Here is a 141209-nt window from a genome sequence, read left to right as displayed (position 1 = left end):
ATATACATCTGTTCCCATATCCCTTCCCTCTTGCGTCTCCCTCCCTCAGAGCAGTAAGTCTTGAACTTGAATGAATGCACGAATCACCTGCGGCTCTTGTTAGAAGGCAGATTCTGACTTTGGTAGATCTAGGGTGGAGCCTTGAGTCTGCATTTCTAACAAGTTCCCAGGTGCTGCTGCTCATCCGTGGCAGCAGCTGGGGAGCTGTTCAAAATTACTGATGCCTGGGGCCTGCCACAGGCTGACTGTATCAGTGTCTCCGGAGGGGAGATCCAGGCACTAGTATTTTTTTTTTTTTTTTTTTTGTGGTACGCGGGCCTCTCACTGTTGTGGCCTCTCCCGTTGCGGAGCACAGGCTCCGGATGCGCAGGCTCAGCAGCCATGGCTCACGGGCCCAGCCGCTCCGCGGCATATGGGATCCTCCCAGACCGGAGCACGAACCCGTATCCCCTGCATCGGCAGGCGGACTCTCAACCACTGCGCCACCAGGGAGGCCTGGGCACTAGTATTTTTTGAAAGCTCCACGAAAGTTCCCAGTGTGTAGCCAGGGTGGGGAACCACTGCCCTAGAAATGTCCTACCCAACCCCTCTCTGTAGAGATGGGGAAACTGGGGCCAGGGAAGGTAGCAGATTTGCTCAAAGCCCCACAGGGAGCCAGTGCGAGGAGCCCTGTCTCCTGCTGGCTCTCTCCCACCCCTCTCCCTTCTCCCCGCCAAGGCCCACAGCCTGAGCCTGGGGAGGGGCTGCAGGTCTCAGGCTCCTGCTTTCCCAGGGAGCAAGCGCACACTTCTCCTGGAGGGACTCTGCCCCAGGGAAACCAAGAGGACTCCCAGGGCCTCCCCGGGGAACTCCCAGGAATGTGAGGCCAGGGAGGGAGCAGTCATTCTCCCCAGGAGTTTGGAGAAAGCTTCAGAGCTCGAGGTAGGTCTCTCCAGCAATTTTCCTAAAAAGCCACAACGGCCTTGTCAGAGCCAGGAAGCTCAAGAATGTTTGGTCAGTGTGGTGGCATCACCATTCCAGGCTGTGACCTTGGATGAGGAATTGTCTTTCCCATTATTATTACTTTTTCCAGCACGGAAAAAAGCTCTATTGCATTTTTTCTCGTGAAGAAAGTTAATACATAAGCACTGTAAATATTTTCAGAAAAACGCAAGGAACGTAAAATCCTTCTGAGGCTGGGGATGCTTCAGGGCCCGCAGGGTCAGGCTGAGACTCAGCATAGAAACGGTCTGTCTCCCCGCCCTCACTCCTCTGCTGGGAGCTCTTCTGGAAGGGGGGTGGGGCCGGGCAGTCTGACTCATCTCTGTGTCCCTGGCAGCCAGCACAGGCCTGGCCCTGAGCTGGCCATTGGAGACCTTGTGGTGAGCTGCAGTCAGCTCCTTGGAGCAGACAGACAGCTCTGGGGTTCTCTTCCCTTTTTCTGGGCCTGTGGCTGCATCATGGCGACGACACCACGGAGGGCGCTGGGGCCAGAAGGGGCCTGCATGCTGGATGTCCTAGGCCTGGCTCAGGCAGGAGTGGGGGAGCCGAGAAACGACTCACCTGTCTGATCGTAGGATGCCCACGCCAGGTTCTCTCCGCACTGGCCACGACTGGACTCTGGGCTGTGCTTGAGGATCCTCGTGCTGGCCAGGGCCTCTGAATACCTGCCGGAGTCCACGGTGCTTCCTTAGAGCGAGTACAGCCCAGGGAAGCCCCCAGAGTAGGAGCCCTAACCTGGTGTGGCTGAGCTTCCTTCCCTGCCCTGGGCTTGCCGAGGCGATCAGGAGCATCACACCTGCAACTCGTCTAAGTCCCCACTCCAGTCCCATTTTACAGAGGAGCAAAGTGAGGCTCAGAGGAACAATGGGACCTGCCTGAGTAAGTGGCAGAGTGGTTATTCAAGTCTGGCTGTATTTGCCTCCCAACCCACGTCCCTCCTGCCTTCCAGAGCCCATCTGGGACTGCAGCAGTGGCAGCACCGGGAAGGGCCTGAGTTGCCCGGGGCCCTGGGGGGGACTCACTGCTGAGCCTCCCGGTTGAGCTTCTTGCAGAGCTTCAGCGGAGAGACGCCATGCTGCTTCCGGTACTCATTGTGGGCCTTCAGGACCTCGTCATTAAACTGCTTGGAAGCTGCAATGATTTCAAGATGGAGACTGTCTCAGCGCGGAGAAAAGAGCTGCGGAAAGTACGCCAGCAGGCTTCAGAGCAAAGCCCAGCTCAAACCTCAGGCCATGTGCCCAGGCTGCTGCCCCAGTCTCTGCACATTGATGTCCCCTGGACTGCGCAGGGCCCCATGGGGCACGTTAGGCATTTGGATCTTTTTTTTTTTTTTTTTTTTTTTTTTTTTGTGGTATGCGGGCCTCTCACTGTTGTGGCCTCTCCCGTTGCGGAGCACAGGCTCCGGATGCGCAGGCTCAGCAGCCATGGCTCACGGGCCCAGCCGCTCCGCGGCATATGGGATCCTCCCAGACCGGGGCACGAACCCGTATCCCCTGCATCGGCAGGCGGACTCTCAACCACTGCGCCACCAGGGAGGCCCTGCATTTGGATCTTTATCCAAGGCAATGGGAAGCAACTGAATGGGGGCGGGGAGTGAGCTGAGGAGAGCTGTGTTTCTGGAAGACCCTGCTGGTTGCTGAGTGGGGGATGGGCTGGAGGTGCAGAGCAGATGGTGGGAGGCTGGACAGGAAGCAGCAGGACTTCTGCAAGAAAATGTTTGAAGGAGACTGGGTATCTCAGAGCGGACCTACAGTGCATGGTGGGGGGGGGACTGGCAAGGGCTGGAGGTGGGAGCCCAGAGAGAAGAGGCCTGGCTGGGGTGGAGGGGTGCCTGCACTGTCCCGAGAGAGAGGGACAGATGAAGAGAAGAGGACCAGCCAGGGTAGGACAGCATTGGGAAGCGGAGAGAGGGGAGAGTGTGGGAGAGAACGCGGTGGTGGGGTGGGATCAGCTGGGTTCAGGCTTGCAGGTGAGGGAAGAGGTGGAGCCTGTGTCCAACTGGGTCACAACCTCAGAAAAAGCAAGGCCAAGAAGTGGTGAAGCCAAGGGTAGGCCAGGTCAGTAGTGGACAGAGGTCACTTCAATTCGGACCTGAAATGGAACCCCGTCCATCCCACATCCTCCATCCATCTCTCCACCACTCATCCATCCAACTATTGATTCATGATCTAAGCATCAGCATCCAACCACCCATCCATCATCCATCCAATCCCAACCCATCCCTCTGTACATCTGCTCTCTGAGTGCCTCCTCTGTGTGAGGTCCCATATTGTATGCTGGGGGTCCAGAGACAAATCAGCCATGTCCTGCCCTCAAAGAGCTCACACACAGAAGGGAGACAGCCTTGTAAACAGACACGAGCCAACAGTGTGGTAGGGCCAAGGTGCAGGTGAGCACAGGTCAAGAGGAACTCAGAGAAAAGCAGCCTAACGTGATCTGGGGGATCAGGAAGGTGACCCCTGATTTGAGGCCCCGCAGATGTCTGGACAGGAGCTGGCCAGGCTAAGATTGCAAAGGCGCAGAGCGCAGCCTTAGGAATCTGGGAGTCCCCCGCTCCCTCCCCCCACCCCCCCACCATGGAAACGGGGGGTGAGCTGGGTGAGTTATGAGCGAAGGCCACAGAGGGTCCATAACACTGAGCTAGTCCCCTCTGGCGGGAGCCTGACCCTGAGGCCTGGCCATGGGCAGGGAGGGTGTAAACCAGAGGATGAAAGAAGCAACCCTCTGTCCACTGGCCCAGGTCACCTTCACCAGCCACCTTTCTCCTCCTCTGCTGTCTTCCCCCAGAGGCCATGGAGAAGAACCAGCAGAGGTCCTCTTCCCCTCCCTCAGCCAGATCCCTCAGGTCTCCTAGGCCTTCAGATAGAATCCCACTGGGCCTCTGAGGGGATGTGAGGGAAGAAGACCCAGGGCTTGCCCTCCGGAGCTTTGGGCTAGACGCCAACCCAGCAGAGGGAAGGATACTGCAGGCTATGCCAGTGGTGGTTGAGCTTTCCAAGGGGTTTCCGAGATATTGGACAGCGAGTGGTCCTGACCTCAAACATTCCAGGGCCCGGCAGGGCAGTCCATTGGGGTCCAGTCACAGTAATGTGGAGTGAGACAGGGACAGGGGTGGGAGAGGGGTGCTGAATGCCAGGATCTGGGAGATCTGGGTTGACAGGCAGAGATGGGGAGATGCTGTGACAAAGGCATGGAGGTGAAAACCCTGGTGATGGTAACTGGGCACAAGGCAGAGGGTGGAGCTACCACCTGAAGCCTCAGGCCTCTGTGGCTAAGAGGCCGGCCAAGCCCTTGTTGGAACGAAAGACAAGGATTTGGGGTTTATTGGAGGGAGGGGGGGAAAGGGAAGATGCTGTCTAATGGGTATAGAGTTTCAGATCTACAAGATGGAAAAGTTCTGGAGATCTGTTTTACAGCAATGTGAATATACTTTACACTACACTAAAAAATGGTTAAGATGGTAAATTCTATGTCATGTGTTTTTTACCACAATTAAAAAAAAAAAGATTTTGGGTTTAGCATGTTCCTGTGGATAATGGAGTCACAGAGGCTTTTAAAGAATATCTCAGGTGCAAGTGGCGGAAGCCACAGCAACTCACGGGAACCGCACTGGGGCCTCACTGACAACACGCTAAGGAGTCAGCTGGGTGGCGTGGCAGCCAGAAACCCATGGGCTCCAGGGTGATGTGTTGCACAAGCCAGTGTCCAGCTGGAATGCTTCACCCAGCCCAGGCCCCACCTTGCATTAGAGGCAGTGAGAATCTGAAGTGTGTTTGGAGATGGTGATGAGGTGAAGGAGGGGCTGGATATGTGGTCTTATAAGGGATGGTTGCAAGTACAGGAGAAGATCAGACTTTGGAAGACACCGTAGAGGGCCCTGCTGAATTCTGGGGCCCCACAGGGCAGAGCTGGGGCCAGTGGGTGGAAAAGCCAGGGTGACAGATTTCAGCTCAGCCTAAGATAGATCTTTCTCTCCATGAACGCTTTCTGAAGACAGAAAAGGCTACCTTGCAAGGTAGTGAGCTCTCCAGCACTGGGGACAAACAAGCAGGTGATGCCTCTCAGAGGGATTCAGGCACTGAAGACCCAGTCAGATGACCTTTAAGTCCCTTCCAACCCTGAGATCCCATAAGGTCCCATCAGGGTAGGGGTGAGAGGAGGCAAGATGACCGACTGATCCCAAACTTCCAGGAGTTCATAGCTTGTCTAACGAGTGATCAAGGTAAGTGTATGTGTCCATGCAAGGGCAGGTGTGGATACACACGAAGTGACAGAAGGTCTCTATCTGAGTGACAGACCTGGCCAGGTCCATACTAATGTTCCTTCCAGCTCCTATGTCCCAGGCAGGCCACGGTGGGACACTACGGGAGATGCATGGGACTGAGTGGCATGGGCAATGGTGACCACAGATGTATCAGGGAAAGCTCCCTGGAGGAGGTGATGAGGAGGCAAAAGCACAGAAAGGGCCAGTGTGGAAGGGACCTGGTGTATCCCGGGGCTGTGAGGAGGTGGTGGAGATAAGGGGAATGGGTGGGTCGCTAAGGTGAAGCCCGTTTAAAGACAGCTCTGGGGCTGCCCTGGTGGCGCAGTGGTTGAGAGTCCGCCTGCCGATGCAGAGGACAGGGGTTTGTGCCCCGGTCCAGGAAGATCCCACATGCCGCGGAGAGGCTGGGCCTGTGAGCCATGGCCGCTGAGCCTGCGCGTCCGGAGCCTGTGCTCCGCAACGGGAGAGGCCACAACAGTGAGAGGCCCGCGTACCGCAAAAAAAAAAAAAAAAAAAAAAGACAGCTCTGAGTGCTGGGGTGAGGATACACTGGACTCTGGAGTGCTCAGGCCCTGCAGTCTCCTTGGCAGAGGGGACATAAGGCTGCTAAAAACTAGGTCACTGCACTCCCAGAATGTGGGAAGTAGTGAAACAAAAGTGAAAGTCCCTGCGCCCAACCTAAGCTCGTGGCCCAGAAGCTGAAGCCAGTCATTGATCCCAGCAGAGCCAGTGCCCTGGGCCAGGGTTCCTAGGAAGGTGTCAGGAGGGGTGCCCTCTCTCCCTGCCCCTGGCTGGGAGGCCTGGGGGCCCCACGACCACACCCCTGGCTGACTCACTGGTCCCCTCTCACCACGGCAGCCAGTCCCAGTCCAGGCGGCCCCTGTGAGCAGAACCTCAACCTCAGGGAGGCAAGATACCACTGATGACCACACCCAGAAAGAGGCACACCTCACTTTTGTAGAAAAACCTGAAAGCAGATAAACATAAGGAAAAAAGGAGTCAAAGAAAACCCACCCATCCCTGCCTGACGCAGGGAGAGCCCTCAGAGTCACCCCATGGTTGGGGGTGGGGAGGGGAAGGGAGGGATTATGCCCTTATTTTGTGGGAGGGTAAACTGAGGCTCAGAGGTCACACAGCCTCAGGGTACCAGCCTGGAATGAAGGAGGACCTTTCTTCTGCTCGATGGCCAACCATTCTAGGTGCCAGGCCTGTGCAAGATCTGATTTACTTCTCACCACCATTGTGGGAGCTTCCACTACTGTACCCATTTTTTGGATGAGGAAACTGAGGCTCAAGAAGGAAGTAACCTGTCCACATTCCTACAACTGGACCAGAGGTAGGCCCATGAGGAGAGAAACCCTGCCCTTAACCCCACCCCACCCCAAGGGTCACGAGACAGAGGAAATCATTGAGAAGAGAAAGATAGGGCCACCAGACCCAGGAGGAGGATCAGCCCAGTGGGGTTGGCAGCCGCCTTCAAATCTCTGAGGGGAAAGAAGAGGAAGAAGGAAGAGGAGAAAAGAACTCAGATTTCTCAAGAGCCTCCTCTGTGCCAAGGCCTTTATAGACAGACCGGCATGAGGGGCCCCAGAGGAAAATCAGGGGCTGTGGAGTAGAAGTTCCAGGGGGCAGACCTGGGGCTTAAGGCCAGAGCTGTTGAAAGGTGGAAGGGGCTGCCTGGGCCTGGCTCCTGCAGCTGAGGGAAGGCGGCAGGCCAGGGCGGTCTCTGCCGCTTGGAGGGTGCAGGCATCTTGGGTGGGGCTGGACTGGGGGCTCTTGAAGGTTCTTTAGGGCAGAGCTCCTAACTGTTGAATAAAGACTCTAAGGAGGTCCGTGCCCCTCCTCCCTCGCAGCTGGTGGCTGGACGGGCTCCTCCCTCAGCATCCATCCTCTTCGGAGGCCTCCCAGAGCCCAGCTGACTCATTTCTCAGCCCTCGCCAGACTCCCCACCGGAGAGGCCCAGGACCGTCAGGGGCCAAGGCAGGAATTATGGACAGGCCCCTTTGGTCCCCTGGCAAGAGGCTAGAAAGCCTTTGGGGCAAAGCTGGTTTTGCTAGTTTATCAGGAAGAAAGAGTTGATTAAAAAAACAAACATATATACACTAATATGTATAAAGTAGGTAACTAATAAGAACCTCTGTATAAAAAATAAATAAAATAAAATTCAAAAAACAAACAAACAAAAAAGCAATGAGTTCCAGATGAGTAGCTCTCTTCAGCTTGGGTTCCAGGAAATTCAAGAGGCAACTCCCAGCTCTGCCTTTTACTAGCTGGGTGACCTTGGACAGGTTTCTTAATCACTCTGTGCCTCATTGACTCCATATACAAGATGGGGATAACAGTATTCACCTCACAGGGTTGTTGTGAGAATTAAATAAATTAATCTTCGTAAATGCTTTAGAACAGCTCTGGAGCAAAGTGAACAACTATAGTTCAACTAAATGTCAGCTATAATTATTATCATTACTGTTGGGCAGAGGAGACTTTAGCCTCCTAAAGTCCAAAGTTCCTCCTGGCCTTGGGGGAAACTGCCCCCATCAGATCCCTTCCCTGATTTTAACAGGAGCAGGGCTGCTGGTATTTAACTTGGCCTTTGATGACCTCTTTCAGTACCTCTGAGCTCAGATATTTACTGAGTAAGTGAGCACAAGAGCAAATGAATGAGATTCTCACACTATCACTGGGTAAGCCTGAGGACAGGATCCTTCTCATTACAGAGGAGGAAACTTTGGTCTTTAGGAGGACATGTGAATTGCCCGAGGTCACACAGTGAGTCCACATCAGAGCCAGATCTAAGAATGTCCCTCCTTTGCCCCGGATCTCACACACTTCCCACCTTACATACATCTTCCTTTCCCTGAGCAAGAATGACAAGGATGTCCCAGTGTATCGGCTGCCCCTTTGTGATGGGCAATAGTCACTGAAGGGCTGAAGGAATCAAGGGCAGGGAGAGCGCTTCCTCCCACCAGCAGACAGGTGGTCCCCTCTCCAGCCCCGCCTGCCGCCACGCAGGCCTGCCCGCCAGCACTGGGCAAGCCCCTGCCCAGTGCCGGGGCCCTGATTCCCCACCTGTGTGAGAAGGAAGGATGACATCTGTGGTTTTCAAAATAGCTTCAAAGCAGGGAAACCCTTTCTTTGAACCTTTCTCTGGAATCAACAGATGAAAACGGTACTGCTGGGACTGACCTGGCCACATGGCCTCCCCTTGCAGAGGTGTGAGGGCCCTGCTCAGTAGAAAATTCCTGGATTAGTTGGTCCCTGAAGGTCTTTCTGCTCTGATAACCTCTGGGGCTGGGAGATATGGGTCAAGGGATAATAAGATTCTTAGAGATAATTAGAGGATGTGTGGATGTCCTTAAGGGCCAGAGTCCAGGCTGAGAAGCAGGATGACAAGTGGGTATTGTAGTAGAGGGGACAGCACCCGGCTGGGAAGTCAGAGAGCTGGGTACAAATCCCAGTTTGTCCACTTATTGGTCAGGGTGTGAGCTTGGGCGAAGTACTCAACCTCTGTAAATCTATTCAGCTGATAACAATTGTCTCACAGTGCTATTACAAAAGTTAGTAACACATGTGAAATACCCAGCTCCAAGCCTGGCACACAGCAGGAGCAGAATAATTGGTGATCACTGTTATTAGGGACTATATTAGAGGCTTCCACTGAGCCCCAGGCCATTGCCTTTCTCTGCCCGGCTGCAAACTGAAGCCCAGCAGGGAGACCAGGGCCAGTGGCCGGACCTGGAAGTCTCTGAACACTGGGCCAAGTGACTTCTGGAATTTAAGCTGTTTTGGTTATGTGACACTTTTCCAGCAATGCCCGCTACCCCAACAGCTCTGGGGTATATCTGAGGTTGAAGATTAAAAAGAGATGGGCTCCTATGCAGTGATGAGGAAACTGAGGGCCAGAAGAGGCAGGCTCCTTATGAAGGTCTTTGTGGAACCACAGAAAGCCCCTGGGCAGATACACGTCTGTGATGCCGCCTGTCTTTTGGGCACAGACAGCCTCAGGCTGGCGGCCTGGAACATCAAGCTTGGGCCCATGTCACCCAGAAAAGTCACTTTCTCTTGGGGACCCTTAGGGGAGCCAGATATTATCCAGGGGGCTCAGAGTCTTCGGGGCGGGGTGGGGGAGACAAATAAAATGCATGTGGCTAAAGGCCAGCATTCTGAAAGGTCCCTGGGTATATGTGGAGGGTGGGCATGGGAAGGGGGGTGGAAACTGCCTGAACAACCTCTAATCTGTCTTCCACCACCATCCTGCTCGACTCTGCACTTCCAGTCCTGGAAGGTGTCATCACCTTCCTGCACCCAGATTCATACCACTGACCTTTCCTTCATATTCACAACAAGTTAGTCACCACGTCTGCTCGAGGCTACCATCTCAAAAATCCATCCCCGCTTCCTCTCCAGTCCCTTAGAGGTCTCTGTCATCTCTTGCCTGAGTAACTGCAGCAGCCTCTCCCTGACCCCCACCTCCACCCTCTTCCCGTCTGATCCACCCTCCACCCTGGAACAGCTCTAGTCCCGCGGCTTTGAGATCGACGCTTTTCGATGGTACCCCCAGGTCCCATCGGAAAAAGTCCAAAGTTCCAAGACACTCTGGGGTCTGACCACCTCTTCCAGGAGCCTTTATTGGACGCTTGGGCAGAGATTTCCCCTCCCCTGAGCTCCCACTGCTCTTCACCTGTACCTGTCTTGTGGCTTAGATCACTTTCCACCTCTTACTGGAGCCATGTGGTGCCTGTCTATCCCCCCCAATCCGCTTTATGGTGCATTTCATAATCCACATGAACACTCCTGAGGGCAGGGGCCATGCCCTCCGCAGCACTGGGTCCACAGCTTGGCACAGAGCTGATAGATGGTGGAATAGAAGGATGAGAGGGAGGGAAGGAAGGATGGAGGGAGGGAGAGAGGGGGAGAGGGATGAATGAACAAATAGAAGATAGGCACCCAGCAGCTCTGGAAAACTGTTTCTTAGGGAAGAAGCCAGAAACAACTGATTAAAATATAGCTTTAGAGAATTTGTGGATTTTCTCCTAATCTATAGAGAAAGGAACTGATTTCCCAAGTAGGGATCTCAAAGTGCCCTCTCACATCTTCCATGCTCGTGTCCCCGCCCTCCTCTCCCCACACCCACCACCTATCACATTCTTCTTTAACTGCAAGTCACCTTTCCATACTGTAAAAGACCCTGGGGATGATATAGGCCATCCTCCTTGTAGAGATGAGGAAACTGAGGCACAGAGAAGGAAAGGGCTTTGACTGAGATTACACAGCAAGTGATTAGCAGAGCTGGGGCTGAAAGCCAGACCTGTAACTACAGATAAGGGCAGGTTAGGACCAATGCCAGAGAAAGCTACTTACTCCCAACACTGGTACCTCATAAGTCCAGATCTTGAGGACGGATTCAAGAAGAGACCCAGCCTTACCCATCTGAGGCTGACAATCTCAGCTTCCCATGAAGCAGGACTTTTGAACTCTGTTCAAAAGCTGTTCATTTACAATAGCCCGGAGATGGAAACAACCTAAGTGTCCATCATCCAATGAATGGATAAAGAAGATGTGGCACATATATACAATGGAATATTACTCAGCCATAAAAAGAAACGAAATTGAGCTATTTGTAATGAGGTGGATAGACCTAGAGTCTGTCATACAGAGTGAAGTAAGTCAGAAAGAGAAAGACAAATACCGTATGCTAACACGTATATATGGAATTTAAGAAAAAAAAATGTCATGAAGAACCTAGGGGTAAGACAGGAATAAAGACACAGACGTACTAGAGAATGGACTTGAGGATATGGGGAGGGGGAAGGGTAAGCTGGGACAAAGCGAGAGAGAGGCATGGACATATATACACTACCAAACGTAAGGTAGATAGCTAGTGGGAAGCAGCCGCATAGCACAGGGAGATCAGCTCAGTGCTTTGTGCCCACCTAGAGGGGTGGGATAGGGAGGGTGGGAGGGAGGGAGACGCAAGAGGGAAGAGATATGGGAACATATGTATATGTATAACTGATTCACTTTGTTATACAGCAGAAACTAACACACCACTGTAAAGCAATTATACTCCAATAAAGATGTTAAAAAAAAAAAAAAAAAAGCCTCCTGTGAGGCAGGAACTATGCTGAGATAGACATGGTTCCTGGCTGCCAAAAGTGAGGAGTCTGTGGGAAACAGGTCTTTGGCTGGGTAGTGTCCCAACCTGACTGCTGGGAGGGCTGCAACAAAGAAGACAACAGGTGGGGAAATCGGGGTGGGCTCCCAGCACAGGAGTTGAGACTAGAAAGATGGGGAGGATTTTCAACTTCACAGAAGTGGGAGAGGTGGAGTGCTGGTGGTGGTGGTGAGTGCTGGGAAAGGGAACCCAGAGGAAGAACTATGCCCAGAGCACAGCTGAGTGCAGGGGGAGGAAAGGGGCGATGGTCAACTCCCAGAGGGCCCCGCCGTGGGGCTGAAGAATGTGTGCTCTTTCACCTGCAGACAATGGGATGGAAGGTGTTAGGGAATCACCGGGACAGCCACCGTGGTGAGGATGGTCCGCGACAGGTCAGAGAGAAAGAGGAAGCCGTTGTTGGCAGCCGTGTGTAGCCTGACTGAGTCTGGCACTGGGTAGGGGTGGAGGGGGGCTTAAAGGAGGAGGGACAACGACCGAAGAAAAGGATGCTCAGAGCTGTCTTTCGGAGGGTTGGTCGGGGCAGGCTGTTTTGCAGGAAGAGATGCTGTCACAGTTCTGTGGCTTTTCCCAACTCTAACCCTGTCCTGAAACAAAGCAAAAGCCACGCCTTGGCCGGACGCTGAGCGCTAATCCCATCAGCGCCTGGAAGCCCTCCCTGACGCAATCTCTGGCTCGCAGACAGGAGGACCCTCCCTCGGTCTCGCCTTCCTCCCTCTCTCCCGAGGGCCCGACGGCCACCCCGGCTTCCTGGCTGCCCCGGAAACTGCCCGCGTCGCGAGCCCCTCCATCCCGCACCCAGTAGTCCCGGAGCGCGGCCGGAACCGTGTCGCCCCGGCGGAGGCTGTCGACCCGCTTCCCGGGGATCCAGCCCACCGCGGGAAGAGTGACAGTGAAGACCCCGGAGCCTGGGGCTCCGAGCCATCCCCGCACCCCGGCCCAGCTGGCACGGCGGGCTCACCTGATTTGCCCATGGCAGGCTCCGCGCGCTCCTCGGCTCCCGCTGCGCTGCGCTCCCTGCCGGCCCCGCGCCGCTCCGAGAGCCGAGGAGGAGGCCGGGCGGCCGCAGCTCCTCCCCCGGCGCGGCCCGGCCCCCGCCTTATAAGGCAGCGGCAGCTGCGGGAGGAGGCGCCTGGGGCCACCCCGCCGGCTGCCTGGAGGAGGCACCGCGCGCCTTCTCGCCCAGCTCCCGAGAACTTGCCCCGCGTGGGGACCCCAGCGACCGCTCAGGGCTCTCCAAGTGCGGACGGGGAGCCCAGGGCCTCCTGGACACCTGTCCCTCTCGAGACACTGAATGGGGATGCAGAGGGAAGCCCACGCCTCTCACCCTGTTCCTGGTAGATGCTCAGCAACTGATGCGCTGCGGGGACCTCGGGGCTCACAGTCGAGGTGTGAGGGTCGGTTCCGACCCGCGTCACCAGGGGTCGGTGCTCTTCCCGCCGCGGCCTGACCCCCACAAACCCCTAAGGCCCCGAGCATGCCGCCTTCCCCTCCCCAGTGACCCCGGGCTCCGAAGGGCATCTCCGTCCTCTCTCCAGCACACACCCTCTGGTGCGAGTCCAGGTGGGAGATGGGCACTCCCCAACCCTCCTGCGTGGCCGCTGCAGGGAAGCTCCTGCAGCCCCGCTCTGACCTGTCCTTTTGTCCCTCGTTGCCTGTCACACCAAGCCAAATCCCCCACCCCTGAAGTCAAAATAGACTTTTTTGCGGGGTTGGAAGGGGTCGCCAAGCGGCTTGCGGGATCTTGTTTCCCAGACCAGGTATCCAACCCGGCCTGGCAGCGAAAGCGCTGAGTCCTAACCACTGGACCGTCAGGGAATTCCCCAAAGTAGACTTTTTGATATTCCTCAAACAAGTTCTGAGATTCCTCGCCTCCTTGCCTTCCTCAGGGTGTTCTGTCGGCCTGGGCTGCTGGCCCATCTCTGCCCATTCGTCTTACCCTTCTCTCAGGGCATATGGGTCCCTTCAACTTCCAGAGGTCCTGACCTTTTCTGGCCTTGGGGCAGTGATCAGTACACACCTGGCACTGGGGAGACTTGGTCTCAGTCACAGCCCCATCCCGTGTGAGAAGAGTGGGGAATAAAGACATAGCCTGGGGCACCTGTGTGAGATTCCCCAGAGTAACTCCTTATTGGGGAAGGAGCTCAGTAAACCCTAATTGAAGGAAGCTAATTTTAAGACCTTTCAATAAGTGGGCACTGAAGTGAACCGACTTGCTTATTATAAGGGTAGACTTTTTTTTTCTTTCTTTTTTTTTGGGCTGTGTTGGGTCTTCGTTGCTGCGCGCGGGCTTTCTCTAGTTGTGACGAGCTGGGGGCTACTCTTCGTTGCGGTGCACGGACTTCTCATTGCGGAGCACGGGCTCTAGGCACGCAGGCTTCAGTAGTTGCGGCGTGCAGGCTCCGTAGTTGTGGTGCACGGGCTTAGTTGCTCCGCAGCATGTGGGATCTTCCCAGACCAGGGCTCGAACCCATGTCCCCTACATTGGCAGGCGGATTCTTAACCACTGCGCCACCAGGGAAGTCCCTATAAGGGTAGACTTTTTAACACCAAGGGCTTCAAATGTCCAGTAGGGCAACAGCAAGGCTGGGCACTGCCCTCTTTACTCCCTCCCCTATGTCAGGCAAATACATTTACTGTAGTTTCATACTTTCAAACAGCATCAGAGGGGAGCAAGTTGCTGCCCACTCTAAATCCAAAGAGACTTCTGGTGCTAGGTGGGGGTCTTATTCCCTCTGTTCAATTCCTCTCCCATTTTGCCAACAGTTCCCCATTGAAATGACCAAATTAACCCAGTAGGAAGAATTCCATGTCACCTCTAGAATCTCTAGAAGGCGGTTTCCATTGTAAACAAAACTTCAAGGAGGTGCATGGACTGAGATAGCTGAGCACAGTGGAGCCACTCACTGCATGCAGCCGGAAGCCCATGTGGGGACCAAGTTTCACTCACATCTCCTTGTATAGAGTTGAGGGCTAGAGGTGAGAGCCTGAGAATGGGTGGGGGACAGGATCCTAAGTAGTGGCATCTTTGGAGTCTGTGTAGGGTGGGATGCTCTGGGCTTTAGAGCTGGCTTTAGCAGCAGGCACAGGGAAGGGACAGTGTGCTGAATGGAGTTATATCAGTGCCAAAGTTGACTCCTACCAAGGGCCCTGGGCTGGTTGGAGGGGGAGTTGCTGCTTAGCTGGCCCCAGAGAAAAGAGATATGGCAACAAAAGTCAGACGGAAAGAGTGTTTGACCCAAGTTATTTTTTGTTTGTTTTATGTCCTATTTAAGAACTCCTTACCTACTCCAAGATCATGAAAAGTTTCTATATTTCTTCTAGAAGTTTTACGTTTTAGCTCTTACATTCATTTTGATTATGGTGTATGGTGTGAAGTCACGGTTGTAATTCTCTCTCTCTCTTTTTTTTTTCTTATTTGGCATATAAATATCAAATTGCTCCAATAAAATTTCTTGAAAAGATTATTATTTCCCAATTGGTCATATATATATATGGGCTCTCTATTCTATTCCGTTGATCTATATACCTATTTTTACTAATACCCCACTGTCTAGATTACTACCGCTTTATAATGTCTTGAAATCAGATAGTGTAAATCTACCCGTTTTTTCTTTTCAAGGTTGTTTTGTTCCTTTTAAGTCCTTTTTATTTCCATGTAAATTAAAAAATCAGCTTTTCAATTACTTTAAAACAACTAAAAATAGCCTGCTGAGATTTTGATTGGGATTGCCTTGAATTTATAGATAAACTTGGGAAGAACTGTTACCTCTTAACAATACTGAGTTTGCTGACCCACCAGCATGGTATATCTTTCCGTTTATTTATATCTTCTTTAATCCCTCTCAGATATGTTTTGTAGAATGTTGGTCTATAGTTAGTTTTCTATTCTTGTAATGTCTTTTTCAGACTTGGGTATCAGGTTAATTCTGGCCTTATAAGATAAGTTTGGAAAGGGTTCTCCTGTTTTCTGGATGTTTGTATAGAATTAGTATTATTTCTTAAATATTTGCTGCAAATCATCAATGAAGCCATCTAGGCATGGAGGTCCTTTTTGGTGGGGGGGTGGTTTAAATGATAAATTCAGCCTTATTAATGGATATAGAACCTTTCAGATGATCTATTTCTTCTTGAGTGAGCTTTGGTAACTTTTTCTTGGTGGTGGTGGTGATTTTCCTCCTTAAAATGACCCCCAAGTGAAGTGCTGAAGTGCTGTTTAGTGTTCCTAAGTGCAAGAAGGCTGTGGTGTGCCTTAAGAAGAAAATGTACATTAGATAAGTTTCTTTCAGGCATGAGGTATAGTGCTATTGGCCATGAGTCCAATGTTGATGAATCAACAGTATATATTAAATAGAATGTCTTTAAACAGAGACACACATAAATCAGGGTTATTATTGATTGTTGGACAAAAAAAAATGTGACTAGAAGCTCACAGGAACCTAACCCTGTACTTTCTCTACGAGCAATGGTTCAATATTCCCTAATTTGGTGTTCCTGGCAACTTTTTTTTTTTTTTGCGGTACGCGGGCCTCTCACTGTTGTGGCCTCTCCCATTGCGGAGCACAGGCTCCGGACGCGCAGGCTCAGCGGCCATGGCTCACGGGCCCAGCCGCTCCGCGGCATGTGGGATCCTCCCAGACCGGGGCACGAACCCGTGTCCCCTGCATTGGCAGGCGGACTCTCAACCACTGCGCCACCAGGGAAGCCCTAGATTGTGCATCTTTTAGATTTAGACTCATCTTTTTCTGCACTCTGCTTTTTGTTGGCACTTTTGCTCTGTGGATAACAATTACTTTATTATCAATCACTTTGGATAACTCCCTTTTTCAATAGGTCGGTCTCACAGGGACCCTGTTGGTTGTTCCTGGGCTCTGGTAGCTGACGGTTTGACAGCTCCAGGTGTGCGCCCGGCCTGAGGGCGAGGCATAGCTGTGTGCTCCCAGGCTGAATTGGTTTGGGGCCTAACGGCCTGTGAGAGATGCACACACCCCAGAGGACACATCTAGCAGAAGGTTTCTTCTAGGAACTGAGCTGTTTCCTGTGAGAAATCCATTCCATCTGGTTTAGGTGGGGCTGAAGCTCTCCTGATTTTCCTTCTCTGCCACAGAGGTGAGCATGTGACCCAGGCCAGGCCTATGACTCTCCTAGGGTCCATTCCTGTCCAATTACTTCCTGTAGGCTGGATAGGGGCCCATCTCATCTGTTTCCTAGTGCCTTGGCCTCATCACCCATGGCCATAGGAGCCTCTGAATCTTTCTCTGGAGTCCCCTTTTCATGCAGTTACCTCACCTGCTAAATTGTCCCCATCCTGCAGAACCGTTTTCTCCTGGACTTCCAGGCCCCCCCGCTACTAGGCCCTGGCAGAATTACAGGGGCGCATGGGCCTCATTTCTCTCTCTCCCACAGCCCCTCTGTCTCCCACAGGGCCTCTACTAGCCTGCCTGACACACGCGGGCAGAGCCAACCAGCAGGGGCTCTGTCCTGCTTCAAGGCCAGGAAGCCATTGACACCCTGTCCATGAGGCAGCCTGGCTGTGATCACCACAGCCACTGGCCAGTGAGGGGCACCATCTCCTGAACTGACCAGCACTGGGCTTGTTTGGCCAGTGACTATCTATCGTCAGAGTTCTCATAATTGTGTGATTGTGTCCTCAGGGCAGGATCAACCTTTAGATCTTTTCCTCCCTTGATATTCCCCCTCCCCCAAACCCAAGCACCTCTCTCATTCTACTGCTTTTTTAATTAGAAATTTAGTCAATCCTGGCTATTGTCCTATCCTGATGAGAAAGGGCATCTGCAGTATACTGTATCATTGTTCAAAATACTCATGGTCCCGCCCCCAGCTCCTTCCCTACTGCCTCCCGCCAACACACACACACACACCAAAAGACGATACATCCCTACCTTTTGAACTTGGGAGTGACTTGCTTGGGCTGGTAAGACGTAGGCAGAAACGATAGTGTCACTTCTGAGCAGAGACCCAAGGGCCAGTTGTGGTTTTCTTCGTCTCCTTCTTCTCTTTGTGAGGACACTGGGTGGGTCCAGAAGTGAAGACAGTATAGAGAAGCGCAACTGACCCACAGCAGACACGTGATGGGAGCAAGATGGAGGTTTGGGGCTTTAGCCTCTGCTGATTGACAGAACCTTTCGGGCCTGCTGATCAGTTCTCTTTTTCCCAGGACATATCCTGGGGCTGGAATATTGGGCCGAGGCAGTGGGGAGTAGAACTCCCTAGTCTGTTCCTGGTCTTGGAGGGCCTGAAGCTCTCTTGGTCCTGAAGACCTAAAGCTGGGGTCTTTGTACTTGACTTTCTGCCACAGCCTGGCCTCTGGTCATGCCTGGGTCTGCTCTGACCAGCTCTGTTCCATCTGCTCCGCTTTCCCAGGTTTGGAGTAATAACACTCCCATAACTTCTTATTCCAAAGCAAAGGACATAGCTTGCCCAAGAGTGATCAGCGGTTTCATTTAAAATGTGCACATTGCTTGTAAATACACATAATCATATAAAATTATTTTATTAAAATAGAAAAGCTTTCCAGTATATTGCATTGAAGACATTTATATAGAAAAAGCAATTGCATCAAACATGCTACATCGCCACTGAGAAATTTTGAAAGCTATAAGTGCCCACTTTTTTTTTTTTTTTTTTTTTTTTGCGGTACGTGGGCCTCTCACTGTTGTGGCCTCTCCTGTTGCGGAGCACAGGCTCCGGACATGCAGGCTCAGCGGCCATGGCTCATGGGCCTAGCCGCTCCGCGGCATGTGGGATCTTCCCAGACAGGGGCACGAACCCGTGTCCCCTGCATCGGCAGGCGGACTCTCAACCACTGCGCCACCAGGGAAGCCCTAAGTGCCCACTTTTAAACAACATTTTGGTATAATATGCATATCCCTATATTTTTCAGAAGGTACATATAACACTGAAAAAAACACTTCATGTAAAGTCTAAGTTTAGGTGCATATAAACAAAAAGTATTATACTGAATAGCTTATTTCAAACTGTGAAACACATTCAAAGTATTAAATTTCTTAGACAACATGCAAACATTTGCAAACTTAGATTGAAACTTTTAAATATATAAACCACAATTCTTTATAATTCTATATCAAAAAAGAAAGTCAAACAGAACACTTATCTACACTGTGCATATCACAAAAAGCAAATGTGTCTTCATGAACGGAAAGTACTGGGTTAACACACATGATTGTCATTTTACAAATATGGCTATTCACCTTCTTCATAATAAAATAGAAAAATCATGTATTATTTACACGAACTACTAATTATTTCACTTTTTGGCAATTACATAAGTAGCAGCAATTGGTTTAAAGGTCGATCTTTAAAAACTTAACTTGGATGATACCAAAGAATATATATCTGGTTAATATAAAAATGCATAATACAAGTCGCTTTGATGGGATATAACTTCACCCTTTCACAAAAGTCACAGACACACATTAGGAACCACTGAGACTGTCGCTTACAATATATTATATGAGTGCCATTTACTTAGCTTGCTTTTGTTTACCACATTAAATGGATTCCTGAATTAGATTTCTGTAAATTAAATTTGTCTGATGATTTATATGATAATTCCAAAGATACCTTATCTTTATTTCATACTCTAATAGCAGTGGCTCTTTGCTCTGACCCCTCACTTCTAGACAGAGTAGGGAATATTTGTAAACAAACACACACTCTAGGGGCACCTTAATACTAAAAAGAACTTGGAAATGAAGTTTTTGTGATACGAAGCCCATAGTAAAGTGAGTTATCTTTCTAAAATGTGATCATCTCATTTACCAATGATACAGAATTTGTTTTAGAGTGGGGGACCCATCTAATGAGCAAAATGTAAATTGTAAGGCAGTGATCCGCCAGAAGGAGACATCCTCTTTTCATTAGTATTTGGAAGAACGTATTGTAACATTTGTAGAAACAAAACAAAACCCTTACTAACACTGGTGATCAAGAAAAATACTGTGTGGTGCATAGAGGTTAGAGGTGACAAGTGCTTTGACTTGGCCACTATTCAACTATAAACCAGCAGTCCTGTACGTCTTTTCCAAAGTAGAAAGATTAGATCGAGGAATATTTTGCACTTTTCATGGGCAGTCAGTTGTGTGTCCAGACCCTGTGCAAGGCGAGACCCAGGCTGAGGAGGAAGAGGTGGGAGTGGCAGGGAGGCTGGGCCCTGGCAGCGGCCGAAAGCACGCTGCTGGAGACCTGCACCTGAGAAATGATGAGGGCGGACAGAGGGACGTGGGCCGCCAGAGTAGGGCTGTCAGAGTTGATAAGGGATTCGATCTTCTCTGCTTCCTTATTGCAAGCCTCAATCTGGGAGAGGATAATCAGATTCTTTTAATATAAAATCACAGAATCCGTGAAAAGGTCAAGTCAGACAAATTCCACAAATATCCCAACACCAGGAATATGCTTTCTCTTTGTCCTTCTTTTCTTAGCCAAAGTAACGTTTTAATAGTCTTAATTTATTACACAAAAAATAACTGCATCAATGGAAATCAAATGAAAAAAGCCATGACCCATACTGCCACTGCCCTTTCTTTTCCCACAATCCTGTTCACCCCTTCTCCACGCTTAGAAGTTATCTTTTCATGCTTAAACATAGTCACGGGGAGTGGCCTTTCAATGCCCACCCACACATCAGGAGGAAAGCAATTAGACTTAATGAGCTTCCTAACTGTGGCAGTTTATAAACGGCTGTATTCACCCCCTTCACTGGAGCCCTCACTATGTTGACGCTGAAACTGGGGCCTCCTGAGTGAAGTTCACCTCTAGATTGTGAGCTGGCCCATAAGACCAGCGCTGGTGGGCTCCTCCTCCCCAGTGCGAACACAGCCCTCGGGAGACAGGAGTCGGTTCAGGCTTTGTTACCGCGCGACCTGTGTCAGTCCCTGCCTTCCCTGGGCCTCAGCCGCCTCCCCGTCTGGACCATGAGCAGATGCCTTCCATCTCCTCTGAGTCACAGCGTCTCAACCTCTCCCCTCTCCCACTCCTTTGCGTTCTGTTGGCCGCTGCTAACCTGGTGCAGCTCCGTCCCTCAGAGACTGCCATGCTTTCCTTCCTCCTGCCGTCACCCCCTCCCAAGTCCTCCAAACTTGAAAGTAACAGGATGGTTGCACAATATGTGCTGAACCCCACCTGCAAAGCTTTTGGATAATGATCCACAGGAATGATCAGGATCACAATTTCTGATTCGATGCTGAAGTATCCAAATACGTCACACTGTGGGACAGACACATGCATGCGGATCTTCTGAAGTATTTCCAGAACTGTTATTGGCTTTTTGTTTGCCACCTAGAGAGAGAAAAAAATTCATTACCTGAAAAAAAGAAGAATTCCTTATTACTGCCTAAGCTGCCTTGCCACCTTGCTTAAGCCACAGAGGCTCTTTTAACCTCTTTTAACCTAAGTGCAGGGCCCCAACAGGGCCTTGTTGGCTGAATTCTAAAATATCCACAGAGCCCATTCCAATGGGGGTTTTTTTGGTTTTTTTTTTTTCTGACTGCTGAGTTTTCTGGCGGAGATAAACACTCTCACCAGGAGCACTTTTTTTTTTTTTTTTGCGGTTCGCGGGCCTCTCACTGTTGTGGCCTCTCCCGTTGTGGAGCACAGGCTCCGGACGCGCAGGCTCAGCGGCCATGGCTTACGGGCCCAGCCTCTCCGCGGCATGTGGGATCTTCCTGGACTGGGGCACGAACCCGCGTCCCCTGCATCGGCAGGCAGATTCTCAACCACTGTGCCACCAGGGAAGCCCAAGGAGCACTTTTTTAAGGGACAGTTCTGAGTTGGACGCCACAGGAAAATAATTAAAGCCTTCCTGTGAAAATACAGGTGTTTTCATAGAAATGGGCATAATTTTCTAGGTAGTGGCAGGTGTTGGCTGCTACATTTCTAGAGATGAGTCTCTATAACAGCAAGCAGAAAAAGTGATGATACAGCAAAGGGAAAGGGGCAAAACCATCAGAGGAATGTGGCCGGTTCTGGACGCAGCCCCCGGCGGCATGGGGACCATGTGAGGGCTGGCAACCTTGAGACCATCTGGGTGTGACCAGTCCCTGGCTGCCTGGTCTGCCTCCACTATGCTGGCAGGGGACATTTTCTGAGAAAGGCCCGGGCTGATGGACTGCAGAGCAAGGTCACCACACAACCAGGCTGTAGAGGGAAGGAGCACAGGACAGAGCCAGACACTTTGAGTTCAAACCCCAGTTCTCCTGGTTGTGAGCTACTATACGGCCTTGGGCAAGTTACTCCTGTGCAAATTAGTTTCTTCATCTATAAATGTCATGACCCATTCTGTCTGTACGACTACTGACAGGTTTATCGATAAGGTTTCAACAGTACATGGCACATAAAGCAACTTACCTTAGCAATAGTATCCAGTTTTTCTTTGTCAAATAAAACTCTTAACATCCCAGCACATAACGGGCAACAAGCACCTGTATAACAGAAACCATTTTATGTGTGTTCAGAATTAGAAACAAAGAGAATTCATAATAGTTGGTGAAATGACCAGCCCTTCATTTTGTGCTGGGAATGTCACAGCAGTCCTTCCTATGACTGCACTTTTAGATATGTTCCCTGACTAACCTGGAGTCTTATAATCTATACATTTACCGAAATCCTTCCTCCATCCCTGCTTTCCTCCTGTGCTACTTCTCAGGTGGGGCAGCTGTGGTTTAATACAGCACAGGGAGAGCTGGCCTTTCAAGACAGTCAGGGCCTAGACCCTGCCCTGCTCAGAACTCACTGTGTGATCCTGGGCAAGTGTTTCCTGTCTGCGAAACACAGGAGCAAGTGTTTCAGGGATTCCATGAGTGTTTAATTCAAATTTAATTTTAAAAATTATTTTAAACTGTTAAACCATAATAAAATGTCAGACCGTGGTCTCCAGGAGGAAAGGGGCTTTGTTCTGCTCACTGCTGTGTCCCCAGTGCCTAGAAGGTGTTTAGGACATAGTGGAAGCTCAAGAAACATTTGCTGAGTTCATGGACAGAGGAATGAACTTGTTAGACTCCAGATTAATCTGTTCTGTGCAGACTTGGGATAAAGTCTTCTGACACCTCTGTTTAACCGAAGAGCATGAGACTGTAAGGTAAGCTGTTTGAAAACTGTCACCGCTTATAATAGCCTGTACGAAACAAGACTTTCTTGATTATATGCAACCAAAACAATTAAATTAGATGCTAAGGCCAATCTAAGACAACAACTATCTTCTGTTTTTCTCAATTTCAAATGTTTGTGTTCATCAAAACTACTTCAATTATTCATTCATTAGTGACTGATTCCTTATTCATTAACTTTATAATATGCAAACACTATGCATTTGAACTAATAACCATAATTCTAGCAATTAAATATTGCTGTTTATTTATTGGTGTTTAAGGCAGGATTGAAAAAAGTTTTCCACATTGTTTTAAAATCACCAGACCAGATGATGTCTAAGGCAGATCCACAGCTTTTTAAGGTTGGCCCAGAGTAATGCATCTAATCAGCATCAGCTGGAGTCAAGACTTTCTGAAAAGTTTAAACACACTAGTCATCTCTCTTCTCAGTGACTCACTCTTTGGAGACAGATACGCAAATCCTCCCAATTCCACCCCTGCCCCACCCCAAATACTGCCAGCCTACCGGGTGGGATGATGGGTTTGCATTCAGTCGCTGAGAGCGAAGGACACTTCACAGCAGCACACTCAGTGACAGAACTGTGCTCGGAGAGGACCCCGACGGCCTGGCAGGGCCCATAGTAATCGACCGCCACCCGGTCCGAGTAGGCAGCACACACGCTACTGTAGGTCTCCCCGTTGTGCCCGCAGATGGGCTCTGGGGCTCTGCAGAAGGGCTGAGGGCAAGAAAGTACACTTAGCCTGTAAACCTCTGTGGTGCACTTTTCCTAACCAAGAGTGCAGAGTAGGTCTCCCTATTTTCAGGAAGGAAAAAAGACAGTATAAATTCTTGGACCCTCTGAAGTAAGCTCTTGAGGTGGCTAAACATGGGGTGGGGCTGGGGGCAATAGGGCTGTCCCAAGATGAATTGAAGAGATTACTTTTCTCAGCCTCTCCGGGACTTGGGTACTCATTCTCTGTGAACTGATATGAGATAAAAATCCTCCCTCCCTCCAGACTTCCGTTATTCCAAAAGAACCTGTTAGAAGAAAACAAGACCAATCTTCATGCAAATTCAGAGGCCTTATCATTTCACGCTGGGTACGGGATAAGGAGAGGGAAGAGTGGAGAGATTAGGAGAGCAGACAGACTGGCTCCATGAGGTAGGTTAGGAACATGGAAGCGAAAACTTGAAGCCAGGAACAGGGAACAACAGGAAGAGAAGACTGGGAATTCAGAGTAAAGGTTTCAGTGCACTTGGAACATGATCTCTGAGGGGAAACAAGCCCAGGGGGATGAGCTGAAGGGATTTTCCGACAATGAAGACCAGGAAATGAGCAGCCAGTGTCCGCCAGCTGTGGGCAGGGGGTGCTGGCCCAAGGCTGGGCTTCCCCCAGGCAGAGGGCCCGGCACATAGATCAGTGGTACTGTGGGAGGCCTCAGTGGGGCTGTCCTTGGGGTTATTTTTAACATGAATACAGATTTCACAACCCTCAAAGACTGAAAGATAAACTGATGTAAGACAACATTAAGTTTCAGAGAAATTTTCAGTCACTTTTCATACCTCAGGTGGGACTTCAGTGGGAAGAGTGGGGAAAGAGCTCTTTTCTTCGTTGTTTTACCTCGCTTTCTTCCTGGGCTGTTCTCTAATGAGGGCCCGCAGAACTAGGGGAAGTGAAGATGCTGCTGACTAATGCCAGGGGTGTGAGCCTTTAAATTCTTTTCCTAATGGTTGGCGACAAGAAGCCTCTCTCTTCTTGCTCTGTACACTAGATGTGCAAAGGTTCACACATGAGCAAGGGGGCCCTCCAGTGTTAGGAGGAAACGCCAGCCTCGGGGTGGCTCATGTTTGGTGGAGGACTGAGTGCTCTAGACTTGACGGGATTCACAGCAGACTCTGAAGGGGGTCTCACTGCTGATTCATGTGTAAAAGATCAGAAGCTGATTTCACGCTCAGTGGACTTGGGTTTGTCAGGTAAACAGTGGTACCTGGCACGGGCCTTTGTATAAGAGGCTCTTCCCCCTCTGGTACAAAGTGCAGAGATTGCTGTGCTCCATGTGGTTTGTATCACAAACAGGATCTCGGACCTGGTCACAGGTGAGCTGTCTTGGCAAACACTCATATTGGCTACATCCAAATTTATCAAAAGTTGTCAGGCAGACTTGTGGTTTGGGTATGCATCTGAAAAACACAAACGCAGCACCATAAGCCAATGTCGTAAGGGACCATGGTGGGCCGGCAAAGCACTGACGGGGCGCAGGAGGCTGAGGAGAAAGTAAGAGAGCAATCAGAAACAGTCCCTGTGCCCAAGAGCTTATGGAGAGTGGGGAGTCGAGCGTGCGTGTAAAGCAGGCTATCAGGTAGAAAATCACACATCAAGTGATCGTGGGAATGAGTCATTCTGATTGGGGAAGCTGGAGAAAGCACCGGGAGGAGGTAGAACCAGGAGGATGAAGGCCTGCCAGGCTGAGGGAGCAGCAGAGCAAAGGTGTGATGCCTGAGACCCTGTGGTGCTGGGGGAGAGGGCAGGGGACCCCGAGAGCAGGAGGAAAGTATGCTCAGGGTAGAAGAGGCATGATATGAGGCCATCAAATGGGTTGGGGCCCAATGCTGGGGGCCTTCTCGTTAATAATAAATGGAGCATTTTCAGAGGCTTAATTATCAGCTTGGCTAATATGAGTCTATCTTAAGAGAAGGCTTCACAGTATGAGCTGAAAATTTCAGGTTTCTGTGCTTACAAGGCTGAGGACCTGATGCTGGCTGGTAGTGAATCACTGAGAGAATGCCACCCCCTGAAGCTGGGTTTTCCTAGTAATACCTGAACCTTGCTCCATTCTCAATCCCTGAACTTCTTCAGAGGGGTTAGGGAGGATGGTTCTTTTCTTCTTTAGACTCTTTTTGCCTCCCTCATTTCTATAAAGGGTATTTATAATTTTCTATAACAAGATAAGGCCTAAGAAAATGTTTAGCTTTTACTGGGTATTTGAGATAATAGGATACACAAATATTAGTCTATAAAGTAAAAGGAGAAGAATATATTAGCTAGCATCATATAATTTCAAAGGAAATTACTTCTATTCTTTTTAGAGATAAGCTTCCTGCACTGAAATAACCACCACCACCATCACTACTACTAATGTGGTTGCCTCTTCTGATGGGATTTAAAATTAGGATGCATGTAAAGAGAAATTAAGAAAACAATCCCATTTACAATCACATCAAAAAGAATAAAATATTTAGGAATAAATTTAACTAAGGAAGTAAAAGACCTGTACTTGGAAAACTATAAGACACTGATGAAATAAACTGAAGATGACACATAAAGATGGAAAGATATGCCATGCTCATGGATTAGAAAAACTAATATTGTTAAAATGGCCACGTTACTCAAGGCAATCTACAGATTCAATGCAATCCCTATAACAATACCAATAGCATTTTTCATGGAACTAGAACAAATAATTCTAAAATTTGTAAGGAAACACAAAAGACCCTGAATAGCCAAAACAATCTTGAGAAAGAAGAACATAGCTGGAGGTATCACTCTCCCTGATTTCAAACTATATTACACACAGTCATCAAAACAGTATGGTACTAGCACAAAAACAGACACATAGATCAATGGAACAGAATAGAAAGTCCAGGAAGAAACCCATTCTTATATGGGCAATTAATCTATGACAAAGGAGGCAAGAATACACAATGGGGAAAAGACAGCCTCTTTAATAAATGGTGTTGGGAAAACTGGACAACTACATGTAAAAGAATCAAATTGGACTACTTTCTCACACCATACACAAAAATAAATTCAAAATGGAGTGAAGACTTAAATGTAAAACCTGAAACCATAAAACTTCTAGAAGAAAACATAGGCAGTATGCTCTTTGATATTAGTCTTAGTAATATTTTTTAGATATGTCTCCTCAGGCAAGGGAAACAAAAGCAAAAATAAACAAATGTGACTACATCAAACTAAAAAGCTTTTGCACAGCAGAGAAAACCATCAACAAAATCAAAAGGCTGCCTACTGAATGGGAGAAGATATTTGCAAACGATATATCTGATAAGGGGTTAATATCCTAAATATACAAAGAACTCATACAACTCAACATCAGAAAAAACAAACACCCAATCAAAACATGGGCCGAGGATCTGAATAGACATTTTCCCAAGAAGACATAAAGATGGCCAACAGGCACATGAAAAGATGCTCAACATCACTAATCATCAGGGAAATGCAAATCAAATGACAATGAAATATCATCTCACACCTGTCAGAATGGCTATTATCCAAAAGACAACAAATAAGTCTCGGTGAGGATGTGGAGAAAGGGAAACTTCGTGTGTGTGCGCGCGTGTGCGCGTGCGCGCGCGCGCGCGCGCACACACACACACACACACACACACACAGGAATATTACTCAGCCATAAAAAAGAATGAAATCTTGTGACAACATGGATGGACCTAGGGGGTATTATGCTAAGTGAAATAAGTCAGACAGACAAATACTGTATGATTTCACTTATATGTGGAACCTAAAAAACAAAACAAATGAACAAACATAATGAAAGAAACAGAGTCATAGATGGGTGGTTGCCAGAGGGGAGGAGAGTGGTGAGAGGAGAGAAATTGGTGTGGGAGATTAAGAGGTACAAACTTCCAGTTGCACAATAAAGGAATCACAGGTATTAAATGTACAGTATGGGGAATATAGTTGATAACTATGTACAATAATATCCTTGTATGATGAAAGACAGTAACTAAACTATTATTTCAAAATGTACAGAAATACTGAGTCACTATGTTGTATACCAGGAACTAACACAGAGTTGTAGGTCAATTATACTTCAAAACAAACAAACAAACTCATAGGAAAAGGTCAGATTTGTGGTTACCAGAGGCAAAGGGTGAGGGGAGGGAGAATTAGATGAAGGTAGTCAAAAGATACAAACTTATAGTTATAATATAGAGATGTAATGTACAACATGATAAATGTAATTAACACTGCTGAATGCTATATATGAAAGTTAAGAGAATAAATCCTGAGAGTTCTTAGCACAAGGAAAAAAAATTTTTTCTATTTCTTTAATTTTGTATCTATATAAGATGATGAATATTCACTAAACGTATTGTGGTAATCATTTCATGATGTATGTAAGTCAAATAATTGTGCTATACACCTTAAACTTATATAGTGCTATATGTCAATTCTATCTCAATAAAACTAGAAGAAAGAAATTAGAATACATGTAGTAATAATTTTACAGACATTTGAAGAGAAATAATGAAAAAGAAGAATATTTAGAACTTCACTATCTATTAACATTGAAGGAATGAGAACAAAGCATATCAGGAGAAATTTGGTAATTTTGGAAGGAAAAACATTACCAATATGAACATACAGAAATAAGAGGATCAATAGGAAAGGCTGAGACTCTGGGGGGTAAATTAAAATAAACACGATCAGGGCAGGGACTTTGTCTTGCTTACTATTGTGTCCTAGTGTTTAGAAAGATGCCTGGTATATCAGTAGATACTTGATGAATGACTATAACTTTATTTATTCTCAACTTTTTGTTTTTTAAACAATTAGTTTTTGAACAGATAATACAAGCCCATGTAGAAAGTGAAAAGACACAAAATCATATACAGTGAAAAGTAAATCTCCTTCCTACTCCTTGTGTCCCAGCCACCTAATTCCCTTCCCCAGAGGCAACCATTATTATCAATTTCTTATTTATTCTTCCAGAGATATTTTATATAAGAATAAGCATTTATATATGCTGACTCAAAAAGTATGTGCATTTAAAATTTTGGTAGCCTTGGACAAATTGCCCTCCAAAGAGGATGTACCAATCTTCACCCCAAAACCCTCTTGTATGGGAGTGCCTACTTCCCTACATTTTGTTATCAAACTTTTTACCTTTACCAATCTGGTAGACAGAAAATGGTACACAATTGTAGTTTTACTTTAATTTACATTTCTCTTAATATGAGAAAGGTTAAGCATTGTGGTAGATTGGCTAGATGATCATTCATCAAATTCATTTAATTTTCTTCCTGGGCATACATCTAGATTACATTTCCCAGCCTCCCTGGCAGTAGTTCTGGCCAAATGACTAAGTTCTAGACAATGGAGTGTGGCTGGAAGTAAAGATGAATTTTTAACCTGGCCTATAAAAGCTTCTCAAGAGCAACCTCCATCATCTCCCTTCTCTTTTCTGCTGGACAAAGGAGGACTAGAGGCTGTAGGAGCAGAGTTGCTAGATGGAAGGATCCTAAGTCTCTGAATCACATGTAGAAAGCCACCTGCTGAACACCCAAATGGACTGTATTTGAACTTCTACTATGTTAAAGCACTGATATTTGGGAGTTTGTATACAGTAGCTAGAGTTACTCCTCCCCCAGTTAATATAAGCATCTTTTCAAGTGTTTAAGAACCATCTGTACTTCTCCTATGTTTACGTCCTTGGTCCATTTTCTATTGGTTATTGATCTTTGCCCATTTTTATACTAGGTTGTTCATCTTTTTCATATTGATATGTAGGGGTTCTTTATATTGTAAGGACATCAGCCCTGTCCCTGAGATTCTTCTCAGTTTGTCATTTGTTTGTTACCATGCAGAAAATTTTCATTTTCATGTAGCTGCATTTTTCAAACTTTTCTTTTATATTGATTTTGTATTATACCCAGCCAGCCCCTTCCACTTTGAGATTTTATTGTTTTATTATAAAAGCAAGCCAACCTTATTCAGAAAGGTTAGCAAATAGAGGGAAACAAACAAATACCAAAACAACCCTCAATTCTACCTCCCAACGCAACTATATTATCCTTTTGACTTATTTCTTTATCATGTTTCCTTATGTATAGCACCCTGTCTTCTTTCCATAGCAACTCTTTGGGCTTAGTTTTCATGATGTAAACTTTGCTAGATGGGTGACCAACTCTCTTTGCTAAAAGAGAATTTAAATTTGTTAAAATAAATTTAACACACGAGAAAATCTTTCCCTCCCTTCATGCTGCACCAGGATTTTCAGGATGGAGAAGCAATTGCTTGTTCTCCACAAAACCTTCATAAGGCAAGGACTGTGGCACTGGGACATGTCCTGCTCAGTTCTCTGAGGTAGTCAGTGAAACCTCCAGTTCTAGAAGCTTGAAACCTGAGTGAATCATCAGGACCCTCATCCTGCAGCCACCACAGGCAGAAATCCGTCATTAAGGTGAGGTCAACTGCACTCTGAGCTCCTGAGGAAACTGCAGAGAAAGGAGCCCCAAACAACTTCATAAAATACTGAAGTTACACTTCCAGAGATTTCTCATGTCCCATCCCTACAATGGAGGTAGGTTTTAAGTAGAATGTTTCCTATTGCCATCAGGCATAAGTAGCTAATAACAAGAATGCATCTGCTTCTCTTGTCTCAGCTGCCACCTCTCTTTGCCTCACACTTTGTTCCAGTCTCACAGAACTGCTCTAGCTCCCAGCATACACCACGCTCTCTCCTCGTTTCCAGCAGCCAAGATCTTTGCTCCTGTTACTCTCTCTGCCTTCACCAGCACCACCTTTCCTCCACCGTAAACCTTGCTGTCAGTCTCTTCCTCGTTTTTCCAGCCGACTGTCACATGCTCTAGAGGCTTTCCCCCAGGCTATGTAAACTGCTCAACTTCTGGGCCCCCAATCAAAGCATGTTACCAAGCAGCTTCACCTGGATCTTTCCCTCTAGACTCCAACTTTTCAGGGCAGAGACCACCTTAATTCATCTTTGTATTTTCACTGTCTGGTATAGAGTAAGTGGTGACCTTCAGTTGAAAAAGATAAGGAGGCATTTGACTTACCTTTGGTTTTTTGGGCAGGGGTTAGGAGTACATGGATCCTTTGAGATGCATGATCCAAACTCAAACTGATGGTCTTGGAGGCCCACACAGCGAGCAATGCAGGCGCTGGGGTAAGTGCGTCCATTCTGCCCACACACAGGGACAAACTGATCTGCACAGTTACAGGGCAGACCTGAAGGGAGGAGAGTGCCTCAACAATGTGTATTTGTACAGTCCCCTTCCCCTCATGTTTCCTAATTAAGGCAAATCACTAACAAGCATGCAGAGGTCTCAGGTTAAAATAGAATTTTAATAAGTCAGAAAAAAAAACCCTTCCAGTCTCTGACAGTGTTTTTAAAGGTGGCAAGGTTCTGAAAAGCCATTTGTCTGCATAACGACTTTCCTTTGTTCCATTTATTGCCAGCTAATTGAGGGCCTCCAGATCTTGATTCCAGGGGTAGAGACGAACAGAGCTATGGGTAGGAAAAGTAAAGAATGTTTCTCCCAATCTGGTATATAAAATCTGAAATTTAGATGTTTGATTCTGGCTTAGGGGATTTCTAGAATGTTAAAGGATAATATCAAAACCAAGACAAATAATGAAGGTTGTAAATGCCTCACATAGGTTCCTTCCATCTCCTTAGGGAGGGGGAAGAACAAGAAGGTAGTAACTTGGGAAATTATTGTAACTTGAGACTTAAGAATTTTTATGAACATCTCCTTCTGAGTCCTGTGTGGACTGAGTCCCCCCAAATGTGGTATACTTTGTGGCCAGTAAAATCTCCTTAGAGTCTGCTAGCTAAATAGTCATTAATGTAATTTATCCCAGGACACGAGGGGCTACACACTACAGGGAAAAAGCATCCTGCTAGTTGTAAAGTTCAACTTCCCAAAACACTTAGATGTAAGTAAATAAGTAAGTCTTCCGTGTAAGTACTTAGTTCATTTTTCATCCCCACATCATTTTAACTGTTTCTCTAAGCAGAATGAATTGTCCTCATCAGACCAAGCAGACAAAGGATAAAAATAAAGGACAACAACAACAGAACAATAAAGCAGGAAAGGCTGGTACTCATTACGGTGGATAGAGTATGGGGTGGAGCTAGTCCTGCCTCTACTTCCTCATCAGTCTGCCGTTCACTTCTTATTTCTGATCTCCTTTTTTTTGTTTGTTTGTTTGTTTTTGTGGTATGCGGGCCTCTCACTGTTGTGGCCTCTCCCATTGTGGAGCACAGGCTCCGGACGCGCAGGCTCAGCGGCCATGGCCCACGGGACCAGCCGCTCCGCGGCATGTGGGATCCTCCTGGACCAGGGCACGAACCCACGTCCCCTGCATCGGCAGGCGGACGCTCAACCACTGCGCCACCAGGGAAGCTCCTGATCTCCTTTTTATTTCCAATGGGCTGGAGATACAAGGTTGGTAAAACCCTATTCTGTTCTCTTCCTACCCCACTCCATGTGTAATACCAACTCCATGGAAGGAGAATCAAGCTGCTGCTGCAGCAGCAAGAAATGGAGTAAGGGCAGCTACCTGGTTCCTCTTCACCCAGAACCAAAGGTATTTCAGGTTTGGGAAAAAGCAGATACCAGCAGATACCAGCCACTGTGCTGTTGCTGTTGACAACCGTAGCTTCTTCTCAAGAAAAGAGCATCCCATCGAGCTAGGCTTTTCACTTATTGCAGCTGGTGTGAGCATAATACAAGCAGCATAAAGCAAAGGAAACTCAAGAAAGCCGTATTCTTGACCGATTGTTCACAAAAATCTTAAGTTTCAAAATTACAATAATTTCCTGAGTTACTTTCCTGTTTTTCCCCGTCCCTAAGGAGATATGAATGGAAGGAATCTATGTAAGGTGTTTACAACCTTTGTCTTTGTCTTGCTTTTGTTATCACCCTTCAACATTCCAGAAATCTCCCAAGCGAGACTTGATACATCTAACTTCTAGATTTTATGTACTAGATTGGGAGAAACACTCTTTACTTTTTCTACCTATAGCTTTGTTTATAGGGGTCCCTACCTATATGAATTCAGTAAGACAAGGTAGGACAAGAAAGAAGGTGGTAATAAAAACATTAAAACAGAAGCAAATTTAGAAAATACATGGACACTTTAGACCATAATGGTAGGGATAAATGGGTATTTTAGCAGGTAGAAAAATTACATTTAACTAAAACCATCCCAATCACTGGCCTTGTTCTTTTTGACTCATGGAACTCCAAAAGGACCCTAAGAAACCACTTAGTTTAATGCCTTCAATTCATAGAGGAGGCAACAGATCCAGAGAGGAAAGTACCTTGCTCTCAGGTTATGTATTAATTTTACTGTGAAAATTTGTGGTTAAGGCAAGACCAGAGAAGCTGCCTTGAAGGGAATATGAGTACAAAGGGATGAGGGCAGCTTCTGGGTGACCATGGTTACCTGTGAAGGTACGACGGTCATCTTCTGAGCTGTGCTCACTGAGACATAGGCGAGTAGAACACACCAAATTGCCAGCAAAACAAGAACAGATATTGCAGTCAATATTAAAGGAAGTTCCATGACCTGAGAGAAAGAGAAATAAAATGTTGATCTATGTAATGCATTTATAAATAAATCATAAATTAAAAAATTTAATAGTTTAAAGAGCTTTAAAATAGAAATTCTTGAAAGATGACTTCTGAATACACAAACTAGGGAGTTAAATTTGTAATACTTATATTTTTGTATTTACCTCCCACCATACCCCTCCAAATGCCTAATGTGCTCATCTCACCAGACTGCTCCTTATTCTCTGAGAATGTTTCTGGCTACCTCTTTTGCCTCAAGTGCTCGTTCCTTTCCTCCTTCTGGAACTTTACTCATCTTTCCAGGACCAGTCCTGATGCCATCTTTGGGTTGAAGACTGTCCTGATGCCCTGGCAGAAATGACTAGCTCCTTAAAGTACATACATTTGGTCTGCTCCTTTTTGTGGCTCAAATTCTCTCCCATCTTAGCATGCAAAGCATGACCTCAATCCCTCATCCCAGTTTCAGCTCCACAAGGCACTAGTATGTTCTTTTGTAGAGAATAGGCATTTAATCAAGTTCATTCCTTCCTTAATGGAAGGAATGAACTTGTCTTTCAGAAGTTTTCTGTGATTCAAGGTACGTACATTACATTTTAGAATATGGACTAAGCAATGAATACCTGACTTGCTGGTCTAAGCAGAAATTTGCAAGCCCTTTTTAGCCAAGAGTACTCTTCTTAAGATAAAATCTCACACAGAAGAGTAAAACAAGAGGCATATAAAAGCTGAACTACTCTGGTTGATGGGTAGGGGGATGGACATAGAGGTAAGGGTAGCAGAGTGAGCACGTGTAGTGGGGAGCACATTCTCAAAGGTGGTATTTTTTCACAATTTTTGAGGTTATATATTGATATGAACAGTTATTAGGGCTATAAGCAAAAGATGGTTAAGGAAACAGTGAGAAAGCAAGACTCTCAGAATTTTAGAGAAGGCGATAAAGCAGGGCACCTTTTAATGTGCTCTCTCGCAACCACGAATCAACAGTGTAGTTTCCATCCCCCAGTTTGCTTTGCATGACGTCAAACTCTGAGTTTTACTTCTGGGAAAGGGGCAGAGGGGAGAGAGACTGTTGAGGAAGGGGTGGGGAGGGGTGGACTTGTGTCCTTGCCTGTGGAGGGCAAGGGCTTTGGAGTCGAATAGGCCTGGGACTGAATTCTGCTTTGGTCACTTACTAGTTGGGTGACCTCTCTTACCATCAGCTTCTTTACAATAGCACCCGTATCAAAGAGCAACTGGGAGGATTTAAGGAGATAACACAGGCCAAGACTTAGCATAGTGCTTGGCACACAGTTAAGAGTTCAAGTGTTAGTTATTATTAGCTATTAGTCCCTTCTTTTTTTTTTTTTTTTTTTTGCTGTACGCGGGCCTCTCACTGCTATGGCCTCTCCCGCTGCGGAGCACAGGCTCCGGACATGCAGGCTCAGCGGCCATGGCTCACGGGCCCAGCCGCTCCGCGGCATGTGGGATCCTCCCGGACTGGGGCACGAACCCATGTCCCCTGCATCGGCAGGCAGACTCTCAACCACTGAGCCACCAGGGAAGCCCATATTAGTCCCTTCTTGATGAGGCTTCTAAGAGGGTTCCTTAGAAGTCCTCATGTTCTGTATAGTTGAAAAATACTTCCCTGGAATATCTGCTTTGTAGACTTTACTTTCTGGTGAGAACCCATCCAATGTTCTCCCTACAAAATTAATATAACTAATCTCATGTTAAAAACAAAAAACAAAAACAGTTCAAGACTCACTTTTTCTTTTTCCTCCAACAATACAAGACTTCTGAAGGTCTATACAGTGCATCTCTATACAGTTTTCTAAGAGTCCACTTTGTCCACATGAGCAAATTTTATAACAACCAACTTCCCCTGCAGATGATGGCACTTGGATCAGTGTCCCTTGACGGACAATAAAATCAGATGCTTCTCCCAGTTTGCAACCTGTATAGACAAAATTAGCTGAGAGAGTTGGTATTGTTCTCTGATATTGTTTTATGACATTAGATACACTTCACACAAGTCTTATAGGTACTGTGTGGCCACTAAAGATTATGTAATAGAACTTTCACTAAACTAAGGAACTGCTTTGGTTCACTGGCCAAAAACATATCCTCTCAAACAAAAATTCCATGTTCTGTGAGATGGTGGTGATTAAAGGACATGTACCTCAAAGTTAGCAATAGTTCTGTACAAAAATGCTATAAGATATGTAGTTTTTTATTTCTTTAGGCTTATCAAATGTATGTTAAAATCACAGATATTTTTAAAATGGAGTATGGCGACTGACTAGTTTTAGAATAATCTTGGTCAGAAAACTTTTAGTGATGGAATACAAGTACATCTTAAATTCAAAGAAAAGTTGAATACTTGATTGGACTTAAGGAAAACCCATTTGTTTCCAAATGTAACAAGATTTATTATGATACTATAGCTGATATATTATAGCATTACACAAATATTATACATGGTCCTTTGAGACATCATGCTTATTTAATCTTTTGTTCCTTTTTACTTCACACATGTTTAAAAATGTTGATTCTAACATGATAAAGAAACATTTTCAATTGGGAAATAGATAAAAGAAAGCAACTATATTCTAAAGGGACCCACAGAGAGATAAAGACCATAAAAATTCTACGGGATAAAAATTTTTCAGCCTTAAAATCATGTGCATTTCAGCACAACATTAAATTTATGAAGATAATTACACATCCGATTGAGAATGTTATTTCTCCATGTTTTAAAGGAAAGAAAAGAAAAAACACGAACAATGGCAGTACATCTTCTCAAACATTACAGCATAGAAGACAAAGTACAAAAAGCTGGCCCAAGGGTCTTTCTTCTTTTGTTGTCAAGAACCCTATGACTCATTATGAGAGTCTGGTTTTGGATTGAAATTAGGTTACAATCAAAATGACTATTGAAAATTACATTTGTCTTTGTCTTTTTCTGCTTACATAAATAATACATGTTGGAAAAACCTTGACCATTATAGAAAAACATAATTTAGAAAATAATCTCATTCCAAAGATAACTCCTATGAAGAAACAGCAGAGGCACGTACTCATACCCACCCCACACCCCACCCATCTGCCTCTTACCTTGAACACAAGAGTATGGAAGGCAGGGATCACCAGATGGACACCCTTTCCGGTTTACCTCACAGAGCTCATTAGCGGGGCAAGGATTTGGGTTACAGGGATGAGTTACCTCTTCTACAATGTTACCTAAAGTACTTGGTCCTGAAAAAACAAAAACAGATCAGTTTAACCAACCCAAAAGAGTAACAGAGGTCTGTAAATTGTCTGAGTTAATGACATCTGGAACAAATGGACAGCTCATGAGGACTGATTCTAGCAAGCTATTAAAACACTCAGGGGCTTCCCTGGTGGTGCAGTGGTTGAGAGTCCGCCTGCCGATGCAGGGGACACGAGTTCGTGCCCCGGTCCGGGAAGATCCCACATGCAGCGGAGCGGCTGGGCCCGTGAGCCATGGCCGCTGAGCCTGTGCGTCCGGAGCCTGTGCTCCGCAAGGGGAGAGGCCACAACAGTGAGAGGCCCGCGTAACAAAAAAAAAAAAAAAAAAAACAAACAAAAAAAAACACTCAGATTCCTTGATCATTTGTGCATTTAGCATAAACATACATTCATTCATTTGTTATAAATAAATGTTATTGGGTGCCTACAATACACCTGGCAAGGTTCTAGGTACTGGAGATACAGTAGTGAACAAAACAGACAAATCTCTAACATAGAGTTTACATTCTTATCAGGAAATAGACAATAAATAGACACTGTGTGTGTGTGTATGTGTGTGTGTGTGTGTGTATGTAAGTAAAAAGTTAGATAACAATAAATAATAAGCAGTATAAGGGGATGGAAAGTAACAGGTATATTTTGAATAAGGTAGTCAAATAGCTTATGTCTAAGAGGGATAATTTAGCACATTTCACCATAAATGATGATAATTTATTATGGTAAGATGAACCCTATACCATGATTATATTTCTTGTTAAACAATGACCAAGGAAGAGTCTCATTAATATACAGTCATCCCTCAGTATCTGTGGGGGATTGGTTCCAGGACCCCCATGGATACCAAAATCTGAGGATGCTCAGGTCCTTTATATAAAATGGCATACAGGGGCTTCCCTGGTGGCTCAGTGGTTGAGAGTCCGCCTGCCGATGCAGGGGACGTGGGTTCGTACCCGGGTCCGGGAGGATCCCACATGCTGTGGAGCGGCTGGGCCCGTGAGCCATGGCCGCTGAGCCTGTGCGTCTGGAGCTTGTGCTCCGCAACGGGAGAGGCCAAAACAGTGAGAGGCCCACGTACCGCAAATAAATAAATAAATAGATAAAACCATAAAAAAAAATGGCATACATAGTATTTGCATATAACCTAAGTACTCTCTCCTGTATAGTTTAAATCATCTCTAGATTATTTATTTATTTTAATTTAATTAATTAATTTATTTATTTTTGGCTGTGTTGGGTCTTCGTTGCTGTGCAAGGGCTTTCTCTATTTGCGGCGAGCAGGGGCTACTCTTTGTTGCGGTACGCGGGCTTCTCATTGTGGTGTCTTCTCTTGTTGTGGAGCACGGGCTCTAGGCACATGGGCTTCAGTAGTTGTGGCTTGCGGGCTCTAGAGTGCAGGCTCAGTAGTTGTGGCACACGGGCTTAGTTGCTCCATGGCATGTGGCATCTTCCCGGACCAGGGCTCGAACCTGTGATCCTTGCATTGGCAGGCGGATTCTTAACCATTGCGCCACCAGGGAAGTCCATCTCTAGATTATTTATAATACCTAATACAATGTAAATACTATGTAAATAGTTGTAAATAAAATGTAAATGCTACGTAAATGGCTGCCAGGTGTACAGCAAATTCAAGTTTTGCCTTTTGGAAACTTCTGGAATTTTTCTTTTCCGAATATTTTCAATCTGCAAATGCAGAACCTGTGGATATGCAGGGCCAACTATATGTGTGATATTTAAAAAGAGTATTGAAATTTAAACAAAAGCATTTCTTTAAGTTTCCTCCCGCTGAAATAGTTTCCTTCTACACATATATTTGACTGCTCTAATAGCATCCAGGATTGTGAATACATTCATTTTGCTTACTTGATTTTAGGCCAGACTCACCTTCTAAGGCTAACAGAGGTAGAGGGCTCTTGGAGTTTATCTCATCCAGCCCAATCATTTTATAAATAGGGAAGCTGAGACTCAAAGAAGTGATCTGCCTATGATTCTAGTCTAATGCTCTCTTTTTTTCTATACTGGTCACTAAGGCTAAGGGACACAGTCTGTTTGTCTTGAGGAAATATAGCAGATATTTTCTGCTATATATAGCAGGATGGCAATGGGCCCACAGATAAAAACATCTCTCCCAGTTTCCCTTACAATTAGGGGTGGTTTTCCCTTACACTAGGATATGGTGGCTAGAATTACAGTAGTCATGTTGTGATGATAAATACATGAAGTAACCTTGATGGTGGAAGCCAAGCACTAAGGATGGTGGAGAAAGGAAAAGGAGTCTGGGTTCCTGGTGATGGAGCCACTATAACAGCCCTGGACTATTTACTTCTGGGCTTTCTTTTGCTTCCATCTGTTCTGTTATTTGCAGTTGAACTTAATCCTCTCTAACACAGACAAACAAAGCTAGCAGGAGCTGAATTCACTGCCTTTCCAGCTAGCTCATGGCACTAATGCCCCCTGGTGGCAGCCTAAACACTTCCCTTACCCTAACTACATGGTGTGTATGAGTTCTACTTGTTACTCCCTGGTTTCCACCACACATAGTCACCTCCTGCCAGGAAGCTTAGCTCCAGAATCCCTCAAGGAGATACCAACTTATTCTTCTAGCTCTTGGCAGGAGTATTGGGCACAGAAAAATTCCATTTTTCATGCACTAACCCAGACCATCATTTCTTACCCCCTATTTGGTGGATAAGTCCAAGCCAACACCTGTCTCAGGTCCACTGATATTCTGAGGACAGAAAGCTGAAGACTCCCTAGGCGAAATTCCACTTCTTGGTCAAATCTTGGCAAGGAGACGGCAATGATAAAGAGCTGGTTATCTGAATATGCTGGCCCCTGATTCACCACTTAGAATTCCTGATTGATAACAGTTCACTACCTCCTCAGACTGATATAATAATTGCTTCTCTGTACATATTTTAAGATGGGGGGATTGACATATACACACTACTATATATAAAACAGATAACTAATAAGGACCTAATGTATAGCACAGGGAACTCTACTCAATACTCTGTAATGTCCTATATGGGAAAAGAATCTAAAAAAGAGTGTATATATGCATATGTATAACTGATTCACTTTGCTGCACACCTGAAACTAACACAACATTGTAAATCACCTAGATTCCAATACAAATTAAAAAAAGAAAAGAAAGAAAGATGACAATTCTTTCCTGAGCCAAAGAGGCCAAGCAAATAAGAGTCTGCAGTTGAGGTAGTATCATTAAACCACATGTTCTCAACAGAATGATGCTCATCTAAAGCAAACATCAAGGGCAGAGACAGAAGGGAGAAGCCTTTGAAATTAAAAAAACCGAAGTACTTACTGAGATATGTATCCAAAGGTATACAGTTCTCCAGGTCATCTGTAGGTGATAGAAGCTCACAAATACTTTCAGCTGTGTGGTCTTCAGGGAATTTGTTCTGGTCCCCACATTTCTTCAGAATCTCCACACAATCTGATCTTGAAAAGGAAAACACACACAAATTTAGGGTTTGAGGAACTGCCTCACGTGTCTAGCCAATATCAATTCTGTTTCAGTTTTCATAACTCAACAATGTTTCACACTTTATAGGTGTAAGTATGACAAAAGAGAATAAGAGTGATAGCAGACCTTATTAGGTTGAGGAGTAAGTAATGTATTACCATATCAAAGCATGCCTAACTTCCTCCGGCCTGAGATCAAAGGCCTTGCTCAAATTTTACACTCATACTTACTGTTACTACCATCAGTGTGGTTTTTCACTGTCTTTGAAAGGAAATGAACCTAGGCTAATCTGATTTTGCTCTTTGAAAAATCATACATTGTCTCAGGACCTTATACATGCTTGCTTCTTCTTTTCTTCTTTTATCACTCCCTTCCTGCCGTTCTCTTTTTTAAAATCTGCTTTGTTATCAACATTAAGGTGTTTGGCCTATAACAACTGGAAAATCCATTACTTTAAAATTTTCTGTCTTCAATGGGGATTTGACATCTATAAAATTTCTGTGCTAAGAGTCTATAAATTTCCCACTTGTTGCCTCTTGCTTGTCACCCAGTAGTTACCCCTCATCTCTCCCCTACTCGGGCCACCCTCAAGTCATGTCAGAGAACAGATCCGGACCCTATTCAAGGTTGAAATAATCTGCAGTCAGTCATCAAGTGCCCAGCAGCACTGAGCCACATACCAACACCTTAAGGGCTGGATATTACTTTGGTTTTGGAAAAAAAGATGCTTGAAGAGCAGCTGACACAGATTACTATGTAGTTAATGCTTTTGGTTTCACCCACTATAGCAGCTTTCATCTTTATCTTAGATCCTTTTTTTTTTTTTGTCTTCCTATTTACTTTTTTTAAATTTTATTTTTTATTGGAGTATAGTTTTATTTATAATGTTGTGTTAGTTTCAGGTATAGCAAAGTGATTCAGTTATATATATATATATTCTTTTTCTTTATATATATATATTCTTTTTCAGATTCTTCTCCCTTATAGGTTATTACAAAATACTGAGTATAGGGGGCTTCCCTGGTGGCGCAGTGGTTGAGAGTCCACCTGTCGATGCAGAGGACACGGGTTCGTGCCCTGGTCCGGGAAGATCCCACATGCCGCGGAGCGACTGGGCCTGTGAGCCATGGCCGCTGAGCCTGCGCGTCCGGAGCCTGTGCTCCGCAACGGGAGAGGTCACAACAGTGAGAGGCCCGCGTACCGCAAAAAAAAAAAAAAAAAAAAATACTGAGTATAGTTCCTTGTGCTATACAGTAGGTCCTTGTACTTTATCCTAGATCTTAAGCAAACCATTCACAAAATGTTTTAGGAACAGGCCCTAATGACTATATTTACTAAGTCTTTCACTCATCAAACATTTTTGGAATACCTATTGTATATTACGATTATGCTAATCCCTGAAGAGGAGAAAAAGAGGAGAGAGGAGATAACAAAAGAGAGGTACAAAGAATAAACTCCTCAAGGAGAGCAAGGTCTAACAGAATATAAAACAAGTACACAAATTAAAATATACAAATAGAATTGTGCATTGAAGATACACAATGTTTCTTGAACTAAGTTCCATAAGAGAAGTACAAATAAAGGTCTACAGAAATTTGTAGTAAGGATAAATTACTATCAGCTGGAGAAATCTGGGAAGATTCCATAGGAATGACTGGTATTTGAGAGGGGCTAAGAAGGACAGGTGGTGGGTGAGTGGAGATGGAAGAGTATTTTCAGCAGAGGACGAAAAGTGGGAAAGCATTTGACATGTGGGGGTGATGGGCAAAAGGAAGTGGTGGGAAAGAAAACTAAAGATAGGCTGTGGGTAGAGATCATGAAGGGTCTGAACCAAAACCAGACAGTCATTATGATGAAACTTACTTGCAAATAATACTTCCCCGGGATTTACTATGACAAGGTTTAATCTGCAGTGAACAAGCTATTGCTTTCCACATTTCTGGCTGGCACTTTTTAATGTCAAGAACAGGTATGTTGATAAATGGCATCTTTATGCTTCCTTTCTCCCACAGCTTCATGTCATTCATGGCTCCCTGATCTGACTGAGCATTGCAACTCCTGAAAAGTTCTGTTGGTCTGAACAGAAAAAAGGCCAGAAGGAATCAAGAGGCAATTACTTTCTACAGAGAAACAATGTGTAAAATCTTGACATGCTAATGCATCAGGAAAATCTGATTTTTTTTTAAAAGAAGAAAGTACATACAACCTATCAAAGATTGTCAGCTTTGAATATATGAAAATTCAATGTAGACACAGACACTAGCATTGACTCTGATTGCAATTTTTCTTTATAATATGGATTTTTGTGAGGCAGTTAAAAACTTTAAAACACTGTGGACAGGACTATCATCTCCAACTATACAATTTCTTTCATTTCACAAAATAAATATTAAAGTCCAAGTTTTAAAAATTGAGGTATTATTTATAAAAATAAAATTTACAGATTTTATGGTTAGTTTGATGTGATTTAACAAACATGTACATTCATACAGGCATATCCAAATCAATAAAGAAGCATTTCCATCACGTCAGAAAGTTCCTTTGTGTCCCTGTCCAGTCAATGCCCTCCCTGCTGACTGCACCCCAGAGGCCACCACCATTTGTGCTTAGATCACCATAGATTAATTCTGCCTGTTGTAGAACTTCATATAAATGGAATCATACTATATGTATTCTTTTGGGTCTAGTGTCTTTAGCTAAATAATCTTCTTGAGATTTACTTATGTTGTACATATAAATTGTTCTTTTTATTGTTCAGTAGTATTCCATTAATTAATGTACCACAATTTGTTTATCTCAGTGGTTCCCAAACTTTTTGATCTCAGGACTCATTTACATTCTTGAAATTATTAAGTTCTCAAAAAGTTTTTGTTTGTGTGGGTTATATCCATCCCTACCCATCACATTGTAAATCAAAACTGAGAGATTTTTTTTTTTAAACTGAGAGATTTTTAAAGTACTTATTAATTCATTTAAAATGATAATAAACCCATTACATGTTAAAGCAAAAATTAGTGAGAAGGGTAGATCTGTTTTATAGTTTTGAAAATCTGTTTAATGTCTGGCTTTATAGAAAAGAGCTGCATTTTCATATCTGCTCCTGCATTCAATCTGTTGCTGTTATCATGTCTTAAAGCAGCTGGAAAACTTCACTCTTCACTCTTTTGAGAATGTGAGTGAAATAGGCAAATAACATCTTAGTATTATTATAAAAATAGTTTTGATCTCAAGGGGTTTTGGGGACCACAGACCACACTTTGAGAAATGCTGGTTTATTCATTCACTGTTTTATAGACATTAAGGTTGTTTCTAGTTTTCATGTCTCTTTCCCCTGGCTATGAATGGCAATTTTGGGTCATAACTTATTAAGAAACTGCCAAACTGTTTTCCAAAGTGATCATACCATTTTACACTCTCACCAGCAATGTATGAAACTTCTAGTTGGTTACATGCTTGTCAGTCTTCTAATTTTAACTATTTGGTATGAGGAGGCATCTCATTGGGGTTTTTATTTGCATTTTGCATGACTAATGGTAATACACTTTTTCACATACTAAGTGGCTCTTTTGATGTCTTCTTTGATGAAGTGTCCTTGAAAATTTTTTGCCCATTTTTTAATTGGGTTGTCTGACTTTTTATTATGAGGCTGTAGGAGTTATTTATATATTCTGGATACAGGACCTCTGTCAAATGCACATGTGTGTGATTGTGTGTGTGTACATGTGTAATATATTGAATATTTTTTCTCAGACTGTGGCTTATCTTTTCAAATTTTAAATGGTGTCTTTTGGTGAACAAAAATGTTTATTGTTCAACTCTAGTTCATTAATTTTTTTCTTTTATAATTAGTGTATTTTGTGTCCTGCCTACAAAATCTCTGGCTATATCAAGGCTATCAACATAGTCTCCTATTTTTTTTTTCTAGAAGCTTTTATTTTTAGCTTTTATGTTTAGTTCTACGACCCATCTTGAATTAATTTTTGTGGATGGTGTGAGATGGAGGTTAAGGTTTTTTTTTTTCATACAGATATTCAGTTGTTCCAGTATCATTTGTTGAAAAGATGTTTCTTTTTGCACTGAATTGCCTTGCTGCCTTTGTTGAAAATCAATTTATATGTGTGGGTCTATTCTTGCCTCTCTATTTTGTCACTGATCTATTTGTCTAAACTTATGCCAATATTACATTGATTTAATTTCTTTTTAAAATTAAAAATTTTTAATTTATTTATTATTATTCTTTTTTGGCTGTGCCACACGTCTTGCGGGATCTTAGGTTGCTTGACCAGGGACTGAACCTGGGCCCTCGGCAGTGAAAGCACAGAGTCCTAACCACTGGACCACCAGGGAATTGCTACATTGACTTAATTTCTATTGTTTTATAATAAGTCTTGAAATCATGTACTGTAAGTTCTCCAAATTTATTCCTTAAAAAAATTGTTTTAGCTATTCTAGGTTATTTGTCTTTTCATATGAATTTTAGAATTAGTCTGGCACTTTCTATTTTAAAAAGCTGGTTGGGATTTTGATTGAGATTGCACTGAATCTGGAGATTGGTTTCAGGAGAATTAACATCTTAACAATATTGAGTCTTCTAATCCATGAACATGGTACTTCTCTCCATTTAACTTCTCTCTGCAAAGTATTCTGGTTCCTAGTGTAGAGTTCTTGCACATCTTTTGTTAGATTTATCTCTAAGTATTTCTTTTTTTTTTTTTTTTTTGCGGTACGCGGGCCTCTCACTGTTGTGGCCTCTCCCGTTGCGGAGCACAGGCTCCGGATGCAAAGGCTCAGCGGCCATGGCTCACGGGCCCAGCTGCTCTGCGGCATGTGGGATCCTCCCAGACCGGGGCACGAACCCGTGTCCCCTGCATCGTCAGGTGGACTCTCAACCACTGTGCCACCAGGGAAGCCCAGTATTTCATATTTTTGATGCAATTGTGTAAACTTTTTTTTATAAACTTCATTTTCTAATTGTTTGTTGCTAATATACAGAAATGCAATTGGCTTTTGTATGTTAAACTTGTACCCTGTGACTTTGTTAAATTCAAGGATTTAAGGGGAGCTTGTAGGCAGATTGTTGGGGCATCTCCTTTTGTGGTTCCCTCCTTTCTGGGATTTTCCAATTTCATATCCAGCCCCTCTGGCAGCCCCAAACTGTGATCTCTTAACTCCTCAGCCCAAGACTGCTGCTTTTTGCTTGAATTCTATATGCCATGCCAGGGGACTGAGATTGCCCATGAAGAAAAAACTGGATAAATGTGGCCCCCACTCAGTGTGGTTTCTATCTTTCATGAGATGTACCTCCTCCTGCTTTTGGTCACTCTCAAATACCTTCAAAACAATTATGTTTTTATATTTTGTGCAGAGCTTATAATTGGTACTGACAGGAGTGACAGTCTGATACAAACTGCTCCACCATTACCAGAAGCTAGAACTATGTGCAAATTTAACTTGAAACATTTCATAGACTTCAAATTTGCTCAACCTCTAAGCCAGGTCCTTATTGGCTAACACTAGTTGTAAAGATATCTCAATTTTCTTACTCAAAATAATAATCTGAATACTTTTAAGAGGATCGGATGTGTGTTAGCTTGAGGTGAGTATCCTCTGAAATTCCTTCTGCCTCAACTGAATGATTCTCTTCCTTTCTGTGTTCTTGATCTCTGGGCTGCAGCTCATAAAACCAGCCAGTCCGCTTTTCTTTAGAAACTCTCCCTCCCTGGCTTCTCGGATATGTATTCTCTATGCTTCTGGATGCCCTTTTTCTGTTTTCTTCATTGCTTCTTCAGCCATTAATTCAGTTCTTGGCCCTTATTTTTCATACCATAATTGATATCTCAGGGAAATACCTATTCAAATTGCTTCTGTAAAGAAAGTTTTTGTATGAAATAGGGGACTCACTGAGTGGGAACTTCAACCAATCTGAAGGTCCTTCAAAACAAATTGTCTGGGCTTCCCTGGTGGCGCAGTGGTTGAGAGTCCGCCTGCCGATGCAGGGGACGCGGGTTCGTGCCCTGGTCCGAGAAGATCCCACATGCTGCGGAGCGGCTAGGCCCGTGAGCCATGGCCGCTGAGGCTGCGCATCCGGAGCCTGTGCTCCACAACAGGAGAGGCCGCAACAGTGAGAGACCCGCGTACCGCAAAAAACAAAAAACAAAAAAAACCCAAAAAATTGTCCATAAGAGGGCATTCGGATGAGCAAATTGCTCACAGTGTTTTATTCTGCAGTGAATCATTTCCACTGGTGGTGCAGCAGAAGGGAGAGGGGAAGAATGGTAGACTGAAGGCAGAGGAGACTCTGAATTCTAGAAGTTTGAAGTATCTCGAGATTAGAAGGGACTTTGTTACAGTGCTTCCTTTCCCAGGGGTGATTTACAAGATAGAATATAGCATTTAAAGATGAAATGATAAAGGTATACTACTTCCTTTTAACTTAGCAGGAACAAAATCAGAGTAAAATGATCTTTTCACTTATTTAAAAACAAGGCAGTTAATGATAAAATATTTCTATTTCACGTATAGTAATTTGCTCCTACCTGTTGTTAAAATTAGTACAGTAAGTAAGATTTCTACAGCCCAACTGGCAAGGTTCCCGAACATCTGCTAAACAGGTCAACATGGACACTTCCACTGGATTATATTCACAAAAGCGATCAAACTCTTGCCAACTCTGTGTATTGCCCCAGCTCATGCTATAAAGTTTAGTGCACAGTTCCCTGAAACAAAAGAACAAATGAAGAAACGTACAGATGAGCCAAATGAATAAATATTTGATTTGCATAACACTTGAACTCTATGAACTGTACTTTAGAACATAAATGAAAAAAAAAGTACAAAAACCAAAAGACTAAGATCTATCTTCTAGAATTTAGAGCCTGAAAAAGTAATCTTTTATATGAAAAAGTTAGCTTTCTTTTATTATCCACCTCTTTCCTTTTTGCTATGGTTTCTAGAAAGCTCAGTGCTAAATTTAATGTTTAATTATAGTATTTGTACATCCTTATTCTTGGCACAATTATTCCCCTTTATATTTCTGATCTCTCTTTTACCTTTACTTGAAGTAAGGTAAAGCATATGGTTTTGCCTCCACAAAGATATAGTCCACTATACTTATGGTTCAATCACAGGAGGCAAAACTGTGACATGATCCTCAGACTCCTTTTTTTTGTGTGTGCGGTACGCGGGCCTCTCACTGTTGTGGCCTCTCCCATTGTGGAGCACAGGCTCCGGACGCGCAGGCTCAGCAGCCATGGCTCATGGGCCCAGCTGCTCCGCGGCATGTGGGATCTTCCCGGACGGGGGCACGAACCCGCATCCCCTGCATTGGCAGGTGGACTCTCAACCACTGCGCCACCAGGGAAGCCCCAGACTCCTTTTAAGAAGCATTATAGACTTAGGGTTCACTGGATTCTCCCTGAAAAAGTATCCCCAAGCCACTTATATTCCTTAAGATATACCAAGATAGCCTACATGTAAAGGCTTTATGAATTCCAAAACTGCTATAAACTATTGTATATAGCAATATATACTATATATATATATATATACACTATTGTAGTATGTATGCATTTTTATTTCAGTACTCGATGATTATAAAGCAACTTCAGTGCATGTATATAGCTAAAATAACATCAGTATCATTTCCAAAGTGCTTTCACACATTATATTCATTAGTTTAATTTTTAACATTTATAAATGTAATAAAGGTGTAAAAAAAAAGTAACACATAATATAAAATTTTAATACTACCGGAATATGCAAAGTCACAAGTAGAAACTCTCTACCCCTGTCACATTTTGACTCTCATAATTACCCCTATGTGGAGAGTATCTTTACTTTTATAAGTTTGCTCATTTACTCTACCAGCATTTATTGAGTGCCTGTTTTGTGTGAGGCCCTGTTGAAGGCACTGGAAATGCAGTGGTGAATAAAAGAGATAAAGTCCTTGCTCTCAGTTGAGCTTACACATCATGGGGATGAGAAAGCTGATATCAAGATCCATTAGGTAGGGACTTCGCTGAAGGTGCAGTGGTTGAGAATCTGCCTGCCAATGCAGGGGACACAGGTTTGAGCCCTGGTCCAGGAAGATCCCACATGCCGTGGTGCAACTAAGCCTGTGCTCCACAACTACTGAGCCTGTGCTCTAGAGCCCGTGAGCCACAACTACTAAGCCCACGTGCCACAACTACTAAGCCTCTGTGCCTAGAGCCTGTGCTCTGCAACAAGAGAAGCCACGGCAATGAGAAGCCCACGCACCGCAACAAAGACTAGCCCTGCTTCCCACAACTAGAGAAAGCCTGCACGCAACTAAGACACAACGCAGCCATAAAAAAAAAAAAAAAATCCATTAGGTACCTTGATCTGGAAATCAGTCCTTTCTTTAGTCCTAACTTTCTGTATGATCTTGGACAGATTGTTTAACATCTCAGAGTTATTTTCTATATATATACAAGAATTATTCAAATTGACATCAGTCATAAGATGATACCAGTCATCTTGTAAGGTTTCATGAGGATGAAACAAGATGAAAGTGAAAGCATTCAGTAAACCATAAAACCTTACATCAAGGTAAGAGGTGCCATGTTTCTTACTGAAATTCTTCTGGGATGACACAGCCAGTCCTATCTCCAGTGACTACACGGCATAAACTCTTTTGTAGACATTCAAAGAAGTACTCAGAGCAGAAACTAATACACCATTGTGAAGCAATTATACCCCAATAAAGTTGTAAAAAAAAATTAAAAAAAATACATCTCTAACTAATAAAAAAAAAAAAAAGAAGTACTCAGCATCCCTCCCATATGTACATTTATTAATTCCTATCAGCAACCCAATTTCCTGAATTATAGGGCCAACTTAACTTCTCTTTTAGCCCTTCTGTTAATTTTCTTTGGATATTTTCCAGATTTTTTCATATTTTTGATAAAGTCTGATGAGCTGTTCTAGGCACAATTTTTTGCTAAAGTCCATCTGATTTAGAAACCACAGGAAAGATCATTTCACTCTTTGTATGTCACATTCATTTCAGGATATTCTAGTAATATGTGGTACCTTTTCACCCAAAATATCTCTAATAAAGCAAACTTCTGTTTCACCTGTGTTAAACCATTACCTTATCTCCATTTATTCTTATCTCTAGATTGTGTTTCCTCCATCCTACACAAATAGTATTGCCAATTTTTTATCCCTAAGTGTATCATTCAAATGAATGCCAATACACTGCTGTCTAACTTTGGATATAAGTGCCAGCCCAGGTTATTCACCAACATATGCAAAAAGTTGATTAAGTTCAAAGTTTCACAATTTAACACAAAGAATATCCCTTAGATGTCTGGTCAAAACATCTCCTAAATTGTAAGCTTACTTGACAATAACCTCGAGGGTAGAATTCATATTGCATCATCTTTAAATATTTATTTCCCTGCCAATGCTAAACCTCCATACTCCAAAACACAGTGCTTTTAGCTCAATGTACAAAAACAATGTTCTATATATAGATGATGCTCAATAAATATCTGCTGGATGAAAGAATGATTTTATATCTTCTAGACTCTTAAGACTACACAGTAGAATATAACACACATTTGCTAGACTTAAATTCGTTAATTAAAATGCTATTTTCTACTGTTTTTAATAAAGGAAAATGAGGTACTGACCTACATGTTGAAGTGTTTGCTTTAGAACAACAGTGCAATTTAGCGCCATCAAGGCCCGTAGAGGGAGGAGGGTGTACAGTGACTCCAGGGTGGACAGATTGTGAGCTTTCAAGAAAACACTGCCAAAGTGGATCCTGAGGCAAAGGCTGGGTCTTACAACCCTCGATGAGGCCATCAACAATCTCCATTTCTGTTTTCTTAGACATCAGAATTCTCTTGCAGGCATTTTGGCAAGCATGATCTTCAGCTCTGTCACAGCAATATAAACCTACATTTTCAGAATATAAGTGGCTTAATTAGCTGGTTTTATGTCATGCATTGCTCAGACAGAAGGACCCAGTGGTGTACTGGAACCTGTTACTACTCTTGAGTCATGTCAATTTCTCCAGGATACTGAGCCTACCAAATTCTCTCTCCATTACTTTGCAATATAGCAAATAAGTGAAAAGCTAAAGGTAGACTAGGTATTTATTACCAGATTCACCACTGTGCCCAATCATGGGATCTCCAGCACTATTCCTAGATAAATGAAAGGTCCTCTTACACCTAAGAGGTGCTTACATGCAAGGTATTTTATGTTCCTGGAAAGGGTACTGTAGATCAAACTGGAATTATTTCATGCTAGAAACAGCTACCTAAAAGGGATTATGTTCTTGACATAATGAGAAAGATGACTAATTTTAATAGCAATAACCACAAATACTGTATTTCATTACATTCTGGGATATAAAGCTTTTACAAATCTGTGCAAATTAATTAATCTAAGTAGTAATTTAAACAATACAATTACAAACTCTGACAAGATATCAGTTTGCTTCTGCCTTTACTTTTCTATAAAAAATCAGAAAGCAAGAGAACGCTTTCAACCAGTCTAGAGGATTCAGAGGGCTTCTTTGAAGTAGTTTTCTTAGGAGTTTGACTTCTTTTTTTTTTTTTTTTTTTTTTTTTTTTTTTTTTTTTTTTTTTTTGTGGTACGCGGGCCTCTCACTGTTGTGGCCTCTCCCGTTGCGGAGCACAGGCTCCGGATGCGCAGGCTCAGCAGCCATGGCTCACGGGCCCAGCCGCTCCGCGGCATATGGGATCCTCCCAGACCGGGGCACGAACCCGTATCCCCTGCATCGGCAGGCGGACTCTCAACCACTGCGCCACCAGGGAGGCCCAGGAGTTTGACTTCTTAAGAAGCTTATTCAGGCGTATCTGTTATCTGTCTGTAGCTTTCTTTTCCGGATTTCCTATGTATTAGCACAGACATTTGAGATGGTTGTTCTACCCTTAAAACATTTTTCTGCTTTTTTTTTTTTTTTGAGCTGCTATCTATCAACGTTGCTTCAGCAGCACCTCTCTATAGCCTAAATGTCAGTGAAGACAGATCTGCCTTTAAAATGAATGAAGGTTATTACGGCAAATGCTTCACCCTCTGATTTTCATCACACAACCACACAAATGTCATAAGCCTTAGAGTTCTGCTTTAGATTCTGGCCAAACAAGGCACATAGCACTGCTTTTGAGTTTACAAAAACAAGTCGTTCAATATCCCAGTGTAAATCAAAACATTGGCATCTGGCTTCTGAGTCTTACAAGTCTCTTGCCAGTTTTGCTTAATTAGTCAGTTCTTAAAGTCTGATCACCTCTAAATGAAGAAAGTGGATTATAGGCTTTCCAAAGCTGAGATTTTGAAGACCCCATAAGATGCAAGTTCATTAGGAGGCCCTAATTTTTTAAAAGTATCAGGATCTCATTTATATTGATGTTTTTATTATAAAATAAATTTCATTGATAAAATTCAAACATTACAAATCCATATAATGTGGAACAAATAGGTATATAACTAAAAATGTACCTTACTATACACATTTAGTTCTGAAACTTGCTTTTTTTTGCTTATTACATCTTGGACTTCTGTAAACATACATCTCTTTTTTTTTTGTACTGAAGTATAGTTGATTTACAATATTGTGTTAGTTTCATGCGCACAGCAAAGTAATTCGGTTATACATATATATGTTGGGTTTTTTAATTCTTTTCCATAATATGTTGTTACAAGATATTCAATATAGCTCCCTGTGCTATACAGTAAATCCTTGTTGTTTACCTATTTTGTATATGGTAGTGTACATTTTAATCCATACTTCTAATTTATCCCTCACCCCACCCCCCTTCCCCCTCGGTAACCATAAGTTTGTTTTCTATGTCTGTGAGTCTATCTGTTTTGTAAAAAGCTCATTTGTATTATTTTTTAGATTCCACATATAAGTGATATCATATAGTATTAGTCTTTGTCTGTCTTACTTCACTTAGTATGATCATCTCCAGCTCCATCCATGTTACTGCAAATGGTATTATTTCATTCTTTTTTACGACTGAGTAATATATTCCATTGTGTGTGTGTGTGTGTGTGTGACATCTTCTTTATCCATTCATCTGTTGATGAACACTTGGGTTGTTTCCATGCCTTGGCTATTTTTTTTTTTTAATAAATCTTATTTAATTATTTTTGGCTGCATTGGGTCTTCGTTGCTGCACGCAAGCTTTCTCTAGTTGCAGCGAGCAGGGGCTACTCTTCGTTGCGGAACACGGACTTCTCATTGTGGTGGCTTCTCTTGTTGTGGAGCACGGGCTCTAGGTGCAGGGGCTTCAGTAGTTGTGCCACGTGGGCTTCAGCAGTTGTGGCTCGTGGGCTCTAGAGCGCAGGCTCAGTAGTTGTGGCACACAGACTAAGTTGCTCTGTGGCATGTGTGATCTTCCCGGACAAGGGCTCGAACCTGTGTCCCCTGCATTGTCAGGCAGATTCTTAACCACTGTACCACCAGGGAAGCCCCATGCCTTGGTTATTGTAAACAGTGCTGCTATGAACATTGGGGTGCATGTATCTTTTTAAATTAGTTTTCATCTTTTCCAGAAATATACCCAAGAGTGGGATTGCTGGATCATATGGTAACTTTATTTGTAGTTTTTTAAGGAACCTCCATACTGTTCTCTATAGTGGCTGTACCAATTTACATTCCCACCAACAGTGTCGGTGGGTTCCTTTTTCTCCACACCTTCTTCAGCATTTATTTGTAGACTTTTTGATGACAGCCATTCTGACTAGTGTGAGGTGTAGTTCTTTTTCTTCTCTCATTGTAGTTTTTATTTATTTATTTATTTTTAAAATTTATTTTTGAATTTTATTTTATTTCTTTATACAGCAGGTTCTTACTAGTTATCCATTTTATACATAATAGTGTATGTATGTCAATCCCAATCTCCCAATTCATCACGCTACCCCCCCATCCCCCGCCGCTTTCGCCCCTTGGTGTCCATACATTTGTTCTCTACATCTGTGACTCTATTTCTGCCCTGCAAACCAGTTCTTCTGTACCATATTGCTAGGTTCCACATACATGTGTTAATATATGATATTTGTTTTTCTCTTTCTGACTTACTTCACTCTGTATGACAGTCTCTAGATCCATCCATGTCTCTACAAATGATCCAATTTGTTCCTTTTATTGGCTGAGTAATATTCCATTGTATATATGTATCACATCTTCTTTATCCATTTGTCTGTCGATGGGCACTTAGGTTGCTTCCGTGACCTTGTTATTGTAAACAGTGCTGCAATGAACATTGGGGTGCATGTGTCTTTTTGAATTAAGGTTTTCTCTGGGTATATGACCAGTAGTGGGATTGCTGGGTCATATGGTATTTCTATTTTTAGTTTTTTAAGGAACCTCCATACTGTTCTCCATAGTGGCTGTATCAACTTACATTCCCACCAACAGTGCAAGAAGGTTCCCTTTTCTCCACACCCTCTCCAGCATTTGTTGTTTGTAGATTTTCTCATGATGCCCATTCTAACTGGTGTGAGGTGATACCTCATTGTAGTTTTGATTTGCATTTCTCTAATAATTAGTGATGTTGAGCAGCTTTTCATGTGCTTCCTTGCCATCTTTATATCTTCTTTGGAGAAATGTCTATTTAGGTCTTTGGCCCACTTTTGGATTGAGTTTTTTTTTAATATTGAGCTGCATGAGCTGTTTATATATTTTGGAGATTAATCCTTTGTCCGTTGATTCGTTTGCAAATATTTTCTCCCATTCTGAGAGTTTTCTTTTCATCTTGTTTGTAGTTTCCTTTGTGCAAAAGCTTTTAAGTTTCATTAGATCCCATTTATTTTTGTTTTTATTTCCATTACTCTAGGAGGTGGATCAAAAAAGATCTTCCTGTGATTTATGTCAAAGAGTGTTCTTCCTATGTTTTCCTCTAAGAGTTTTATAGTGCCCAGTCTTACATTTAGGTCTCTAATCCATTTTCAGTTTATTTTTGTGCATGGTGTTAGGGAGTGTTCTAATTTCATTCTTTCACATGTAGCTGTCCAGTTTTCCCAGCACCACTTAGTGAAGAGACTGTCTTTTCTCCATTGTATAACCTTGCCTCCTTTGTCATAGATTAGTTGACCACAGGTGCATGGGTTTATCTCTGGGCTTTCTATCCTGTTCCATTGATCTATATTTCCATTTTTGTGCCAGTACCATATTGTCTTGATTACTGTAGCTATGTAGTATAGTCTGAAGTCAGGGAGCCTGATTCCTCCAGATCTGTTTTCTTCCCTCAGGAGTGCTTTGGCTATTCGGGGTCTTTCATGTCTCCATACAAATTTTAAGATTTTTTGTTCTAGTTCTGTAAAAAATGCCATTGGTAATTTGGTAGGGATTGCATTGAATCTGTAGATTGCTTTGGGTAGTACAGTCATTTTCACAATACTGATTCTTCCAATCCAAGAACATGGTATATCTATCCATCTGTTGGTATCATCTTTAATTTCTTTCATCAGTGTCTTATAGTTTTCTGCATACAAGTCTTTTGTCTCCCTAGGTAGGTTTATTCCTAGGTATTTTATTCTTTTTGTTGCAATGGTAAATGGGAGTGTTTTCTTAATTTCTCTTTCAGATTTTTCATCATTAGTGTATAGGAATGCAAGAGATTTCTGTGCATTAATTTTGTTTTCTTTTTTCTGAATTTTTTAGTTTTATTTTTTTATATATCAGGTTCTTATAAGTTATGTGCATTAATTTTGTATCCTGAAATTTTAGCAAATTCATTGATTAGCTCTAGTAGTTTTCTGGTGGCATCTTCAGGATTCTCTGTATATAGTATCATGTCATCTGCAAACAGTGACAGTTTTACTTCTTTTCCAATTGGTATTCCTTTTATTTCTTTTTCTTCTCTGATCGCTGTGGCTAGGACTTCCAAAACTATGTTTAATAGTAGTGGTGAGGGTGGATATCCTTGTCTTGTTCCTGATGTTAGAGGAAATGTTTTCAGTTTTTCAACACTGAGAATCATGTTTGCTGTGGGTTTGTCGTATATGACCTTTATTATGTTGAGGTAGGTTCCCTCTATGCCCACTTTCTGGAGAGTTTTTATCATAAACGGGTGTGGAATTTTGTCAAAAGCTTTTTCTGCATCTATTGAGATGATCATATGGTTTTTATTCTTCAGTTTGTTAATATGGTGTATCACATTGATTGATGTTCATATATTGAAGAATCCTTGCATACCTGGGATAAATCCCACTTGACCATGGTGTATGATCCTTTTAATGTGTTGTTGGATTCTGTTTGCTAGTACTTTGTTGGGGATTTTTGCATCTATATTCATCAGTGATATTGGTCTATAATTTTTTTTTTGTAGTATCATATCTGGTTTTGGTATCAGGGTGATGGTGGCCTCATAATGAGTTTGGGAGTGTTCCTTCCTCTGCAATGTTTTAGAAGAGTTTGAGAAGGATGGGTGTTAGCTCTTCTCTAAATGTTTGATAGAATTCACCTGTGAAGCCATCTGGTCCTGGACTTTTGTTTGTTGGAAGATTTTTAATCACAGTTTCAATTTCATTACTTGTGATTTGTCTGTTCATATTTTCTATTTCTTCCTGGTTCAGTCTCGGAATGCTATACTTTTCTAAGAATTTGTCCATTTCTTCCAGGTTGTCCATTTTATTGGCAGAGTTGCTTGTAGTAGTCTCTTAGGATGTTTTGTATTTCTGTGGTCTGTTGTAACTTCTCCTTTTTCATTTCTAATTTTATTGATTTGAGTCCTCTCCCTCTTTTTCTTGATGAGTCTGGCTAATGGTTTATCAATTTTGTTTATCTTCTCAAAGAACCAGCTTTTAGTTTTATTGATCTTTGCTATTGTTTTCTTTGTTTCTATTTCATTTATTTCTGTTCTGATCTTTATGATTTCTTTCCTTCTACTAACTTTGGGTTTTGTTTGTTCTTCTTTCTCTAGTTCCTTTAGGTGTAAGGTTAGATTGTTTGAGATTTTTCTTGTTTATTGAGGTAGGCTTGTATTGCTATAAACTTCCTTCTTAGAACTGCTTTTGCTGCATCCCGTAAGTTTTGGATTGTCGTGTTTTCACTGTCATTTGTCTCTAGGTATTTTAAAAAAATTTTTTTTTAATTAATTAATTTTATTTTTGGCTGCACTGGGTCTTTGTTGCTGCACCTGGGCTTTTCTCTAGTTGAGGAGAGTGGGGACTACTCTTTGCTGTGGTGCACTGGCTTCTCATTGTGGTGGCTTCTCTTGTTGCAGAGCACGGGCTCTAGAGCGCAGGCTCAGTAGTTGTGGCACACGGACTTAGTTGTTCCATGACATGTGGGATCTTCCCAGACTAGGGCTTGAACCCATGTCCCCTGCATTGGCAGGCAGATTCTTAACCACAGCGCCACCAGGGAAGCCCTCTAGGTATTTTTTGATTTCCTCTTTTGATTTCTTCAGTGATCTCTTGGTTATTAAGTAATGTAGTGTTTAGCCTCCATGTGCTTGTGTTTTTACATTTTTTTCCCTGTAATTGATTTTTAATCTCATAGCATTGTGGTCAGAAAAGATGCTTGATAGAATTGCAATTTTCTTAAATTTACTGAGGCTTGATTTGTGAACCAAGATGTGATCCTGGAGAATGTTCCATGTGCACTTGAGAAGAAAGTGTAATCTGCTGTTTTTGGATGGAATGTCCTATAAATATCAATTAAATCTATCTGGTCTATTGTGTCATTTAAAGCTTGTGTTTCCTTATTAATTTTGTTTGGATGGTCTGTCCATTGGTGTAAGTGAGGTGTTAAAGTCCCCCACTATTATTGTGTTACTGTCAATTTCCTGTTTTATAGCTGTTAGCAGTTGCCTTATGTATTGAGGTGCTCCTATGGTGCACCATATATATTTATAATATTATATATATTTGTAATTGCTATATCTTCTTCTTGGATTGATCCCTTGATCATTATGTAGTGTCCTTCCTTGTCTCTTGTAACATTCTTTATTTTAAAGTCTATTTTATCTGATATGAGTATTGCTACTCCAGCTTTCTTTTGATTTCCATTTGCATGGAGTATCCTTTTCCATCCCCTCACTTTCAGTCTATATGTGTCCCTAGGTCTGAAGTGGGTCTCTTGTAGACAGCATATATATGGGTCTTGTTTTTGTATCCATTCAGCAAGCCTGTGTCTTTTGGTTGGAACATTTTATCCATTCACGTTTAAGGTAATTATTGATATGTATGTTCCTATGACCATTTTCTCAACCGTTATGGGTTTGTTTTTGTAGGTCCTTTTCTTCTCTTGTGTTTCCCACTTAGAGAAGCTCCTTTTGCATTTGTTGTAGAGCTGGTTTGGTGGTGCTGAATTCTCTTAGCTTTTGCTTGTCTGTAAAACTTTTGATTTCTCAATCGAATCTGAATGAGATCTGTGCCAGGTAGAATAATTTTGGTTGTAGGTTCTTCCCTTTCATCACTTTAAGTATACCATGCCACTTCCTTCCGGCTTGTAGAGTTTCTGCTGAGAAATCAGCTGTTAAGCTTATGGGAGTTCCCTTGTATGTTATTTGTCATTTTTCCCTTGGTGCTTTCAGTAATTTTTCTTTGTCTTTAATTTTTGCCAATTTGATTGCTATGTGTCTTGGCGTGTTTCTCCTTGGGTTTATCCTGTATGGGACTCTCTGCACTTACTGGACTTGGGTGGCTATTTCCTTTCCCATGTTAGGGAAGTTTTTGACTATAATCTCTTCAAATATTTTCTCGGGTCCTTTCTCTCTCTCTTCTCCTTCTGGGACCCCTATAATGCGAATGTTTTTGCATTGAATGTTGTCCCAGATGTCTCTTAGGCTGTCTCCATTCCTTTTCATTCTTTTTTCTGTTCTGCAGCAGTGAATTCCACCATTCTGTCTTCCAAGTCACTTATCTGTTCTTCTGCCTCAGTTATTCTGCTATTGATTCCTTTTAGTGTATTTTTCATTTCAGTTATTGTGTTGTTCATCTCTGTTTGTTTGTTCTTTAATTCTTCTAGGTATTTGTTAAACATTTCTTGCATCTTCTTGATCTTTGCCTCCATTCTTTTTCCGAGGTCCTGGATCATCTTCAATATCATTATTCTGAATTCTTTTTCTGGAAGGTTGCCTATCTCCGCTTCATTTAGTTGTTTATCTGGGGTTTTATCTTGTTCCTTCATCTGGTACATAGCCCTCTGCCTTTTCATCTTGCCTATATTTATGTGAATGTGGTTTTTGTTCCATAGGCTGCAGGATTGTAGTTCTTCCTGTAGTGCTTCTGCTGTCTGCCCTCTCTCTCATTGTAGTTTTGATTTGCATTTCTCTAACAATTAGCAATACGGAGCATCTTTTCATGTGCCTGCTGGTCAGCTGTATGTCTTCTTTGCAGAAATGTCTGTTTAGGTCTTCTGCCCATTTTTTGATTGGGTTATTTTTTTGATATTGAGTTGTATAAGCTGTTTGTATATTTTGGAAATTAAGCCCTTGTTGGTCACGTTGTTTATAAATATTTTCTCCCCGTCCATAGGTTGTCTTTTCATTTTGTTTATGGTTTCCTTTGCTGTGAAAAAGCTTATAAGTTTGAGTAGATCTCATTTGTTTATTTTGCTTCTATTTCTTTTGCCTTGGGAGACTGATCTAAGAAAATATTGCTAAAATTTATGTCAGAGAATGTTTCTCCTATGTTCTCTTCTAGGAGTTTTATGGTATCATGTCTTATAGTTAAGTCTTTAAGCCATTTTGAGTTTATTTTTGTGTATTGTGAGGGAGTGTTGTAACTTCATTGATTTACATAATAAATCTTCCAGTATGTTGATTGTATAATGTTGTTATTATAGAGATATATAATTTATTTAATCAACTTTAATCAATATCCTATTGGTGGATGTTTAGGTCATTTTTAATTTTTCTCTATACCAGCAATGTTGTAGTAAACATCCTTTATATGTGTAGATGTAGTTCTGAAAATTTGTGAGTTTTTGTGAAGGATAATTTCTGAGAAATGGAATTGCTAGATTAAAAGGTATGATTATTTGAAATTCTCATGGTCATAACCCAATTTTCCCTCTTAAAATATCCATACCAGTGAATTTTCCCACTTCAGAATAGAGAGTGCCTGTTTCTTCATACCCTTGACAGCCCTGTCTTTCTCAGCATTTTTAGCTGTGATGATAATGTCCAGTCTGCCAAATCTAAAGACCAAAGGAGGCCTAGTATTTCCCAAATGACCCAGACTGTAGGTATCTTCAAGAATTTACTTTTTTTTTTTTTTTACCAATTATTTTACCAAAGATTGAAATGAGAGGAATATGTGGCTTTTACTTACTATCTGTTGGGTTCCTCATTGGATAAGACTGGGTATAATTGTTTACACAGTGTATTAATTGTGGACTAATAGAGGCACAATAATTTTCCACTGCTTTGATCTGAGAAGGACCAGGAGAAGAGTCTGTTCGAAAAATGGCTTGACAGTATTCTCGGCAGTTTGTGTGATGGCCTGCATAACTGCAACAAACTGAGCCCACTAGGGGAAAAAAAAAAGGAGATTACATTGAAATGAAATCAGCTATTTGCTAACATTAAATCATCATAATAATGATGGAACAATATGTGTCTTTTTGAATTTCAGAAATAAAACCATGCCATAGAAGACACGTACTTAAAGTCAGCACTACTATAAGCATGGCCATGGGGACATTCAGGTGCTCACTGGTCTGAGAAAGTCATTTGTCAACTTATAGTCTATAGTGCAGTGGTTCTCAGCAGGAGCAGTACCAGCCCCTGGGAGAATCTGGATGCATGTGGAAGTGTTTCTGGTTTTCATGATGACTTAAGGATGACTGCTGGCATTTAGCACATGGGGGTCAGGGCTGTTAAATGCTGTGCAACGTACAGGAAAGTCTCATATAATCAAAACTGTCTCCCAAAATGCTAATAGCACCCATGTTGAGAACCACTGGAACAGCTTCTTTCCACGTTAGATCTGTGGAGATTCATAAACAAAGCAAACCAAAGCAAAACAAATCAAACATATCAAAATAAAACAAAACCCCAAATACCTCACATTTATAAAATAGGACCAGTAAAAACTAAGAGATATCAGGACCACTTCATAAATTTGCAAATTATATAACTGTCTTATCTTGAAACAAAATCCCAAAAGTTCTATACTGTTTGAAAATCTCCAGGACTATGCCTAAATTGAAAGTCCTCACCTCATAACTGATATGACTTGCTTCAACACTGAAAAGTAAAACTCACATTTGGAATAAATGATTCTGGATGTACGTATTTTTAAAAATCAAGGTGGACTATTTAAGGTATCTGGGAAGAGCAGGATGAGTGGCTGGGGGTGCAGATGTGGGATTTATAATGAAGAGCAAGAGGTCCTCATAGGAGAGGCTAAGGGGTCTGTGGGAGGCTGAAGGGAGCCAAAAGGGTAGAGGTATGGCCGGAAAAGGTTAAGAAAATGGCAGGTAGGAAACCTCTGATAATAATTAGGGATGGTTATAGAGGAACCAGAATCAGGTTTCTGGTGGATTCCACAGACCAAGGAATGAGCAGGGAACTCAGGCGACTTCCAGAAATAATGATAAAATCATATACAAATGAACTAAAGTAGGACTAAACTGATAGCAAGACAAGCCTCTTTCCTGGACAAGGAAACTGTTTCATACCTATTGTGCCAGCTAAGTTTTTGATTTGAAATTACTAACAAACTTACATTGTTCATTGCTGAATTGTTCATTTTAATCACAAAGAACAATCATTAATGGCTACATTTATCATTGTCAACCTCAATGAAGCTAAAACTGGGGGCAGGGGTGAGGGATGCTGAGGACAGAGGAGACAAGTGAGAATAGGACAAAGATGCCTGTCTTCTGATGCCCCAATTAGGCTGGCTTCCTCACAGTGTGGGAGGATATAGGATTATGTGCTAAAGACTATCTGGAAAATCTTGAACTAAATCCCATTTAGAAAGAGTAGAAGATAAAGTACAGACAGCTAATGTTTCTTATACTTTAATACACCCCACTGCCAAGCAAACCTAACAACTCTTTACTCCTCACACGTGTTTCCCCATCTCCAACTGTTCTCGCTCTTCCCTTCAGCTGGAATGCCCTTCCTCCAATCTCTACTGCTCACACCATGTCCATCCTTCAAGGCCCAGTTCAGCTACCAACTCCATGAAGTCACCTCTAAGCGCCCCTGCAAGATGTGATCCCTCCTTCCTCTGAACTCCCGCAGCATCTTATCAGTAACTCTATCCCATACCCACCGTGTCCCAGAGTTCTTTGTGTACAGGTTGTGTCCCCCACAGGTGTGCATCTGCCCTGCACAGAGCAAGTAGTCAGTGAATATCTGCTGAATGAACTGAGAGGCAGCCCTCAGCAAGTGCTGCAATTATATTATGTTATATTACGTGGGAGTGTTCAACTTCTGTTTATATCACGTGGGAGTGCTCAACTTCCTGTTTATCCAAGTGGGGCATGATCTTCCTCTAAAACACCCAGCACTGATATCTGCTTTGTAAATCTGTAATTAGGACATGGGAATTGTTAGAATTCATGAATGGCCCAAACACTCCAGAGGAAAGAGCCTATCAGAATCCTGCTGTGCACATTCCTTCAGACGGTTTAGTAACAGCCTAAGTTATAATGTCAGAGTTTTGGCAATATTTATAACAGCTAAATCATATTCTGTAAACCGTGTTTTGCTCTTTGGATTGCTTGTATAACCATCAACAATATACTTACTTTCATTTCTGCTAATGCAACTGAAAAGAGCATTCTGTAAATTAAAGGAAAACAAACAGAAATTAACAACCACATAGAATTTCTAATTTTATTCCACTTTTATAGTTATATGGAAATCAGGATATCAAACTATTTAATCCTTATCTAAATCCAAGATTAAAAACAAAGAAACTATGATATAGCATTCTGGTGAAAAGAGAAACCATCTTCTAATACATTTTGGGGATCAAGATTATCACCCAAGCCATAAGCTGACCACATTATAGCAAACCAAGTTTATGTAAAGCTGTACCAATGTGCGTATGCGGGGAAAGTACAATGTAGTAATCTCAATTGTTCCTTGTAGAACATAAAAAAGCTTTCAGAAAATAATATAATAAAGGTTATTTAGGGAAATACATATTTCATATAACCACTGCATTTTAGAGTTGAAAGGACCTTAGAGATCACCTCTAATTGTTCTCAAACCTGGCCGTGCACTAGAACACCTGGGCTTCCTAGGCCTTACCCTAGACTACAGAATTGGAATTTGGGAATGAAGCACAGAAATCTAAATTTTAAACAAGGCCTCAAAGATGATTCTTATGTAGCCATCCTGGGGCCAGAGTTGGGGAATCTCTCTACCATATTACAGATAAAGAAACCATTTCCTTAGCAGGGGAGAGACTGCCCCAGGTCACAGAGCAAGTCAAAAGTAGAATCTGAGACTAGAATTAATGTTTTTAGATCTCTTAGATCACTGTTCGGAAAATATCACACTGTGTTAAAGTAATTGTAAGGAAAATAAACAAAACAAGACAAACAAAAAATTCCTTGTACAAAGCTATTTGGATAATCAGGGCTTATAGACTATGATTAATATCACACTTGGAAGAGAACAAATTCTTAAAAGAATATGGGCATAAATAAAAGGTAGATGGAAAACAAGTACACCCTTATTAATGAATAGAGATGATTTTGGCTTTTATTTGCAACTAACTTCCAAGCTGGCTACGTGATCTAGACTTATTAAAGGATCAGCTTTACTGACACTTAAAACCTAGCTTCAAGGATCCATCTACGTAGTTGTGTGAAGCTGTACTGCATTTTCTCTACTAAATAATATTCTACTGTAGGAATAAACCACACTTGATTTATCCAAAGCAAAATACCCAGGACCCATAGATAAGGGCTAATGAATTCACCCAGTGTGAATTCTTTGTTAGAGATCTCGTCAAATAATATAAAATAGTGCAAAGTAAATATTCTTGGTATTCTTTAATAGTGGTCTTTTTTATATTTCTCTTCATCCATGTTTCTTTGTTTTAGTTTGACTTTTCAGCTACCCATTATAGGTAGCCCTCTATTTTGGTTCAATGGTTTCAGGAACACTTTCAATAAAATGATCTAAATCAATATTAAAAAGTCATCTGCTGGGCTTCCCTGGTGGCGCAGTGGTTGAGAGTCCGCCTGCCGATGCAAAGGACACAGGTTCGTGCCCCGTCCGGGAAGATCCCACATGCTGCGGAGCGGCTGGGCCCGTGAGCCATGGCCACTGAGCCTGTGCGTCCGGAGCCTGTGCGCCGCAACGGGAGAGGCCACAACAGTGAGAGGCCTGCGTACCGCAAAAAAAAAAAAAAAAAAAAAAAAAAAAAAAAAAAAAAAAAAGTCATCTGCTACCAGGACTTCCTTGGTGGTCCAATGGTTAGGACTCCAAGCTCCCAATGCAGGGGGTCCGGGTTCGATCACTGGTCAGGGAACTAGATCCCGCATGACGCAACTAAAAGAGCCCTCATGCTGCAAGCAACTAAAGATCTCACACGTGGCAACTAAGACCTGGTGCAGCCAAAAAAAAAAAAAAAGTCATCTGCTACCAACTTTCCAGCCCCTCCTAACTGGGTGAATAAAATTCTCATTGCCCTTCTCTTTTCTTTTTTTTGTTTGCTTTGCTTTTTTTGGCTGAGCTGAGAGGCTTGTGGGATCCTAGTTCCCTGGTGGAACCCGGGCCCTCAGCAGTGAAAGTGCGGAGTCTTAACCACTGGACCGCCAGGGAATTCCCTGCCATTCTCTTTCTAATATGCTGGTTGTTCCTCTTGTTCCTCTTGATTCCTCTTGGTTTTGGCTTTTTTGGCCTTGTTCCTAAAGAAGTATGTTTATTATCTTGGTGGCCGTCCTGGGTTACATGGCCTGATTTCCATTTTTGTTATTCTTCCAGTTACTTTTAAAGTCTCTAGAGCTGTGGTTTTCAAGTGGAGGTAATCTTGCTTCCCAGGTGGCATATGGCAATGTCTGGAGACATTCTTGGTTGTCATAACACGGGGGGGTTGGGGTGTTCTACTGATCTGACATCTAGTAGGTAGAGGAGTCTAAAGATGCTGTTAAACATCCTACAATGCACAAGACAGTTTCCCTACAACAAAGGATTATCCAGCCCCAGATGTCAATAGTGTCAAGGTTGAGAAATTCTGCTCTAGAAACTTAAAAATTTGTTCAAGCTTGATTTTTTTAAAAAATTTGATCTTAAAAATAAAAGAAATATCACTCTGGGTCAGCCTTGTGGATCACTTAGCTTCAGAGAGAGGTACTAAAGGACACAAAATCTGAAAAATGTCGGAGATCAGCTAATCCAACTCATTTGACAGAAGCCAGAGTCTGAGGCCTAGAAAGGAGAACTAATTATGGACCCTAGCTTTCACCCACAAATGGGTTGGCAAACTATGGCACCCAGGCCAAATTTTGCCCGCTGCCTGTTTTTGTAAGTAAAGTTTTATTGGAACACAGTCACACCCATTCATTTACATATTGTATATGGTTACCTCACACTATAATGGTAGAGTTGAGTGGACAGTAAGCCTAAACTGGCCGGTAAGCCTAAAATATTTGCTTTCTGACCCTTCACAGAAAAAGTTTGCTAACCGCTGATATAGAAGGGCTCAGCTGTCTCTCCTGATGTCACATCCAGAGCTCAGAGATGTTCCCTAAGCATTTCTCGTTTCCCTTAATGTTCACTGATAGACCTTTCATGCATAGCGTTACTCTAACTTGTTGAACGAAAAACTTTTATATTTCCACATGGCAGCACCTCTAGTGTTAATACCATTTTTACATCTCTTTCTTTATCTTTACCAGTTTTAAGGTTTCAAAGTATGGTCCTTATAGGGAATAGACTGGTGGTTGCTAAGGGGGAGGTGGGTGGGAGAGCGTTGGATTGGGAGTTTGGGGTTGCATGGTATATATACCATGCAAACTGATATATACAGAATTGATAAACAACAAGGTTCTACTGTATAGCACAGGGAACTATATTCAATATCCTGTGATAAACCATAATGGAAAAGAATATGAAAAAGAATGCATATATATGTATAACTGAGTCACTTTGCTGTACAGCAGTAACACAACATTGTAATTCAACTATACTTCAATAAAAAATGAAATTAAATTTAAAAACGAATGGTCCTTCACTCAAGTATACTAGTATCTGATGAATTCATCAATTCTCTGTTACTTACTTTACACCCATCATGATTTTATCATAGCCCCCTCTTTGATAAAAGATCCTTAACCTTAGGTAACTCTACCTAAGGTATAAACTATAGGTAACTCTACCTTTTCACTGCTAAAACTACTGCTGACTATTTTGACAGGGCTTAAGACACACATGAGTTACAGCCCTGACAGTTTCTTCATTTAAGATGGTCCATCAGGGTCTTAGCTAGTCAATTCTTAAGTCTTTCAAATGCCCAATCGCCATCTAGTGGCAAAAGTGGGCAGTAATTGAGGGTTTATACTCAGTTGGGTTTATACCGAGCCTCTTTTGACCTTCTGCCACCAATATTATACTCAATGTGACTCCATATAGCAGCTCCCTCACCCCACTCATCTTACTCTAGAAGAGGTCAAAATTACAGTGTAACTGAGGTTAGGATCTACAAAAACCTCAGAGACCCAAAGAACAAGTCAGTATGTGAGCATTGACAGCAAGAGATCTTCAACTCCCAAAGCCTTCACTATACAGCTGGATAGAGAGATGTACATAGTAAGCAAAGGACAAAGGCGGGGCTAGAACCCAGATTGCTCTGCCAGTGCTCTCCCATGACACTATCCTGTGAGAAGACTTTGGATTATTATTCTGAATGCAGCCAATGCAAGGTTGAATTTATGTCCATAGAGTAACCTATTTTAAGTCTATTTTTTAAATCAACATCTTAAATTGTGAAAAAAATCATTTTCTTGAAGTATTATTATTTCCCTTAAAAAATTTTGATCATGAAATCTTTCCTCAGGCAGCTGCTTTCATTAGCCAGTTCCCTGCCCTACCTAAAATGGTTTTTGAGAACTGCAATAAGCCCTCCCACCTGTGGGCACACCTAGCAGAAAAACTAAGATACAGAGTGAAATCAAAGTCAAGGGAACCCTATGTGATCCTTTATGCCACACTGACCTTCCTTCTGGGGGGAAGAGCCATTGGGGTCCATCTGCAAGGTAGACTCTGCGGCTCTAAACTCTTGCTCAGAACTTGGCTCTGCAGATTTATTTTCTGACCTGGCCACTCACTTTTCCACTTCAATGACCCCTTCTAGCATTTCTCCATTTGTCCACTTGTCTCAATACTTTCTCTGTCCACTGCCCTCCTACTACTACTGGTCCCTCCAGCTTCCCTTTCTCAGCAATGATGAGGATGATGAAAATGAAACAAACATTTCACATGAATCTTATTAAAAACAAACAAAACCAGGTTTGAATCTTGGATATTTTAGTCACTTCTGGACAAAGACCCAAAAGAGTACATTCTATGAACTGTTGTTAATGTTAACTATTCCCAAGGCTACTTACTAGTTAAAAGTAAAGGGGCTGCTTTGTTCCTAAGGTCTCAATAAATAAAATCTGTTTGCTTTTCACAGATGGACTCAGAGTTCTCCCAGTTTGAAGTTTTGCATGAAGAATCTAGCTTATTAAATGCTAAGTTGGAGAGATTAAATAATTGACCTTTTTTTTTCTCTTTTTTTTGGCCACGCTGTGCAGCTTGCAGGATCTTAGTTCCCCGACCAGGGATTGAACCCAGGTCATGGCAGTGAAAGTACCAAGTCCTAACCACTGGACCACCAGGGAATTCCCCAATAACTGACCTTTAAAAACATGTTTTTTAAACCTCCACAAGATATTTTCTCCTTGTTGTGGACACCATGGCTTTTTAGTAAAAAAAATCTAAGTGACTAGAATATGTAAAGGAGTTTAATAGGACATGGATATCACTAAACAAATGACTCTTCAGCCTCCCAAATAATAAATGTCATTTCAATAGTGGGATAAAAATGAAATCCAAAACTGAGATAAGATTAATAGGTCCAGACTGCTCAGAGAAGTTTGCTCATTATCACCCAGAGCATCCAACCAGCTGGAAGCAAATTCAATGGCAAGTAACACCTGCAGAGTAACATAATGTCTAGAACACAGCTTACACAGAGTATGTGTTTGTGGCAGACTGACTGCAGCAATGGCCCCAATTTTTTACATTTCCCTGTATCTATTTCTCTCACACTAACTCTGGATTTAGACATGTGATTTGCTTTAGTTAAGTGGACAGTAGCAAGCATGAGGTAAGTAGAGACCTGCACATATACTTGCATGTTTCCACTTCTTTTCTTGGGCCCCTGCCACAACCATGGGAACCTGCCTGAGCTAGCCTGCTAGAAGGCTGGGAGACACACATGGAGGAGAGCTGAGCTGACTTAGCCAAGGGCATCCTAAATCAGCCAGACCCTGGCTGACTTGCCAGCTGACTGCAGATGCACAAGTGAGCCCAGCCAGAAGCAGCTAGGCCTGCTAAATGCGTGAGAAATAATAAATTATTATTAAATAATAATAATTCTAGGCTATGGAGTTTGGGGATGGTTTGCTACACAACATTGTGATTACAGATACAGTATTCAGTGCTTTCTCTGCTCATTCAAAGAATGCCTGATTCATAGACATTTACACAGGATTTTCACATAAAACTGCTATTTATTGTGAAACAAAGAACCTTGTGTACTGTCCAGAGTGGGAAAATTTTCTATTAAAAAATTCTATCTATAAAAATACTAACTGTAGCACCTATTTACAGGCAACAAATTTTTGTTCATCTTTTAAGTCTTACCTGCTCTGTGAAGACTTCCCCATTACCCTGGGAAGGGTTTTTTCCTCCAGGCTTCAACGTGTCTTGCACAGACTTCTAGCAACGTACTTGTCTCACTGTATTGTAATGGACTATTTGAATTTCTCTCTTCCCATGGACTAGGCTATGAACTTCTTACAGACAGTGGCTAAATCCTTCCATCTTTGTACTCTGAGAACAGTGCCTGATACATATTAAGTGTATCAACTCAATGAATGTTGAGGGAACGAATGAATGACATGCAAAGACAATTGAGACAATGGACTCTGTCCTAGGAACTCAAGACTTTAGCATTAAAAAGTGACTTGAAAACAAAGAGTTACACTATACGGTGACCAATGCTATAATAAAGCATGTCAAGTGTTTATAAATAGCAACTAATTTTGTGTGTGTGAGGGTAGAGGGCTGAGCAGGAAAGGTTTTAAAGAGGAACCATCTAAGCCAGAATTTCAGTAGGGGTTGTGGCATGCTGGGGTGGGGTGGGGGTGAAGGGGAGTTCTGATTTGTAATATTTGCTGATATGTGTGGTATAAATACCCCCATCACAGCTGCTTTTCAAGTTAAAAACTGGCTTGCCAAATTCCTGAATATTTAACAACCAGTTCTCCCTAGCTGGTAAGAGCTGGCTCCAGCCTACTAATGGATGGGGATGATAGGATGGATTCAGGGAACAGGAATTCCAGGAGGGCAACAGGTGGTACAACTACAACTAACAAATACAACACATGGTAATCTGGGAAGTTATAAGCAGTAAGCTGCTGAAGCGTCAAGGAGGGAAGAGTCAGGGGCTAGATCGAGAAAAGCTTAAGTATACCAGGCTGAGGAACATGAACTGTATCTTACAGGTGAGCCACTGAACAGTTTCAATGAAGGGAGTGATACGACCATATTTGGTCTTTAAAGAGGTCACCCTAGGAGAAGTGGAGATAGTAAATAAGAGGAGAAATTAGAGACAGGAAAGCTAGTTGGGCAGCTATTGTAGTTGTCCCCTGAAGTGGTATAAAGGCCCGAGGTAGGCAGTAACTGAGGCTCTGGAAAGGAGACCAGTTTAAGACATATTTCAGAGGCAAATCTTTAGAGCTTGAGAGCCAGTTTTTTTGTTTTATTTTTTGTTTTGTTTTGTGGGAGGTGGTGAGAAAGAAGAAAGAGTAGACAATACCTCTTAGGCTTTTAGTTTATGTGTCTGGGAGGACTGTACTTAAACAACCAAGCAAGAAATGCAAGAAAAATGATAAGTTTTTGTTTGGGGATGTGTGTATGTGTGGTGTTGTGTAGCAGTAGGGTGGAGGGAAGGAGAGGTAGGGAAGGTTAACAGTCAGTTTGGCTGATTTGAAATGTCAGCTGAACATCAAAAGAACACATATCCAGCAGTGATTCAGGAGAAAAAGAGGTTAGCAAAGAAGATTCTGGAGTTGTCATCATATTGGGGCAATTAAAGCTATGGGAGTAGATGAGATTGCCTAGGGAGAAAAACCTGGCCATTTGGATTAGACCAGGTCACAATCTAATCAGACTTGATCAGATTTCCCTTTTGGGATGATCTCATTCAGGTGACTTATAAGAATGGACTGCAGAGGAAACACACTAGCTCAAGGAGACTAAATGGGAGCTATTCCCTTCCCCAGTACAAAATATGACAAAACAAAACAACATACAAATGGAACGTAATCAAGGTTTTATACTATCTTAAGCCAGTACTGCAGGACCTAATAGGTTTCGCTCTTTTTGGAGCTCATCAGCTGCAGGTAACGGCTCAAATCTAGTCTGATACAGCATACCTGTATAGCATTTTACCGTTTACAAAGCCTCCCATTCACAGTCTTCTACTTACCATATTCTGACAATTCTCGGAATTTCCTTGGTACTAACTAAAAGAAGCTTTACATTTAGGTGCTGAAGGCTCTGCTGAGGCAAAGTACCACATGATTCTTTTTGCTAAAATCCCCAAGCCAACTGTCCAAAGCCTAGGCTGTCATCTGCCATGTAAGAAGGTCTACTCTATTCCTGGAACTACTGCGGCACAGATCCAATCATACCGAGGCACAGAAGGCCTCTAGCTGTCCAGAGAATCCTGCTGGTCCTACATCCCTGCCCTCCTAGGTCTAAAGTTTTAGGGCTATTTTTTCATCCCTTTTCCTTTATGCTTCTGGTAGTAAATCTAGGATCAAGGTTAATTTGAGAGAAAAGGAACAAAATAAAACTAAAACATAGAAATCTTTAAAACAGAACATTTTATTGCGACATTTCCTGAGGATACACTGGACAGCCCATACAGACATACATAAATATGCACCAAACACTGGAATCCACGGGTACCACAAAGTGTGTGGTAAGCTACCATTTGTGTACAGAAGGGTAGAAGAGGACTATATATACATATTTACTTTTATGTGCATAAAATATCTCTGGTGACCTTAGGAACTGGGTGGCTGTGGTATAAGAGGTAGGAAAGAGACTTTTTATTGTATACTGTTTAGAATTTTGAACATGTGAATATTCAAAAAATAAAATTTAACACATACCTGCACTCTTCTCTTATGCATTTAGCTGTGTGTTGATAGGATAGTGCTGACAGAACCGAGCCTGGCACTCACAAGGCTGACCATCTTTGTTTTTGTGGTTCTTAGAGCCTCTTTTTAATATCTTCAGAGTCTTAATTTTATCTCGGCATTCTCAGAGAACCAGAGCCCCAGGACAGAACATTATTTTAGTTTTCTTTAGCAACAGTTTAGTTTAAAACTTAAATGGATTAAGCTTAAAAAAAAAAAAAAGCAAATCCTCACAAAAATATCTCCTACTGACTTTCCTTCATAGTTTCTCAACTTCCTTAAAGAAATAACATCAAATAACTGGACTGAAGAAAGCTACGAAGAAAGGAGAGAATTGAAAATCACATTTCTGAAAACAATATAAAGAAAAGCGTAGAGAAGGATCTGTGAAAGAAGGAACAAAACAGTAAAAGCACAAAAGTCTGAGGACAAATTTGGAACACTGTATTTCAGTGGCTCATGCAGCAAATGGAAAGGTATATATATTTATGCCCATTATGTTAGAGAATGGCAGGTAAGGTGTGACATAAAGGTATGAAATGGGTTTATGAACCTGAAACTAAAATTTGTCTCATCATGTTACAGACACTGCCAGGTCTCTGGAAATACACCAGCCTCATATCATCTTGATGTCTGTCCTGACATTCAAGAAAATCACCATCAACAACCAATTTTTGTTTTTAACCACCGTCTTGGTGGCTAGAAGAAAATGTTTTCAGCCAGCTGTAGACAAAGACTATGCAAAAAGTATTACACTAGATGTCTCACACCTCATGGAAAACATGATTAAGTTTTTACTTTAGTTCTAATCAGCCAATTTGCCCTAGTATGGCTAAACTAGTATGGCTCTAGTTTATATCCAGCATTTGTTCTGATTGTTGGTGCCTGTCATTCCAGTTGTTTAATATTTTAAATATCACCCCTGGTCTAGTATCATACATCCACGAGTGCATGTGGCCTGATAAATACTTCTAGATGGGCCAAGACCAAGCCTGTGAAAATGCATGGCTAACCTAGAACCAAGCACGCCCATGACACTTGAACACATCTGTGATGGAGTTATCAAGCCACTGGTTGATTCTGATAGCTCTAACCAAATGTGTGTGTGATTCTGAAAGAAGTATTCTCAATTTCTAAAGGAAGTACTCTTTCATTATGAGTCAGAATAAGAGAACTGCAAAGATGGGAGAAGAGCCAAATCTCCTGTCCATTGCAGAAATACCCTCCACAATGTATTTATCCAGTAAGTCTTTGCTTTGAACACTTTCACTAATAAGAATTTCTCTTTTTCTTGGAGTATCTCAATCTAATATTCTCATTGAATGTCAGATCAGTATATGGCTCCTTCTCTTTCCGTTCCCTAAAAACGATTTTCAAAATCAGCTTTCTATTTTTTTCTATATTTTTTCTTTCATAGAGCTTTCTTTCACTCTCAATGTTCAAGGGTTACTTCATGGTTGTCTTTGGGCATGATCTCTCATCTTTAGTCTGGTATTCCTAACTACCTCTGAGATATGGGTTTTTACACTTAAAAAGACCTAACAATATACTTCAATTTCTTTAAAATCCCTTCCCAATGTATATGCTATCTTTGCTGTGTATTTTCTCTCTTTTTTTAAACTCAATAATAAATTATTACTGTTTTATACAACCTGTGTGTGTTTTAACTTAGTCACTTTGTATTTTTATTGTTCTCATTTTCCTTTGCATCTCAAATAATTATAGATATTTTAGAACTTCCTTTAAAGAAGGATTTCTAGCAAGGGTCCAGTACTGGCAATTCTCTGTTTTTGTCGTCTGGAAATACCTTAATTTTGCCTTCTTTCTTGAAAAATATTTTCGCTGGATATGATAGTTATTTTCTCTCAGAACAGTTTAGGTATCATTCCACTGTTCCTGGCTTCCTCTATTGCTACTGAAAAATCAGCTGTTGACCTCCTTTGAAGACAATGTCTTTTTTTCCTGACTGCTTTTAAGACCTGTGGCTATGAGGTATGTCTGTAACGTATGGATTTTTTAAAAAATCCTGCTGGGGATTTCTTGGGCTTCTTTAAACACTGCCTCTGTCCCATATTCTTTCTTCTTCTTTGAGTATTCCAATTAGAATACTTCCTCTATCCTCCATGTCCCTTAAACTCTCTTTCAGTCTATCCTACGCTGCTTTTCCATATAACTTCTTTAGTCCTATCTTCCAATTCACTAATTGTTTTTTATATTTCCCTGAACATCATCTCCTATATTCAATCCTTTATAACAAATCCTGAATGATGGACTCTACCTTCAAATCTCTGATTTATTCCCAAATACTCGATTCTATTGCTATCATCCTAGTTGTGGGCCTTATTTGTTTTTAGCTAAGTTAGAGGAATTTGGGGGATCTAAAACTTAGCCTGCACATACCTAAGACTTGAAGCTTTCTAAAATACTGGACTTTTATTTGTTTTGTTGGTCTCCTATCACAGAATCTTTATCATCTCCCTCTACTTAATAATGGGCTGAGCCCCAAAATATCATTTTTCCAGGATCTGGTCCCACTTTGCCTATCCAAGCAGATTCTCAGCCCAAAATAGGCCTATCTTCTTTTTTACCTCCCACCTCAGTCATGTGCATTTTTGCTAACATGCTGTTGATCCAGTCTTCTAACCCAAATTATACCAATCCTTTCAGGCCTCTCTTTTGCAAAGTTTTCCCTGTTAACTCCCAACATGCTCAGTCTGCTTTCCAATTTCCTTGAGTTCTTGCACGTTCAGTACATATTTTAACTATCTTGACTCAGGTATAATTCTTTAGTATTTGAAGTTGAGCTATACGTAGCTTAACCATAATTCTAACCTAGGTCTGACTCCAAAGTTTGTTTTCTTTCTTTTTTAAGATAATTTTATTTTATTTATATATTTTTGGACATGCTGTGCAGCTATGAGGGATCTTAGCTCCCCGACCAGGAAACGAACCCATGCCCCCTGCAGTGGAAGCGTGGAGTCCTAACCACTGGACCGCCAGGGAATTCCCGAAAGTTTGTTTTCTTTCTAATATAATAAAACTGCCTCTCACTATTCAATAAATATTTGTTTATTTGCATAAAAAAGAAACCAGATACTATAAAATCAGACATAAAATCCTTTACATTTCACTAGTTTATCTTAGCTTGGTTGGAACAAACAATCTTAAATGGCATAAAAATTTTAAACTTTATTCATGTAAGTAAATTTCTCAGGAAATCCCCTCAAAGGGGATTCTGCAGCAGCTTATCAGTAAAGATAAACATTAGCTCCTTCAAATATAACCGCTCATTCTCTGAATCTCTAGTCAAACTACACAACACCATCCTTCAGGGTAAATGTTATTAACCCCTAAAGTTGTAAGCCTAAAGGAATAGCTTACACATCTGGAAGTTCACTTCCAGGGACCACTCCAGTGTTAAGGAAAAGGTACCAAAAGCCTAGTTTTATAAATTATTCTGATGTTGATAAGCAACTAATCCAGTTAAAATAGGTTGCACTACGCCAATGTTACGCAATTCACTTTATAACAAATAGCCATTATGTCTAGACTAGACTTTAACAATTCAGTGAGAGTGACTGTTATTTGGGGCTTATAATGCAGAAACTTCTTTCTGTGTTAAAGTGCTCTTGCCTCTCTTTTTATTTTTAAATAACATAAAAAATCAAATTGAATCTTGAGTTATCTTGAATAATTTGTACAGTCAGTTTTATATATATATAAAACACACATATATATAAAAAACACATGTATACTTTACATATATATATTACATATATATTTTTTACGTTTATATATATGCGAAAGAACCTTCTTGGCATGTATATTTTTGGAAGATAGTTGCTTAACTCTAGGCCAGATAGGGGAGGATAGACTGGAAAAGGTAAACTACTCTTAGTATTTCTCTCATAGGACAGTGTTTATCTCTCTTACCTTTCCTGTCCCGTCCTTCATCAACACATACTGGCAGACTTCCTAGGGCAATGCAGAAATCCAGACAAGAGAAGGAAGCACACTAAAATAATGGAGGACAGGCTACAGGAGATGGACAGTGTCAGACATCATGTGGGAGAAAAGAAGGAATTATCACAGTTAGCCACTTTGTTTAAGGGAAACTAAAACTAGTTATTTCAAAGGTAGAGAGATAAGAAAAAAAAGAAAGATCTTTTACTTCTTTGTAGAAAGGCTCTTTTCAATAAGAACAGAGAAGAGTTGCAGTTAATTTGGAAATTTGTCTTCAGAGAAACAGATATAACTTAGCAATAGTACAAAGGAACAAAAGATAAATAAGATTTTTCCAATTCCAAAATATTAATCGAGAGATATAATTACAGGCTTTGAGAAAAGAAAAAAAAATCAGAACTATAATCTAGAAGCAGTTAAGAGAGTTGTTCTACCTTTCTTCTCCAAGAGAATACAGACTATTAAAAGCAATAGGAATCTCAATGTTTATACATACAAATGATGAATGAGGCATATGTGCTTAAGTATGCTTAATTACACGGTCTTACACTATAAAAAATAATAATATTGTCATACTTAACAATGAAGTTCTAGGAACTGAACAAAGTAGTCCCAGTGAGGAGCTTTATCACATTAGGGACAATTTTTTGCACATATTTGCCTGGTGTGAAATACCTCCTCTACCTCTGCCCCTCCTCAACCTGTGTCCCCCTGTCCCCCCCACGCCCAATCTAGATACCACAGTGCTTGAAACACCACCATTGGGAGACAAGAGTCCTTTAGATTTAATACAGCCTTTGTAATTTGGTATGTACCTTTCCCCCCCAAATGTAAGATGCTAGGAAAGTCTGAAGCTACTCACACTAGCAATGTGATTTTGTTTCTTCCAATTAGAGGTAGTTGATATAAAGGTGGATACCTGGATGGATCAAGGTATAGGAAGAGGGGCAAAAGAGGATATGGAACCTAAGAAAAACTATTTTACAACCTTGGATACAACCAGTTGCTTTATTATGAAAACATTATAGGTTAAATCCTCTGTATATGTGATTTAGGCATGTCTTTCAAATTAACGTTTAATTTCAACAAGTTAATTAAAATTATAACATTTCTAAAAAAGGTAAAGGACATTTTTCTCAATGCCATATTTTCTGTAAAGTAAAAGGCAATTTATTTAACAATGAATTCATTTTTAAAATTTGAGTGATTTTATCAATTCTGATAACATCTAATTAGTCTATCCAAATTTGTTAAATAAAATGCATACCTCATATTCTTTTCTGCAAACTCTGGAAATATCATTTTTTGAAGATGCCTAAAAAATAACAAATTTCTGCATTAATTTATTTAATCCACATTAAACAAACATTAGCTCCAGATATGCTAGAATTTCACTCTAACTTTTATGGCTTTAATCTCACATAATGACACAGTCCTTTTGTTATTTCAGAAACTAGATAACTTTGAAGGAAATGTAAATCAGAGAACTTTTTTTTTAAAGCTGAATTCCATTCTGTAGCACGTTTTCTTGTGAAGCTCTGAAGCTCTGCTGCAGTGAATTTTCTTGTGAAGCTTTGCTAGGGCATTTATAGTTTGCTTTTTCTTTAACTCTTCATGTTTTAAGTTCCCATATGAGCCAAGATCCATATATAACAGAGGAGACAACTAAAGAGGGAAAGGCGGGGCTTCCCTGGTGGCGCAGTGGTTGAGAGTCCGCCTGCCGATGCAGGGGACACGGGTTCGTGCCCCGGTCCGGGAAGATCCCACATGCCGCGGAGCGGCTGGGCCCGTGAGCCATGGCTGCTGGGCCTGCGCGTCCGGAGTCTGTGCTCCGCAACGGGAGAGGCCACAACAATGAGAGGCCCACGTACCACCAAAAAAAAAAAAAAAAAAAAAAAAAAAAAGAGGGAAAGGCAATGCCAGGCAATTAATAAGTTATTTTTATGTAATTTTCTTAACAAGTTTATGTAGAAGATATTATTCCTTCTACAGATGAGGAAACTGACACACAGAAAAACAGAAAGTTATTTACTACATTTAAGTATACACTTTCTATAAAAAACAAGCCAAAACAAATCTGCTGAGGGGTGGCTGTTCTTCCACATGATGATAATCCTCATTTAGAGACGTGGTTCCAGGGCCATGGACTCTGGTTCCTTGTTCTATTTCTTCCTGTTCTATCACCTAGGCTCATGCAATTCTGAATAGACCAGCTGATGAGGACAAGGAAAGCAAGAAGCAGAATGGACTGGTAACTATTCTGTGGCCCACTAGATGTACTATAGATCAAATGCTCTACAACTCAGTTTCATCTCAATGCCTGGAGGAGAACAGCAGATAGCTAGGCTATGTGCTGCCCAAAGAGTGTGGCTCAGTGGTCTGTATGAAAGCGAAGGCATCACCATGTCTCATATACTCCTGTCTAGAGACCAGTCACTAGAAGGAGAAAATAAGAGAAGGCTTTCCAGTTTAGTTTTAGGGACACTTAAATTTCCCAGTTTTCCATACTCCCACCATTTGGAGTATGAGGAGCCAGGAGACCAGTTTTTCCACAGCACTCTGAGGAACCACTATGAAAATATACACAGTGAGGAAGAGTTCAGGGGTCTAACTTGAATTGGACCTGAGATATATCAAATCAAAGAGAAGTCATAATTCACTGTAGGAGTCATGCTCACCTTAGGAGCAGAGAAGGTATAAAAGAACATACTCAGAGTAAACCTATGATGAAAGACAGAGGGAAGATGAAAGCAAAATAAGCCAACTGTGTCAACTGCTCTCATCCAAGCATGCCTGAAATTTACACGACCATTTGGAGTCATTCAGCACAGACTAAGCATGACCATAGGCAGAATACAAAAGGCCTTGATTCCTATAATATTCTTTCTTTGTGTGGAAGAGAGAAGTTAAGAAAGAATAAGAGAAGGCTGAGGGTCTTACATGCAGCAGCCATAACTGAAAAAGCAGCATGTCTAAAAGGAAATGGTCCATGTAAGAAATGCTAAATTTGCAGCTTTTATGGGTCACCTCTCCAAAGATATGAGGTAGGTTAGGTCCAAGACACAGCCAAAACTGAAACTCTACTCCACGCTGCTTAAGAGCCTGATTGCCAAGTGTTACCTGCTTGCATGCCTGTCGACACTCCAAGGTAATAGCCAGTTCACAGCAGCCTAAGCCAACCCAGCCATCAGACTTCTTAAACACACCTTAAAAACAAAATGTTCAAATGTTTTGGTCATAAGTAGTGACAAACACAAACAGAGTGCCAAACTGGTTCATGGATACCACTACAAGTCAAAGCAGGTGTCCATAAGAAAGCTAGCTTAGATAGCAGGGTCTCAAAGTATGAAGCCCCTCCTCCCACCCTTACTCTCAATGCTATCAGTCTTCTCAGGGTCCCTCACAGCATAATTACCAGGTCCTTTGTTTTTTTCCCTCTTCTCCCTGCCCACCCTAAACTCTCTTTAGCTCATTCTCACTCTTAGGTAAACAGAATCTCTAGAGGACATACAGGCTAAGGAAAGCAATGAGAGGCTTTCTTCACCTTTGGACTATGAACCAGAAGAGGAAAGGATTCCAATTTAACTTAGTAAGCCAACAAATAAAAAAGGGCATGAGTATTATTGTATTCCAACATTCAAAACATTAAATAGCTAGAATAGCATAAAACACACGATGCTGTTTAAAAACTGATACTTAGTAAACAGACAGGAACATCTCCTGTGAGCCATGACTGACTTTGATGGGTACACTTTATTGTGGGGCAAAATGACTATTCTGGTTCAATTTATGCATAGCTCTATTTCTCCAACCAAATTACAGTGATACCAAAAGGTGATAAAATTACAAAGTGTTCTAATGCAATTTTCAGATCCCTTTTTGCAATAATAAATGTCAATGAATAACTCCTAAGATAAAATTAGGAGATATAAGTAATAATTATGAAAAAAGAAAAGATTCACTTGTAGGAATGCTGCAAATTCCTTCTTATCTCTAAGAAATGCTTTATGCTGCTTCCATATAATACATAGATCTGCAAATCCACATGTACATTAGATTATTATTTCCATTTTTAAAAAATGTCAGGGATTCAAGGCAATATGTAACATAGTTCTCTACACAAAACTAAGACCTAATATAATAAATAGAAGTATTCTGCTAAAAAACAAACCAAACAAAAGCAAACAAATGGCCCATGGACAGACAAAGCTCTCAAAATATAATCATAAACCATCCCAATGGTTAAAACTGGCTAAAAATCCTGCATATCATAAGCTTCTATAACCCTACATGTTTTAATGATATAAGGGGCAACAGACTCCCATCTAGTCCCATTGCCTAGGATAGTTAGTTTCCTCTCAATCTTTGTTGCTTGCTATTCAGAATCACTCATATTCTAGAAAGAACTTTGAATGGAATCAATGTAGGTCATAAACTCTGTGAACTTGTATACCATAATGCATTTTACTGCTGTTTTCACATATCCAGTGCCTCTTAGAAAATATTAAATTATTCAACAAGCATTTACATTCACTGAACCCCTATTATGTACAAGGCACTTTATTAGGTATTTTGTGGGCTATTAGATAGATAAATATATGATTTATCCCTTTATGAAGATTACAATTTGGTAGGAACAATACACACATATATATAATTGCAGACACTAGGGAGAGGGAGAACTGGGAGAACAAGCAAGGACGTGGGCAATTCTAGGAAGCAAATAGTCCAATTTGTTTGAAATGAAAACTTCAAACAGTGTGAGAGCCTTCAGAATTCAGAGAAACATAAGATATACTCCCTTTTTTTCAAGGCACTGGCTTTAACCAGGACTGGAAAATGAGCTTTAATCCTAGGAGACCATGAATGCCAGGCTAGGGAGTTTGGCCTTTATTCCGATGGAAGTGGATATCCCCGGAGGGATTTTTTTTTGAAAGGGGTGGGGAGGACAGCTATGGTGTACTGAAACACCAGTTACAAGGTTATTGCAATAATCTACCCCAAAGGTGTAATCATAAAGGCTTGAACTAGGAATAGTGAGGATAGACGCAAGATTTTACAAGAAGAGAGTCAATGAGCTAAAAAGAAAAAGCTATCAGAGATAATGACTTGAGGGCTTCCAGTCTAGAGTGTCACTCACAAGAGAAAGCAGTTATGAGTTTCGTTTTGAATTGGCACTTCAGATGCCACCTGGATGCATAGATCCAGGTAAAGACGTCTAGAGGTCATGAGCAATGACTTGGACTTGAAAGTTATCTTCCCAGAGCTGATTAGATAACAGTTCTGGGAAGGAATGTGGTTACCAGGGTGAATGTGGAGAGAGAAGGGAAGAGGACCACACACAGAAATAACTGTGGCAGTTATGGGGGGGACGGTGTGTGGGGGAGGTGGGGATAAGAGAGGGCAAAGTCACAAGGCCAAGGTGAAGTCACAAGGAGGGAGTGGTCAATCATATCAAGTGTCACAGGGAAGTCAAAGAGAATAAGTACTGAGAAAAAGCCATAAGATCTAGGAACCAAGAGATCCTGGTGATCTTTCAAAGACCAGTTTCAATAGAATGGTAGAAGTGGAGTCAAGAGTACCATTAAGGACTGAGTGAATGAGAATTAATTATACATTTGAAAATTTGGGTGCCTACAGGAAGGAGAGGATAGAAATTCAAGGGTAAACATTAGGTTACAGGACTATGACACAGATTTTACAATCACAAAATAAGTTTTAAAAAATAAAGCGCTAAATGTTGCAGTTCTATTGCTTACCTGGCAAAGATGAATTCATACAACTCCAAATGTCAACCTAAAATTGTAATCACCAAAAGACTTTTATGTAGATAACCAGTTTCTAAATATGAAAATTTCTACAGAAATTATGTATAGCTAATTTGATTATGTTTGTGTCTATACAATCAATGATCTAGAACTATATGAGTATCAACCAGCTATTCAGGGAAGAAAAAATAGAACTGAGATGTAAAAATGCTGCTTGCTGTTTTCCCATCTTCCCATCTGAGAGTACTAAGGACAAATATGGTTACTCAGGATGCTTACTGGGATAACTGTTTCCAAGCACAGAGATAAAAGTACCTGTTGAGTGACTAAAGGAAAATATGTCAGTCAGAACTGTTTGATCATCAACCTTCCCCCCCATTTAACCCAAGCTACCTTATCTAAGGAGGCTCCCTCATGCCAGCTCAGACTTTCTTAGCCTGGCTCATGAGTATCCCAAATGTTGAGGATGGCCCACGCATTAGAGGCATTTTAAGTTACATGATTCAGACAGGCATGCAATGTATCTATAATATACCAGAAAATGGGAAGACAGAAGTAATGAGAAGTCACACATTTTCCCTTACCCCAAATCCAACTTTTTAAAAATCAAAATATGTGTAAGACTTAGTTATTATGGTTTTCATAAAATTGTCAAAATATGATAATAAGTAAAATTCCCAATTCCAGATAAACTATTATAATGAAATTTAAAGACTGGAATATATCATATACCTACATCATAGGTATAAAATAAACAATGAAAGATGAAAAACAATATTCTATCTAGCAATTTGTGTGAAGATCTTTTTAAAGTACCTAGTTAAATCTAACATTTTACTTTGACCACAAACCCCAATCACACTGAAAAATTTGCTAAATCTAAAGTAACTCATTAGAGTGCTTCATTAGACAAAAGCTTCCATAGTTCAGTTAAATAAGACCTACCATTGTTTCAGGGCAATAATCTGGGGCTCGCTGCAACAGATGTTTTAGTCGGGATTCACTTTTTGAGGAGAATATCTATTTGACAAAAAAAAAAAAAAAAAAAAAGTTTTGTGGCATTTTTTCAACAAGAAAATAGAGGAGGTAAACTTATTATCCTCTAGATTTATGAATTGTCTAGAATATTTTCCAATTTCCCTTTATAAACGGAAAACCTTTGGAAAGATCTAAATTAAGGTGAGGTAGTATTTCTTGAAAGGTTGGTTAGCTTGGCAAATAATCAACAAAATCTAAATACGGCAAGTCTAATGATCAAAAATGGAGAAAACCAGGCTGTTAACCTGCTAGGGTATAGGGGAGGAAAAAAAAAAAACAGAAAAGGAAGAAAAAACAATACATTTATTCTAAACTGTCCTACAAACTGCTTTTAGTCAGCTGACCACAATGAAAAATAGACTATACCATACCCTTTATATTGGTGAAGAACAACTTTGTGAACAGCATTGTAGCAAAAACTTCTCCACAGAATTCCATAAAATAGAGAAAAAGCCATCTTTTAAATAAAGCTGCTAAGGGGTTGACAAGTTCACTCATCAGGCTAGTTGGCTCACTTCCAAATACAACTTTAATTAATGCAATTGTAATTTAATGTCTCTGTAAATTTAAATCATTACATATATTACTACCTGCAAATAGTCAAGATTGTAAAGTCTATGAATGCTAACGACAATGAAAAAGGATTTATCTCCAGTTAGTTTTTCTTTTTTTTGTGACGCGGGCCTCTCACTGTTGTGGCCTCTCCTGTTGCGGAGCACAGGCTCCGGATGCGCAGGCTCAGCGGCCATGGACCACGGGCCCAGACGCTCTGCGGCATGTGGGATCCTCCCGAACCGGGGCACGAACCCACATCCCCTGCATCGGCAGGCGGACTCTCAACCACTGCGCCACCAGGGAAGCCCTCCAGTTAGTTTTAACAGCCATTTTTCTCCCAAACCACAAACTATAATTAATAAATGAAGAGAGCTAGAATATCACCATTTTGCAACTCCTAGTGAATTAATGCACTGAGGCAATTATTAACAATGGCTGCTAACATTACAAAGAGACAACCAGACACAATACTATTTATGAGTAAGACTTGCCAAACAAAACAAAAACAAAACCTAACCTGAATTTGATCAAGCCTCTGGTTCTACCCCATAAGGTAGCTGCCAGCCATGCGTGGCTATTTAAATTTAAACTTAAATCAATGAAAATGAAATAAAATTTAAAATTCAGTTCCTCAGTCTCTTGAAGCACATTTCAAGTGTTAACTGTGCACACAGAGCTAGCACTTTCCCTACTGGATCATACAGATATAAAATACTTTGATCACTGAAGAAAATTCTATTGGGAAGCTCTGCTCTTAAACTACCTACCAATTACAGAAATACAGAGGAAAGAGGAACACATTAAATGATATCATAGGGCTACAAACAGCACGATTCAGACTGTGGGAAACTCCATAGGATAAATGACCAGATTTATCCATTAAATAAACTGCAAGGAGAAAGCCATATTAAAAGATCTTTAAAAAACAATTGCAATGCTTATATCTCACTTGGATCCTGATTCAAACTTATGAAATGAAACTTATTAAACAGTTAATAAATTTGAAAAATAACTAGATATTTGAGTATTACATTTTTAAAGAAGTGGTAATGGTAATATGGTTATTTTTTAAGCGAATACTTATAATTTATAGATACAGACTGAAAATTTATGAAGCAAATGATATGACAACTGGGATTTGTTTCAATATAAATTTGCCTCAATATAATGCGCGTGGAGAGGGGGGAGTAGATGGGAGTGTAAATGAAACACAACTGGCCTTGACTTAACAATGAGAAAGCTGAATATGGGAGTTTACTGTATTTCTCTTTACTTTTGTATATATTTGAAAATTGCCATCATAAAAAGATTAAAAAGAAGAAGGAAAAGAAAAAGAAAGGGGAAAAGACAACAACGAAAGGCAAGAAAGAATAAAAAAACGTCAGGAAGAAAGGAAGGGAGGGAGGGAGGAAGGGAGAGAAGGAGGGAAGGAGGAAGCACATCACATTTGCAGTGGAATTGGAAGAAGCAGAGTTTTGAGTTAGGCACTATTCTAAGCACTGGGGGATTCAGCACAAACAAAGCAAACAAAAGTCCCTGTTCTAGAATATCTCCTCTAAAAGTCTTCTTTTTAAAACTGAGGGACTTTTCTCAGATCTCAAACTTCTTGAATTATATGGCATCTGACACCTTATTGTGCTATTATAAAACATCAGTCCTGACTTCTTATCTAAATTCAAATTCTAAAAGTTTTAACTCCAAATCTCCAACTGTCTTCACACAGTGGTTTTCACTGATAATTCAGCAACTCATCCCCCCACCATCTTTTTCCTAACTTTCCACAGCCATCAAGGGCACTAGTATTCACTCCAACTCAAAACCTAAATAGCAGCAGAACACCACCCTTTCTTCATTTCCTACTGGTTGAAGAAATAATGATTCCTCACTCCTGGTAATTCCTTTCATTTTCAGTGAGCTCTACCAGTTTTAGCACCCTGGCCTCCCTCACTTCTCCTGTGATTGCGATGACTGACTCATCTGACTGCCGAGTTTGGCAGGGGAAAGTGAACATATATAACCCAACCCTTACCTCTCCTCCTCTGGGAGTAAGTCTAATTCTGTAGTTTAGTGTGTACCTGGAGATAAATGCTACATTCAGCATCTGTGTAACTAGTAATAAAAGTAATATTGGGGGTTTTACCTGCCTTACTCCTTTGCCTTATTTCTCAATTAGTTAAGAACTTGGTCAGGGAAGAATGTTTTTTTTTAATTAGGATGACTACAGTATTCACTTAATATGCTAAATTATAGAATTTCTAGCATTTCATATTTTAAGAAATTAGACCTTGCCTGTTGCAGGTGCCTCATAAAAATCATTTACCCTATGGAACCTTAGTGGAAAAAACAAGAGGAAACAAAGCAAAAAGTCAGGAAAGCAGTGCTTCCAAAAGTAGAAGAGCTACTTTAAAAGCTCCCTTATGGTGAAACCATCAAGAGGCCATTTTTGCTTTCAAAAGCTATTGTTCTGGCAGTAAACTTGCAGAAAACCTAATCTGCTATAGTGTTTTGACATGAATTCTCTAGCAGCTATTTATTTTTATTATTATTATTTTTAATAAATTTATTTATTTATTTGTTTGTTTTGGCTGTGTTGGGTCTCCATTGCTGCGCGTGGGCTTTCTCTGCTTGTGGCGAGCGGGGGCTACTCTTCGGTGCGGTGCACAAGCTTCTCATTGTGGTGGCTTTTCTTGTTGCGGAGCGCGGGCTCTAGGCACGTGGGCTTCAGTAGTTGTGGCATGTGGGCTCAGTAGTTGTGGCTCACGGCTCTAGAGCATAGGCTCAGTAGTTGTGGCACACGGTCTTAGTTGCTCTGTGGCATGTGGGATCTTCCTGGACCAAGGCTCGAACCCGTGTCCCCTGCATTGGCAGGCGGATTCTTAACCACTGTGCCACCAGGGAAGACCCTCTAGCAGCTATTTAGATGAGCTGTTTTGTTTTATACTTAGAGTATCTTGCAAAATCTTTCTAAATTCATAATACTGTTTGAGAGAAGTTTTAATCCCAGTTAGGTAGTGCTCTCATTTTTAAGAAGTAACAAAATCCAGGTTATTACTTGAAAACTCCTCAAAAGATGACTGAGGTCGTTAATTCTCAAGTGGTAAGGCTAGAACTACACAATCAAGATGATGAAAGAAAGGTAAGACACAAACAGCTACTGTCTCAGTGGAACTTGCCTAAAAAGGCTCAAGCAGAAAAATTCAAAACTACAGAAAAGTTTCCAAAATAGTACAATGAACACCAACAGTCTTCATCTAGATTCACCCATTACTAACATTTGCAACATTTGCTTTAACTTTCTTTACATATACACATTATTACTATTACTTTGATGAAACATTTAGAATTCATTACAGACATGATCATTCCTAAATCCCAGCACATATCTCTTAAGAACAAGAACACCGTCCTAGCTAACCACAATATAATCATCAAATTCAGATCACAGCACTGGTACAATATTATTACATTATGTATGTATGTACGTATGTATTTATTTATGGCTGTGTTGGGTCTTCATTGCTACGTGCGGGCTTTCTCTAGTTGTGGCGAGCAGGGGTTACTCTTCATTGCGGTGTGCGGGCTTCTTGTTGCGGTGGCTTCCCTTTGTTGCGGAGCACGAGCTCTAGGAGCGCAGGCTTCAGTAGTTGTGGCGCACAGGCTCAGCAGTTGTGGCTCACGGGCTCTAGAGCGCAGGCTCAGTAGTTGTGGCGCACGGGCTTAGCTGCTCCATGGCATGTGGGATCTTCCTGGACCAGGGCTTGAACCCGTGTTCCCTGCATTGGCAGGTGGATTCTTAACCACTGTACCACCAGGGAAGTCCCTACAGTACATATTTAAATTTTACCAATTTATCTCAATCATGTCCTCTATAGCAATCTTTTTTGTTTTTATTCCAGGACCCAATCCAGGATTATGCACTAGCATTTAGTTGTCATGTCTCTTTAGTTTCCTTTAATCTAGAAGCTTCTTAGCCTTTGTTTTTTGTTGTTGTTTTTTTTTGTGGTATGCGGGCCTCTCACTGTTGTGGCCTCTCCCATTGTGGAGTACAGGCTCCGGATGTGCAGGCTCAGCGGCCATGGCTCACGGGCCCAGCCGCTCCGCGGCATGTGGGATCTTCCTGGACCGTGGCACAAACCTGCGTCCCCTGCCTCGGCAGGCAGACTCTCAACCACTGCGCCACCAGGGAAGCCCAGCCTTTGTTTTTATAACACTGATACCTCTGAAGGGTACAGGCAGTTGTTTTGAGGAATATCCCTCAATCTGGGTTTGCCCTATTGTTTCCTCATGATTCAGGTTATGTATTTTGGGCAAGAATCCTACTTAAGATACTGTGCTCCATCATGTCAGCAGACACACGTTAATTTGTTCCATTATTGGTGATGTGAACTCTGAACACTTGTTTTAAGTGCTGCCCAGATTTCTCCAAAACAATTATACTAAATAATATCTTCTACAATTATTATGTAAGCTTACCTGCTCACATACATCACGGCACATTTGGTTATCCTTTGAATGGTTACAACACAGTGCACCTAGGGAGAAAAAATAAACACTTGATGTTACCTATTGTTAAATAAACATGATGACTAAGCTAAGCCAGATGGTTACACAAACCATTTATTCAACAATTATTACTATTACTATCCATTTTAACTCAACAAACCTTTGCTGAGTACCTATTTCAAGTCAAGGACGGTGCTGGAGAACATGGTTTTTGCCTTCAAGAAGCTTACAACCTAATAGGGGAGACTGTCATTTAGTAATAGCTACTAGGTACTGTGTACTTTCTACATGCCAGAATTTTACTGCTTGCTTTATGTATTATCTCATTCAACCCTCACAATTACCCTATGGGCTATATTCTATTATTATACCTATAATGTAAGGTTAAATGATAAAAAGATAGTGAATTTTGTTTTGGACATGTTACATGTAAGCCTCCATTATCTCAGTGAAGTAGAGATTAGGTCTGAAAACAAAAAGGATTGAGATGGTGTTGGGCTCGAGGTGAGGATGTAGAGGTCTTGAACAGCCATGGTAGAGAATAAAGGAGGCAACTATAAATGTTTCTCAAACTTCTGTTCTATGAAACACTGTTTCATGAATTGTTAATATCTATCCCTCAAGAGAAAATGTTTCATGTTCAAATAAATTGGGAAACAAAGGATTAAAAAATTAAAGAGAATTCTTTTCTGTAGGATTTTATGAAGACTTTAATATGTTAATATGCATCATTAACCTCCTAAAAAGGGATCTAAGTAGACAGATTTCTCAGAGCACAGAATACTTTTTTTCATGCCACGTATTAACATTTCAGAATGCCAATTTGAGAAACACCAGAGAAAAGGAAAAATTTGCCAAGCAGCATTATGGGCCCAGAGAATTAATAAATTGGTGATAGAGATAATCAGCAGGGGCATGTTACTATTCTAGAGTGATGTTGACTGGAAAAAAAAGATACAACTACATTGATCAGTGCCTGTTTAGACTGCTAAGTCAAAAGAGACAAGGACATAAAAATATTATATTTCAGGCAGCTAGATCAAATACAATGGTTATATATATATATATATATATATATATATATATATATATATATGCAACATAATCTCTTTAAATGAAATCTATATAATTTCAGTATATGTGAAAGCAGAGCTTTTTTGATTGAAGGTAGGATTAGTATTGGGGAGAAATGAATGAATAAAAAAGGTCCTCTTTAGCTCTTACCAACAATTCTTTAAGTTCAAAACTGATCACTGTTAATCCGTAAAACAGTGACAGGGTATATGCTATTACTGTGATATATAGTGATATTATAGTGATATTATATCACTATAGTTTAGTTTCATAAAAGACTATTGTGGGGCTGGCTTTCTAATACTATGTGGGAAAAGCTGTCTTAAAGTTCTAAACATTTGGCTTTAAAATTCTGAAAAACATATAGAAATTCCATTAAGTTTCCGAAGTTAAAAAAATTCCTTGTTTATAGGCTGTAGTTGCTTTCTTAGAAGCTACTAACTGGAGGGAGGGCCCAATCACTCATGAGACTTTCTCACAACACCCCTTCTCCTCTGCCATGCCACACCATGCCAACCCCCTCTTCTAAGATTCTGTTATGTCCCCAGCCTCATTAGAATGGAGAGGACAGGCAGGAAAAAAAGGGGGGGAGACTCCTGTGTGATACTGATGTGCTCTTTTGAAGTGCTTAAGTTGTTGCCACTTTCTACTATCCTCCAACACAAAGGTCACACGAGGGCAGAAAATCCAGCTGATCAAGAGCAAAGATAGCTCAGGATAACATATGGTCCCAATAAGCACAGGCTTAGCAAAAAGTAAACAGTCAGGCAGACAAGAGTCTGACTTGGGCCTAAGGATTTTTGGAAAAAAGTTTCTTGGAGCAAAGGTCTATTTAGAACAGAAACATAAAACATGTCATAATTAAAACTCCAATAACAATGAAAGGTTTTATTAAAAATATAAAGGCCTGTTTTTTTCCTATTTAATGGTGAAGGTCAAGTTTATAGTGGAGTGACCACCAAAGTTAAAATTTTAAAATAATTCATTATTTCATTAAGAAACCCCAAAATTTGGAAAATAAGAAGAAACATGACCTAATATTCCCACTGTCCTGCCAGAACGTGTGTTGACATTTTGACATATTTCCTTCTAGTCTTTCCAAAAGCCTTCTGAAATTTCTGACAAAATGGGATTAAAGAGAGCAGCCTGAAGTCTTCTGGCAATAATGCCCTTCCCCCTCCCAACCAAGCATTCCTCTGTAATAGTACATTTCCTCCCTTGAGAGGACTGCCACCCTCCTAGAACAGGCTAGGGGACCTACACTCCATCACATTTTCCACACTTCATTTTTAACCTTAGTCATCGTTATATTAGTACACATTTTTCTTCCTTTGAAACAACAAAAACTTACTAGAATCTTAAACACTGCATATTTTTTAAGAAATAAATATCTACAAATAGACATCAAGTCATATGCCTTCATTAAGAATGAGGGCAAAGGATTCAAACGCAATTAGTGTGGCAATTAAAGGTCTCTGTCTTTTTTAGAGCTTTTAAAATGGATTAATTGGGTCATTGAACTATTAGAGTGCAAAAAAACTCTCCAAAGCCTAATTTTTTATACAAGAGAAGACAGTGAATTCTAGAAATGTTTGGTTTTTATAATTTGATTCTAACCTAATTTCTAGTTCTTCAAGAATAATTTACAACTCTGGTTATTTTCATAAAATGGAACTGAACAGATAAAGGTAAATTAGTTCAAAATAACACTTGATATTGACAGGATGAAAATAAATAGCACAGGTGTTATCCTTATTAGAGACATAAGGAAGAGCGTCATATTTTGCATTCTTATTCTAAAAGTCTGTAATTATAAAATTAATAAAAACCAAAAACTGATTACTAAAGGCCATGTATATTGGGTTTAAGAAGGTATTAATGTAACCTAGAAATATGCGAGTAGAATCATCCAATAATTAGAAACATCAAGGTTTGTCTGCTGGTTTGGACCACATGTCTACTAAAGATAGGCAAGTAAGCAGGAAGCACATGCTCCAGCCACAAGGGAAAAATGCAACTTCTAAGACCAACCAGCATTTAAAAAAAACAAATACACACCCTAATCTAAAGCTAAAATATTCACAGAATTATAGGATTTTTGAAGTTAAAAGAGATTTTGCCACAGAAGCCTCCCAAAAGCTGTAATTCAATTTGGTTAATGAAAAGCCAGTCTTGTTTTCTTTTCTAAAGAAAATAAAGATTCCTTCTAATTAATGTATTCCTAGAGAATTACTAGAACAGAATATATATATCCTGCACTATTGAAGGGGAAAAAACTAAATCCAAGCTGATAGCGGGAAACAGTCATTTCAAATAAAAAAGATACGTTAATTTTAAAAATCTCATCTTACTTTTAATCAAATTTTTATTTCTAAAACAGCCTGGAAATTGACAATCACTTTAAAAACATTTAAATGACAACTGCAACTTTAACTTATAAATGCATTCTTACAATTGTCACATTTATCCCTTTAATGATATATATATATTTGTGTATATACATAGAATATATCATCAGCCAAGGAAGAGCCAAACAATAAAATGATTATTTATATACCCACCACCTGGATTCAACACTGCTAACATCTTGTCATACCGCTTTATTTATCTAGACAGATGGATATCCTTCTCCATTGCTTGCCTCATATTGCACTGCTACAACAGCCAATTATGCTCATTCTCTTCTATTATCAATGAGTGCCAGATTAATTTTTTAAATAGACCGAACTTTCATGATGTCACTCTTCTAATCTAAGGGCCTACAATGGCTTCCTGCTATTCCAGTTCTAAATTTTCCAAGTCATCTTCTTACCTCCCTTTCCCTGATCTTCTATTACTTTTTAACAAGGAAAGCCTACATTTACCTTGAACACAGCCTTCTGCCTGAAATGCTTAGTGCCCTCTTTCCTGCTGACATAAATCCTAAACATCTTTCAAGGCTGAAATCCCATGTCAACTCTTAGTAAGCCTTTCTTCTCCAACAGCTCCAGGCCATGTTGGTTTTTTGGTTATTTAATGTCCTACTTATTCCAGTCAGAACTGGAAGCTTTAACACTTAACTCTAATAATTTCATGTGTATACTAATGGTATCTCCAGATTGAACGGAAACTTCTTGTACCAATTTAGCACACTGCTCAGCTTGAAAATTTTTATTTATTCATTGGTTAATAAGTAATAATTTCCTATTTATACAATGCCTTTTTAATAAGAAAAATAAGTACAAAAAGTTTATTTCTCCCACTATATCACTGCCATACCATATTTCACACGGTGACCAAGCCATGATTTAGCAAACATCATATGAGTTTTTGACCCAGGTCAGAAGATAAGCTGGACCCAATCATATGCACAGGCACAGAGGTATACAGCCAGTTGGTGGTGGGCTCTGCAACTATAAGGTCAAGATGAGCTGGGGCTGAGGAAGTTTTATGGTGTGCAGAAACCATGAGTAAAAGGAGGAAGCTGGTTGGTGGAGAGTGGGAAATGCAAGAGATGTACAGAGAGACTCTATGAGAGGTAGAGAGAGACTGTCTCTAAAAGTAGTCTTGGTTGCTGGCAGCTTTCCAGTTCCCACAGCAGTTCCTGAGGTTGTGCTGTGCTCAATTTCCTATGCTTGGATTTCCATGTGTTCCCTGTTAGATGCTATATAACTAGCTCCCTAATCCTGAGCAACCTTGGTTTCTGTTCTTTTGGGGGTCAGAAGAGCCTTAACACATTATCATTCATCATTATGAAACAACTAAAGCAAATGACTCCTCAGATCCTCCCTGCAGATGCTAATAGCCAGTACTCTCAGATAATTCCCTTTTCCATTCTATGCCATAGGACACACATCTGTAAAACAAGGGATCTGAAAGTATTAATGTCTGGCTCCCAATGGTATAGTCCATGGTCAAAATGTTTCTCTTAATACTTTTCTTGAAGTCTTCTTCATGTAATCTATGTGCTCTACAGCATCCATTACTTGACTAAATCACATTTTTCCTCAAATAATTCAGATTTAGAATATAAATGGATATGTACTAATATAACCACATAAATATTAGCAGTGTAGATATTATACACTTTTTGGTGATATTTAATGTCTGATGGTCTCACTAAACCTTAAACCCCATGAAAGCAGAGACCATGTCTGTTTTTGCTTACCACATTATACACCTAGTGCCTATCACAGTGTCTGGCACTATTAACCCCTTAACAAATATTTGCTGAATGGAATACTTACAGGCATGAAATTAAGTTTAGAAAGCAATGGACCAAGGGGAGTTATTCCTAATATCCATCTTAAACACATACAAAAATGGAAATTTTGATTCTCTTCCTGACTCACCTGCCAACCCTCCAACTTGGTCCTCTCCATTTTCTCAACCTCAGTAAATAGCATTATTTTTCACTAAGTTGCTCAAGGTAAAAATCTATAAATAATCTTTACTGCCTCCTTCCCTCACTTCCCACATGCAATCCAACAGCAATATATCTTGAATCTCTCCTCTTCTATCTCCACCACCACTCTACTGTAAGACATTATCTCCTGCTTCGACTACTAAATGGGCTTCTAGTAGCTCTGCTTTTACTCCTACCCTATTTTTCATTCAGCAGCCCGCGTGATCTAAAATAGAAATCAAAGCACTTATCTCTTACTTAAAAGTCCATTGGTTTTTATTTGCATATAGAATAAAATCCACAGTCCTTACGTGGCTTTTTGCAAGGCCCAGCACCATCTAGCCCTGGTTTACTCTCCTTCTCACTATGTTGCAACCATACTGACCTTCTGTTCTTTCTTGCCTTAGGGCCTATGTACTTCCTGGTCTCCACCCTGGCCTTTTCTAAGGACAGCACCTTCGGTCTTCAGATTTCAGTTCAGAATCTTACCTTCTCAAAGAAGCCATTCTTGTCATCACTATGTTAAGAACCACTCCCCTCTATGCCAGGGGTCCCCAACCCCTGGCCATGGACTGGTGGCCCGTTCGAACGGCCCTGTTAGGAACCGGGCCGCACAGCAGGAGGTGAGTGGAGCTCGAGTGAGTGAAGCTTCAACAGCTGCTCTCCCACTGCTAGCATTACTGAGCGAACCATCCCCCTCCCCCTGCCCCCCACCCCGTGGAAAAACTGTCTTCCATGAAACCGGTCCCTGGTGCCAAAAAGGTTGGGGACTGTTGCTCTACGCTACCATCTATGTGTTTCCTTCACAGCATATTTATTCCTACCAGAAATCATTTTATTTAACGTTTATTGTCTGTCTCCCCTCTGCTAGAATGTAAGCCCCTTGAGAGCAGCAACCCTGCACCTAGAACAGTGCCTGACATATAGTAAACATGCAAATATTTTTTGAATAAACAAACCCCTGTAGTATCTGTTTTGCTCTTTTAAAAAAACACATAATATATAAAAACCACCTCCTTGATATTGTCCCACTTTCTTCCAGAAGTGGCATATGGTGAAAAGTATGATTAATGAAAGACTGTTTAAATCTACGGATATAAGATAGAAACTTTTAGTAGCACACCAGAATAAACTGTCATATCTGGTCTATCACCAATTCTAGCTCTTTGTACAGTGTGGGCCAAGATAGTTCTTAGGGAAGAGAATCTGCTTCTTATTACATTCCTCCAGATAGGCGGTTGCTTTTTCTAACTTAAAATTCATTACATTCTTTTTCAGGATTCTAGGCTGACTATTACATAATTTCTTAAATGTCAATTTATTGAAACCTAGCCCTTAATGTTACATCTTTCTCTCTTTTGTACTATTAGAAAATATCTTAAATAGAAACAAAGCTAATATCAGGTGCCACGACACACAGATCCTGAGACTGCAGCATAGGGTTCCATCCCATCCTCCAAAGGGAACACTAGAGGTGCTGGGGAGGAGAGCTGGGGGTGTTGAGGAGACCAGAAAGTACACCGGATAGGAAGTGTGGCATTACTCCAATGAGGAGGGTGTGGCCAAACTTCACAGGAGATAATAATAATTGAGCAAGTCAAATGATTCCTTCCCTCACCACCTCTCCCCCAACCGGAACAAAAATCTCCAAGTCAGAACGGATGAGACTTGTGTAACGCTTTATACCAGAGGAGCCAGGAGTACCCAACTTTGGAAGGGGTAAGGAGATGGGAAAGAAGACTGTCTGAGCAGGAATATAAGTCAGGCCTTCAATGAAATACAATTTAATATTGTGTTCTTAATTTTTGTTTAGGATTGAAGAACGTTTTCCACAGTTTATACAAATCCACAGTAGAAGCCTTTGTCCATTGTATTACTCAATGTCCTTTACGTAAGGAACCAAGCAATATATGCCTAAGAATTTAGTACAAGGGACAAATCTCACTTTTACATCAAACTTGGAATTTTTCTTCTTATCAAACAATGCAAACTCTATATTGTCATGGACTTTTTGAATTGGTAGGGCCTTTAGAAATCATCTAGCCCAGAACTTTCTAAAGTGTGCATTAGGTGTTATGAAGAAAAAGAGAGTTCTTTAAGCAAACAACTTTCTTTCCTTCTTTGCATAATAATTTTATTGACATATAAATCATGTTAAATTAATAAAACAAGGAGGCCATTAGACTGAGGCAGCTTCAATGCCTCAGTAGCCTACCTAAGCAAACCAATACTTAAGCCTATAGTGCCCCAAGGTTAAGAAATCAGAACCCTAAGGACAATCAATCACAAACAGCCACCTGGACTTTCCCAAATAAGGCACCTGCTCAAGCTATAACCAATCGAATATTTCCTTGCTTTGTTTCCACCTCTTCTATAAAAGTCCTTCCCCTAGCTCCTGTTACTTCCCATTTGGCACTGCCCAATTCAAATCAATTTTTGCTCAAATAAACTCTTAACATTTTAATATGCCTCAGTCTATCTTTTAACAATCATATACCACAAAATTCATCCTTTTGAAGTGCACAATTCAGTTGTTTTTAGTACATTTACAGAACTGTGCTCACCACTTTCCAATTCTGAACATTTTCATCACCCTAAAAGAAACCCCATACCCATCAGCAGTCAGTTCCCCATTTCTCTATTCTCCCAGCAACAAGTTTCTTTACTACAGGAATACTTGCGAATTATTATGAATCTAACATGTTTCTGAATTTATAAGAGAGGGGTACAGTGTACAGTGTTTCCCAACCTTAAGAGCTAACATTTCAGTGCTTACTATATGCTATTCTAAATGCTATACATGTATTACCTCAATTCGCACAATAAAATCTATGAGAATTTCTGTATACAATAAATGTGGATATTAAAGCACAAAGAGACTAAAGCTAACTAATTTGTTCAAATATTCTTAACTATATTCTACCCTATCTCCCACAGAATTGACTAGTTGTAGAATAAGAATGGACGACTAATTTTCTAATGAACCATAACTTTGAAAGTGCTTTAGTTCAATTTCTTTGACTTAATGAGAAAAATGGGATCCAGAAAGGTAAGCTGATTTAGCCACGAATACACAGCATTCTCTCTCTCTCTCCTTTGATTTGTCTAATTGACAGCTTGTTAGAATCCAATTACAATTAATTAACCCCAGGTTCCTGACAATCCTCTCCCTTCTTTAAATACTCGACTTAAAAAACCCAAAAAACAACAAAAAAAAAACTTTAACATTGTAAGCTACCTTATAACCTTGAGACTGATTTTGCTCTTTCTAGGTGTCTCCCTGTAAGCAATGCACTTCTCCACCACTTTTGCATGTATAAATCCCAGCCATCTTTTAATATCTAGCGCAGTTGGGGCATCACTCAATTTTCTTCCTACCCTAGGTGGACATCATCCATCATCTCTCTCCCTCTGTGCACTCACAGCCCTTCATCTCCTCTGGACCCTTCTGCCTTGAATTCGAGGTGCTCATGTCTCGTTGCACCCCACCTCCTAGCCAGAGCTTCTGGAAAGCAGGAGATGGCAACAACTCCTAAAAGCCCAGCACGTGAGAGACACTCAATAAGCACTGAATAGCTTGCTATCCACTAGTGGTCTAATTCCTCTAGAGCAAGAACTAAACTTTCCTCAAGCCAGTCAGCCCCCAAAGAGACAGTTTACTGATTTTAAATCTGTCTCCTGCCAGAGCCCAGCGCTGTCTTGGACACACAGCATACCCACAGAGAACGGCAGCAGAATCGGATTTAGGAGGCTTGGACCTATTCTCTTCTGAGACTTCAGAAGTCAGGCAGGCTGCAGGGCCCATTAATGCTCGCTGCCCGAGGTCGGCCTTTCTGAACCGCGGGTCAAGGAACAAGCAACAATAACTGGCCAGGGCGGGGGTAAGGCGGCGGCACCTCAGAAATCCCATCCAACCCTCGCGACGATCCTGGGCAAAGGCATTTCACTCTCTTCGGACAGAGACCCGAGCCGGGAAAAGGGATAAGGGCTGAGCTGGGGGCCCCTGCTCGGTGGGTGACAGAATAAGGCCTCGAACCCGGGTCACCGCTCCCAGTTCAGCAGATCGGGGCGGGGAGAGCGAGCGTGGAGAGGGGTCCTGCTCGTCCCGCCTCAGCTCCTCCTGCAGCCTGCTGGGACCTCCGGACCCTGGGTCACCGGACTTGAGCCGGGTCTGGGGGTCGCCGGCACCCCCGCCCCCTGCCCCGCGCCATCTTGGAGCGCTGAGGCGGCCGCTCCGGACCGCCCCGAACCGCTGCTCCAGCAGTTACTCACCCGCACTGCCCGGGTCCAGGCCCCCTGCCACCTCCGTGACCCCCGCCACGGCCAGGAGAAGCAGTAGCGCGCCTCGCGGGGAGGCCCGGACCGTCGCCATGTCCGGGCCGGGGGGTCCGGAGCCGCGGGATGCTCGGACCCAGCCTGCCCGCCGCCGCAGCTCGCGGAGGCCCCACCCCGGCGGCCTGGGCCCTTGGTGATTGGCTGCGGCGCGCTGAAGCCCCGCCCCTCGGCCGCACAGACTTTCCAAAACCTGCTGGGGGCGGGAACCTGCCCGAGACCCGGGCTCTTTGTTAAGGCCCAGCTGTGTGTCGGCTTTTGCCGCTGAGTACCGCAGCCAGCGTTCTCCAAGAGGGGAGTCGGAGGATGTCAGAGCTGGAACTGCCCTTAGAACGCCTGGACCTCCCGAGGTTTGCAGATGTGGTCACTGAGGCTCAGAGAAGAGACCATCTGCTCCAGGTCACACTGCAAGTTCGCCTGAGAACTGGGGCATAAGCCAAGGCTGAACCAAAAGGACTTGTCCCTTTCACGTACCTTCAATGGTCTTAAAATCCTTTCTGCCAGACGCTGCCTCACACCCAAAGAAGGCGTGCCACCCAGGACAACTCCTGAAATTGGAGGGAATCTAACGCGGACACGGTCCCCTGACAAGGGCCCGAGGCCCGAATTCGCCACCAAAGCTCTTTGGCACGTGTAGCCTCAATGTGTCTTTGATGTTCTAGGAACCTATTCCTATCAGGAAAATGTGGGGAGAGGAAGGCTTGTATATCTAAATATGGAGAGCCTTGAATGTCAGGTTGGGTTTCGACTTTTAAGAGACAATTTGGAGGTGGGTCCCCACTCTACCCCTTATCCCCACAGCTCCTGTGGGGTATGTTTGAGAGGATTCACTTGCTATCAAATCGTTTTCCACCCCGGTCCCTCTCTCCCTCTCTTTTCCGTTTGTGAATTATGTTAATACCTTTTTCCGTTCCCCTTCCTTTTTACAAAAACATAACCACAGTTACATTTTAAAATACCTAATGTTAAATATCCAGTAAGTTTACATTTTCGTTATTGTCTCATAATTTCCTTTTACAGTTTTTCAAGTTCCAACCAATGTCCATATACTGAAGTTGGTTTGTATGTCTTTTAGGTCTCTATTCCCTCTCTTTTAGGTTTACAAAAGGAAAACATGAATAAGTTACAATAATCTTTCTAAAACATTTGCTGTGGCAACAATTCTCTTGCTTCTCTGAGAGGCCACCTCTTTACTTGTAAGATAGAATGATGTACAGTTATTCGACGTGGTGTCAGAGGTTCTCAGCATTTAGACCCAGTCACCTTTACCACTTCATCCCACCTTACTCCCCACTCCTCCCCAGGAGAGAAGAGTCAAAAATCCTAGAGTTGCACTAATATGGTAGCCACTAGCCACATGTGGCTGTTGAGTACTTGAGATGTGGCAAGCCCAAGTTGACATGTGCTGGAAACAGATTTGGAAGACTTAGTATGAAAACAAGAATGTAAAATGTTACTAACATTAATTTCACCTTTTTTTTTTAAAACTTGTTTTTGTTTTACATAGGCTTTATTTTTTAGAGCAGATTTAGGTTCACAGAAAAACTAAGCATAAGGTACAGAGGTTTCCCATATACCCCCTTTCTCAACATAACAACAATACGCACAGACTCCTCCACTATCAACGTCCCACACCACAGTGGTACATTTGTTGCAACTGATCAACCTGCACTGACACATCATTATCACCCAAAGTCCATAGTTTACCTTAGGGTTCATTCTTGGTGTTAACACATTCTGTGGGTTTGGACAAACGTATAACAACATGTAGCCACCGTTATTCTTTTTACTTTTTTAATGTGCCTTTTAGAAAACTTAAAATTACATATGTGGTTCACTCTGGCGTTTACATAGTTCTATTGTACAGTGCTGGTGTAATTATCTTTCATTCTAAACAAAGGTTAATGCTCAGAGGTCATCTTTAAAATGGCACTTAAAAAAAAATGTTACCGGGCTTCCCTGGTGGCGCAGTGGTTGAGGGTCCGCCTGCCGATGCAGGGGACACGGGTTCGTGCCCCAGTCCGGGAGGATCCCACATGCTGCGGAGCGGCTGGGCCCGTGAGCCATGGCCACTGAGCCTGCGCGTCTGGAGCCTGTGCTCTGCAACGGGAGAGGCCACAACAGTGAGAGGCATGTTACTGACCAATGATTCTGTCCTGAGCTCAAAAACATCTTTCAGTATTTTAGACAAATAAACCCCATCAAATCTTTTGATTCATCTTTGTGTAGTATAATTTCCCCATCATTTTACTTTTGTTTCTTTATATTTAAAGTAAGTTTCCTGTAGAAATCATATAGTTGGTTGCTTTTTTTTTAATTTAATCTGACAATTTGTCTTTTAATTGGAATGTTTAGATCCTTTTGACAATACAACTATTGATATGGGTGAGTTTAAATCTATCTTGCCATTTGTTTTCTATTTTCTCCATTTGTTCTTTTTTCCTTTTTTCCACTTTTCCTACATTCTTTTAGAATAATAAAGTGTTTGGAGTGTTGTTTTTATGATTTCATTTTATCTCCTCTATTGGCTTATCAGCTCTACTTCTTTGCTTTATTTTTCAGTAGGTGCGCTGGGGTTTTAGTATACAGTTTAACTTATTACACTCCACCTTCAAAGAATAATCACTTCATGTCAAATGTAAGAACGTGACACCAGTATACTTCCATTTTCCCCTCCCATCTTTTGTGCTAATGTTATCATACGTTTTGCTTCCACATACTGTTATTATTTTGCTTTAAATAGTCAATTATTTAAATAAGAGATTATAAAATGAGAAACAATGTGTTTTCAATTTATTTATTTATTGGCTGTGTTGGGTCTTTGTTGCTGCGCGCGAGCTCTCTCTAGTTGTGGCAAGTGGGGGCTACTCTTCATTGTGGTGCATGGGCTTCTCACTGCAGTGGCTTCTCTTGTTGCGGAGCACAGGCTCTAGGCACGCGGGTTTCAGTAGTTGCAGCACACGGGCTCAGTATTTGTGGCTCTCGTGCTTAGTTGCTCTGCGGCATGTGGGATCTTCCCAGACCAGGGCTCAAACCGGTGTCCCCTGCATTGGCAGGTGGATTCTTAACCGCTGCACCACCAGGGAAGTCCCAACAATGTGTTTTATATTTACCCACATGTTAAGCATTTCTAATGCTCTAACTTCCTTTATGTAGCTCCAAATTTCTCTCTAGTATCTAGAGGAAGAGAAACATTTTTATTAAGAACATTGCAAGTTTTGCTGATTTTAATTAACTAGGGCCCCATACATTGGTTTTTGGAATTTATGCATAGTAAATTCCTGAAGTTAATCTTTAATGGAAATAATTTTTCTGGGTTTATTTAGCCTAAACACATTTACTTATCACAAATTGACCTATCTTGATAAGGGATAGGTCCATTTTGAATTCTTTAAGACTTTATATATAAAGTCTTATATATATATATATATATGTATACACACACATATATATGCATACACATACACACATATATATATATGGTGGGCCAATTTTTTGAAATATTAATATATTTTAAGTATATTCCCAGTAATTTCTTTACTAAAACTAGACATGAGAGCAAGGCATTCATTTCCTCAGGGATGATTATTAGAGAAGTAGACAAAGAAGATAATTCCTAGCTTTTTAGTTTTAAAAACAAGACATCTGAAATTCCCAGAGACAGTGGTTTTAAGAGTAAAAGCTTTTGAGTTATCAGAACCTAGCCCAAAAGGCTGAGGGCGTAAAATATTTGTCTGAACAATTGGCTTGTGAGAATACCATGGTCAGTCAATATAATCCCTCCACCCCAACAACTTGACTCCCTCTGATAAGGGAGGAGGAGAGCCACTGGAGAAGGGAGGCTACTGTGGGCTGGGACACAGAACCCCAGAAAGGCTTGAGAATATGAGATAAGAGGGGATCTGAGCCTCGTTTCCCATGGAGCTCAGGGAAGTGACACACCTCATAAAGTTCCCCTGCACTGAGCATGATGGGAGTGTAGAGGAGAAATGGCTGCAGGTATGTACCGTTCCTTGCTCCCCACCTAAAGTGACACAGAAGAGGAGCTGAGTGTTTTCTATGCCCTTTGAGAAGGGCAAGGCAGGAGCTGAGAGAGCTGAGAGCCTGAAGAGGCCTCAAGATCAGAATGAGGAGGCTGTAGCTGGTATTTGCATGGTCTATACACTGGACACGAGGTGAGAATGCAGGTATCAACAGGAATTGATGATGACAACTGAGGACGAGATGTCCTACCTTCTTCCTCAGTCCCAGTTGGTGGGTTTGACTCTGTATTTTCCTCTCAAAACTCGGGAGGGGGTTGGGGAGAGGCCTTGACTAAGGTGAGATCCTACTGAATTGACTGAGATTAAGTTTTAGTCATTCAACAGGAAGGGGACTTGCAGAGACAAGTAGCTGTCCATCAAAGATTTGTGCAGTCCTTCTAGAAACTGTCTCTTGGAAGCAACTGCCCAGCCAGAGCAAACATTTTCTAAGTGCCATCATGTTCTCTGTTGATTTACTAACTGTGAATATGGCCTTGGAAACAAACAAAGGATCCCATGACTTGGAGCAGAATCCGTGTATCGGAAAGCCCCGTTGGCCCCTATATTGAGATCTCACAGGAGGGAGAGAAGCCCTAATGCCAAGGCATCCAACACCAACACATTATAAAATTTAGCATTGTGACCTTAGTCTGTGATACTGGTACAATATCCTGCCAGCCTCCAGTAAGCCCTCTAAAGATATGAGCTTGTGAGTATGAAATTGTCCCCATTCTCTACTTTCCTTGCCTGCTTATTTCAGTAATTTTCAAACTTAAAAAATATTACTTTTATTTTTTAGCAGTGGAATCCTTTTCCCAACAAAATCTTAGAGTCCTGCCATACAAAATAGAAAAAAGCTGTGTTTTAGTGCTACATTTATTTTCTAAGTTCAAATTTATAATAATTAACTGGTTCAAAGATAATAAATGAGAATTCAAAGATAATAAATGAGACTTTGATGAACACAAAAACTTGAAATCTGGAATTATGTATGATAATTGCGGTCACATCAGTTTTGGCTTCCATTTCTGTATTTTGTTTTGGTTGCCTGCTGTAAGAGAAAATCCTGATTGATACAGATGAGTAGTTTGAAAAGGGTCATGGTTTTTGAACTAGCCCACCTTGCAATCTCAGACTACTCTTTGTTCAAATTAAGATGGTACCTTGAAAAAGAAGTACTGAGAGATTTTAATTTCAGTATTGACTCATGAACACTCATGTCCATACCAAAACCTGCACACGGATATTTACAGCAGCTTTGTTCATAACCTCCAAAACTTGGAAGCAACCAAGATGTCCTTTAATAGGTAAGTGGTTAAATAAACTGTGGTACATCCACACAATGGAAGATTATTCAGCAATAAAAAGAAATGAGCTATTAAGCCACAAAAAGACATGGAGGAAACTTAAAAGCATGTTACTAAGTGAAAGAAGCCAATCTGAAAAGGCTACATATTAAATGATTCCAACTCTGTGACATTCTGGAAAAGGCAAAATTATGGAGACAGTAAAAAGATTAGGGGTTCCCAGGGGTGGGAGGGGGAGGGAGGGATGAAGAGGCAGAGCACAGAGGGTTTTCAGAGCAGTTAAAGCATTCTGTACAAAACTATAATGCTGGATACATGTCATTACACATTTGTCCAAATCCACAGAATGGACACTGAGTGAACTCTGAACTATGAACTCTGGGTGATGATGTGTCAATGTAGATTCACTGATTGTAACAAAGATACCATTCTGCTGCTGGATGTTGATAGTCGGAGAGGTTGTGTGTGTGTGGGGACTGGGTATATGGGAACTCTCTGTACTTCCTGATCAGTTTTGCTGTGAACCTAAAACTGCTCTAAAAAACAAACTGTATTGATTTTTTAAATGCCCGTTAGACATTAAAAATAAGAAAAAATATTGATTTACTAATAAGTTTGGATAACTGCTCAAATTCCTTATCATAAATGTAGTCAGAGAAGTAACACCCCAAATATACGGTTAATCCCAATACTATTTATAATGACATTATTACTGTGTGACCAGTTACATGTTCCCTTGTTATTGTGCAATCGGCTATGACACCATAATGAGAACATGTACCAAGCAGATGATTCTGAGCCTTGCCCAACACTTAATTGGGAACAGTGCACATTTGTACTCCCTGGTACAATTATAAATGAGCAGTTGAGCATAGGCTTGGATTAGGGAAAAGAGCAGTGCAGAATTACACTTTTTCTAATCGACACATTTAAAGAAGATAAAATAAATATGAAGAGATGGCAGGAAAAGATTTATTCTGAGGTCTATGCAAAGGAGTCAACTCAACAATACACATGCTATTGTGGTAGTGGCCTCTTGTGTGCCAAAAATCAAAACGTAAGTTTGCACGTGTCCATGGTCTTACTACATATTAAAAGTCATTTAGAATATATATACATATATATAAAAGAAACTCAAATCAAATACTTGCAGAACCCAACAAACCTCCATGTGGGAGAAGTTTGATCAGACCATATTATTCAAGAGTTTTGTGCGATGTATGTTCGAATATGTCTATTTTAATTCTGATAACCCTCTTTCTCTTCCCCATAACAGTGAATTATGCCCTCTTCCCCAGCTGGAATAAATATGTCATTCTGTTCTCTTTTTGTTTTGTGTAATCATGATAGTGTCTTATGTTTAATTCTAATCCATCCTAAGTTTATGGTAGCGTGTGGTGTGATGTATGGATCAAAGGCAAACCTTCATTCAATTGAATGTTGCTGCTGTCCCACTATTTATTAAAAAGTGCTTCCTTCTTCATGCTATTAATTTTGACCTGACATATATGTATTAAATTCTTATAGTTGGAATTAATTTTCTGGTATCTCTGATAACCACTGATTTTACAAAACTTTAAAAAATAGCCAGTGGTGTATCCTTCAGCAATTGTTACTTCGTAGTAAGTTCAAATCTGGCAGGAAGACTCTAACATCATTACTTTCAAAATTGTTTTTGGCTGCATTGGGTCTTCGTTGCTACACACGGTCTTTCTCTAGTTGCCGTGAGCAGGGGCTACTCTCCGTTGCGGTGCACAGGCTTCTCATTGCGGTGGCTTCTCTTGTTGCGGAGCACAGGCTCTAGGCACGCGGGCTTCAGTAGTTGTGGCTCACGGGCTCTAGAGTGCAGGCTCAGTAGTTGTGGCGCACGGGCTTAGTTGCTCCACAGCATGTGGGATCTTCCCAGACCAGGGTTTGAACCCAAGTCCCCTGCATTGGCAGGTGGGTTCTTAACCACTGCGCCACCAGGGAAGTCCCGTTCAATTATTCTTCACTAGCAATTTATGTAGTTGAGTACAGTCTTCTGGGGAATTTATTGTTTGTTTGTTTATTTTGGCTGTGCCAGATCTTAGTTGCAGCATGTGTGATCATCATTGCGGCACTTGGGATCTTTAGTTGCAGCATGCAGACTTTTTAGTTGTGGCATGCATGTGGGACCTAGTTCCCCTAACCAAACCCAGGCGCCCTGTGTTGCAGCACGGAGTCTTACCCACTGGACCACCAAGGAAGTCCTGGCTTCTGGGGAATTTAAAACACTAAATAACTTTGTTTCTAAGTCCACATTTCCTATTGGCCTTACCTCAGACACAGTGAAATTTGAATCATTGTGGTGGGGGGTAGAGACCAGGAATATGCATATGAAAGAAGTTCTATTTGTTACAAGTTGAGAGCTTCCCCCTTAGAAATTAAGGCCATTGTTTTGTATTTATACTCTCAAGTCCCTGGTCAGTCACTCCACCTTCTTTTATACTCCAACAACATGCATCATTTTTTCCTTGACACAGTCTGTCATGTCTGGAATTATGTTTTTTCCCAATTATTTGGTACTCGTTACTACTGCAAATAGGATATTATTTCTGTTTTGTTTTTTTGTTCTATACTGATGGTATGTAGGAATACAATTGATTTTTGAGAAGTTACTTCTGTCTCCTTAACTTTTCTGAACTCATATTACTGATAATATTTTTCTGGTTAATTTTTAGAAATACCATTTTGTTTTCTGCAAAGCTTTACATCCGTTTCTTTCTCTGCTATATTTATGCCTCTAATTTTGCACTTGACAACACTGTTGTATCTATTTGCACTCGCACTTGACTGCACTTTTAGAGCTATTTGAAGTGGGAATGGCTGGTTTCTGGTCTAGCATGGAAGAAGCCTGGAAGACACCACTCTGTACTAACAAGTGAAAAGCTGAACAAACTGATAAACCACAAATTCTTCTTAGACCTGTAAGAGAAGAGAGGTCACAGGGCAAACTGCTGCCCCCAGAATGGAGAGAGCAGCCTGGGTTGCCGATGCTGGAGGACTTGGCACACGCAGGAGTTGCTTCCCTGCCTCTCCCTTCAGACCCTTGGCCCTAGTCGCACATCTTGCAGAGCCTGCTACTCAAAGTGCGGTCCGAAGGGCAGCAGCATAGGCATCACCTGGGAACTTGTCAGAGATGCAGAATCTCCAACCTCACCTCAGACTCAATGAATCCGAATTGGCATTTTCACAACATTCCCAGGTGAATCAGGAGCACGTTAAAGTTCCAGAAGCACTGATCTCAGGAGCTTGCAGAAATGTCCACCAGATGGCGGGTTTGCAGCAGGCACAGGTATCCAGAGCCACAATCAGCCCACCCAAGTCTCCTTCAAATAGTGCCCTAAGTGGCCTTAGAAATTTGGAGCCACTGCTCATGATCTGTGAAGGATAGGGAGAGAACCCAGAGGAGATCCCTAATCAATGGGCGGCAGTGTGTGGGGTGTGAGCCATGAACTACTCCTCTCTGGGCTTTCCCCAGGTGTTTTTACACTCATTGTCCGGTGAGAGGGATGGGCCATAAGCTCTTATTTTACAGACAAAGGAATTAAGGTCCAGAGAGGGAAAGAAACTTAGCCAAGTGCTGAGCAGTGGCAAATGGTGTTGGAGGTGGAATTGGAAGGCAGGTTTCTGGCTGCCTGGCCTGGGCTGAGAGCACCTCTAGATGCACAGGGCAGGATGGTTCAGCCCCACTCTATGCTGACCTGGCTGACCCTTCCCTGTCCTCTCCCACCCAGTTGCTCTTTGAACAGCTATCTAGTTTTCTCTGGGAGTGCTAGAAGCAGTTGTTGTAATAATACAATAATTTGGAATGTTAATGGGCTTTTCCCAATACTGAGGGTTCTGGACTTAACCCCCAGGGGAACAAAGCATCAGACTTAATTGGGAACAAACAGGACAAGCCACGGTCCCCAGACGGTCGCCCTGGGAATCTTGATGGTCCTTGAGTCTATGCCAGGACCAGCTATGAGCCACTGACTCTTCAATGAACTTTCATCCCAATCTATTTAGTTTTGTTTTTTTAGTTATAAGAACAAAGAGTCAGCTTTTGGTTGCAGAGGATCTTAGATTTCATTGGCATAAAGTAGCTATGATGTGACGTCACCGTGGTTATGCACAAAGCCAACAACTAGCCAGCATTTCTAGAAATGCAAAGCTCTTTCCTTCTAGATTCTTAGATAGAAGATTCCATTGCCTATGTAACAAGGGGAAGAGGGCCAGTTTACTTTTTAGTCTTACTCACATGGTCCACAACATGAACCTTGGGAGACTCCCTTCTCTACACTGGGTTCCCACTTCCCCAGGAGGACTGAGGAGTTTGGAGATCATGTGTTCTGGCAGTGTGGAATTCCATGACAGTCACTCAGATAGGTATTTCTTTTTTTTTTTTTTAATTTAAATTTCTTTTTTAAAAAATTAATTTTTATTGGAGTGTAGTTGCTTCACAATGTTGTGTTAATTTCTACTGTACAGCAAAGTGAATCAGCTATACATATACATATATCCACTCTTTTTTGGGTCACTGCAGAACACTGAATAGAGTTCCCTGAGCTATACAGTAGGTTCTCACTAGTTATCTATTTTATACATGGTATCAATAGTGTATATATGTCAATCCCAATCGCCCAATTCATCCCACCTTCCCCCCTTTCCCCCTTGGTATCCATACGTTTGTTCTCTACATCTGTGTCTCTATTTCTGCTTTGCAAATAAGATCATCTAAACTATTTTTTTAGATATACAATGCAACATTACTCAGGTGTTTCTGACATACAAAGTTCTTCACAGCAGCCTTTACATCTTTGTTCCTTAGGCTGTAGATGATGGGGTTGAGCATGGGGGTCAGCACCCCATAGAAGAGGGAGATGAGCTTGCCTGAAAGATCCTGTTTATCTGTCCCCAGTGGGTCCTTAGACTTGGGCTTGGCATACATAAAGACAATGGTCCCATAGAATATGACCACAACTGTGAGGTGGGCAGAGCAGGTGGAGAAGGCCTTTTTCCTCCCCTCTGCTGAGGGAATCCTCAGGATGGTAGCAATGATGAACACATAGGAGAAAAAGATGAACAGAACTGGGATGCCCAGGAAGATAATAATTGTTATCCTCAGACTGGTCACATTGATGGAGATGTCAGCACAGGCCAACTTCAGGACAGCCAGGATCTCACAGGTGAAGTGGTTGATGATGTTGTCCCCACAGAAGGGCAGTCGTATTGCAAGGGATGTTTGAACCCCAGTGTTGATGATACCAGCTGCCCAGAAGCTGGCCATGGGCAAACAGGCAGCCTTGCTCATGACCACAGAGTACCTCAGGGGGTTGCAGATGGCCATGGAGTGATCAAATGCCATCATGCTCAGGGGCACATACTCTGTGGTTCCCATGGCAAAGGAGAGGAACATCTGCCCGAAACAAGCTGAGAAGGAGAGATGGGTTTTCCTGGGGGTCAGGAAGCTGTCAAGGATGAGGGGGACTGAGGAGGTTGTGCAGCAGATGTCCAGCAAGGAGAGGTTCCTCAGGAAGAAGTACATGGGCTTGTGTAGGCGGAAGTCAAGGATGGTCACCAGCATGAGGACCCCGTTGCCCAGGAGGGTCACCAGGTACATGAGCAAGATGAGCACAAAGAACATTTTCTCCAGCCTTGGGTGGGCTGAGAGGCCCAGGAGAATGAACCCCACCAGGGGGGAGGTCCAATTGGACCTGGCCATGGTGCATCTGCTCTGTCACCTGCAGGAACTCAGGTCAACCTCAGCACCCTCTGACTCTGCAGTTGCTGGCTTGCTAGTGAGGAACGCCCTCCCTGCTAAGCAAAAGGAAAACAGCTTTAACAATGGATGGTCTCTCTGTGATTCTCAGTAAAATTCAGGGGACTAGAAAAGAATCTACTTTGTCATCTTAAGCCACTCTCTGTGTGAGACACATTCGAGATGCCCATGTGGTGATTTAATTTACCTGATCAGACATATTCATTTCTACTGGTATATGCTGGATGATGGACTTATCTTGTTAAATCTTGTTATCTTGTTAAATCTTGGTCAGAAAAGTGAGATAATATTCACTTCATGTTTTTCTCCCTTGGTGCCCAGGGCTGGTGAAATGATCAGCCCTGAATCTACAGCTCTTGGCAGGCTTTCTTCTCTTCATGTTACCCTCATAGAAACATCTGACCTTCCCCTTATCCTCCTGTAATAGACAGCCCAGGCCCCAGGCCATCCTCTCATCTGTCCGTTTACGCCATCCTGTCTTCCTCTCTCCATTCATCGGCCAACATGACTCATTCACACATGACAGAAAATCCACAGCCTTTCAGGGAAGGATGCATTGGCTCCAGACTAGACTACAGTTCCAGGGAGGGGGCACTGATAGGTCACTTTGAAAGGGCAAGATGGACAGGAAGGCCACCTGGGGAAGGTAACATCCAATCAGGTCCTTGAAGGAGGCTGAGGGCTGGGCTTGGGCAGCTGTGTTGTGGAGTGTGGTTGCATTCTAAGGCTCTTATCATCCCCCTGGCTGTAGTGCTGTCCTGGCCACTTTGCACCGATGCCCTGGGAAGCCAGGCTGCATTAACAGCCACCATCTCAGCCTCCAGAGAGCTCCAGTTCCCTGGGTAGCTTCTCATACCATTGCCACTGAAGTCAGGCTAATGCCTCATCCCTGACTTTAAAGACTTCAGCCTTGGAAAAGGGACCTCCAAACATCTAGTCTCCCTGAATTTTCCATTTTACATCCAAGCTGCTACTATCCAGTGTTTGCTTGATCCCATCCACCAATGAAGATCTCATCACCTTTTTAGGAAGCCAATTCTAGCTTTATACATCTTTTATCATCTGAAAAATTTGTCTCTTGGGTCAAGTCTCTTTATATTTTCCTAGTTTTAGTCCTAGTCCTGCTCTCTGGGGACACACAGAGCATTTTACCCCTTTCTGCCCCATAATAGCTCACCAGAGATCTAAAGATAACGGTTCCCTTAATTCTCCTCTTTTCCTAGGTTACACGCTGGGCCAAGTAAATCCAAATATCTGTGATGGAATCCAGGCATCAGGACTTTTTAAAGCTCCCCAGATGGTTTCAATGTCCAGCCAAGGCTGAGAACACTATCCTAACTTTGTATTCCCAGGTATTCCATTCTGCCGTTATGACCTTTTGAAAACAGACAATCAACAGACAAACAAATGAAAAGCATTCTTTAGAGACTTGGGTGATTTCTTCCTGGACATTTGCCTGATCAAAAGACTTCTCCAGAATAAGCAACGTCCACTGACAGTTTTTGAGGACAAGCCATCCTCAACCTCCTTGGGTTTTTCTGAGGCCCTATTACCAGCCGTGTTATCCCCTCTGCCCCTAAATGCAAAGGTCAGGCTAGATGACTGAATGCCCATCACTCCTGACCTCTTCCCCACACAGGTGGTGTCTGCAGGAACTCTGTATGGGGCCCCATACCTCCGAGGTCAGAGTCCTTCTCTGATCCAGGGGTTGGATGTCATGAATCCCCTTGAGCAGCTCCTCTTCCACTGGAGGAAGGAAACCATTTGGTTTATTCATGACTGGAATCATGGTTCCAACCTCTCCCTTCCTAAGAATAAAGAATGCTTCCCTTTGGCATCACTTAAGCCCAATTAATTGATTTGGAAGTAATACATGTTTGGAAAGATTTTCCAAAATATTTTCTTTCAGCAGACATGCAAAAATAGTCATAGAAACAGTCATGGGGTGGATGCCACCTGCTTATTCAGGGCTACCTAAAACACACCTTGTTGGCCATCCTTCAGTTCTGGCTTTCATTATGCTGACAGACAACTGTAGATCCAAGCATGGGAGAGGCCTGAGGGTCGACCCAGGCCAACCACCGCACCCCCACCCTCAAAGCATGCAGGCCCACTTCCTTGACCATGGTCCTCTGGCCTCAGCTGGAATACTTGAGTAAAGCAGGCTTTCTGGTTGCTGAGGAGGTTTATTACATTTTAAAGTATCAATCCTATAGACAGGAAATTCTGCCTCGTTGCAAATTCCACCCAGCTCTGCCTTCTGCAGTCCTCAAGAAAAGTTAGTTCTTCCCCCATGCCCTCCAGATATTCAGAAATAAGTTGGTTTTGGCAATAAGATGATAGAGAATCAACGTTGCTACTCTTATAGCATCCCCCAAAAATGTCATATAGTTGAGAGGAACTGTGCATAATTCCTGAATAATTTTGAGATGTCTTTCAGGATATTATGTCCCACCATGAGGGGCTGTGCTGCATTCAGCACTTGCCATACCACTGAAATCACCTCTTTTCCCCCATTTTGAGCCCTATTCCACTGAACAATCAGATCTATTCTTAGAAATGAGCTTGTGCTAATGAAAATCTCAGAGTCCTTTTACCAAAACCTTCACTTGCCTTTATCAGAAACATGATGTGAAAGAGTGATCACTCTTCTAAGGGTTGGGAACAGGCCACGTATCAGAAATAGCCACACTGGGTCTAAAGCAGGAAGAGGGGGGAGATTGTCAGTCTCTGTGATGAATGAAGGTCCAGGTCTCCCCACTCCACTTGCCTTGGTGCTCCAGGAGTGATCTCCAAAGAACTTGCCATTGCCTATAGAAGGTAATTTGAGTCTCAGTTTCCTTTTGGGGACCAGTTTTGTCCCTAAAGTCATTTAAAGTTTGGAAAGTGAGTTGTACTCAGTTTAGAAACTGTGTATTGGGACTTCCCTGGTGGTGCAGTGGTTAAGAATCTGCCTGCCAATGCAAGGGACACAGGTTCGAGCCCTGGTCCGGGAAGACCCCATATGTCATGGAGCAACCAAGCCCATGCGCCACAACTACTGAGCCTGAGCTCTAGAGCCCGCGAGCCACAACTACTGAGCCGCATGCCACAACTACTGAAGCCCACGCACCTAGAGCCTGTGCTCTGCAAAGAAGCTACTGCAATAAGAAGCCCGCACACTGCAACAAAGAGTAGCCCCAGCTCAGCACAACTAGAGAAAGCCTGCACGCAGCAACGAAGACCCAACACGGCCAAAAATAAATAAATAAAATAAGTAAATTTATTTTTAAAAAAAACAACAACTGTGTATTGTTCTGGGATAATATCCCCAAATCCATTTATACTGAAGACCCTGGAGGAGGTTTTCTTCTTGCTGCCTCCCTCCCCCCTTTCCATGTCCTCCTCTCCTTTCTTTGGTCAACATATTCCTATGAAGACATCACCCAGAGCCCAGAGACTTCTGGTCAGTCATCCTGTAGCTCACTCAGCCCCCAGGTCCTTTTCCCTCAGCTGCAGCAGCAGCTCCATCATCCCCAACCTGGACTTTGCAGTGGTTTTGGGAGGAGAATTAGAGTTTGATTTCAGGATGACTATTCACCCGTAGAGTGGTTAGGCTCCTTGAAGCAACATGCTGTGTTCCTTCTGGATCCTCACTCTGCCTCTAGTAAGTTACTGTCAGTTCGGCTTCCTGTCCTCTGTGCATGCTCAATTCCTCATCTGAGTCACTGACAGGAGCACAACACAGGACAGGAATGGATACAGAGCACTGAGGCACTCCATGAGAGACTGTCTCTGTGGAGGGTATTATGCTCAGTGAAATAAGTCAGAAAGAGAAAGATAAATATTGTATGTTATATGCAGAATTTAAAAAATAAAACAAAATAGTAAATACAGCAAAAAAGAAACAGACTCACAGATATAGAGAACAAGATAGAGGTAGGGGACTAAGAGGTACAACTACTATGTATAAAATAAGCTATGAAGATATATTGTACAGTACAGGGAATATGGCCAATATTTTATAATAACTATAAATGGAGTATAACCTTTAAAAATTGTGAATTACTATGTTTTACACCTGAAAATTATATATTATAAATCAACTGTACCTCAATTTAAAAATTCACTAAAAAATCTTTTTTAAAAAGGGCAATTTAAAATCTTTTCCTCAGTTATAATAGTGATTAATAGGCACTGTGATGCCATGGGCTGTTTTTGTAGAAAGAAACTATTTGAAAGCATTTTTGGACACTGTTTCATCAGATGTGGTTGCTAAAGATTTTGTTTTGTTCATGTATTCTTTTTACAGTAGGAAGTCAAAAAACGTGGGGAATGACTGATTGGAATAAAGGTCTGTGTGAAGGAAATAACTGAGTTATGTTAGTAAACTGTGGGAGAAAGCTTAAATGGGGCAGCCATAAATCAAGGCATTGTTATTAATCTTTTTCCATTCCAGTTAGGTAATAAAACTTCACACAGAGACATATACATGCACACACATACATACATCATTCTTAAAAGAGATACCATTTTCAATAAGATAATTTTTTCAGATATTGTAGATGGTACAACTACATTAGTAGGTAACATGGATTCCAAACTTCTATTTTTTTCAACTCAAATAGGTTCCAAATATGTAGACTTTATATAGTTTTCATGTCTACTATAGTTCTTTTGAAAATTAGTGTGTATGGGAAAGCAAAGTTGATTTTTCACAGAAATTAATAACAGCTGGATTCCAAGTGCTGAAAATAAAAGATTTTATTTTTTTATACAGCAGGTTCTTACTAGCTATCCATTTTATACATATTAGTGTATATATGTCAATTTCAATCTCCCAATTCATCACACCACCACCACCCCCGCCACTTTCCCCCCTTGGTGTCCATACGTTTCTTCTCTACATCTGTGACTCTATTTCTGCCCTGCAAACCAGTTCTTCTGTACCATTTTTCTAGATTCCACATATATGCGTTAGTATACGATATTTGTTTTTCTCTTTCTGACCTACTTCACTCTGTATGACAGTCTCTAGATCCATCCATGTCTCTACAAATGATCCAATTTGTTCCTTTTATTGGCTGTGTAATATTCCACTGTATATATGTACCACTACTTCTTTAACCATTCATCTGTCGATGGGCACTTAGGTTGCATCCATGACCTGGCTATTGTAAACAGTGCTGCAATGAACATTGGGGTGCATGTGTCTTTTTTTTTTTTTTTTTTTTGTGGTACGCGGGCCTCTCACTGCTGTGGCCTCTCCCGCCGCGGAGCACAGGCTCCGGATGCGCAGGCTCAGCAGCCATGGCTCACGGGCCCAGCCGCTCCGCGGCACATGGGATCCTCCCAGACCGGGGCACGAACCCGCATCCCCTGCATCGGCAGGCGGACTCTCAACCACTGCGCCACCAGGGAGGCCCGCATGTGTCTTTTTGAATTCTGGTTTTCTCTGGGTATATGACCAGTAGTGGGATTGCTGGGTCATACGGTAATTCTATTTTTAGTTTTTTAAGGAACCTCCATAGTGGCTGTATCAATTTACATCCCCACCAACAGTGCAAGAGGGTTCCCTCTTCTACACACCCTCTCCAGTATTTTTTGTTTGTAGATTTTCTCATGATGCCCATTCTAACTGGTGTGAGGTGATACCTCATTGTAGTTTTAATTTGCATTTCTCTAATGATTAGTGATGCTGAGCAGCTTTTCATGTGCTTCTTGGCCATGTGTATTTCTTCTTCGGAGAAATGTTTATTTAGGTCTTCTCCCATTCTTTGGGTTGTTTGTTTTTTTAATATTGAGCTGCATGAGCTGTTTATATATTTTGGAGATTAATCCATTCTCTGCTGACTCATTTGCAAATATTTTCTCCTATTCGAGGGGTGTCTTTTTGTCTTGTTTATGGTTTCCTTTGCTGTGCAAAAACTTTTAAGTTTCATTAAGTCTCATTTGTTTATTTTTGTTTTTATTTCCATTACTCTAGGAGGTAGATCAAAAAAGATCTTCCTGTGATTTATGTGAAAGAGTGTTCTTATGTTTTCCTCCAAGAGTTTTATAGTGTCCAGTCTTACATTTAGGTCTCTAATCCATTTTGAGTTTATTTTTGTGTATGGTGTTAGGGAGTGTTCTAATTTCATTCTTTTACATGTAGCTATCCAGTTTTCTCAGCACCACTTATTGAAGAGACTGTCTTCTCTCCGTTGTATATCCTTGCCTCCTTTGTCATAGGTTAGTTGACCACAGGTACGTGGGTTTATCTCTGGGCTTTCTATCCTGTTCCATTGATCTATATTTCTGTTTTTGTGCCAGTACCATATTGTCTTGATTACTGTACCTTGGTAGTATAATCTGAAGTCAGGGAGTCTTATTCCTCCAGATCAGTTTTTTTCCCTCAAGACTGCTTTGGCTATTCGGGGTCTTTTGTGTCTCCAATTGAATTTTAAGATTTTTTATTCTAGTTCTGTAAAAAGTGCCATTGGTAATTTGATAGGGATTGCATTGAATCTGTAGATTGCTTTGGGTAGTATAGTCATTTTCACAATATTGATTCTTCCAATCCAAGAACATGGTACATTTCTCCATCTGTTGTTATCATCTTTAATCTCTTTCATCAGTGTCTTACAGTTTTCTGCATACAGGTCTTTTGTCTCCCTAGGTGGGTTTACTCCTAGGCATTTTATTCTTTTTGTTGCAATGGTAAATGGGAGTGTTTCCTTAATTTCTCTTTCAGATTTTTCATCATTAGTGTATACAAATGCAAGAGATTTCTGTGCATTAATTTTGGTTTTTCTTCCTGAATTTTTGAGTTTTATTTTATTTTTTTATATATCAGGTTCTTATTAGTTATGTGCATTAATTTTGTATCCTGAAACTTTACCAAATTCATTGATTAGCTCTAGTAGTTTTCTGGTGGCATCTTCAGGATTCTCTAGTATAGTATCATGTCATCTGCAAACAGTGACAGCTTTACTTCTTCTTTTCCCATTTGTATTCCTTTTATTTCTTTTTCTTCTCTGATTGCTGTGGCTAGGACTTCCAAAACTATATTTAGTAATAGTGGCAAGAGTGGACATCCTTGTCTTGTTCCTGATGTTAGAGGAAATGTTTTCAGTCTTTCACCATTGAGAATGATGTTTGCTGTGGGTTTGTCATATATGGCCTTTATTATGTTGAGGTAGGTTCCCTCTATGCCCACTTTCTGGAGAGTTTTTATCATAAACGGGTGTGGAATTTTGTCAAAAGCTTTTTCTGCATCTATTGAGATGATCATATGGTTTTTATTCTTCAGTTTGTTAATACGGTGTATCACATTGATTGATTTGCATATACTGAAGAATCCTTGCGTCCCTGGATAAATCCCACTTGATCATGGTGTATGATCCTTTTAATGTGTTGTTGGATTCTGTTTGCTAGTGTTTTGTTGAGGATTTTTGCATCAATATTCATAAGTAATACTGGTCTGTAATTTTCTTTTTTTGTAGTATCTTTGTCTGGTTTTGGTATCAGGGTGATGGTGGCCTCATAGAATGAGTTCGGGAGTGTTCCTTCCTCTGCAATGTTTTAGAAGAGTTTGAGAAGGATGAGTGTTAGCTCTTCTCTAAATGTTTGATAGAATTCACCTGTGAAGCCATCTGGTCCTGGACTTTTGTTTGTTGGAAGATTTTTAATCACAGTTTCAATTTCATTACTTGTGATTTTTCTGTTCATATTTTCTAGATCTTCCTGGTTCAGTCTTGGAACGTTATACCTTTCTAAGAATTTGTCCATTTCTTCCAGGTTGTCCATTTTATTGGCATAGAGTTGCTTGTAGTAATCTCTTAGGATACTTTGTATTTCTGTGCTGTCTGTGGTAACTTGTCCTTTTTCATTTCTAATTTTATTGATTTGAGTCCTCTCCCTTTTTTTTTTTTTTTGTGGTACGTGGGCCTCTCACTGTTGTGGCCTCTCCCGTCGCGGAGCACAGGCTCTGGACACGCAGGCTCAGCGGCCATGGCTCACAGGCCTAGCCGCTCCACGGCATGTGGGATCTTCCCAGATCGGAGCACGAACCCGTGTCCCCTGCATCGGCAGGCAGACTCTCAACCACTGCACCACCAGGGAAGCCATCCCTCTTTTTCTTGATGAATCTGGCTAATGGTTTATCAAGTTTGTTTATCTTCTCAAAGAACCAGCTTTTAGTTTCATTGATCTTTGCTACTGTTTTGTTTCTATATCATTTATTTCTGCTCTGAATTTTATGATTTCTTTCCTCCTACTAACTTTGGGTTTTGTTTGTTCATCTTTCTCTAGTTCCTTTAGGTGTAAGTTTAGATTGTTTATTTGAGATTTTTCTTGTTTCTTGAGGTAGTCTTGTATTGCTATAAACTTCCCACTTAGAACTGCTTTTGCTGCATCCCATAGGTTTTGGATCGTCGTGTTTTCACTGTCATTTCTCTCTACGTATTTTTTATTTCCTCTTTGATTTCTTCAGTGATCTCTTGGTTATTTAGTAACGTATTGTTTAGCCTCCATGTGTTTGTGTTTTTTACGTTTTTTTCCCTGTAACTGATTTCTAATCTCATAGCATTGTGGTCAGAAAAGATGCTTGATATGGTTTCAATATTCTTTTTTTTTTTTTTTTTTTTTTTTTTTTTTTTTTTTTGTGGTACGCGGGCCTCTCACTGTTGTGGCCTCTCCCGTTGCGGAGCACAGGCTCCGGATGCGCAGGCTCAGCAGCCATGGCTCACGGGCCCAGCCGCTCCACGGCATATGGGATCCTCCCAGACCGGGGCACGAACCCGTATCCCCTGCATCGGCAGGCGGACTCTCAACCACTGCGCCACCAGGGAGGCCCCGGTTTCAATATTCTTAAATTTACTGAGGCTTGATTTGTGAACCAAGATGTGATCTATCCTGGAGAATGTTCCGTGTGCACTAGAGAAGAAACTGTAATCTGCGGTTTTTGGATGGAATGTCCTATAAATATCAATTAAATCTATCTGGTCTATTGTGTCATTTAAAGCTTGTGTTTTCTTATTAATTTTCTGTTTGGATGATCTGTCCAGTGGTGTAAGTGAGGTGTTAAAGTCCCCCACTATTATTGTGTAACTGTCGATTTCCTCTTTTATAGCTGTTAGCAGTTGCCTTATGTATTGATGTCAGTGAGGTGTTAAAGTCCCCCACTATTATTGTGTAACTGTCGATTTCCTCTTTTATAGCTGTTAGCAGTTGCCTTATGTATTGAGGTGCTCCTATGTTGGGTGCATATACATTTATAATTGTTATATCTTCTTCTTGGATTGATCCCTTGATCATTATGTAGTATCCTTCCTTGTCTCTTGTAACATTCTTTATTTTAAAGTCTATTTTGTCTAATATGAGTATTGCTACTCCAGCTTTCTTTTGATTTCCATATGCATGGAGTATCTTTTTCCATCCCCTCACTTTCAGTCTGTATGTGTCTCTAGGTCTGAAGTGGGTCTCTTGTAGACAGCATATATATGGGTCTTGTTTTTGTATCCATTCAGCACGGCTGTGTATTTTGGTTGGAGCATTTAATCCATTCACATTTAAGGTAATTATCGATATGTATGTTCCTATGACCATTTTCTTAATTGTTATGGGTTTGTTTTTGTAGGTCCTTTTCTTCTCTTGTGTTTCCCACTTAGAGAAGCTCCTTTAGCATTTGTTGTAGAGCTGGTTTTGTGGTGCCTAACTCTCTTAGCTTTTGCTTGTCTGGAAAGCTTTTGATTTCTCCATCGAATCTGAGTGAGATCCTTGCCAGGTAGAGTAATCTTGGTTGTATGTTCTTCCCTTTCATCACTTTAAATATATCATGCCATTCCCTTCTGGATTGTAGAGTTTCTGCTGAGAAATCAGCTGTTAACCTTATGGGAGTTCCCTTGTATGTTATTTGTCGTTTTTACCTTGTTGCTTTCAATAATTTTTATCTTTGTCAATTTGATTACTGTGTGTCTTGGCATGTTTCTCCTTGGGTTTATCCTGCCTGGGACTCTCTGTATTTCTTGGACTTGGGTGGCTATTTCCTTTCCTATGTTAGGGAAGTTTTCGACTATAATCTCTTCAAATATTTTCTCGGGTCCTCTCTCTCTCTTCTCCTTCTGGGACGCCTATAATGCGAATGTTGTTGCATTTAATGTTGTCCCAGATGTCTCTTAGGCTGTCTCCATTTCTTTTCATTCTTTTTTCTGTTCTGCAGCAGTGAATTCCACCATTCTGTCTTCCAGGTCACTTATCCGTTCTTCTGCTTCAGTTATTCTGCTATTGATTACTTTTAGTGTATTTTTCATTTCAGTTATTGTATTGTTCATCTCTGTTTGTTCTTTAATTCTTCTAGGTGTTTCTTCTTTAATTCTTCTAGTATTTGTTAAACATTTCTTCCATCTTCTTGATCTTTGCCTCCCCATTCATTTCCGAGGTCCTGGATCATCTTCACTATCATTATTCTGAATTCTTTTTTTGGAAGGTTGCCTATCTCCACTTCATCTGGTTGTTTTTCTGGGGTTTTATCTTGTTCCTTCATCTGGTACATAGCCCTCTGCCTTTTCTATCTTTCTGTGAATGTGGTTTTTGTTCCACAGGCTGCAGGTCTGTAGTTCTTCTTGCTTCTGCTCTAAAAGATTTAAAACGTACCTGCAAACATTTTTTTGGTCAACTTCTATGGCTTTTCTTCCTGTTTCATCTTATAATCATATACTCATTTCTCTTAGGACATAAAAACAATGCTAACTGTATCTATTTATCTAAGATTGTAGTATATTTCTTATTTGTATTGAAATAGCTGTCATAGCATTAATGATAATAAAATGTGACATTTTGGTTAGGTTCAATTTTATTTGGTGTACTTTAAAAAATACTTGTATATATGCAGAAAACCAAAAACTGAGTTTTTCTATTTTCTTGCTCTTTACTAACATTAAGTAATATAATCCATGTGATTTACTGTTTTATAATCAGTTAAAATATTGTTTTGAGTGTACCATGTATTATAAGTGAGACAGAGGGCAGTAAAATAAGGCAGGCATCATGCAAACAGATTGTGTACGGGGGCGCCTCATCCTTTGACCTGATGGGTGATGCTGGAGGTTCTCACCATCCCAGGCTTACACAAGTGGACACAGAACAAGGTGCTTAATAACCCATAGACTGTTTTTGGCAGTGATTCATCTGAGGCCTCCTCATTGCCCCAGAGCTGATGAAACATCAGATGCTGATCACCCAGAGTGGGGTGGACGTTTATGAAGCACTTGCTGTGGTTCTTTGCATCCTTCAAAGTCCAGTTCAAATATTCTTTTTTTCTTGTTTTAAACTTGAACAACATAAATTTATTTTCTCTCTGTTTTGGAGGCTGGAATTTTGAGATCAGGGTGCCAACATGTTCAGGTTTTAGTAAGAGCTCTCTTCTTGGCTTGCAGACATCTTCCTGCCAAGTCCTCACATGGCAGAAAGAAAGAGAGCTCTCTGTTGCCTCTTCTAAGGACACTAATCTCATGCCAGCTCAAATACTCTTTCTTCCTTGAAGAAAGCATTGTAGTCCAGAAGAACAGGGGTTACAACTGTGGTAGGCAGGATTCTAAGCTGCCCCCAAGTTTTCTCTCCCCCTGGTGTACACACCCTGCATAATCCCCAGGACTGTAAAAATGATGGCTTTTACTCCCATGGTTGGGTTATACTACATGACATAGTTGGCCTTAACATAGGGAGATTATCCAGGTGGGCCTGACCTAATCATGAATCCTTTAAAAGCAGAGAGTTTTTCTCTAGCTAGTGACAGAAATGGAAGTCAGAGATTCAAAGCACTGAAAGGATTTGATGCACCATTACTGACATAAAGAAGGAAGGAGCCACGTAGCAAGGAAATGGGGACCTCAGTACTGCTGCTGCAAAAAAACTGAATTTTGCAACATAAATGAGCTTGAAAGTGGACTTTTCCTCAGAGCCTCCAGATGAGAACTTACTCCAGCTGACACTTTTGATTTCAGCCATTTGATACCCTAAGAACCGAGTCATGCCATGCTGGATTTCCGACATACAGAACTGTGAGCTATAAATGGGCATTGATTTAAGCTACTAAATTGTGGTGATTTGCTACACATCAATAGACAACTGACACAGCCCTGGAGGAACTATCAACCAGTAGGGGAAGGTAGCTGGGGATAAAGTCACCAGCCTCCCATCCTTCACGTAGACAATTCTGAGAGGCATTCTTCATGCTCTTTGGGTCCCTCCAGCAGAACTGATCCCCTATTGCGCACAGCAGCCATCTTAATAATGTACCCTTATATTGGCTTTTCCTTTCACATCTCACTCCTCCTGTTCCCTCATGGCAGCTTCCTGAGATCACCTCCAAAATAAACTGCCTGCACCCAAGTCCTTGCCTCAGGCTCTGCTTTGGGGGGAACACAACCAAGACAACTGCTACCAGGAGTAGCCCTAGAAAACATGCCCTCACCACTCAGACGGCAACAAGGACCCCATTTCTGTTGGTAAGTGAAGTGGCGATAACCCCTGGCCTGTTGTAGCATCATACTCATTAAGACATTCACCTGCATGGGGCTGAAATGTTTTACAGTCGAAGGGGATGCATGAGTTATTCAGTAGCTCTAGTACTTTGATAATATGAGGGGTTTGTTTGTTTGTTTGTTTTTTTGTGGTACACGGGCCTCTCACTGTTGTGGCCTCTCCCGTTGTGGAGCACAGGCTCCGGACGTGCAGGCTCAGCGGCCATGGCTCATGGGCCTAGCCGCTCCGCGGCATGTGGGATCTTCCCGTACCGGGGCACAAACCCGTGTCCCCTGCATCGGCAGATGGACTCTCAACCACTGCGCCACCAGGGAAGCCCTGAGGTATTTTTAAGGGTGGTAAAATTGACCCTCTTTTGTTAACTACCTTATAAGACTTAAAGAAAGAAAAATAGGCTCAGGTAAGCTAAGTGTAAACACAGAGCGTGCTATGAAAGCCAGAAGGCATCCATGGCAATTTTTAAAGAGATTCTCATCTCCTGCACCCACAAGGCAGATTGTGCTACAAGGCAGGGCCAGGATTTGACTGTAAAAATGGCAGAGCTACAAAGGAGACTGTGCAGCCTTGCCGGGTTTCCAATGCTAAAGTTGGGGACTTGACAGGGAAAGAGTGGGACCCTGCATCCTGGGATCAGGGTATCTGGGTGGATGCTCCTGAGAATCTAGAGACCTCAGATTCCTCTGAACCCTCCAGACCCACAGAATCAGCCCCTGAGTCCCCTCCCTGGTGCTGCCACAGAGCAGCCTCCGCTTGCCTGGAGACCGTGCAGGGATCTCATCTGAGGCAGATACTCTTCTCAAGATAAAGCCTGGACTCCCTTCAGTACAGTTCCTGCTCTGAGAGGAAACAGCGACTCTGCAAAAGGATGCTAGGACCTGGGGAATCAGTGTGGGAGTGGACCTGGAGGGTGCTGGAGTGGAGAGCAGGGTGTGGGTATACCGGCTACATGGGGACAGTGTCTTGATGTGGACATACTCTCCTTGACTCCGGACTGAAGACTCAGCAAGAATGCCGGAGCTGTCCTAACGTGCAGGACGCTGGGTTCATGAAGCTGGGATGTGACAGTGGTCCACACTAAATGAGGTAAGGAGGCTGGCGCCGCCTTGGAAGCATGTGGAGGAAGAAATGAGAAGGTTCAGGGAGTGTGAATGTTTAAAAGGGCTTCTGAGGGGAGATCAAAGAACCCACCACCCTGGGAAAATACAGAGGCCACCCCCCACTAAGGCAATAAGGCATGCACTGGTGAGGGGAGACCGACATCTTCGAAAAGCTTGGCGTTGGCTGTCCTCCGTGCAAGCATTAAGCAGCCACTCTCTCCGAGACCCTAGGACACTGCCTTAGTGTAGGAATGTGTCCCACCCAGAGTAGGATCTGCCAACCTCCACACCTCCACACCTCCCCGCCTCTAGGAATCTCTCCTCCTTCATCTCACAGATGATCTTTCCCTTCCACTTCAGGACACCTAAATGAGTTTCTTTAATGGGCTTAGGCTTTTAAGAAAGTGAAGGGAACTGATGAATGCCAGCTCTGGCATTCTGTTTTAGTTCTCTGGACCATCCCCCATATGGTTCCACTGTACTTCCACCTACAAAAACATATCTGAGGCAAGGACCTGGATCTGGTTTAAGGGACAGGAGGGAAGAGAGAGGAAAGAAAGAGAGGAAACAATGTGTTACATGCTCACAAAACTCAAAGGACCAAAATTTGGCAATCGCTGACTTTTAAAAATGTCAAGTGGATTAAAAATCATCACTATAATACAGTAAATCTCACTTCTATTTCAATATGTTCCTTGAGCTTGGGAGAAAATCATGGACATAGAGCTCTGGGAGCGGCACTGACCTCACAGCCCATCTTGCCTGTGCCACAGAAGGCACCACTACTGCTCTCATTAGTTATAGGGTTGAGAACATTTCTGCATTTGCTTTCCCACAGTCTTTCTGGGGTTTCATCTCAGTGTGGGCAGACTCATGAAGCGTGTGCTGGATGTAACTGGCATCCATGAGCCATGTGGGTTGCGTGGACACTAGTGTAGGAGCTGCAGGCCCCCTGTCCTGCGGCACTCTACTTCTGCCGCGGTGGAGTGGCACACTTGCCTCTGACTTCCCTGCGGTGACAACAGAGAGGAGAACATGGTACATGACAATATTCTTACTGTCCATCAGATCAAAACAAAGCAGCAGTTCAAGATAAGCCTCACTATGTCTAGTGCTAACATACGAGAGGAATGTCTGCCATGGTGCTAATGAGCACTATTGTACGTTGAGGCAGTTGTCATTTTCCAATTTATCAGATGGAGCTAAGGTCTCTGGGATGAGACCAAAGCAGAACAGGGGAAGCAATAGTTCTGAAACGGAGCAGGACCCTATGGTCCTTCCCCCATGTCCTCCACCTGCCTTTTATCTGTAAAAAAACCTTTAGTCAAAAAATAAATTTAATCAGAGAAATGAAAAAACGCAGAAGCAAAGGACAAAATAATAGTTTAGTCATTAAACAAAGTCAAGGGCCTCTAGTTCCTGCTCAAGAGCTATAGATAATATTCTGAGCCATATCCTGTGAGCTGTTTTGTAGATACTAAAGCCCCCACCAGGTGGAAGAAGTTAACTACATGATGACCAGGCTGTAGCCATGACATAAGCTGCCACAGTTCCCTGAACTGGCCTCAAAAGAAATGGCAAAAAACTGACCCTGGAACTGAAGACTAACTGCACTTAAAACAATCAAGATGACGCTGATCAGACCACCGCATGACCAATTTCAAGACTACTGTCAGAGCTGTGCTGTTTCAGCATGTAGCCCCTCCCTCTGCCTATAAAAGCTCTTGCCCACTGATTGTCAGTGGAGGGGGAATCAGCCTTTGAACAGGAGTCTGCCACCCACCACCAACCCCAGTTGCCGGCCTCCAAAATAAAGCAATCTTTCCTTTCCACTATCTTTGCCTCTTTATTGGCTTTTGAGCAGCAAGTAGCTGGACCCCACTTTTGGTAACAGTTCTACACAGAGAAAAACAAAATACTCGAAAGTCTTAGTACCACCAAAATTTCTGTTTGTCTCTTTTGACTATATTTGTAACTTTTTTATGGGTATTCATCAAATTCTTGTATCAGAGGATTTCAGACTTAGGCAGCAAAATAAGCTATGATATGATATAGTATGGTTCTGGGTGAAGCCAACAAACTAATCAGCAGCACCAGAAATGAAAAGGCTCTTACCACTGACAACCTAAGGACTTCCCTGGGTTACCATTCCCCCACGAGGACAATGAGTAGTTTGGAGGCCTTGCACTCTGGCAGTCTGAGAAATCTGTGAGGGTCACTCAGTTAGGTGTTTCTCATGAACCAGGTCCCTCACAGCAGCCTTCACATCCTTGTTCCTCAGGCTGTAGATGATGGGGGTCACCACCCCATAGAAGAGGGAGGTGAGCTTGTCTGCAAGGTCCTGTTTGTCTGCCCCCAGGGGGTCCTTGGATTTGGGCTTCCCATACACGAAGAGGATGGTCCCATAAAAGATAAGCACAACTGTGAGGTGGGCAGAGCAGGTGGAGAAGGCCTTTTTCCTCCCCTCTGCTGAGGGGATCCTCAGGATGGTAGCAATGATGAACACATAGAGAAACAGATGAAGAGAACTGGGATGCCCAGGAAGATCACATTGGCCACAACCATGCTGATCACATTGATGAAGATGTCAGCACAGGCCAACTTCGGGACAGCCAGGATCTCACAGGTGAAGTGGTTGATGACATTGTCCCCACAGAAGGGCAGCCTCACAGCCTGGGATGTCTGAACTACAGAGTTGGTGATACCAGCTGCCCAGGAGCTGGCAGCCATGGGCATGTAGGCAGCCTTGCTCATGGCCATGGGGTACCTCAGGGGGTTGCAGATGGCCATATAGCAATCAAACGCCATCATGCCCAGAAGCACACACTCTGTGGCTCCCATGGCAAAGGAAAGAAACATTTGCCCAAAACAAGCTGAGTAAGAGATGGTTTTCCTGGGGGTCAGGAAGCTGTCAAGGATGAGAGGGACTGAGGAGGTTGTGTAGCAGATGTCCAGCAAGGAGAGGTTCCTCAGGAAGAAGTACATGGGCTTGTGTAGGTGGGAGTCAAGGATGGTCACCAGGATGAGGACCCCGTTGCCCAGCAGGGTCACCAGGTACATGAGCAGGATGAGCACAAAGAATGTTTTCTCCAGCCTTGGGTGGGCTGAGAGGCCCAGGAGAATGAACCCCACCAGGGGGGAGGTCTGATTGGACCTGTCCATGGTGCCTCCAATCTATCACCTGAAGGAAGTCTCTGAGGTCAATCTCAGCACTCTCTGACTCCAAAAGTGCCTGGGCAGCAGGGAAAAAATCTTCACTCTGCTGAGCAACTGGAGAATAGCTCTGACAATTCTGTCATGTCTAAGGGGTTCTAGAAAAAATATAGTAGAGATCAGTATTTAACTTGTTTTCAGTAAGAATGAAGAGTTAATATGGATTAACTCATCTGCAGGTGACAATTTTAAAAGCTGGGCAAATGATTTTTTTTAAATAAATTTATTTGTTTATTTATTTATTTATTTTTTGGCTGCCTTGGGTCTTCGTTGCTGCACAAAAGCTTCCTCTGGTTGCGGCAAGTGGGGGTTACTCTTTGTTGAGGTGCACGGGCTTCTCATTGAGGTGGCTTCTCTTGTTGCAAAGCATGGGCTCTAGGTGCACAGGCTTCAGTAGTTGTGGCACATGGGCTCAGCAGTTGAGGCTTGCGGGCGCTAGAGCACAGAAAACTGGGCAAATGATTTAAAACATCTGTGTAAAGCACTGGCGAGGTAAATAAGGCAACAAAGAATCATAGGGTCATAATTCTGGGGGAAAAAAGGAATTCAAAGAAGTATATCCAGCATTTGAGGCTATGTTTCAACTAGGGCATTTGCAGCTTCTGGAGGTGGCCACTGAGAGGCCAAGAAGCACGACGCATAGCCTCCTGGAGGTGGGAACAGGTTTTGAAGTGCAAGGCCCACTGTGAAGGGCTCCTAACTAAACCTCCTCCCTTTGGTAGGGAACCCAAAGGGCAGCACCATAGGAATGAGTGAATCAGAAAGAAACATGCATTTACAGGTGCTGTAGCTCAGCTTCAAATCAAGCCCTGAAATTGGATTGAGGTGGTCCCAAATCTTTGATGCTCCCAAATACCTAACAGAAGCAAACATAAATCTACCTTGAGGGAAGGCAATATCACCCAGTCTCTAAATCATGTCTACAAGTAATTTTGCAAATACAACATTCGGCACACATTGAAAAAGAATAAGGCACACAGGAGACAAGACAACGTAAATGAAAACCAAGAGGAAAAAAAAGAAAATCAAGCCTCTTCTCTTAGGGGGAGGTGGGAGCCTGCAGTTCCTCTGCCCTGGTGTTGCCTGTTGAGAGAATTAACCCAGACACAGCGCCAAGGTCTTAACCTCCGGTTGATCCTCTTGTACATTTGGGGTACAAGTGAGCCTCTTGTGCACTGTGACCAAGTTGAAGGAGAGTTTGACTGAATGTCCCTTCTTTTCTTCATTCTCCATCTGCCTCACCAGAGGCACTGGCTTCTTCCTAAGACTGTTCACAGACTGCCCCTGGGTCCTGCTCGGTCAGGCCTTCTTTCTGGGAAGCTTGAATCTCTCCTCAGACTTCTAAGAGCTCCCCAAACTAGGATTTATTCTGGACCAGTGAAAAACTGTAGGTGACACTGAGGATATTGGGCATTTGGTTTTATTTGCTCTGTATCAAAATTATTCATGAACTTCCCAGATCTCCATCTCTTCAAGTGCTCTCAGTCATCCAGCCCCTGCCTCAATTATATGGGGGCACTTCCTGTCTGGGGAGCTCTGAGACACTCCTCTGGCGGTGCTCAGCATTGTAGTTGGGATCAAGTCGTGCCACAATAATTCAATTCAGGTTGACATATTTATTGAGCATCTGTGCTGAGCCAGGCATAATTCTAGGTGCTGGGATCACAGCAAAGACAGTCACAGCCCATAACCTCAAAGAGCTCAAAATCTAGTAGAGGAAATAGTCATGCAAATAGTCACACACACAAGTGATTATATCACCCTCATCCTTATCAACCCAAACGATCGCTCTGATGCTACTGACAACAGGCCTTGGGATCTATTTCGCAATCTGCTCCCTTTCCAATGTGGAAAGCCCCTTGCTGCATTCCTCACAGTCTTCTGGCCTGCATTTGGCTCCCTGAATGATGTGGGGTGCTGTACTTCCTGGCAAGGCTCACTGCACTTTGAAGTAGTTCCCCTTTGATACTGAGCCAAAGTCTGCTCCTTTGCACCATTAATCCCTCTTCCACAGACAGCCCTCCAAGTGTCTAGAAATAACTTGGCTTCAGCATGAAGATAAACAAGGATCCATCTCCCTTTTTCTCCCAGGGCCTTAAAACAGATATATCTCTCATACGGGCAAATGTGCCAGCCAGGAACTGACTACAAAGGCTGGTCAGCACTGAGAACGGCCCCCAGCTTGAGGATGGCGTATGTGCCACACTGCTAGGTGGATGTGTGTGCTGGGGCAGTAAATCAGTCCCAGGCTGGGGTTTCACTCTATGTCAGCCAGCCCTCCAACCTCTCCCCAAAACCTGGATCCTGTGAAGAAGATATTCCCCCATGTCATCACCACAAGATCCAGAATCGTGGCTCATTATTATCACTGGACTTTGGATTCTTAACCACAAAACAAGAAACAGCACCACCCCACACACCAGTCTCAATCAAGAAGAGACAACTGTGTAAGAAGAAGGTTAGGACTGCGGGGTCCCAGGCAAGACCTTTCCCCTCAGCACAAAGTGGGGTGAGGGCAGAGGACCTCAGAGACACTTGCAGTTTGATGGGTCTATTTGACTCTGTGAGAATAACATCATATCAGTGAAAGGGCTTCCCACCTCCCCTTCTCAACTCCATTCCATTACAATCAAGTCTGACGGCCGAAATGCAGCCGCACGAATGAAACTTTTGGTGTGATCAAATCCTGTGCTTACCTTTATCAGAGACATGGTGAGCAAGAAGGATCTGCTTCCTAAGAGTTGGGAAGAGGTCACATGTCAGAAATAGCAATACCAGGTGGGAAACATCAGGGTGAGGGTTCGGAATGTGTGACAGGTGAAGGGTCCAGCCAGTCCTCTGCCCTCCACCTGTCTCCTGTGTTCAGGGCGCAATCTCCAAAGGACTGGCCGTTGCCCTTAGAAGATCATTTAAATTCCAGTCTGTGGGGCATCCCTGGTGGCGCAGTGGTTGAGAGTCTGCCTGCCGATGCAGGGTATGGGTTCGTGCCCCGGTCCGGGAAGATCCCACATGCCGCGGAGCAGCTGGGCCTGCGCGTCCAGAGCCTGTACTCTGCAACGGGAGAGGCCACAACAGTGAGAGGCCTGCGTACGGCCAAAAAAAAAAAAAAAAAATTCCAGTCTGTTCTTCGGGACCATTTTAGTCCCTGAAGTCATTTAAAGTTTGGAAAGTGAGTTGACTCAGTTTAGAAACTTTGTATCCTTCTGGGATTACACCTCCAAGATCCAATTGTGTTGAAGGCACTGGAGGAAGTTTACTGCCTGCTTCCTTTCTCCCTCCCTCCTTTTCTCCCTCCCTCCCTTCCTTCTCTCTGAACATCATAATCCCATTAACAGAGTCCAGCAGCCTGCTGGTCAGAACATGACTCACTCAGACGCCAAGTCTTTTCTCCTGTGCTGTAGTGAAGCCTCATTACCCCAAGTCTGTGCTTATGCAGTAGTTTTTAGGGGTCTGAGTGAATATCTTATATTCCCCTGGATTTTCAACTTGTTGGATGAGGGCCCTTGAAGTAACCTGCCGTGTTCTTCCTGAATCCTCACTTGGCATCCATCTAAGTCACTGTCCTTAGAGCAACCTATCATCTGCACATGTGCTCCCAGACCTTACGGTAGTCACGGACAGAATGTGACCCAGAACAGGGATGGGTCCAGAAAATGGGTACCCTCCTTTATCCAGCAAACGATTATTAAGTGTGTACTACACAGAAGGCAGAAATGTGCCGAGAACCACGGTCTAGAGACAGGAATGTGAAAAGAAAACTACCAAACAAGGAAGGAAGTGCAGGTCAGGGAGAATGCCCACGCTGATGTGGCAGCCCAGAGGGGGCAGGGGCCAGACCTCCTGGAGGAGGTGACCCAAGGTCCGTGGTGTGCTGGCGCTGGCTCGCAATTGTGCACATCTCTTCCCAACTCCGATTCAGTGACTTTGTTGGTAGCCTGAAATGGGCCATCCTGGGAGTGTTTATATCACAGAAATCATCAAATGCTCCAGATCAGCGCTTTTTTTGACTTGGAGATGGCAGTCGTTAAATATTCACCAGCACACCACTGGAATGGAGGAATGTCAATCTGCCCAATGAAGGGGAGTGGGTAATCATCCCAGGCAGAGGGGGCTGCCTAACCAAAGACACAGAAATGAGAAAGAGCCCCAGGAGTGAGGAGTGACCGGCAGTGCAGTGTTGCTGGAGCACAAAGGGGCTGCTGATGGGGAGGAAGGCAGTGCTGGACCCAAGTTGATCTTTTGGGACATCCTGAGGAGTTAGGACTTTCTGCTGTAGGGGATGAGAAGGCACTTAGAAATTTTAAGTAAAGGTCCGACATGATGAAATTTGCATCTTAGGTTGATCCTTCTGGGCACAATGTCGAGGCAAGACTGGGGGCAGGAGGACAAGGTCTAAAGAGACAGGGACAGACTTCCAGGGAAGATGGCGGAAGAGTAAGACGCAGAGATCACCTTCCTCCCCACAGATACACCAGAAATACAGCTACACGTGGAACAACTCCTACAGAACACCTACTGTACGCTGGCAGAAGACCTCAGACCTCCCAAAAGGCAAGAAACTCCCCACGTACCTGGGTAGGGCAAAGTGGAGAGATTCCCGCACAGAGGATCGGTGCCAACCGGCACTCACCAGCCCGAGAGGCTTGTCTGCGGCGCTGGGAGCTGAGGCTCGGGCTTCGGTCGGAGCGCAGGGAGAGGACTGGGGTTGGCGGCATGAACACATCCTGAAGGGGCTAATGCGCCACAGCTAGCCAGGAGGGAGTCCGGGAAAAAGTTTGGACCTGCCGAAGAGGCAAGAGACTTTTTCTTCCCTCTTTGTTTCCTGGTGCGCGAGGAGAGGGGATTAAGAGCGCTGCTTGAAGGAGCTCCAGAGACGGGTGCGAGCCGCGGCTGAAAGCGCGGACCCCAGAGACGGGAGTGGGACGCTGGGGCTGCTGCCGCCGCCGCGAGGCCTGTGTGCGAGCGCAGGTCACTGTCCACGCCCCACTTCCGGGGAGCCTGTGCAGCCCGTCACTGCCGGGGTCCCGGGATCCAGGGACGGCTTCCCTGGGAGAACGCACGGTGCGCCTCGGGCTGGTGCAACGTCACGCCGGCCTCTGCAGCTGCAGGCTCCACCCGCACTCCGTGCCCCTCCCTGCCCCCCGGCCTGAGTGAGCCAGAGTCCCCGAAGCGGCTGCTCCTTTAACCCTGTCCTGTCTGAGCGAAGAACAGACGCCCTCCGGCGACCTACACAGAGAGGTGGGGCCAAATCCAAAGCTGAGACCCAGGAGCTGTGAGAACAAAGAAGAGAAAGGGAAATCTCTCCCAGCAGCCTCAGAAGCAGCGGATTAAAGCTCCACAATCAACTTGATGTACCCTGCATCTGTGGAATACATGAATAGACAACGAATCATCCCAAATTGAGGAGCCAGGAGTCAGTGCTGTGCCTCTGAAGTGGGAGAGCCAACTTCAGGACACTGGTCCACAAGAGACCTCCCAGCTCCACATAATATCAAACGGCAAAAATCTTCCAGAGATCTCCATCTCAACACCAGCACCCAGCTTCACTCAATGACCAGCAAGCTACAGTGCTGGACACCCTATGCCAAACAACTAGCAAGACAGGAACACAATGCCAACCATTAGCAGAGAGGCTGCCTAAAATCATAAAAAGTCCACAGACACCCCAAAATACACCACCAGACGTGGACCTGTCCACCAGAAAGACAAGATCCAGCCTCATCCACCAGAACACAGGCACTAGTCCCCTCCACCAGGAAGCCTACACAACCCACTAAACCAACCTTAGCCACTGGGGACAGACACCAAAAACAATGGGAACTACGAACCTGCAGCCTGCAAAAAGGAGACCCCAAACACAGTAACATAAGCAAAATGAGAAGACAGAAAAACACACAGCAGGAGAAGGAGCAAGATAAAAACCCACCAGACCTAACAAATGAAGAGGAAATAGGCAGTCTACCTGAAAAAGAATTCAGAATAATGATAGTAAAGATGATCCAAGATACTATTTCCAAGATCCAAAATCTTGGAAATAGAATAGACAAAATGCAAGAAACAGTTAACAAGGACCTAGAAGAACTAAAGATGAATCAAGCATCGATTAAAAACACAATAAATGAAATGAAAAATACTCTAGATGGGATCAATAGCAGAATAACTGAGGCAGAAGAACGGATAAGTGAGGTGGAAGATAAAATAGTGGAAATAACTGATGCAGAGCAAAATAAAGAAAAAAGAATGAAAAGAACAGAGGACAGTCTCAGAGACCTCTGGGACAACATTAAACGCACCAACATTCAAATTATAGGGGTTCCAGAAGAAGAAGAGAAAAAGAAAGGGACTGAGAAAATATTTGAAGAGATTATAGTTGAAAACTTCCCTAATATAGGAAAGGAAACAGTTAATCAAGTCCAGGAGGCACAGAGAGTCCCATACAGAATAAATCCAAGGAGAAATACGCCAAGACACATATTAATCAAACTGTCAAAAATTAAACACAGGGCCTCCCTGGTGGCGCAGTGGTTGAGAGTCCGCCTGCCGATGCAGGGGATACGGGTTCGTGCCCCGGTCTGGGAGGATCCCATATGCCGCGGAGCGGCTGGGCCCGTGGGCCATGGCTGCTGGGCCTGCGCGTCCGGAGCCTGTGCTCCGCAACGGGAGAGGCCGCGGCAGTGAGAGGCCCGCGTACCACAAAAAAAAAAAAAAAAAAAAAATTAAACACAAAGAAATCATATTAAAAGCAGCAAGGGAAAAACAACAAATAACACACAAGGGAATCCCCATCAGGTTAACAGCTGATCTCTCAGCAGAAACTCTACAAGCCAGAAGGGAGTGGCAGGACATAATTAAAGTGATGAAGGAGAAAAACCTGCAACTAAGACTACTCTACCCAGCGAGGATCTCATTCAGATTTGATGGAGAAATTAAAACCTTTACAGACAAGCAAAAGCTGAGAGAGTTCAGCACCACCAAACCAGCTTTACAACAAATGCTAAAGGAACTTCTCTAGGCAAGAAACACAAGAGAAGGAAAATACCTACAATAACGAACCCAAAATAATTAAGGAAATGGGAATAGGAACATACATATCAATAATTACCTTAAATGTAAATGGACTAAATGCTCCCACCAAAAGACACAGATTGGCTGAATAGATACAAAAACAAGACCCATATATATGCTGTCTACAAGAGACCCACTTCAGACCTAGAGACACGTACAGACTGAAAGTAAGGGGATGGAAAAAGATATTCCATGCAAATGGAAATCAAAAGAAAGCTGGAGTAGCAATTCTTATATCAGACAAAATATACTTTAAAATAAAGACTATTAGAAGAGTCAAAGGAAGAACACTACATAATGATAAAGGGATCGATCCAAGAAGAAGATATAACAATTGTAAATATTTATGCACCCAACATAGGAGCACCTCAATACATAAGGCAAATACTAACAGCCATAAAAGGGGAAATCGACAGTAACACACTCATAGTAGGGGACTTTAACACCCCACTTTCACCAATGGACAGATCATCCAAAATGAAAATAAATAAGGAAACACAAGCTTTAAATGATACATTAAACAAGATGGACTTAACTGATATTTATAGGACATTCCATCCAAAAACAACAGAATACACATTTTTCTCAAGTGCTCATGGAACATTCTCCAGGATAGATCATATCTTGCGTCACAAATCAAGCCTTGGTAAATTTAAGAAAATTGAAATTGTATCAAGTATCTTTTCCGACCACAATGCTATGAGACTAGACATCAATTACAGGAAAAGATCTGTAAAAAATACAAACACATGGGGCCTCCCTGGTGGCGCAGTGGTTGAGAGTCCGCCTGCTGATGCAGGGGATACGGGTTCGTGCCCCGGTCTGGGAGGATCCCATATGCCGCGGAGCGGCTGGGCCCGTGAGCCATGGCCGCTGAGCCTGCGCATCCAGAGCCTGTGCTCCGCAACGGGAGAGGCCACAACAGTGAGAGGCCCGCGTACCGCCAAAAAAAAAAAAAAAAAAAAAAAAAAAAAAAAAAATACAAACACATGGAGGCTAAACAATACACTACTCAATAACGAAGTGATCACTGAAGAAATCCAAGAGGAAATAAAAAAATACCTAGAAACAAATGACAATGGAGACACGACAACCCAAAACCTATGGGACGCAGCAAAAGCAGTTCTAAGGGGGAAGTTTATAGCAATACAATCCCACCTTAAGAAACAGGAAACATCTCGAGTAAACAACCTGACCCTGCACCTAAAGCAATTAGAGAAAGAAGAACAAAAAACCCCCAAAGTTAGCAGAAGGAAAGAAATCATAAAGATCAGATCAGAAATAAATGAAAAAGAAATGAAGGAAACAATAGCAAAGATCAATAAAACTAAAAGCTGGTTCTTTGAGAAGATAAACAAAATTGATAAGCCATTAGCCAGACTCATCAAGAAAAAATGGGAGAAGACTCAAATCAATAGAATTAGAAATGAAAAAGGAGAAGTAACAACTGACACTGCAGAAATACAAAAGATCATGAGAGATTACTATAAGCAACTCTATGCCAATAAAATGGACAACCTGGAAGAAATGGACAAATTCTTAGAAATGCACAACCTGCCAAGACTGAATCAGGAAGAAATAGAAAATATGAATAGACCAATCACAAGCACTGAAATTGAAACTGTGATTAAAAATCTTCCAAAAAACAAAAGCCCAGGACCAGATGGCTTCACAGGCGAATTCTATCAAACATTTAGAGAAGAGCTAACACCTATCCTTCTCAAACTCTTCCAAAATATAGCAGAGGGAGGAGCACTCCCAAACTCATTCTACGAGGCCACCATCACCTTGATACCAAAACCAGGCAAGGATGTCACAAAGAAAGAAAACTACAGGCCAATATCACTGATGAACATAGATGCAAAAATCCTCAACAAAATACTAGCAAACAGAATCCAACAGCACATTAAAAGGATCATACACCATGATCAAGTGGGGTTTATTCCAGGAATGCAAGGATTCTTCAATATACATAAATCAATCAATGTGATACACCATATTAACAAATTGAAGGAGAAAAACCATATGATCATCTCAATAGATGCAGAGAAAGCTTTCGACAAAATTCAACACCCATTTATGATAAAAACCCTGCAGAAAGTAGGCATAGAGGGAACTTTCCTCAACATAATAAAGGCCATATATGACAAACCCACAGCCAACATCGTCCTCAATGGTGAAAAACTGAAACCATTTCCACTAAGATCAGGAATAAGACAAGGCTGCCCACTCTCACCACTCTTATTCAACTTAGTTTTGGAAGTTTTAGCCACAGCAATCAGAGAAGAAAAGGAAATAAAAGGAATCCAAATGGGAAAAGAAGAAGTAAAGCTGTCACTGTTTGCAGATGACATGATACTATACATAGAGAATCCTAAAGATGCTACCAGAAAACTACTAGAGCTAATCAATGAATTTGGTAAAGTAGCAGGATACAAAATTAATGCACAGAAATCTCTGGCATTCCTGTACACTAATGATGAACAATCTGAAAGTGAAATCAAGAAAACACTCCCATTTACCATTGCAACAAAAAGAATAAAATATCTAGGAATAAACCTACCTAAGGAGACAAAAGACCTGTATGCAGAAAATTATAAGACACTGATGAAAGAAATTAAAGATGATACAAATAGATGGAGAGATGTACCATGCTCCTGGATTGGAAGAATCAATGTTGTGAAAATGACTCTACTACCCAAAGCAATCTACAGATTCAGTGCAATCCCTATCAAACTACCACTGGCATTTTTCACAGAACTAGAACAAAAAATTTCAAAATTTGTTTGGAAAAACAAAAGACCCCGAATAGCCAAAGCAATCTTGAGAACGAAAAACAGAGCTGGAGGAATCAGGCTCCCTGACTTCAGACTATACTACAAAGCTACAGTAATCAAGACAGTGTGGTACTGGCACAAAAACAGAAAGATAGATCAATGGAACAGGATAGAAAGCCCAGAGATAAACCCACGCACATATGGTCAACTTATCTTTGATAAAGGAGGCAGGAATGTACAGTGGAGAAAGGACAGCCTCTTTGATAAGTGGTGCTGGGAAAACTGGACAGGGACATGTAAAAGTATGAGATTAGATCATTCCCTAACACCATCCACAAAAATAAGCTCAAAATGGATTAAAGACCTAAATGTAAGGCCAGAAACTATCAAACTCTTAGAGGAAAACATAGGCAGAACACTCTATGACATAAATCACAGCAAGATCCTTTTGGACCCGCCTCCTAGAGAAATGGAAATAAAAACAAAGATAAACAAATGGGACCTAATGAAACTTCAAAGCTTTTGCACAGCAAAGGAAACCATAAACAAGACCAAAAGACAACCCTCAGAATGGGAGAAAATATTTGCAAATGAAGCAACTGACAAAGGATTAATCTCCAAAATTTATAAGCAGCTCATGCAGCTCAATAGCAAAAAAACAAACAACCCAATCCAAAAATGGGCAGAAGACTTAAAATAGGCATTTCTCCAAAGAAGATATACAGACTGCCAACAAACACATGAAAGAATGCTCAACATCGTTAATCATTAGAGAAATGCAAATCAAAACTACAATGAGATATCATCTCACACCAGTCAGAATGGCCATCATCAAGAAATCTAGAAACAATAAATGCTGGAGAGGGTGTGGAGAAAAGGGAACACTCTTGCACTGCTGGTGGGAATGTGAATTGGTACAGCCACTATGGAGAACAGTATGAAGGTTCCTTAAAAAACTAAAAATAGAACTACCATATGACCCAGCAATCCCACTACTAGGCATATACCCTGAGAAAACCATAATTCAAAAAGAGACATGTACCAAAATGTTCATTGCAGCTCTATTCACAATAGCCCAGAGATGGAAACAACCTAAGTGGCCATCATCAGATGAATGGATAAAGAAGATGTGGCACATATATACAATGGAATATTACTCAGCCATAAAAAGAAACGAAATTGAGCTACTTGTAATGAGGTGGATAGACCTAGAGTCTGTCATACAGAGTGAAGTAACTCAGAAAGAGAAAGACAAATACCGTATGCTAACACATATATATGGAATTAAAAAAAAATGTCATGAAGAACCTAGGAGTAAAACAGGAATAAAGACACAGACCTACTTGAGAATGGACTTGAGGATATGGGGAGGGGGAAGGGTAAGCTGTGACAAAGCAAAAGAGAGGCATGGACATATATACAGTACCAAACGTAAGGTAGATAGTGGGAAGCAGCCGCGTAGCACAGGGAGATCAGCTCGGTGCTTTGTGACCGCCTGGAGGGGTGGGATAGGGAGGGTGGGAGGGAGGGAGACGCAAGAGGGAAGGGATGGGGGAACAGATGTATATGTATGACTGATTCACTTTGTTATAAAGCAGAAACTAATAAAAATAATAATAATAAAAAATAAAGAGACAGGGAAGCACTTCAGGCAAACAAAGATGAACATTGACTTGAGTGATTGAGTGGTGAAGATGGGGAGATTCAAGAAAGGTTTGGTAAGTACAAAATACAATAGGAGATTTTGGTTGGATATAGCAGGGGGAAAGAGGATAGAATCAATATTTCTAGCTCAAATGATGGGTGGGTGATGGTGACACCACCAAAGTGGAGAATATCAACCAAGTTGTTGGTTTTTGGGGAGAAGATGAATTCATTTTGGAGTATAGTGTGTTTGAGGAACTTCCAGCTAGAGATGGGGGAAATGTCTGAGCTGGAGACTCATCAACTTATCCATCACTTAGGGAGAGTGGCTGGAACCCTGGAGATGCTAGCACTGCTCTGCTGTCTGTAGATACAAGTCTAACTGTACTGCCATGGAAGATTGTTGGGGGCCCCCTGAAATGCAAATTCATAATATCTACATGGTTTCCTTGACCTCTGGGCCACTAGGAACCCATCCACTCTGTCATGAGAAACCTCTGAGCAAGTGGATTCTGAGGATAGGAATGAGGTTCGCTGCTGGCAGAGGAGAGAGTAAGGCCACAGAGACCAGTGACCCAGAGGAGGTCAGCAGGAATGTGGACAGTCAAGGGTCAAAAGTCAAGAGTTAGGGGCAAGCAAGGACTGGAAGAGCAGTTGTCTCCAGATCAGAGGAATTACAGGCAGCTGTTCTGATCCTGCATAAAAAAACACCCTCCTTCCTCTTGGATTCCTTAGAAGGAATAACTGGGACCCCAATCCTAGGAAAAGTCTAGATAGACAAGTGCTTCTCAGACAGTAGCATGCATCAGAATCACCTAGAGGAATTGTTAAAACACAGACTGGAAACACATAGGCACACACGCACACACATATAGGTGCATGTGCAGGCTGCTGGGCCCCACCCACAGAGATTGATTTAGTAGGTCCAGGGAAAGGCCCAGGAATCTGCATTAACAAGTTCCCAGGTGATGCCGACGCTGCCCTCTGTCACACTGAGTAGCCCAGGGTTAGGCTTCTTACTAACTCAGTGTGTAGGGTCTCAGGGCATTGAAATTTGAGGTATTGCAGAAAATGCTTCTCCTCATTATTCCTATACTTCTCCTCATTATTCCTCATTGTCTAGGGAAGGCTCAGACAGACCAGCCAAGGGGATACTGGGTTTTAATTGGCCAAGACAAAGCTTTGTGTGTCAGAAATCTCCTTTCTACAAGTGTGTTTGTGTGTATGTGTGTAAATGTGAGTTTGCCATAGATAATTGGACCAAAGGGGTAGTCTGAACTCCACCAACCCCAGCATTTCCTGGGAAGCATCTGTTTATTGTGGCTTTCTAAGGACAAATGTGGACGTGACACCCCACGAAATTCATAAGGTTTGTAACCAGATCCCTGCTCAAAACACTTTGAGATTCTGTTGGGAGTCATGAGTAACAGCACATTCTCTGTAAAGGTGGAAAAGAACCACCACCATTTTGAGATAATACCAGGGCTGGAATCAGGTGCTATAAAGGTCAGAGAGACAGAACTTCCCTGAAGAGGGAGAAGGGAAGGGGTGGAAGGGAGAGGGGCCAAAGCACTGCCCCTTCATGGAGGGGAGCCCACTCATGCAGCAAGCACTCAGGGGAGAAGTAAGTGTATAATTTCTCATGTCTGAACGCTGGATCGTCTAAACAATATTTGCCTGATTCGCTGCTTCATTCCAGGAAGTATCACAGTCTCCTTCTGAGGAGGTCCCTTACATTGTTTCCATGCTCTGTACCACGAGGCGCCCTGGCCACAGGACTCACCTGACTGACCAGTGGACCCCTGTCTCAGGGTCAGTCAGCATATGGGCTGTCTGGTGGCTGATACTGGATAATGAGTAACCAAACCCCTTAGTTCTGTCTCTTAGGAGCTTGAACTCAAAACACCAGGACAGAGTCAGCAGCTGGTGTAAGGAAGGAAGGACAGGAAGGAGAAACCAGAGTAACACAAAGAAAGCGGGTAGTGAGGAGAGGCCTGGCCTGTGGGAGCTGAAGCTGAGTCACAGGGGGTCAATGGTCTCCTAGGTTTTAAAGTCATGTTTTCTTACAATTTACACTGTATGCTTGTTTATTCATTTATAAATGTATAGATGTTATGTACAAATATGTTATGTACATTATAAAATGCTTATAAAAATAGAAATTAAAGGGTTTCCCTGGTGGCACAGTAGTTAAGAATCTGCCTGCCAATGCAGGGGACACGGGTTCAAACCCTGCTCCGGGAAGATCCCACGTGCCGCGGAGCAACTAAGCCCGTGTGCCACAACTACTGAGCCTGTGCAGTAGAGCTCACGAGCCACAACTACTGAGCCCATGCGCCGCATCTACTGAAGCCTGTGCTCTAGAGCCCATGCTCCACAAGAGAAGCATGCGCACCACAACAAAGAGTAGCCCCCGCTCGCCGCAACTAGAGAAAGCCTGCGTGCAGCAATGAAGACCCAACACAGCCAAAAATAATAAATAAATAAAAATAAATAAATTTATTAAAAAATAGAAATTAAAAAGATGGGATAGAGATAAAATAAAATATAAAAAAGAAGAGCTAACATGGGGCAAAGAAGAAAACAAGGGTAGGTCACAAATTTACTTATTAATTCATTCAGCAACTATTCATTGAGTGCCTACTGTGAGCCAGGTACAGTTTTTATACATAGGATACATCTGCGAACAAGGCAGGAAAAAAAAAATCTCTGTCTCTGTGAAACTTGTTTACATTCTATCAGGAGAGAAACAGACAAGAAACAATGACTAATATAAATAAGAAAATAATAGAGGGTGTTAGAAACTGCGTGGAATCAGGACTGAGGCATAAAGGAGGGCTGAACACATGCATCTGATTTTGCTCCTTCCTGAAACCCACAAAAACTACAGTAATATGATTTTGTTTTGTTTAATTTTTGTTTTTAATGGACAAAATCAACAAGGTTAAGGAGAAGAAGGGAGACATCACAGTGATAACATTTTGAAGGCTGGAAAGTGAATGGACTAGTGGCCATTTCCACAGCAGATCTGATAAGAGTCAAATCCTAAGCCAGAACCTAGGAGAGCTGAGACACAACCAGACCTACAGCACAGAGGACTCGCTGTACCAGGTCCCTCTGGGACCAGGGATGAAGGGGGGTGCTGCTAAAATAAGGAGGATGAGGCCAAAAAACATAGAAGAAACAGAGTTCCTATACCCCCTCCCTCATTCCGTGACATTGGTCGACTGTCCCTTACCTACCCCAACAAAAAATTTATTCTCTGGAAAGGATAAAACACATGCACCTAAGAAAGGCTTCAAGGAAAAGGTCATCACTTCTGTGATCAACTGACCTTTTTTACAACTGATCTTTTACAGCAGCCCACAGCTGCAGTACCTGTGAAACTCTCATGGCAGGAGCCAGGACCAGATTCATTTATGACTCTCCCAATACCCTGTGAAAGCCTGGCTTATGGTAGGCACTCAGAATCTATTTAGTGGGACACAGACAAGAGGGAAACTTCTAGGTCACTTGCTTCTTTCCAGCCCTGAGATCCTGAATTTGAAATGCCAGGGGTGCTACAAGGATTTGTCCTGTGCAGTGGGTTTCACATTCTCCCAGATCTATTGTGGGCTCTGCTGAGAGTCCTAATTGATTGGGGGTTCATGTTAATTCTGGCAAGACCAGAATGACCCTTCTTAACGCTTTCCAGTAGCTCAGCAGGATGGATACAAAGGGAGGGAGGGGGAAGAAAGTATTTCTGGAGGGACTTCAGAGTAATTGGACCTTGGGGACATAATCTCAGATGTATAAAGTTTCTAAATTTTGTCACTTCAATTTCTAAACTTTAAATCACTTTAGGGACTAGAGTAATACCAATAGCAGGGTGGGATTTAAATGGCTTCATAAATGCAATGTATGGTCCTTTGTGGATTTTTCTGAAACACAGAACAAAGACAAGAAATGGCTGCTACTTTCAGACCAGATTGGCTATTTTAGGCCTCTAGACTATTCCCAGCCCGAAGAAAAGTGATTTTCTTTATCGATCTATTTACAAAAAAGGTAAGAGAACACTTAAAAAAATTATATATATATATATATATATATAAACTTTTGAGGGCCCAGCCCCATTCCTGGCTTCATTCCTTTTGACTAAGTGGCATGTGGGGATCTTGAAGGAAAAGGACATCTTAGTGGTGTGACAGAAAGTCCAAAAACAAGAAATTTGTGAGATCACTTAGTCCCTGGGATGAAAAACCTTTAAAAATAATCCATTCCAGAGTGAGTATTAGGGAGCCAGATGTCCAAAGAGGAAAAGGGACTTAATGATTTCCAGGCACTGAGTAGTTGGCAAAGGCCAGCTCTTTGGGAAAACTCTTCCACGGAGTTTGGCAGGTGAGTGAAGGAATAAAAGGAATGAATATCCCAGGGGCCTGGGGATTGTAAGAGAGAGAACTATGAAAGAAGAGGAAGGTAATATCGAATAGCACTTGGAGAGGAATGGCCAGGAATTGAGGATGAAGAAGATCAGTTATTTCTACCAGTCCTATACCCCAAAGCAGGGGAAATCACACAAAGGGAATGTTAACACTTCTCACAAAATTGATTAAAATGAATTGGCCACACATGGTATAACTTGATGTAAATGTGTGATATCAATCTTGATTATGATTAGAAAAATTCAATCCAATCTGGTGACATGTCAAACACCTCTATGGGCAGACAAATATCACAAAGTAGATTTTCATCAATTTCTCTCTATTTTACTTAGAACAACACAAAGAACCCACCAGATTGCTAGAGCTGTTGTCTAGCTGCTCAGCAGGACAAGTTTCCTCACTGATTTTCTGGCTACTTTAGGCAGAGAATCATGAAGTGTGGGCTTTTTGAATTCCTACAGGTGACAGAGCAGAGGCATCATGGACAGGTCTAACTGGACCTCCCCCCTGCTGGGGTTCATTCTCCTGGGCCTCTCAGCCCACTCAAGGCTGGAGAAAACGTTCTTTGTGCTCATCCTGCTCATGTACCTGGTGACCCTGCTGGGCAACGGGGTCCTCATCCTGGTGACCATCCTTGACTTCCGCCTACACAAGCCCATGTACTTCTTCCTGAGGAACCTCTCCTTCCTGGACATCTGCTACACAACCTCCTCAGTCCCCCTCATTCTTGACAGCTTCCTGACCCCCAGGAAAACCATCCCCTTCTCAGCATGTGCTGTGCAGATGTTCCTCTCCTTTGCCATGGCGGCCACGGAGTGTGTGCCTCTGGGCATGATGGCGTTTGATCACCATATGGCCATCTGCAACCCCCTCAGGTACCCTGAGGTCATGAGCAAGGCTGCCTATGTGCCCATGGCTGCCAGCTCCTGGGCAGCTGGAAGCACCACTGTCATGATGCAGACATCCCTAGCAATGCAACTACCCTTCTATGGGGACAATGTCATCAACCACTTCACCTGTGAGATCCTGGCTGCCCTGAAGTTGGCCTATGCTGACATCTCCATCAATATAATCAGTATGGTGGTGGCCAATGTGGTCTTCCTGGGCATCCCAGTTCTGTTCATCTTTTTCTCCTACGTGTTCATCATTGCTACCATTTTGAAGATCCCCTCAGCTGAGGGGAGGAAAAAGACCTTCTCCACCTGCTCTGCCCACCAAACAGCTGTGGTCATCTTCTATAGGACCATCCTCTTCATGTATGGGAAGCCTAAATCCAAGGACCCCCTGGGGCACACAAACAGGATTTTGCAGACAAGCTCACCTCCCTCTTCTATGGAGTGGTGACCCCCGTGCTCAACCCCATCATCTACAGCCTGAGGAATAAGGAGGCAAAGGCCGCTGTGAGGAACCTGGTAACTCGGAAACGCTTCACCCAGTGATGCTGGAGGGGTCCTGATGGTTCCTGTTCCCTGGTTTCTCTCACCTGAGGGTCTCGGAGGTTAAGATGAAGGGCTAACTTCATGCAAGTTTACGTAGGTAAATCTAATTACACAGAATCTCATTACACCCAAGAGCTTTGTGCAAACAGAAAGCATTTAATGTGAATTTTCCCCTCATTCTATAGGCGATTCTACAAAAGTATATTTCTGCTGATCAAGCCTTACAGTTCTCTATATCTGTGATGCATACTAAAGAAACTGATGTCAAGGAAAAGTAAC

The 141209-nt window shown here is 42.3% G+C and overlaps 4 protein-coding genes and 1 pseudogene across 5 annotated transcripts in view; 1 reads left to right on the top strand and 4 right to left on the bottom strand.

The window, feature by feature from the left end:
• GLIPR2 (GLI pathogenesis related 2) overlaps window positions 1–6486 on the bottom strand; it is a gene marked incomplete at its 5' end in the record, with an annotated part of 14553 nt that extends 8067 nt beyond the window's left edge. Inside the window, 4 exons of the mRNA XM_079706680.1 lie at window positions 1543–1646; window positions 2004–2135; window positions 5924–6212; window positions 6393–6486. Coding sequence (XP_079562806.1) covers window positions 1543–1646; window positions 2004–2135; window positions 5924–6212; window positions 6393–6486 — 619 coding nt within the window. The remainder of the gene's footprint in view (window positions 1–1542; window positions 1647–2003; window positions 2136–5923; window positions 6213–6392) is intronic.
• A 13046-nt stretch (window positions 6487–19532) lies between these two features.
• RECK (reversion inducing cysteine rich protein with kazal motifs) lies at window positions 19533–95696 on the bottom strand (the record flags this gene model as incomplete). Its single annotated transcript, XM_079705920.1, has 21 exons — window positions 19533–19754; window positions 20580–20735; window positions 21804–21877; window positions 23070–23280; window positions 24533–24725; window positions 30378–30549; window positions 32776–32898; window positions 34648–34836; window positions 35997–36137; window positions 39478–39614; window positions 41503–41715; window positions 46176–46355; window positions 49296–49563; window positions 58924–59121; window positions 61355–61388; window positions 75270–75317; window positions 77123–77208; window positions 79762–79798; window positions 80716–80790; window positions 85837–85895; window positions 95597–95696. The coding sequence occupies 21 exons, from the start codon at window positions 95694–95696 to the stop codon at window positions 19533–19535; spliced, it is 2916 nt and encodes a 971-aa protein (XP_079562046.1).
• Window positions 95697–105738: 10042 nt separating this feature from the next.
• Window positions 105739–106713, bottom strand: LOC307054789 (olfactory receptor 13C7-like; the record flags this gene model as incomplete). Its single annotated transcript, XM_079706679.1, has 1 exon — window positions 105739–106713. One exon carries the CDS (start codon window positions 106711–106713, stop codon window positions 105739–105741), a length of 975 nt encoding a protein of 324 aa, XP_079562805.1.
• A 15873-nt stretch (window positions 106714–122586) lies between these two features.
• On the bottom strand, window positions 122587–123533 carry LOC307054111 (olfactory receptor 13C7-like; the record flags this gene model as incomplete). Its single annotated transcript, XM_079705639.1, is given in 2 exon segments — window positions 122587–122888; window positions 122891–123533. Coding segments are annotated over 2 exon segments (945 nt in total).
• A 16438-nt stretch (window positions 123534–139971) lies between these two features.
• On the top strand, window positions 139972–140930 carry LOC307054335 (olfactory receptor 13C7-like; annotated as a pseudogene). Its single transcript has one exon. The product of its transcript is annotated as an olfactory receptor 13C7-like (transcript).
• The last annotated feature ends 279 nt before the right edge of the window (window positions 140931–141209 follow it).

The sequence above is a fragment of the Hyperoodon ampullatus genome, assembly GCF_949752795.1.
Source record: "Hyperoodon ampullatus genome assembly, chromosome: 6".
Classification (NCBI taxonomy): Eukaryota; Metazoa; Chordata; class Mammalia; order Artiodactyla; family Ziphiidae; genus Hyperoodon; species Hyperoodon ampullatus.
This window is presented reverse-complemented; position numbering and strand designations above follow the sequence as displayed.